The 144,179-nt window shown below is 40.8% G+C and overlaps 6 protein-coding genes across 10 annotated transcripts in view; 2 read left to right on the forward strand and 4 right to left on the reverse strand.

The window, feature by feature from the left end:
- Positions 1 to 16,668: 16,668 nt before the first annotated feature.
- On the reverse strand, positions 16,669 to 28,942 carry dusp4 (dual specificity phosphatase 4). The gene is made up of 4 exons (XM_068705915.1): positions 26,419 to 28,942; positions 24,830 to 24,957; positions 22,583 to 22,802; positions 16,669 to 19,873 (listed from the first exon to the last, which is right to left on the reverse strand). Exons 1-4 carry the CDS (start codon positions 26,786 to 26,788, stop codon positions 19,485 to 19,487), a joined length of 1,107 nt encoding a protein of 368 aa, XP_068562016.1. The 5' UTR covers positions 26,789 to 28,942; the 3' UTR covers positions 16,669 to 19,484.
- A 14,911-nt stretch (positions 28,943 to 43,853) lies between these two features.
- On the reverse strand, positions 43,854 to 62,165 carry LOC137868896 (cytochrome P450 26B1-like). Its single transcript, XM_068705916.1, has 11 exons — positions 61,760 to 62,165; positions 60,802 to 60,879; positions 60,508 to 60,592; positions 59,985 to 60,020; positions 59,240 to 59,379; positions 58,660 to 58,783; positions 57,620 to 57,764; positions 57,204 to 57,308; positions 54,097 to 54,224; positions 48,944 to 49,031; positions 43,854 to 45,462 (listed from the first exon to the last, which is right to left on the reverse strand). The coding sequence occupies exons 1-11, from the start codon at positions 61,947 to 61,949 to the stop codon at positions 45,301 to 45,303; spliced, it is 1,281 nt and encodes a 426-aa protein (XP_068562017.1). The 5' UTR covers positions 61,950 to 62,165; the 3' UTR covers positions 43,854 to 45,300.
- Positions 62,166 to 64,068: 1,903 nt separating this feature from the next.
- On the forward strand, positions 64,069 to 103,781 carry si:dkey-247m21.3 (5-hydroxytryptamine receptor 4). Its single transcript, XM_068705917.1, has 7 exons — positions 64,069 to 64,178; positions 79,866 to 79,947; positions 80,149 to 80,319; positions 81,119 to 81,319; positions 81,492 to 81,645; positions 83,276 to 83,940; positions 100,943 to 103,781. Exons 2-7 carry the CDS (start codon positions 79,925 to 79,927, stop codon positions 101,034 to 101,036), a joined length of 1,308 nt encoding a protein of 435 aa, XP_068562018.1. The 5' UTR covers positions 64,069 to 64,178; positions 79,866 to 79,924; the 3' UTR covers positions 101,037 to 103,781.
- A 4,897-nt stretch (positions 103,782 to 108,678) lies between these two features.
- slc26a1 (solute carrier family 26 member 1) lies at positions 108,679 to 119,761 on the forward strand. The gene is given in 9 exon segments (XM_068705918.1): positions 108,679 to 108,721; positions 114,128 to 114,151; positions 114,154 to 114,593; positions 115,009 to 115,215; positions 115,885 to 116,131; positions 116,240 to 116,471; positions 116,949 to 117,132; positions 117,340 to 117,627; positions 117,761 to 119,761. Coding segments are annotated over 9 exon segments (2,247 nt in total). The 3' UTR covers positions 118,343 to 119,761.
- Positions 119,762 to 126,357: 6,596 nt separating this feature from the next.
- On the reverse strand, positions 126,358 to 130,202 carry tmem267 (transmembrane protein 267). 3 transcript variants are annotated; one of them, XM_068705919.1, is made up of 3 exons: positions 130,146 to 130,202; positions 128,409 to 128,880; positions 126,358 to 127,911 (listed from the first exon to the last, which is right to left on the reverse strand). In XM_068705919.1, the coding sequence occupies exons 2-3, from the start codon at positions 128,814 to 128,816 to the stop codon at positions 127,576 to 127,578; spliced, it is 744 nt and encodes a 247-aa protein (XP_068562020.1). In that variant the 5' UTR covers positions 128,817 to 128,880; positions 130,146 to 130,202; the 3' UTR covers positions 126,358 to 127,575. The 3 variants fall into 3 exon arrangements, with proteins under 3 accessions (XP_068562020.1, XP_068562022.1, XP_068562021.1); XM_068705921.1 differs by having other exon boundaries at positions 128,998 to 130,179; XM_068705920.1 differs by having other exon boundaries at positions 128,409 to 130,179.
- Positions 130,203 to 134,807: 4,605 nt separating this feature from the next.
- The window catches only part of cntfr (ciliary neurotrophic factor receptor), a 206,903-nt gene continuing 197,531 nt past the window's right edge, over positions 134,808 to 144,179 (reverse strand). For all 3 annotated transcript variants that reach the window (XM_068705923.1, XM_068705925.1, XM_068705922.1), the window contains 3 exons: positions 144,079 to 144,179; positions 137,779 to 137,905; positions 134,808 to 136,477 (listed from right to left, as the gene is read on the reverse strand). The exon at positions 144,079 to 144,179 is cut by the window's right edge and continues 14 nt beyond it. In XM_068705923.1, coding sequence (XP_068562024.1) covers position 136,477; positions 137,779 to 137,905; positions 144,079 to 144,179 — 229 coding nt within the window. In that variant the 3' untranslated portion in view covers positions 134,808 to 136,476. The remainder of the gene's footprint in view (positions 136,478 to 137,778; positions 137,906 to 144,078) is intronic.

Below are 144,179 nucleotides of genomic sequence, written 5' to 3' on the forward strand. Positions count from 1 at the left end.
TTTTCGACAGGCTATACTATCACTGCTTTCGACAGGCTATACTATGACTGTTTTCAACATAATATACTATGACTGTTTTTTCACTTTTTTCGACATGCTATACTATGACCGTTTTTCACTTTTTTCGACAGGCTATACTATGACTGTTTCGACAGGCTATACTATGACTGTTTTCAACATAATATACTATGACTGTTTTTTGACTTTTTTCGACATGCTATACTATGACCGTTTTTAAATTTTTTCGACATGGTATACTATGACCGTTTTTCACTTTTTTCGACAGGCTATACTATCACTGCTTTCAACAGGCTATACTATGACTGTTTTCGACATAATATACTATGACTGTTTTTTGACTTTTTTCGACATGCTATACTATGACTGTTTTTCAATTTTTTCGACATGCTATACTATGACCGTTTTTCACTTTTTTCGACAGGCTATACTATGACTGCTTTCGACAGGCTATACTATGACTGTTTTCGACATAATATACTATGACTGTTTTTTGACTTTTTTCGACATGCTATACTATGACCGTTTTTAAATTTTTTCGACATGGTATACTATGACCGTTTTTCACTTTTTTCGACAGGCTATACTATCACTGCTTTCGACAGGCTGTACTATGACTGTTTTCGACATAATATACTATGACTGTTTTTTGACTTTTTTCGACATGCTATACTATGACCGTTTTTCAATATTTTCGACATGCTATACTATGACCGTTTTTCAATATTTTCGACATGCTATACTATGACCGTTTTTCACTTTTTTCGAAAGGCTATACTATGACTGCTTTCGACAGGCTATACTATGACCGTTTTCAACATGATATATAAAATGACTTTGTATAGACATACTATGCGAGCAGTTCTCAATAGCTGTCTGTGGCTAAGTGGGGAGCACGGCTCCCTCTCAATCAAAGGGTCGTCAGTTCAGTCCCCGGCTCATGCTATGCTAGTCTCAACTCCAAAATATTATTATTATGACTTTTTTTAGACATACTATACTATGATCGTTTTTCACTTTTTTCGACATGCTATACTATGACTGCTTTCGACAGGCTATACTATGACTGTTTTAGACATAATATACTGTGACTTTTTATAGACATACTATGCCGGTGGCTCTCAATTGCTGTCCGTGGCTAAGTGGGTAGCACGCTGTCTTTCAATCAGAGAGTCATCAGATCAATCCCCGGCTCCTGCTATGCTAGTCTCAACCGCAAAATATTATTATTATGACTTTTGTCGACATGCTATACTATGACCGTTTTTCAATTTTTTCGACATGCTATACTATGACCGTTTTTCACTTTTTTCGACAGGCTATACTATGACTGCTTTCGACAGGCTATACTCTGACTGTTTTCGACATAATATACTATGACTGTTTTTTGACTTTTTTCGACATGCTATACTATGACCGTTTTTCACTTTTTTCGACAGGCTATACTATCACTGCTTTCGACAGGCTATACTATGACTGTTTTCAACATAATATACTATGACTGTTTTTTCACTTTTTTCGACATGCTATACTATGACCGTTTTTCACTTTTTTCGACAGGCTATACTATGACTGTTTCGACAGGCTATACTATGACTGTTTTCAACATAATATACTATGACTGTTTTTTGACTTTTTTCGACATGCTATACTATGACCGTTTTTAAATTTTTTCGACATGGTATACTATGACCGTTTTTCACTTTTTTCGACAGGCTATACTATCACTGCTTTCGACAGGTTATACTATGACTGTTTTCGACATAATATACTATGACTGTTTTTTGACTTTTTTCGACATGCTATACTATGACTGTTTTTCAATTTTTTCAACATGCTATACTATGACCGTTTTTCACTTTTTTCGACAGGCTATACTATGACTGCTTTCGACAGGCTATACTATGACTGTTTTCGACATAATATACTATGACTGTTTTTTGACTTTTTTCGACATGCTATACTATGACCGTTTTTAAATTTTTTCGACATGGTATACTATGACCGTTTTTCACTTTTTTCGACAGGCTATACTATGACTGCTTTCGACAGGCTATACTATGACTGTTTTCGACATAATATACTATGACTGTTTTTTGACTTTTTTCGACATGCTATACTATGACCGTTTTTAAATTTTTTCGACATGCTATACTATGACCGTTTTTCAGTTTTTTCGACAGGCTATACTATGACTGCTTTCGACAGGCTATACTATGACTGTTTTCAACATAATATACTATGACTGTTTTTTGACTTTTTTCGACATGCTATACTATGACCGTTTTTCAATATTTTCGACATGCTATACTATGACCGTTTTTCACTTTTTTCGACAGGCTATACTATGACTGTTTCGACAGGCTATACTATGACTGTTTTCAACATAATATACTATGACTGTTTTTTGACTTTTTTCGACATGCTATACTATGACCGTTTTTAAATTTTTTCGACATGGTATACTATGACCGTTTTTCACTTTTTTCGACAGGCTATACTATCACTGCTTTCGACAGGTTATACTATGACTGTTTTCGACATAATATACTATGACTGTTTTTTGACTTTTTTCGACATGCTATACTATGACTGTTTTTCAATTTTTTCGACATGCTATACTATGACCGTTTTTCACTTTTTTCGACAGGCTATACTATGACTGCTTTCGACAGGCTATACTATGACTGTTTTCGACATAATATACTATGACTGTTTTTTGACTTTTTTCGACATGCTATACTATGACCGTTTTTAAATTTTTTCGACATGGTATACTATGACCGTTTTTCACTTTTTTCGACAGGCTATACTATGACTGCTTTCGACAGGCTATACTATGACTGTTTTCGACATAATATACTATGACTGTTTTTTGACTTTTTTCGACATGCTATACTATGACCGTTTTTAAATTTTTTCGACATGCTATACTATGACCGTTTTTCAGTTTTTTCGACAGGCTATACTATGACTGCTTTCGACAGGCTATACTATGACTGTTTTCAACATAATATACTATGACTGTTTTTTGACTTTTTTCGACATGCTATACTATGACCGTTTTTCAATATTTTCGACATGCTATACTATGACCGTTTTTCAATATTTTCGACATGCTATACTATGACCGTTTTTCACTTTTTTCGAAAGGCTATACTATGACTGCTTTCGACAGGCTATACTATGACCGTTTTCAACATGATATATAAAATGACTTTATATAGACATACTATGGGAGCAGTTCTCAATAGCTGTCTGTGGCTAAGTGGGAAGCACGGCTCCCTCTCAATCAGAGGGTCGTCGGTTCAGTCCCCGGCTCATGCTATGCTAGTCTCAACTCCAAAATATTATTATTATGACTTTTTTTAGCCATACTATACTATGACCGTTTTTCACTTTTTTCGACAGGCTATACTATGACTTCTTTCGATAGGCTATACTATGACTGTTTTCGACATAATATACTGTGACTTTTTATAGACATACTATGCCAGTGGCTCTCAATTGCTGTCCGTGGCTAAGTGGGTAGCACGCTGTCTTTCAATCAGAGGGTCGTCAGTTCAGTCCCCGGCTCATGCTATGCTAGTCTCAACTCCAAAATATTATTATTATGACTTTTTTTAGACATACTATACTATGATCGTTTTTCACTTTTTTCGACATGCTATACTATGACTGCTTTCGACAGGCTATACTATGACTGTTTTAGACATAATATACTATGACTGTTTTTTGACTTTTTTCGACAGGCTATACTATGACTGCTTTCGACAGGCTATACTCTGACTGTTTTCGACATAATATACTATGACTGTTTTTTGACTTTTTTCGACATGCTATACTATGACCGTTTTTCACTTTTTTCGACAGGCTATACTATCACTGCTTTCGACAGGCTATACTATGACTGTTTTCAACATAATATACTATGACTGTTTTTTCACTTTTTTCGACATGCTATACTATGACCGTTTTTCACTTTTTTCGACAGGCTATACTATGACTGCTTTCGACAGGCTATACTATGACTGTTTTCAACATAATATACTATGACTGTTTTTTGACTTTTTTCGACATGCTATACTATGACCGTTTTTCAATATTTTCGACATGCTATACTATGACCGTTTTTCAATATTTTCGACATGCTATACTATGACCGTTTTTCACTTTTTTCGAAAGGCTATACTATGACTGCTTTCGACAGGCTATACTATGACCGTTTTCAACATGATATATAAAATGACTTTATATAGACATACTATGGGAGCTGTTCTCAATAGCTGTCTGTGGCTAAGTGGGGAGCACGGCTCCCTCTCAATCAGAGGGTCGTCGGTTCAGTCCCCGGCTCATGCTATGCTAGTCTCAACTCCAAAATATTATTATTATGACTTTTTTTAGACATACTATACTATGACCGTTTTTCACTTTTTTCGACAGGCTATACTATGACTTCTTTCGATAGGCTATACTATGACTGTTTTCGACATAATATACTGTGACTTTTTATAGACATACTATGCCAGTGGCTCTCAATTGCTGTCCGTGGCTAAGTGGGTAGCACGGCTGTCTTTCAATCAGAGGGTCATCAGATCAATCCCCGGCTCCTGCTATGCTAGTCTCAACCCCAAAATATTATTATTATGACTTTTGTCGACATGCTATACTATGACCGTTTTTTAATTTTTTCGTCATGCTATACTATGACCGTTTTTCACTTTTTTCGACAGGCTATACTATGACTGCTTTCGACAGGCTATACTCTGACTGTTTTCGACATAATATACTATGACTGTTTTTTCACTTTTTTCGACATGCTATACTATGACCGTTTTTCACTTTTTTCGACAGGCTATACTATCACTGCTTTCGACAGGCTATACTATGACTGTTTTCGACATAATATACTATGACTGTTTTTTGACTTTTTTCGACATGCTAAACTATGACCGTTTTTCACTTTTTTCGACAGGCTATACTATGACTGCTTTCGACAGGCTATACTATGACTGTTTTCGACATAATATACTATGACTGTTTTTTGACTGTTTTCGACATGCTATACTATGACCGTTTTTAAATTTTTTCGACATGGTATACTATGACCGTTTTTCACTTTTTTCGACAGGCTATACTATCACTGCTTTCGACAGGATATACTATGACTGTTTTCGACATAATATACTATGACTGTTTTTTGACATTTTTCGACATGCTATACTATGACCGTTTTTCACTTTTTCGACAGGCTATACTATGACTGCTTTTGACAGGATATACTATGACTGTTTTCGACATAATATACTATGACTGTTTTTTGACTTTTTTCGACATGCTATACTATGACCGTTTTTCACTTTTTTCGACAGGCTATACTATGACTGCTTTTGACAGGCTTTCCTCTGACTGTTTTCGACATAATATACTATGACTGTTTTTTGACTTTTTTCGACATGCTATACTATGACCGTTTTTAAATTTTTTCGACATACTATACTATGACCGTTTTTCACTTTTTTCGATGGGCTATACTATGACTGCTTTCGACAGGCTATATTATGACTGTTTTCGACATGATATTCTATGACTGTTTTTTGACTTTTTTTCAACAGGCTATACTATGACCGTTTTTCTATATTTTTGACATGCTATACTATGACCGTTTTTCACTTTTTTCGACAGGCTATACTATGACTGCTTTCGACAGGCTATACTATGACTGTTTTCGACATAATATACTATGACTGTTTTTTGACTTTTTTCGACATGCTATACTATGACCGTTTTTAAATTTTTTCGACATGGTATACTATGACCGTTTTTCACTTTTTTCGACAGGCTATACTATGACTGCTTTCGACAGGCTATACTATGACTGTTTTCGACATAATATACTATGACTGTTTTTTGACTTTTTTCGACATGCTATACTATGACCGTTTTTAAATTTTTTCGACATGCTATACTATGACCGTTTTTCAGTTTTTTCGACAGGCTATACTATGACTGCTTTCGACAGGCTATACTATGACTGTTTTCAACATAATATACTATGACTGTTTTTTGACTTTTTTCGACATGCTATACTATGACCGTTTTTCAATATTTTCGACATGCTATACTATGACCGTTTTTCAATATTTTCGACATGCTATACTATGACCGTTTTTCACTTTTTTCGAAAGGCTATACTATGACTGCTTTCGACAGGCTATACTATGACCGTTTTCAACATGATATATAAAATGACTTTGTATAGACATACTATGCGAGCAGTTCTCAATAGCTGTCTGTGGCTAAGTGGGGAGCACGGCTCCCTCTCAATCAAAGGGTCGTCAGTTCAGTCCCCGGCTCATGCTATGCTAGTCTCAACTCCAAAATATTATTATTATGACTTTTTTTAGACATACTATACTATGATCGTTTTTCACTTTTTTCGACATGCTATACTATGACTGCTTTCGACAGGCTATACTATGACTGTTTTAGACATAATATACTATGACTGTTTTTTGAGTTTTTTCGACATGCTATACTATGACCGTTTTTAAATTTTTTCAACATGGTATACTATGACCGTTTTTCACTTTTTTCGACAGGCTATACTATCACTGCTTTCGACAGGCTATACTATGACTGCTTTCGACAGGCTATACTATGACCGTTTTCAACATGATATATAAAATGACTTTATATAGACATACTATGGGAGCAGTTCTCAATAGCTGTCTGTGGCTAAGTGGGAAGCACGGCTCCCTCTCAATCAGAGGGTCGTCGGTTCAGTCCCCGGCTCATGCTATGCTAGTCTCAACTCCAAAATATTATTATTATGACTTTTTTTAGCCATACTATACTATGACCGTTTTTCACTTTTTTCGACAGGCTATACTATGACTTCTTTCGATAGGCTATACTATGACTGTTTTCGACATAATATACTGTGACTTTTTATAGACATACTATGCCAGTGGCTCTCAATTGCTGTCCGTGGCTAAGTGGGTAGCACGCTGTCTTTCAATCAGAGGGTCATCAGATCAATCCCCGGCTCCTGCTATGCTAGTCTCAACCGCAAAATATTATTATTATGACTTTTGTCGACATGCTATACTATGACCGTTTTTCACTTTTTTCGACATGCTATACTATGACCGTTTTTCACTTTTTTCGACAGGCTATACTATCACTGCTTTCGACAGGCTATACTATGACTGTTTTCGACATAATATACTATGACTGTTTTTTGACTTTTTTCGACATGCTATACTATGACCGTTTTTAAATTTTTTCGACATGGTATACTATGACCGTTTTTCACTTTTTTCGACAGGCTATACTATGACTGCTTTCGACAGGCTATACTATGACTGTTTTCGACATAATATACTATGACTGTTTTTTGACTTTTTTCGACATGCTATACTATGACCGTTTTTAAATTTTTTCGACATGCTATACTATGACCGTTTTTCAGTTTTTTCGACAGGCTATACTATGACTGCTTTCGACAGGCTATACTATGACTGTTTTCAACATAATATACTATGACTGTTTTTTGACTTTTTTCGACATGCTATACTATGACCGTTTTTCAATATTTTCGACATGCTATACTATGACCGTTTTTCAATATTTTCGACATGCTATACTATGACCGTTTTTCACTTTTTTCGAAAGGCTATACTATGACTGCTTTCGACAGGCTATACTATGACCGTTTTCAACATGATATATAAAATGACTTTGTATAGACATACTATGCGAGCAGTTCTCAATAGCTGTCTGTGGCTAAGTGGGGAGCACGGCTCCCTCTCAATCAAAGGTTCGTCAGTTCAGTCCCCGGCTCATGCTATGCTAGTCTCAACTCCAAAATATTATTATTATGACTTTTTTTAGACATACTATACTATGATCGTTTTTCACTTTTTTCGACATGCTATACTATGACTGCTTTCGACAGGCTATACTATGACTGTTTTAGACATAATATACTATGACTGTTTTTTGAGTTTTTTCGACATGCTATACTATGACCGTTTTTAAATTTTTTCGACATGGTATACTATGACCGTTTTTCACTTTTTTCGACAGGCTATACTATCACTGCTTTCGACAGGCTATACTATGACTGCTTTCGACAGGCTATACTATGACCGTTTTCAACATGATATATAAAATGACTTTATATAGACATACTATGGGAGCAGTTCTCAATAGCTGTCTGTGGCTAAGTGGGAAGCACGGCTCCCTCTCAATCAGAGGGTCGTCGGTTCAGTCCCCGGCTCATGCTATGCTAGTCTCAACTCCAAAATATTATTATTATGACTTTTTTTAGCCATACTATACTATGACCGTTTTTCACTTTTTTCGACAGGCTATACTATGACTTCTTTCGATAGGCTATACTATGACTGTTTTCGACATAATATACTGTGACTTTTTATAGACATACTATGCCAGTGGCTCTCAATTGCTGTCCGTGGCTAAGTGGGTAGCACGCTGTCTTTCAATCAGAGGGTCATCAGATCAATCCCCGGCTCCTGCTATGCTAGTCTCAACCGCAAAATATTATTATTATGACTTTTGTCGACATGCTATACTATGACCGTTTTTCAATTTTTTCGACATGCTATACTATGACCGTTTTTCACTTTTTTCGACAGGCTATACTATGACTGCTTTCGACAGGCTATACTCTGACTGTTTTCGACATAATATACTATGACTGTTTTTTGACTTTTTTCGACATGCTATACTATGACCGTTTTTCACTTTTTTCGACAGGCTATACTATCACTGCTTTCGACAGGCTATACTATGACTGTTTTCAACATAATATACTATGACTGTTTTTTCACTTTTTTCGACATGCTATACTATGACCGTTTTTCACTTTTTTCGACAGGCTATACTATGACTGTTTCGACAGGCTATACTATGACTGTTTTCAACATAATATACTATGACTGTTTTTTGACTTTTTTCGACATGCTATACTATGACCGTTTTTAAATTTTTTCGACATGGTATACTATGACCGTTTTTCACTTTTTTCGACAGGCTATACTATCACTGCTTTCGACAGGCTATACTATGACTGTTTTCGACATAATATACTATGACTGTTTTTTGACTTTTTTCGACATGCTATACTATGACTGTTTTTCAATTTTTTCGACATGCTATACTATGACCGTTTTTCACTTTTTTCGACAGGCTATACTATGACTGCTTTCGACAGGCTATACTATGACTGTTTTCGACATAATATACTATGACTGTTTTTTGACTTTTTTCGACATGCTATACTATGACCGTTTTTAAATTTTTTCGACATGGTATACTATGACCGTTTTTCACTTTTTTCGACAGGCTATACTATCACTGCTTTCGACAGGCTATACTATGACTGTTTTCGACATAATATACTATGACCGTTTTTAAATTTTTTCGACATGCTATACTATGACCGTTTTTCAGTTTTTTCGACAGGCTATACTATGACTGTTTTCGACAGGCTATACTATGACTGTTTTCAACATAATATACTATGACTGTTTTTTGACTTTTTTCGACATGCTATACTATGACCGTTTTTCAATATTTTCGACATGCTATACTATGACCGTTTTTCAATATTTTCGACATGCTATACTATGACCGTTTTTCACTTTTTTCGAAAGGCTATACTATGACTGCTTTCGACAGGCTATACTATGACCGTTTTCAACATGATATATAAAATGACTTTGTATAGACATACTATGCGAGCAGTTCTCAATAGCTGTCTGTGGCTAAGTGGGGAGCACGGCTCCCTCTCAATCAAAGGGTCGTCAGTTCAGTCCCCGGCTCATGCTATGCTAGTCTCAACTCCAAAATATTATTATTATGACTTTTTTTAGACATACTATACTATGATCGTTTTTCACTTTTTTCGACATGCTATACTATGACTGCTTTCGACAGGCTATACTATGACTGTTTTAGACATAATATACTATGACTGTTTTTTGACTTTTTTCGACAGGCTATACTATGACTGCTTTCGACAGGCTATACTCTGACTGTTTTCGACATAATATACTATGACTGTTTTTTGACTTTTTTCGACATGCTATACTATGACCGTTTTTCACTTTTTTCGACAGGCTATACTATGACTGCTTTCGACAGGCTATACTATGACTGTTTTCAACATAATATACTATGACTGTTTTTTGACTTTTTTCGACATGCTATACTATGACCGTTTTTAAATTTTTTCGACATGGTATACTATGACCGTTTTTCACTTTTTTCAACAGGCTATACTATCACTGCTTTCGACAGGCTATACTATGACTGTTTTCGACATAATATACTATGACTGTTTTTTGACTTTTTTCGACATGCTATACTATGACTGTTTTTCAATTTTTTCGACATGCTATACTATGACCGTTTTTCACTTTTTTCGACAGGCTATACTATGACTGCTTTCGACAGGCTATACTATGACTGTTTTCGACATAATATACTATGACTGTTTTTTGACTTTTTTCGACATGGTATACTATGACCGTTTTTCACTTTTTTCGACAGGCTATACTATGACTTCTTTCGATAGGCTATACTATGACTGTTTTCGACATAATATACTGTGACTTTTTATAGACATACTATGCCAGTGGCTCTCAATTGCTGTCCGTGGCTAAGTGGGTAGCACGGCTGTCTTTCAATCAGAGGGTCATCAGATCAATCCCCGGCTCCTGCTATGCTAGTCTCAACCCCGAAATATTATTATTATGACTTTTGTCGACATGCTATACTATGACTGTTTTTCAATTTTTTCGACATGCTATACTATGACCGTTTTTCACTTTTTTCGACAGGCTATACTATGACTGCTTTCGACAGGCTATACTATGACTGTTTTCAACATAATATACTATGACTGTTTTTTGACTTTTTTCGACATGCTATACTATGACCGTTTTTCAATATTTTCGACATGCTATACTATGACCGTTTTTCAATATTTTCGACATGCTATACTATGACCGTTTTTCACTTTTTTCGAAAGGCTATACTATGACTGCTTTCGACAGGCTATACTATGACCGTTTTCAACATGATATATAAAATGACTTTATATAGACATACTATGGGAGCTGTTCTCAATAGCTGTCTGTGGCTAAGTGGGGAGCACGGCTCCCTCTCAATCAGAGGGTCGTCGGTTCAGTCACGGGCTCATGCTATGCTAGTCTCAACTCCAAAATATTATTATTATGACTTTTTTTAGACATACTATACTATGACCGTTTTTCACTTTTTTCGACAGGCTATACTATGACTTCTTTCGATAGGCTATACTATGACTGTTTTCGACATAATATACTGTGACTTTTTATAGACATACTATGCCAGTGGCTCTCAATTGCTGTCCGTGGCTAAGTGGGTAGCACGGCTGTCTTTCAATCAGAGGGTCATCAGATAAATCCCCGGCTCCTGCTATGCTAGTCTCAACCCCAAAATATTATTATTATGACTTTTGTCGACATGCTATACTATGACCGTTTTTTAATTTTTTCGTCATGCTATACTATGACCGTTTTTCACTTTTTTCGACAGGCTATACTATGACTGCTTTCGACAGGCTATACTCTGACTGTTTTCGACATAATATACTATGACTGTTTTTTCACTTTTTTCGACATGCTAAACTATGACCGTTTTTCACTTTTTTCGACAGGCTATACTATGACTGCTTTCGACAGGCTATACTATGACTGTTTTCGACATAATATACTATGACTGTTTTTTGACTGTTTTCGACATGCTATACTATGACCGTTTTTAAATTTTTTCGACATGGTATACTATGACCGTTTTTCACTTTTTTCGACAGGCTATACTATCACTGCTTTCGACAGGATATACTATGACTGTTTTCGACATAATATACTATGACTGTTTTTTGACATTTTTCGACATGCTATACTATGACCGTTTTTCACTTTTTTCGACAGGCTATACTATCACTGCTTTTGACAGGATATACTATGACTGTTTTCGACATAATATACTATGACTGTTTTTTGACTTTTTTCGACATGCTATACTATGACCGTTTTTCACTTTTTTCGAAAGACTATACTATGACTGCTTTCGACAGGCTATACCATGACTGTTTTCAACATGATATTCTATGACTGTTTTTTGACTTTTTTTCAACAGGCTATACTATGACCGTTTTTCAATATTTTCGACATGCTATACTATGACCGTTTTTCACATTTTTCGACAGGCTATACTATGACTGCTTTCGACAGGCTATACTCTGACTGTTTTCGACATAATATACTATGACTGTTTTTTGACTTTTTTCGACATGCTATACTATGACCGTTTTTCACTTTTTTCGACAGGCTATACTATGACTGCTTTTGACAGGCTTTCCTCTGACTGTTTTCGACATAATATACTATGACTGTTTTTTGACTTTTTTCGACATGCTATACTATGACCGTTTTTAAATTTTTTCGACATGCTATACTATGACCGTTTTTCACTTTTTTCGATGGGCTATACTATGACTGCTTTCGACAGGCTATATTATGACTGTTTTCGACAGAATATACTATGACTGTTTTTTGACTTTTTTCGACATGCTATACTATGACCGTTTTTCACTTTTTTCGACAGGCTATACTATGACTTCTTTCGATAGGCTATACTATGACTGTTTTCGACATAATATACTGTGAGTTTTTATAGACATACTATGCCAGTGGCTCTCAATTGCTCTCCGTGGCTAAGTGGGTAGCACGGCTGTCTTTCAATCAGAGGTTCATCAGATAAATCCCCGGCTCCTGCTATGCTAGTCTCAACCCCAAAATATTATTATTATGACTTTTTTCGACATGCTATACTATGACCGTTTTTCAATTTTTTCGACATGCTATACTATGACCGTTTTTCACATTTTTTGACAGGCTATACTATTACTGCTTTCGACAGGCTATACTCTGATTGTTTTCGACATAATATACTATGACTGTTTTTTCACTTTTTTCGACATGCTATACTATGACCGTTTTTCACTTTTTTCGACAAGCTATACTATGACTGCTTTCGACAGGCTATACTATGACTGTTTTCGACATAAAATACTATGACTGTTTTTTCACTTTTTTCAACATGCTATACTATGACCGTTTTTCACATTTTGCGACAGGCTATACTATTACTGCTTTCGACAGGCTATACTCTGACTGTTTTCGACATAATATACTATGACCGTTTTTCAATTTTTTCGACAGGCTATACTCTGACTGTTTTCGACATAATATACTATTACTGTTTTTTGACTTTTTTCGACATGCTATACTATGACCGTTTTTCACTTTTTTCGACAGGCTATACTATGACCGTTTTTCAATTTTTTCGACATGCTATACTATGACCGTTTTTCACATTTTTTGACAGGCTATACTATTACTGCTTTCGACAGGCTATACTCTGATTGTTTTCGACATAATATACTATGACTGTTTTTTCACTTTTTTCGACATGCTATACTATGACCGTTTTTCACTTTTTTCGACAGGCTATACTATGACTGCTTTCGACAGGCTATACTATGACTGTTTTCGACATAAAATACTATGACTGTTTTTTCACTTTTTTCAACATGCTATACTATGACCGTTTTTCACATTTTGCGACAGGCTATACTATTACTGCTTTCGACAGGCTATACTCTGACTGTTTTCGACATAATATACTATGACCGTTTTTCAATTTTTTCGACAGGCTATACTATGACTGCTTTCAACAGGCTATACCATGACTGTTTTCGACATGATATTCTATGACTGTTTTTTGACTTTTTTTCAACAGGCTATACTATGACCGTTTTTCTATATTTTTGACATGCTATACTATGACCGTTTTTCACTTTTTTCGACATGCTATACTATGACCGTTTTTCACATTTTTTGACAGGCTATACTATGACTGCTTTCGACAGGCTATACTCTGACTGTTTTCGACATAATATACTATGACTGTTTTTTCACTTTTTTCGACATGCTATTCTATGACCGTTTTTCAATTTTTTCGACATGCTATACTATGACTGCTTTCGACAGGCTATACTATGACTGTTTTTGACATAATATACTATGACTGTTTTTTGACTTTTTTTCAACAGGCTATACTATGACCGTTTTTCTATATTTTTGACATGCTATACTATGACCGTTTTTCACTTTTTTCGACAGGCTTTACTATCACTGCTTTCGACAGGCTTTACTATGACTGTTTTTGACATAATATACTACGACTTTTTATAGACATACTATACCAGCAGCTCTCAATTGCTGTCCGTGGCTAAGTGGGGAGCACGGCTGCCTCCCAATCAGAGGGTAGTCACTTCAATTCCCGGCTCCTGCTATGCTAGTCTCAACACCAAAATACTATTATTATGACTTTTTTTAGACATACTATACTATGACCGTTTTTCTATATTTTCGACATGCTATACTATGACCGCTTTTCACTTTTTTCGACAGGCTATACTATGACTGCTTTCGACAGGCTATACTATGACTGTTGTCAACATAATATACTATGACTGTTTTTTGGACTTTTTTCTTCATGCTATACTATGACCGTTTCCTGACTTTTTTTGACATGCTATATTATGACATTTTTTTTTACTGTTATGACTCTTTATTGGTACAGCAAAATTGTTTGATTTTTAGTATGGGTGGAGTCAACGATATCCTGAACACATATATACCAGTTATTTTCTGGAATTATTGAGAAAACTCTTTTTATAACAACTCAAATATTCATTTATTAGATATTTTTCGGTACAAATGTATGACTTTTACCTTGAAATATCTCTTAATTGGTACATTAAATACAGATTTTCAGGATAGGTGGAGTCAGAGTTGTGTTGAACACATATTCCTCAGTCATTGTTTAGAATTATCGAGAAAATACTTTTTATAACACCTTAAACATTTCAGAAATTTGCCATTTGAAGGTACAACTTAAGTACAGAGTTTTTGCTTCGTAAAATATCCTAATTGACTGTCAGTCAGGCATTATTAATTTTAATATCTTTCCAGCAACTCTCAAATTAAAGAATAAAGACACTTCACGGACTTTAGGTGCATTTTCCCTTTTACTCACGAGATGCAGGTAACATTTTGCAATATGTATACTTTGTTTCAAGTATACAACAAGTTAGTTTGAAAACCGGATATTCGTCTAAAGAACCGGATGTTGTCTCACGTTAATCTTTTCGCTAACTTTACAAATTCCTTCGCTCGCTCCCGATCTGTGCCGTTTGAATGCGTTTACCGTATATTTCAGCCTATAAGGGTCTGCTGAGTTGACCACGGATATCGGATTGTCTGCTGACTTGACCGCACATTTGTTTAGACGCGTGCAAAAAAATGACGAAATGTCCACTTTCCAAGTGTGGATGATTGCTTACAATCGCAACGTTTCCAAAAACAAACAGGTAGAGCACAGCCACTTTCTCTGTCAGAAGTCGTATTTACGAAATCATAGACAAAAGGAATCACAACATTCAGCTTCATTCATTATCACGCAGTCAAACACTGATTGCTTCTGCCCAGTCAACAGCACCTGTATCATGCACCTGATTGCATTAACCTCATGCTTAATTGACAGCGCTACGCCCCCACGTAGTGGGAGGTTTAACAAAGCAAAACGATCACAAAATGGCTCTTACGTGAGGTGTATGTGGGTCGTTGCCTTCTGAAGCTATCATTACATTACAGTCATTTAGCAGACGCCTTTATCCAAAGGGACTTACAATTCAGTATCTATCTACTGTAGACGCAGCTACTTTTGGGGTTAAGTGTCTTGTTCAAGGACACACAGTAAGATAGCCCTGCTCTCCACTTAGCCACAGTCACCCCACCATCAGGCGTTCCTTCCTTGTTCACTCCCTATATCTCCTCTGCTGCCATCCATCCTTCTCATCACTGGTCTCCTTTTCTTTTGCCTGATTACAACAAAGTGTGCATAAGTATCAGCAGAAACTCCCATACAGCTACGGAACCGGCTGCATTTCTGTTCATGTCTTCAGCTTACCCTCTCATGTTGTTTTTAGATCGTATTCCAAAGGGTTTTCCAATGTTGTTACTGTTCCTTAATGGTTTTTGTTATGACGTCAAACACAGTTCAAACTGTCAAAGTGCGCTGGAGAGTTTGACAGACAGCTGGGAGCTTGCTTAGGTTTGCCTGTAGACATGTAGCTGAGGACAACTAAACGTTCTCACCACTGGGTGGCGCTCCAAGCTAATATTTCTTACTATGTAAAGGGGAGTAAAAGAAATACCACACAAAGAGGTTCCTGGTATTATAAATGACAAATAATGCATGCTGTCCATAGATCTCTCATTTTATCACATTTTGAAAAAAATCATGTTGAGAGGATTCATGGGTCCATATAAAGCATCAACTCTACTTCTGCGTGTATTAATTACTACATTACCCACAATATAGGTTCTAACACAAATATATAATTCACCGTCTCAATTTACGTATGATTGCCTTTTATGAAATTGTGTGTTCATACTGTATATCTAGACATGAAATCTTAGAAAAGAAAGCACATACAACATATTAATTAAGAACATTGTTTATTCAACAGTGGATCTTCAGTAATAAATAAATGCACAGATTCATTCCACAATAAAATTGAGGGAAAGTTGTGTTTTTTTGTAGAAATTTCCAAGTCGAGGATTGATATTGCCAAGATGGGTAAACAGCGTTGACCAGACGGAGAGAGAGAATCTAGACAGATGGACTAACACAGAGAGGCAGACAGGCTGACGGACAAACAGACAGTTACCACAGAGATGTGTACAAAGTATTGCGTTTTTCACTGATTGCCTCTCTTCTCGCTCTCTCTGTCTCTCTCTCTCTAGATGGACAAAATGTCTTTATGCAAAATCTAGTCAGCCTACCATCACCATGATGTGCAAATCAATCATAAATTATAAATACAGTATTGCATCACTTCAAAGTGCTACAGAGATAGGTGCCGACAATCTTCAAAAACAGAAAAAAAGGTTTGTTTCCTGTGTTTGTGTGTGTGTGTGTGTGTGTTTATGTCGTGCGTACATCAAGACCCGGGTATAAAAGCAACCATGGTTGAAATTTGTGCCTTTGGATGTCTAGCACAGAGTGTACAGCTTAGCCTGGTCAAAAGCATAAGCAATACAAACACTGTCTTAGATTGTGACGTTATAAAAATGCAACATGGGTATTTGTGTGTTACGACCTAAAAAGTCACTGATATCGCTGTTGTCCTTGAGTGGATTGTAAGTACAGTATTGCAAGACTTCAAAGTGCCACGGAGAGCTGTGGACAAACTTCAAAACCAGAGAATCAACTCAATTATAAGGAGAAATACCTGTTTATGGTCCCAAAGCCCAAAGCTAGCTTCTTCTTTTTTTTTTGAATCTCCATCACTTCTTTTTTTTCAGTTTGGATTTAAAAAGTGAAATCAAGTGATTGTGTGTTTTTTTTTTTTTATCTTAACCTGGATTCCCCTCATAAGGAACAACACAGAGGGTCCCTGATGTTTTGTAAGCAGAGTGTGAAACATTAAAATCCAGCCACAATGATACATCTAGAAAAAAATATTGCCTATAAAATTTCTCCAATTCACTCATATTTAAGATGTCAATATGCATTGTGTGTCTAATTCTCAATAGTTTGATTTTAAGTGTCTATTCTTGGTTTGAAAAAATGTGTCTTTGTAGCTTGGGAAATCTGTTACATACTGCTTTAAATATATTTATATATATTTAGTTTTGTCTGCCTGAACAATTGTTATTTCAAAAAGGTCAAATTCACCTAATATGGATGTACTCAAATACAGTACCGTGTGTTTGTATCCATCTGTGAGTGTACCAGATGAAGCGAGAGGCTTTAGCTCGGTTGACCTTGTGGAGTAAGAGTCTGTACTGCGCTGCTGAAACGCTGAGATTTCTCTAAACATTCAGCAGTCGGCTTTCCAGCAGCCCGTCTGAATCCATGGGATACCTTTGTGAACAAGGCACAAACATCTCAAAAAGGACCACTCGCTGGTGATGCACATTTTAGACCATTAACTAAAACAAAAAATAAACTAAATAAAAATGTCCAAAGCATCCCTAAGGAGCCAATGGTTTCAGTTGATTTGCTATGAAAATATATATTTAAAAAAATACAGAAACAAATTGAAACCAATGTCTTAAAAATGATGTATATTTTGGAAAATGGTTAAAAGTAAAGATAAATGATTTAAAATGCATTAAAACATACAAAGCCACGAGGGCGGTCCTTTAAGTGGCTGCCTTCCAGAACCACTGTGCTCCAAAATGTCCCTTCTGATCTTAAAGGAAAATCATGTTCAACCCTTTAGCAAAAACAAAATGTTGTGACAATGTCATTCTCTTACAGCTTTTTCTTTCAGCCCTTTAGTACAAAACAATTCTTTTTTTTGAAGGGGTTTCCTACAGTGTGTATCAGGGGCCTGTAGTAGGGTATCCCAGTTCATTTACAAAGGGCCCTGGCCTTTTTATTTGGCAACTTATTCTATGTATTTAGCCTCTCCGGTGAGGAGATGAGGAGCAGAGGAGAGGGGCCAGACGGGGTGAAGATGAGAGGCAGAGATGAGAGGAGGAGGAGGAGGAGGAGGAGGAGGGAAGGAATATAAAAGGATGAAAAGGAGATGAGAGGAGAGGAAGGTGTGGGGGAGAGACAGAGAGAGGAAGAGGACGTGTGAAAGACAGGAAGCTCCGGTCAGAGCACCTGTCACGGAAGAGGCTCCTGCTTTCTATCACCGTCTCCTCCCCTCTTTTTTCCATCCATCTCCTTTGTCCGGCAACAGGAGGGACACCCAAAGGGGAAGGAGCGGGTGCTTAAAATTCCTCCTTCCTTCCTGTGTCCATCTCCTCTCCTAAAGACCTGTTGTCTCCATAGCAACAGGCCCTGTCTTCATACTGAGCTTATTCAGTTGGTAGTCATGAATGTGTGTGTGTGTGTGTGTGTGTGTGTGTGTGTGTGTGTGAGGCAGAGAGAGCGTGTTTGCTGCTGCTCAGGCCTTCCTGTGTCAGCGTTTGACCTGTGCATGTTGTTGTCAGTCCAACACTCCGTCCGAACTCGTTTGCTGGAACAAGTTTTGAAAGCCAGTTCATTTTTGGTCAATCTGAAGAGATCTTGTGTTAAAATGGAAGGAGCGCTGGCTGGTCTCTGGACACTATAAAAAATTTTTTTTTTTTGTCAGTATTTGAGTTTTGAATCAGGCACCGTGACGCTTCTCACCTCCCCCGCCCTGGAAGCATGTACATACTGCAGCGAGCAGTAAAAGATCGACAGCTACTTCCAGCCAATGGCAGCCCGGTCTGTTCGGAGTTATTTGGGGGGGAAAGGCTGCGACTGGCTATCCATCAGCAGCCGGGGGAGGTCGTGATCGGGCTGTGGTGCAGGTAGGCCGAGTTCACCACGGAAACTGGGAAGTTGAAAATGAACGGCGAGGTGGGCGTGACCGCCGTCGCCGTGGTGGCCGTCGACGACTTGGGTCCGAGCAGCGGGCTCGCCGTGGCGGCCGCCTCGGCGGCGCAAGAGGTGGCGAGGAGCTGCGACTCGAACTGCAGCAGCTGGCCCATGAAGCTGAAGTTGGGGGAGATGATGCTGCGACGCCGCCGCACAAACTCGAAGGCTTCGTCCAGACGCACCCGCTTCCTCTTCATCAGGTAGGCCAGGCAGATGGTGGCGGAGCGGGAGATGCCTGCTTGACAGTGGACCAGTACTCGCCCACTGGAGTCCCGCACTGAATCTGATGAGAGAGGGGGGGGGGGGGTCAGAAGTTAGACGTTTCCATGAATAATAAATATAATTATAATATATTTCCTCCAGCGCCACCAACAAAACAAAATGTACACTTAAACAGTGACATATCTCACAATTACTGAATGGATTCGCACCATATTTTGAACATTCATGGTTCCCAGATGATGCACCGCAATGACTATGGTGATCCTCTAATGCCAACTTCAGGTTAAACTTTTCATTTCTCCAGTACTTTTGCTTTTGACAAAACAAATTACATTCCCATCAGCCTCAGTTCATCACGCTAAGCTATGCTGGTGAACGTGGAAAACGCGATGAATTCATGCTGCGAGTACATTGGCATGTTGACAATTAGCATTTTACTCGAATAAGTGCTGTGCCTAAGCTTAGCCTTGCTAAGCTGCTAGCAGGGCTGTAGACTCTGAGACTTGTTTTTGTTTTGGTGCAGTGCGGTGCTCGAGGTTAGCCTTTGTACAGCTGCTGGCATGGCTGCAGCCTCTTAAACTTGTTTTTGTTTTGGTTGGTATGAGGGTTTTTTTTTTCATTGTGGTTTTGCTGCAAGCTCAATTTTCCGTCATGGACAATGACAATGTTTTCCGGTTTATTTCATCTTAAAAGCAAAAAAGAAGACCCCATTTGAACTCGTGGCACCAAAATAGGCAAATAGTACTGACACAGCTCAAAATGTAAATCTCAGTTCACATTAAATGCATGCATTACATTTCCATCCTCATGTGTGCAAACAAATATATATATATATATATGTTTAGCCGTTTCTTTGTATTTTTGAGAAAAGCAGTGCTCTCTGAACAGATGAAAAATTGGAATTGTATGTCAACCATTAACATTTTGTGTGGACACCTTGAACCTCAACAAAATGGCAGCCTAAAAGCATTATTATTATTTTTTACATCCACCAAGTATCTTAAACTCAGCAGATGCACGGCTTTGCCTCAAACTGTTCTCATTTCTTCTCGTCTACACTTTCCCGTCGTCTCCTCTCTGTGCAGCCAAACAAGCGTCAAAGTGAGAAAGCAGCAAATCACATTTAAACAGGCGAGTGCAGAACAATTTGAGTCACCGGCCCCTTTCACACTTCCTCCCCTGTCCTATTTATGTCTCTATGGCCTTCACTATGTTGGGCCGCATGCTATTACTTTGTTACTGTGAATAACCAGATTTAGGTAATAGTTTGATTAAAGCATTTACACTAACTCAATTTCCCCCAACAGCCTCAGTTTGAATGATTAGCTGGACAGTCATGTTGTGCAGGAAATTAGAAGCACAGAATATGAAGGAGATAATGGAGGGACTTTTTTTTTTTTTACGGTGATCTTATTTCCCACCACAACCGACTATGCTGCACGTTTGGATATAAAATGACTGCTTTGATTCCAGTTCACTCCACGACCTTTCTGGAACGCAAGCAACACAATACGTAGCGCCGTTTCTCTAACTGCGCGGATGCTTGATTTATAACAAACGCCTCCCCAATCGCTCCATCTTCACGTCGACATTTTATCTCTCTCTCTCTCTTTCGCACACAAAACAGATTTCAGGTAACTCCACCACGGCGTCTGTTCACCCGGTAACAGTGGATGAGTCAGACTCTGGTCCCACAGCAGCTAACTATGACGCATACCAGCACCTACACACACACACACACACACACACACCAGAGTACACGCTCACAACCATACACTCCCAGTAAGGAAACCACACACAAAATGTCTACGGATTTTGTGTGTCTATGGATATGCAGAGCAAATGCAAATCACACACTTGCCTGTATTACATATTTAAACACATAATTATAAATCATGCTCCAAAGAAATGATTGATTGGAATTTCTTCTTGCTTGTATCACATTGTTTGTTCTGCAATGGATTCATTTGATTCGATTTTTTGGGAGGTATTTTCTTTCTTTTCCTGTCTCTGCCGAAATCTGAGGACACGTGTGATGAAAGGGCTTCTAATAATTCATCATTTTAATCAGATCCCAATGAATAAACGTCTGATTTGTCATCCTGTGTTCCTGCTCTATATGCACGGTGTGCCTGGTAAACATTAAAGCTTTTCTCTAAAAATCTCTTTTCTGGGGAAAAATGATCAGACTCTCCGACAATGCAACAGAAGAAATACCCCAGCGATGCGGAAGAAGCGCACAAAACAAAGATGTTAGATTAGATTTAATTATAAGAAAAATAATAAATTTTTTTATAATCAATTATCTTTCAAGCAAATGCGAAATATTTGATGATTTTGGATTCTCAGAAGTTAGAATGTTCTTTTTCCTTAAATTACAGTAAATTGAATATCTTTGCACAAAAGAAGACGTGAAATAGCCTTTTGGGCTCTTGGAAATTGTAGTGGGCATTTTCACATTTTTCTGCTCATAATCAACAGAATATTATATAAACAATAATAAAATTATATAAACATGTTCTGGCAGACATGCTGAACAAACTTAACTAAGATTTACTGGCTTTTTTTACGTACTTAAAATGATGCAAAAATGTAAAATCAAACCACATAAAGTACAAAACATGCCTGAGGGAAGCTCGTTTTACTTGTGGTCATCCACCATGGGGAAGCATTTGTTCTGCTAAGACACCACACACACACACACACACACACACACACACACACACACACACACACACACACACACACACACACACACTTATTAACTAACCTATGAACTCAATGGCCTCCAGGAACCAGCAGCTGATATCTTCTTTATGGTTGTCCTCCACAGGAATACATTTGTACTGGTACGCCCCCTCGAAGTGGTTGGGACAGTCGGCGGACACGTTCAGCAAGGCGGAGATTCCTGTGGCGTCCAGAACCTCTTTCTTTGAGGCGTGAAGGGCGCTACCAAGGTAGAGGAACGGGAGAATCTCGACTGGGCCGCCCTGAATGAAAAAAAAAAAGACAGACGGGAGGAGGATGATTAATTTATTATTTCATTAGAAATCAGCAGTGAAGAGACAGATTTTCTGTTCCTAATTCATTCAGTCACTAAGTCTTCATTCATGGAGTCGGTACATGAAGAAACATCTCCTGACCCAACCTGGGGAGCCAATTTAGTGAATTTAAAACAGCGTAGGTCATAAGACAAAGAATTCACTGTCTCGTTGTGCAGCAGAGGCCAGATGGCAGATGACTCCAGTATAAGTGTGACCTCGCTTGAATATTTTTCTAATCCCATTAGGTGCGCCTTTCATCTGACAGGGGTTGCTTATTATCTGTGTAATTAATGCAGGGTCATTTGATACGGGCTATTTAGTTTGTTAGTTTCAAGCAGAGTTATTTTTCTATTATAGGAAACTCATCTCTGCATATCTTCTACATGTATAGAAATGCATTATCTGATGAACTGACTAATGTTTGCAAGCTCAAGCCAGAAGATTGAGTGGAAAAATGAGTTTTTACTTATCAGTAACAGATCTATCTTGGGGTTTACATTCACCATTTTCTCACGCCTCGTTGAGGACATCTTGTATATATATTCCGCAATAACACTTTATGACTGGAAAACTAAAGAAAAGTTATTCTGAGAAATATATACTCTACAGCGACACATCCTCAAAAAATCCACTGAATGACATTTTTAAGATATCGTTGTCTGACGATGTGAAGGTGTTTTGCATTTTCTGGAAAAAGGAAGTATCTCACGTGTTGAAAATATGAATTATTGGCCATACCATTTAATGCCTTATAAGCCTACATTACAACACTGCTGTCACCCTTCATAATGAGAAACACAAAGCTCCCATAATAATAAAAACAGGTTTTATGATTAACAAAACGTTGGGTTGGGTTCCACTAGTGTTTGTGCAAGTTGTGTCTTATCTCGTGTTCTGCAGTATATCACAAAGAGGAAATGTTTCTGCTGAACGCACTATATTATTTTGAAACATTTATCAAAGTATATATATATATATATATATATATATATATATATATATATATATATATATATATTGTAAGAGCAGAGGTTTTGTTTTCCCTTTCATTGGATCAGAGGGGTCAGCCAGCTGGCAGTCTATACCGGTAGTGAGACTTATTGACTTATTGTCTGTTTATGTCACCGCCGCTGACGACCTCGGTACTGACACAGCGTCAGGAAATGATCAATACTGCTAAGAGATGTAATGTGAGGAGGGGGGGGGGGGGATACTAAGAGGAAAATAGTGAGTGAGATACCCAACAGGAAGCTACAGTATCGGTTCAATAAAAAAAATAAAAAAAATCCCACTTATCAGGACGGGACTATCAAGCATTTTTCTTAGAAAACGCACAGAGGCCGTATTGTCTGGCGTCTCTCTCTCATGCGTTCCAGGGGAATTAAACCCGAAACCACATGTGACCGTGAACGTTGCATAAAATCTGGGGGCTCAAACGGCATGATCGCCGACCAACCAAACGACACCGCCCGGGTCACAGGAAGTGACGCAGAGGCGAATCAATAGTGACCTATGACCTCCAGCGTAGCCTGTCATTACAAATAACTAATTCAAACAAAAAAGTGGATTTTTTTCAGAAAGCGTTCATAGCAGTATACATTGTTTTTTTTTTTTTCTTCTCTTCTCTCACATGGATTTAAGACCGATGAAACAAAATAAGTAAATGTAAATGTCACTGCGTTGAATAACCCAGACTGGATGGGGGGGGGGGATGCGGTTGAATGGTCGTGGGAAAGTGCACAACAGTAATGTTTGCAAAGCAGTGTTTGCTCACGGCAGCTCTGCGTGTCAATGTGTGCAACTTCAGTTGACTTTTTACAGACTGAAAAAAATGAGTTGACTGACAAGAAGTAATAAATTCTAATTATTTAAAAAGGTGATAGGCACTGGTGTACGTTAACTTTGTTATTTAAAGTGCTCCGGCTGAAAAGGTGTGTGAGGTGTTCGAGTTCGTCTGTCTCCTGGGGTCTCACCTGGTCGTGGTGCGGTGTCCCACAAGACGAGCAGGCAGAGTCGATGCTGGACTGGCTGGTGAGGGTCGGTAAGGATTTGGTCTTTACACAAAACTCCGGGTACTCTGAGAAAAACCTGTCGTATCCACCTGGCAAAAGAGACATCGCGGTTCAAATACAACGCAAAGCACGTCTTAAATGATCACAGGTAGGATGGTAAAACATGAGACATTCAATCACTGCTAGGTGCCACAGACAGACTTTAAAATCCTCCGGGATCATGACAGAAATAGGGATTTTGTTTTTTTTTGTGGGGGATTTATCAGGACAAAAAGGAACATGGCAACCTACGTAAACATCACAGCACAATCTGCACCAGGATTTTCACCTCTGCATTCAGCGTGCCTGACGTGAAGTCTATCAAACCGACCCCTGACCTACTCTGTTCTATGTCTACTACCGTGGATTTGAAAACAATTCCGTCATCCCTTCGCTGTGTTTTTCTACACATCTGCAGGCTGACCACTGCTCTCTGCACCTCAGGGATCCCATCAGATTAACGGGGGAAATGTTATCTTTACAAGCTACACACATGCACTCCTGTGTGCTTCAAGGCAGTCTACGTCATTAGGATGCACACAAAAACAGAATGCGCCACAGCCTGCAGCTTGCAGCGGCTTTGCCTTTTCAAATTCCCCCGCAGTCTAAATATAGTCTGGTGGGTAAATCGAGCGTCGTTTTTAGATTGTACTGCTTCCCCGTCGGTGATTTACCCGAAGCGGACCGTCTCTGAAAGGATCATGTGTGTCCTGTAAGTCCCTACGGTTAGATGTGGCTTCTACGCATCTGCATTACCTCATTCACTCAGCTCACGGCCATTGGTCTGTGTGTGAATGCGTGTAGCTGTGAGTGACTGAGTGACTGAGTGAGTGAGTGTGTGTGCGTGTTGTAAAAAAAAAAATTACACCAGTGCATAAAAAAACATGTTTTTGTACATGCTCAATAGGCTATTGAGCATGTACAAAAACAATATCCACTTATCGTTATGGAGGCAATACAATAATACTGATTATGGTTGAAAAATAACAGACAGGCTGGTGGCATATCAACTGAAATGAGGCTATTTGTGAAATTTGGAGCCGTTATTATTATTGTTGGCTCCCATTTAAAACCTCAATAAGATTAAATAAATGATCATTAAGAGGAACGTTATAATCTTCAAAATAAGTACACTTTTATCATGATTATTTTCATTGCAAAATATTTGTATGAATACAAAAGGAGAAGCTTCATTTGTATTTGGATACAACAGTGTTGGAGATAATAAAAAAAAAAAAAAGAGTATAGTTGTTTTTTGATGGACTGTTACTGCCCCCGTTAAAAGCTGGATTCAACAATGAGGTATTGTGTTATTACACTATTATAATACATTTTATTAATATCATTTTGATACTGCCACATATAAAGGTTAACGTTAAATTAAATGTGAATCCTGAAATGTGTTGACCCTAATGCTGCTGCTGGTGAACGCACTCTATCCCCATCAGATGCTGCAGCGGACCCATAAAGCCTGAGCGTCATAATAAATAAAAGTAAAATATTGACGCTACCTTTGAGCAGGTATATCTGCGTGCCGGAGGAGTCCCTGCACACCGCGTTGAGCACCAGAGTCAGCGTGCTGTCCTCCTTCACCGTCTCGGCGTCCGGCGTCCTCTCGTCGTACAGCACCACGGCGGAGTACATCCCGGACCGGAGGCGGCCGCGGACCTCCTCGTCCCCGGCCAGTATCTGGTCCAGGCTGAGCACGGAGCCCTTGGCTCTGCGGCGGACGATGGTGTTGCAGCGGGCGTTGACGGCGCCGCGTATGTGCCCCGCGTTGAAGGCGAGGAAGGAGCGGCAGTCCAGCAGCAGGCACTTGGCGCTGTCGTCCTTTAAAAACCGCTTCACCACCGGACAGTCCATCTCGCCCAGGTCCTCCATCGCACAGTCGTTTTCGGGCTGCGTGTGTTGGCTGCAACCGTCGGTTGTCTCCTCCGTCTGTCTCTCTCGCGCTGTGGGCCCTCACCGCCCTCCAAAAACTTCGGATCCTGCGGTTGGTTGCTTTTTGCGCCCCTCTCTACACGCGCATTGTGTAAAAAAAAAAACCCGCACTACTCTTCACGCTTCAGTCCCGGTCACCTCTTCCTTTCGCTGCCTCTCACGAGTGTTTCTCCTCAGGATTGTTTCTCTTTATTTTTCTTTTTTTTTTTTTTTTTTTGTGAATGGGTGCACCGCGTCACGGCGGAGGTGACGTCAACCGGTAGCAGCCAATCGCAAAGCGTCCAGAGTCCCGTCCCCTTCCCTCCTCTGCCGTTCATTCATAAAACAAAATAGACATCAATGGAACGAGGGGCGATGGGGATGGAGATTAGACTCCATGGGGCGTACAGTGGAGTTTGCCAATAGCCAAGCCTTAACCAGCTCGTGACCACATTTTAATAGTTGTTTTATGATTAAATAAGGAGTGAAATGGATTCTAAATGAATGGTCCTAAAATCCACAACATTAAGATGCCCTTATTCATGCCTTTAAACGTGCATTTAAATATTGTTTTGAATAAAATGAATTAAATGAATGTGAAAAGTATGCGTGCTTGTGCATACACGAGACATCACTGAGAATTAAAACACAACTCTGCAACTAGGCTATGTGGAGCTTTTTTAGCCCTTTATCAGTTTTTGGTTTGTTTTAAATTAGTTTTAAGCCACAAAACATATTTTATATTCAGTCTCTATCATTTAAACCGTCCTCCATGTCCAGAAAAAATAAGCTGTGATAAACCCACTGCATATGCTGCCTGCCGAGCACCAAAAGGCAGACAGGAAAAAGTATTTTTCTTAGGACTGTCGGAGACAAAAATAACGCTAAAAAAAAATGTGAATATTAGACTCAGATTAATCATTGGCCAAGAAATACAACTGCGAATGAATGCAGCTTTGTTTCCACTGGATGTGACAGTGGGCTGCTGTTGGCTAACATGTTAGCAACTCTATAGGATGGCATTAGCAGTGTTTCTGTCAGTTTGCCTATGGCTAAACATCAACTAATGCAGCTTTGAGGTCAGCATCTTGATCTAAATTAAGCTGTACATGTAACTATAGTTAATTTTTTTCTCCATTTAAGGTTTAGTGCCACTACTTCACCTGCTATATTGATAAAAGTCTGGAATAATGTGCTGAGAAATGTGTGTGAACTGCAGGTGGGTGTGCATACCGTGTGCACATGAACATTTTTGTGTGTATGTGTGTGTGTGTGTGTACGTCTTAGTGTGCATCTGTGTGTGTGTGTGTGTGTGTGTGTGTGTGTGTGTGTGTGTGTGGGTGTGTCATCCTATACGAGCGGAAACGCAATTTGCATCTGCTATCAAACAGCCTTAGTGTGCGTGCTCAGGTATTTGCATGTTGATCCCATTTCCATGGTTACGAGAGGAAAGAGAGCAGCAGATGGGAGGAGGGAAAGGCCGACACCCCGACACAAACAGACACACTGCACTCTGCTGAAAGAGACAGATTAATAAACAGCATTCATACAACAACAAAAAAATCCTGGTTTAATACTGCACCATTCTCAGATGGATGTATTATGAATGGGTTGATGTGGGGGAAAACACGAGTATATGTACATACAGTATATCACTGTGTTTTTGTTCACAGGCCTTTACGCTCAACTCATAAAGTGTTGTGATCTATTTTTGACGAATTTTTTCCAACAACATGTAACTCATGTAATAATACACTTATGATCTGACAGCAATGACGCTTGTAAGCAGACTATCGAAACCTAAACTGCTGAAGTTCTTGGTAATAATGGTTCCTGTCTGACATGGCAAAAAGAAAAGAAAGAGAGACTAGACAGTAAGCAAAAGGCAAACCTCAAAAGAGGAAATGCTTATAAGGACGCAATGCGAATGTGTATGTATTTCCGTGAAAAAGAGAGCAGTCACTTTCAGTATTATATGAAAGAAATATATATATTTTTTTGTACAATATAATATGAAATGTTGAGATTTTTGGAGGATACGTATTACCCGGAGTTACTGGCTGTGAGAATGTGTTGCTTCAACACATTTAGATGCAGTATATGTCCTCAGTTTCAAAGGAGTATAGAGCAATTTAGTATTGCACTTTCATAAAGTCGCAGGAGACAGATTTAAAAAGAAAGCTCTCATATACACAGGCTCGCACGGAACATGACCTGTAAACTGATTTTCACGCGTCAAATCGGTGATGCCCCTTTAACCAAATTGCAGCGTCTCCTCAGACACTACAATTATCAACTAAAGTATGCAGAACACCATCGACAAATCACAAGTCTGAGCATTCAAAGATGTGTTATAAAAAGCACAAACCAACGTAATAAGGTTACTTCAATGCTCCTTGACACAGATTCTCCAAATTTCTGGAGCTCTCATGAATGTGTTTTTTTTTTTAATGGGTTTTTGGTTGGATGCCTGAAATAAGGTCTTACAAACAAACTCATTTTAAAGTTTTGTTTTATGATATAAAATATACCAGTAAATACCACTTCCGGGATTTTTTTTCTTCTTTTTTTTCTCGGGAACCAGTGCGTTGCTAGCATCCAGGGGTTGGCCTACAAAAACGACGTCATCCCTGCAGCACTCTAATCTCCCAAGAAATTCCCTCCATGTGGCGCTTTGAGCATGATGATGGAGAGCGCTGTCTAACCCGTCGGTCAATATTCTCTCAGGTTTTCTGGGTGGAGATCTGCTGCCTGCGACAGCCACCACAGTTTGATTCACATCATTCTCATCAAACCCGATCAGTGACCTCTGGTGCCCTGTGAGGAAACATCTGCCTTCGTTGTTAGCCTCCTCATTTATCCAGGTTTTCTTTTGAATTTGTCATAATGTCTGTGGATTTGCATGCCTCTGGATCACATTGCGTTTCAGCACATCCAACAAAAGTGACTCTTTGCAGAAAAATGTAGCATGACACGTATTCGCCGTGCATGCTAATGTGTGTATCAAGTTTGCTGCGCGTGAGCATGAAGTGCGAGCAGTTGACAGAAGCACTGCAGCAAAAATAAATCATGAATGAAAGGACCTTGAACGTTGAGACAGAGAGGAAGACGAGACAGCGACAGGCACAAACGGGGATGATGTGGAGATGAAGGACGACGAGGGAAAGGGAGGAGGGAAGGTGAGGGATGGATGATCGAGTAAGAAAAAAGAGGTGATTACTTGTGCTGGATTGCAGCCTTTAGTGTCCCATATAAACACACACACACACACACACACAAACACACACACCACGCCGCATTACTACCAACCCTAAACAATGCCTGGCGGGATGGTGCTGCTGCCGTAGCAACAAGGGAGAGGTGTAGGAGGGCGGAGACAGTCCGGGGGGGCTGCGAGGGGATTGGCTGGAAACAGACTCTGCACTGATGTCATCCTTCCCTCCCTCCCTCGGCTCTCCCCTGTCCATCCATTCATCCCCTCACATCCCTCGCCCGCATGCTGTCATCCATCAACATGGTGGAGGGGGGGGGGGGGGGGGGGGGGGGGATATGAGCTTTGCACACGTCAGGGTTGTTAAATATCTCTCGTACTTCTCTCTTATCCCTCACGCTGTCTCTATTTCTTTCAACCTCATCGTCCTCTCTCTGTATAATGTTGTCATTTTCTTTCTCATTTACAGCCACGGTGCATATTACAGTAATATTACAGTAATACAACATTAGCTGAAAGAGCTACGTAGTCCCTGGACAAGAAGCCCCATCGAAAACAGTTAAAGCAAACACAGCAGTAATAACTAAAACAAATGTCAACGTGGGTAAAGATTATAAGGAATATATATAGAGTATGACATCATTATGCAAAGTGTCAGGTACTGAATAAAAACATGCAAGACAGAAGCATAATGTGCAATACATGAAAAAAAAAAAAAAGGCTGAGATATCCTGACACTCATGCTTTCTATAGAGCAAGAACGTGTGTGTCTCAAAATGTCAGTTTCCCTTTAAATGAGCTCTAGATGAATTGTATGTAATGTAACTAGTTTTGTATGTACATATGTAATAAATAGTAGTCAAAAATAGTGCTGTTGTGTGGAAACCCTGCATACATTGAGTACAAATAAAGTCCACAAGGCAGGATAATTAAAACACCAACACACACTCAAACTTGCGTGTGTGTGTGTGTGTTTGTGTATCTCATGTGTGTACGTTCTAGAGCTGCCCCACTCTCTAATCCTATAATCCAATGGTTAAGCCTTGACTGAGTGCCGCAAACATTTACATGAATGAGTTTGTCATTTGTCTGTGCGAGTGTGTCGACAGAGGCAGAGAGAGGAGGATGAAGGAGAGACATGTGTGTGAAAGGGGGGGGAAATAAGAGTAACTATGATTCAAATGATGGGAGAGATACTGAGGGGGGGGGGAATGAACCGAAAACAAGTAGAGAGAGAAGGAGGGCAAAGGATAGAGGCAGCGAGAGTTGAGTGAGTGCTGTGGTGGGGGTTGTTGCTCTGTTAAGAGCGGATCCATATTTTCTGTCAGAGTCAAATTTTCGTTGCAGACAAACTGTTTAACCTTCCCTCCGGAATGACCCAATAATAAGGATGATACACATTTTGTCAGCGCTGTTTTGCATGTTGGTCAAGTTGCATCAGAGGACAGACTCTTAGATCAGACTATCGTGGTATTTTCTGTTTTTCACTCTTTAGAAAAATGACAATCGATGGAAAAATATGCAAAAGTCTGATCCACCTAAATCACAACATAATGGCGGTGAGTAGAATTTGGTTTGTGCTGCTCAGAGCATGAAAAAAAAAGAAAGAGATAGAATTTCAACAGAAATGTGTCTGCATGGCATGATGGGGTAAGCAAAAACAACAACATTGTTTTGATATTTGAGTGAAATGATCATTTAAAGAACTACACTGACTATTTGTAGACACACAGTACCCTGAATGTCGTTTCCAAACTTTTCGGCTTCAAACTTGGTAAACCTGGCCACTTGTTGCATGCTTCAGATTATGTTTCCAATTTTAAACTCCAGGGATATTGAACATTAAACAGACTTTACATATATGTAGGTATTCCTATGAACCCGGATTGATGTATTGGATAAATACACGTGATGCCAATGCTTTTGGGATATATCGTTTGAGTTAATGTCATGTTTGTCCAGAGCTGTTTGTGGAGACTCTGTTGGTTAATGAGTAATAAAACAGGTCACCAGCTGCTTATCCCCATTTCAATGGACCAACTTACTGAGCACGCACGCACACACAAACACACAAACACACACACACACACACACACACACACACACACACATGCAAGGTCGTTGCATTGAATCCCTTCTTGTCTGGACCTCACATGCTAATCTAGTGAACCCAATGCTGCAGACACTGTGTCGGCACACACACACACACACACACACACACACACACACACACACACATGCACGTGCCTTATTGCCTCTTTCCTCCCACCGGTTATTGTGAATGGGAATCGTGGGTTTCTTATTTGGTCATTATGTTGCTTACTTCCTCCTCAGAGTCATGTGCTTAACACTGCGCTGTTTGACAACCCCTGACCCAAAGGAGCCTCAGTTGGCAGGAAATCTATTTTTTTTAAATGTAACCTTTATTTAACTAGGAAATTCAATACAGGGCAAATTTACAATGATAACCCGATTGTTCTGACTACAAACTTTGAAAACGGAAGAAAGAAAGAAAAGAAAATCGACCACCCAAACCTGAGATCTTTATGCATTATAGTAGCACAAGCATCAGGACTGAGGACTGAGAGTAGAAGGACAGAGACGGTACGCCTCCACCATGTGTGTGTTTCATAGAGTGAGAGTATAACAGAGAGAGGGGAAGATACAGCGAAAGGGGACGAGTATAAAGAGAGATTTTGAAACAAATTTTAAACTTTTTCGTCAACAATATTGCAGATTTGATTACGTCGCCATGAATGTTTAATGACGTTAGTGCCTCTGTTGTTTGTCTGAGAAAATTATTCAGATCAGACTTTTTTATTGCTCACTTTTCTCTAAGGGCTTCCGTAATTTCTCTCTCACGCACCCACAAAAAAACACTTAGTCATCATTCAAATATCTGTGTGTGTTTTGAATAGTCAAAGTAGCACAGGATGAAACGGTGAGCTCATATTCAAACCTATTCATATATTTCACTTAAACATCTGGAACCCAGGGACGTGTGTCCAGCCAAACATTCCTTTTACACCTACAACATTCAAAGTGCAATTTTTCAAACTAAGAAGCTATGCAAATTTTGTTTTAGCAAATGACAATAGGAAAGAAGTTCATGATCAAAGCCTGGAGGAAGCTACGGTCTTTAAAGTACCGTCCTATCATAAATACTGTCTCACAGCTTGGGCACGAGTCCAGGCCGCATGTGTTTTTATATGTGGCCATCTGGGTAATATCCACAGGCTGGTGCTGAGGGGTTTACAGACAGCGGTGATGCCAAAGAAAAAAGTTGAAGCTACAAGCAGGCATCATATTAGGATGGTGTGATAACAAGAAACAGATCCCAGAAGAGTTTTGCGTCACATACGGCTAATGTTCAAGTAGTACGACAGACACACACACAGCAACAGTCATCAGTGCGTTTTCACAAAATGTGGAGTTATAGAAGCTTGGCGACGTAGTGACCGCTGTTGTGCCATCGACTCCTGCCTCCCAGCTGTCAAATCGTTCCTGTTCATGCTCAGAGAGAGAAGGTTAAATAAAAGTAGCTGGTGCAACATCTTTCTTCATTTTGGACTCTCCAGTTCTCTGTTCCTCCAAAGGTCAGTACTGTCAAGATGTGTCAGAGTTTACCGAAATGTGTTATTTTTTGGCCTATTGTAAAGATGATTTCTGCATACTGGAGTCCCTAAAAGTCATCCAATTGCCAAAAAAACCCACAATTCTTCAAATCAAATCTTCCAAATCTCCAAATGTCAAAAAATGTTGATACCAAACCACAGCATGAATTTTTCTATGGTGTTCCTCAAGGTCTTGGTCTCTTCGTGAGGTATTTTTGAAATTTTGTATCAATTCTTGAATGGTAAAAAATGATTAGAATCAGCACCAATACACTTTTACAATTTATTTTTATCAGATAAATTATAAACTAATTAACTCAATTTAAGAGGTTAATTAAAGAAAATGTACATTTGTAAAGTACTGGACAAGACACAACAAATACACACTAAAAAATACGATAAAGGAGGAAAAAGGTGACACAATGAGTTGTTTGTGTCAATATAATTCAGTGCTAACACATGTACTATACATGTAAGAAGCTGTCTGGGGTAAATGTGTCTCTGTGCCTAGATGTGGCGAAGAGAGAAAGACGAATGTATTTTGGTACTTTTTGCTATTTGGTGGCTTAGTGACCTCTTCTTAAACCCAAGTTTCATGTTTTTTTCCTTCCAAAGAAAAACAGTGTCTCAACTCCTCTGTGTGTGTGTTTGTGATGGAATGACTATGAATCAAGACTGTGGGGAGGATTATCCACAGGTCAAAAACAGGAAGGACTAAAGCACAACTTGTGTGTGTGTGTGTGTGTGTGTGTGTGTGTGTGTGTGTGTGTGTTTACTGACATGTGGCATTCTGAGCAGAACAGACACGTGGATAAAAGACAGGAAACCATTGTATCCCTTTCCGCATCTGTACACAAACACTCTTATGTTCCTTTCTTCTGCAGTTTGTGAGCAAAATGTACATTCAATGTGTGCATCCGGATTCTAAAACTGTGTGCTTTGCTGCTGATAACAACAGAACTACGCACCGCGCTCTCTACCGTCGTCTCACGCGGCAGAGGTGCGTCCGACTTGACACAGAAGCTGAAGTCATCAATCTGTCATGTTTTTGTTCGAGAAACTGTGACAGAGCCAGAAACTGTGGTTACTAAGGCAACGAGCGGGGTGAATATCAATGGTGACAACAGGTACAGACACACACACACACACACACACACACACACACACACACATCTATATACATTGTACTCTCAAAAGGGAAACATGCACATAAAGAAAAAGACAAACCATGCTGAACTCATGTTGACCTGCGTCTCATATGATATTTTTCCGTTTGTTTTCCCAGAGAACAACATCAAGGGCAGCTGACCAGAGATGGAGTGGACAAGGGGATGAGGGGGGAAGGAGAGGAAGACAGGAGATGAATGGGGGAGGGACGAGAGGAAGCGGAGTGTCCTTGTTAATGTGACATGGTCACATTTAAGTGATTGAATTTCCTCTGTGTGACTGTGTGTGTTTATCAGTGTATATCCATGAGTCAATTGCCCAATTGCTACACAGCCAACATGACTTGAGTTACACAACACACAACTGATACATTTCCTCCCCCCCCATCTGTAACCGCTAGAGGCTAAAATGAAACTCGGGGCTCGAGGTGTTATCTCAATCTGCCACAGAACAACGCAGCTGAATCATATTACGGTGTGTCCTGCGTGTTGCAACGTTTCGAAAGCTCTCTCTTCCGGCGTGCTTCCTGCTGTCTGTAAGACTATGCAGCAGAGAAGTCAAGAGGAAGAAGTTAGAGGTAGATCGTTAGCAAACTCTCACTTCAACCTTGCAGAGCCTCATGGAGGACCCTGGACCAAAACAACCATTTACATGCTTATATGTTACATATTTTTGCCATTTAACTTCTTACATAACCCTCTCATATATGGCAACAGAATATATGATTAAGATTAACTCGGGATCTGCACATATGCAAGCAGAGAAACTGGTAATGAAAGAGTGCCTACTGGTTGGGAAACAGCAATGGACCAGTAGCATTAAAACGCTCCATTGAGATGAATAGATTCCAGTAGAAACCAGAGGATGAGGGGAAACAATTTCCCTAATTGATTTCTTTATCAAATTACATATACTGTCCGAAAAGCAAACACAGTGTTGTGTAATGTTGCCTGAAGGAAAACCAACTCACAGTCATGTGTGGACCTGCTAACAATAGGCTGCTAACAGAACCAACGTGCCAGATGCTGTCCACAGACACACTGTGGGTGGACATGATATAACAATTCATTTTTCAAATAACAATTTTTATAGTATTACTTCTAAAGATGCACAAAAGAGCTCACAAAAACAGATCTGCATAACCTAGAGAAGTTTTTACGGAGGCTTCGAAATTGGATATTTTTTAGTAATTCACCGTAAATGTTGTAAAAGTGACTACAGTTTCGAAAGAGCAAAAACACGAGCCTATAGGCAGTGAGTGTTTGATCCTGCAGACATAGAAGATAAAGGTAAAACAAATATATCAAATATTACTACACCACATCAGATACAGTCACTACTTTTTCAAAGGAAAGCCTTTGGTTCACTTATTGTGTAATATGACTTCTGACTTCCATGGAATGACGTATATCAAAGCAGTATTTATCACCAACACACCTTAACCAAATAGAGAATAATGCTGATTTTCATTTGAACAATGAATATTTCCATCTATGTGGGCTGCTCCCTAAGATCGGAAAAATACAGAGAATAAGACGTGAGGTGAGAGCCGTGCAGTCGTGACTGTTGCAAGCATTGTATTTTTACATCTCAGCACATACCGCCTTCTTCAGGGTGAAAAATAAACACACACACATCGACTGAGATGTATATATATATATATATACACATATTGTCAACATGGTTTGTGGTTGTATGTGTGTATATCTAGGTGCGTGTAGAAATAAATATATTTTTTTGGATGCTGGTTCAGAAGATTTGGACATAGAGATGGATAAATAACTGCTTGCTGTGAGAGAGCTTACTGTACATGTTCCTAAAGGTCAGACTGATCTCTGCTGTCACGACGTCGGAAAATCACAATCTCATTCTGTTTAATCTGATTGTATGTATGCTGTCTTCCTCTCTGCTATTCTAACTTCCAATCAGACCACTGAATATAATCATATTTCAGATGTGAGGGTCAAGTCACATTTACTGGACCTCTCAGCTAATCTCATTGTGTTGTGACTGATATGACATGATATTTTGCCCTTTAAAGCACACTGCTAATTTTGTGCTGCAAGCAATGCTGCCCATGCCCTTTGCTCATGCTGTCTATAAATACCCAACCAGTAAAGAGCAACTTCACAGAAGAGTTGGGCTGCAGGAACTTCCAAAAAATGATACTTATTCAGGGCGACCCAAATCCTGGGGAACCAAAGACAGTTTGAGTGATTTCATTTTTTAAAGAGGACTGTATTTTCCATATCAGATATGTCCCACTAACCAGCTCCCGTTCTAGCTGCAGGGGAAATGCCTCTTTCGTCAAAATGTTTCCCATGAATTATGCCTTAAGCCTGACACGCATTTGCCTCAGCATTGTGCTTTAATGTGCACTGAAACTTGTGGTTGCCAGGAAACACTTGATCATATTTTTGGCCTCGTGTCTCGATTGTGCTCTCCTGCTGGGAATATCACCCGTCTCCGTTGCACTTGAATTTCACCTTGTTTATCACATTCAAGAAGGCACTATTGTGGGCAGTGTACTTTACTTCATCCAAATCCTGAAACCATCCAAACCCCCAGGAGGAAGATATAACACCAGAAAGTACTGGAACTCGCAGTCCAACTCCTACTTACTCCACCAGCCGCAGCCAAACACTGAGCCGATTCTTCAGTTTCTAAGGAAATGTGTTTTTCCTTTTCGAGAGTTTCGCCGTAACCCTTCATGTTCTAACTGCTGTCATTGTCTCTAATTGTGCACAGACAAACATCTCCTACGTTCCCACTGGGATCAGTTCTGAGGAAAAGCATGGAAGACAGTGACGTCGCACTGAATTAAGAAAACACTCACTTAACAGTCCGAGGGCTGACTAGAATTTTTAAAAAGTTGCTTTTACATTTGGCTGTAGCTGAAGTATTGTTTAGGACGCTTACAACAATGAATCCCCGTCCTATACTCCATGAATTATTTCCATTTTGCTCAATAGACAGCAGGCTTTACGCTCCATGCATTCATTCAGATTATATGTCTTGACATGTTGTTCGAGCTACCTCCTGTTGTAAATGTACTTTTCCTTTTCCAAAATAAAACTCCAGCTGGTATCCCAACAGTTGACCCATATACACTCATCTCTGGATGCATGACTTAACTTTACGTCACCATAGCAGCAGTGGGCAAAGTTTGTTTAGCTGCAGTCTGTTCTCCGGAGGGGAATGCATGCTTTCACCGGACACAGCCCTTCTTAAGACACGCCGACAAAGCTATGCAAATCGGCGAATTTCTGTGATGGATGACGTCGATTACGCCGATGAATAGCTCCAGCTCTAATTATAATGAGCCTGCGAGTGACATAGGAAAGGTGGCCAAATGGCTTGTTGAATCACATATTTTCTGATCCAGGCAGCCCACAAAAAAAAAATTACGGAGTTGTCTTATTTCCCAGTGTGTGGGTACGTACCCTAGATACAAGATGTATGTGCAAAAGCACTGAACAAGGCTTTGAGGTTGAGATTTTTTTTATGATAAGTCACCTTTAAGTCTTAAATGCTCTGACATTTCTGATTCTCCGCGTTGCCAGCGGCTCACCTGAAGACTCAGCTGCCGCTGGCAACTACCAGTACTGCTGGTACGTCATCAGGCAAGGTCAGAGTCTATGGCCAAATATCGACTGTACATATCCTGCATTCATATAATTATCCAGTCCACATACATTGGCTGACTGAAATACTGTAACTCAAGGCAAATACTGGAGTAAACTCAAGAATATGCATGACTTTCACCTGTTTCCAAACTCATTCATCTGAATTCTATCATAAAACACTAGATCTGAAATAATGTGTGACTATGTAACCTGAAATATTCAGCTTGACTACTATTTGGGGTTTTTACTTAACTGAACGAACAGCTAAGTTCACTTAGCGTAAAATTATAGTCAGGAGTGAAAACGGGACTATTAGAAAAGTGGCCTGACCGCTTAATTCAAACGGTGTGAGCACGGCTAAAGCTGTGGAAGAAACAGGCCTGCTATTGTTGTCTCTATAGCTGAGCGTGTTGGGAAAGCATGGCTTCCCAACACGTGTTTGGGAAGCCATGCTTTCCCAACAGCTGAGGATAAACATACTTTTCACAGAGCTCCGTAACACCAAGCAAACGGCACAGATTGAGGGTAAGAATGCAGTCTGGACGCTGCCCCGGTCTGCCTGGCTGCTTGCTCAATGTGTGTCCACGATGGAGCCCGACCAAGATTCCTGATATTTCTCAACAATTTAATCCACGGAGTGGAAGTCAGTTGTCCGGTTTGTCTCAAATTGAACACACATTAATTAATTAATATACTGTGTCATACATTCTAAATGAAAGAAGTCAATTCCCAACACTAGCGTTATGTTACAATCAAAACATGTTGATACTGGTGTCAATATGGACGCCAAATCACAAAATAATAAACATAACAAAAGTTTGATTTAAACCAGGAACAATATGATCAAACAATAAGTTTGACAACACAATACCCAACTGATAAATGTACATATTGACAAATCTACAAGTAGGGGGAAGTTTGATATGTAAATAGCCCAATTCCTAAAACAGCCGGGCACTGCAGCGCATTTATTAGGGACTATTTTTAATAAACTACCGTGCTAATGTTCATGACAATGAAAAAAAATAGGTCTGCATAACAGCACATATTAATAGCTATAAGTGACATCGCTCGAAAGATGTTCCGATTCAAGCTAAACTTTTTTATTCTCTTCCCTTCCCCTACACACCTGTTTTCCTCTCCTCTCCTCTCATTTATTCCATCCCTCTGCCTTTCTCATCCCACTTCACCTCCTCTTCTTCCTCCCATGCGGACGTCACCGGAGACGGGGTCATTACCCCGGCAGCCAGCAGCACAGGTCAAGTGTTGTTCCGTGATGTTGAAATTAACGGCCGCAGTCCCGAAGAGAGGAGGGGGGGGAGAGAGAGAGAGAGATGGAGGGGGAGCCATAGGAGAGACCGAAGCGGACAAGTGGTTTAAAGTGTTTAAAAAAGAGCGTATGTCCATTAGAGAGGGAGGATTCTTTTACTCAACAGTCCTCCCAACCACTCAGCCGACTCCCGTGTTTCCTCTCCATCTCTCACATTCCAATTGCAACATCATGGAACAACACTTGATTGTAATTTTGAAATCATAATGAGAGTCACAAGAGGATGGTGAGCTAGTCCTGAAATAGTCTTCATGCGTAGTAAGCCGAGTTATTTCAGTACCAGAAGCATCTGGGTCCAGATCATGTCTCTGCAAACACATTAAAGAGGACTAAAAGTGGCAGTTACATGTGTACTATGTAGAGTAAATGGTTTCTGTGGGTTTATCGCATCTAGTTAAAGCGTTTGAGTGCTTAAAGTAATACAAATAATATTCTCGATCAAGAACATAAGAGATTTTCATTCATATTATTTTATAGTTGTTCACCATCGACTCATTTTTTAAAAGGATTATGGAGAGATTTATAGTATTTTAAATAACAAACTGGCAATGATGTTATTTCTAAGGCTGCTGTGTATTTCTCCTGTAAGACATGCTAGCAGCGTGGCTCTATAGGTCGGTCGGTCGGTCCGCCACCAAGTCCAGACTGAAATATCTCAACAAATACTGGATGGATTGCCAACACATTTAGTATAGACATTCATGCTCCCTCCAGGATGAATAACGGATCCCCCTGACTTTCTATTTAGTGCCATCATCAGGTCAAAACTTTCGAATTTGTTCAATACATTGGTTTATGACTAAATACCTGCAAAACTAATGACATTCCCATCAGCCTCAGCTGTTCTTTGTGTTTAGTGCTAAATAAGCTAAAGTTAGCATGCTAACACGCTAAACTAAGACAGCATGGTAAACATTGAACCTGCTAAACATCAGCGTGTTAACATTGTGAGCATGTCAGCATCCTGCTGTTAGCATTTAGCTCAAAGTATCGCAGCCCTTCTTATTCAAAAAATAGATGAGGGCCCTACTGACTGTGGGAAAAATCATAATCATAGAAGTTAAAATTTCAAATTAATTAAGCTGAATTCTAACACAAAGGCGTTCACTACCTGATGTCAGTGCTGTTGACTGAGGACATCACAAGCTGTGTGTGCACATCCATCAACTTCCTCAACAAGAGCACCGGAAGCTCATTGATATTCTACGGGGCGACCAGAAGCTCAACCGACGCTACAACTAGTACAACTAGCTCCCCACTTCTCGACTTCTGCCAGAGACACTCACATCAGAACATATAGGACCAATTTTGCTGCCACAAATCATGACATACTTATATTTGGCAGAGTGCTCTGCTCCTGAGGGCTGCCTGGTGAAACTGAGCGGCGGCGCGGAGTTCAGCAGCACAGGGAAGATAAATGAGACAATTAAACTGTGCTTGATGGCACCTCAGTGACTAATGGCTTTTCCTTCCTGCTTGTCTGAGCACAGACAAACACAGTAGTAAGCAGCAAGTAGTGTGTGCGTGTGTGCGTGTGTGTGTGTGCGTGTGTGTGTGTGTGTGTGCTGCTTTGACGAACACATGCTTGTGTGTTTATGCGAGTGTGTCTCCGCGTGTGAGCGGGAGGTTTGCTGCAGGAATTTGACTGATGGAGAAACACTTGCAGACATCAAAACAATGAGAATAAGATTACCAGGTGAGACAAATACAAATTCGGTGGCTGCATAGTTTTGCAAACAATTTTGTGACAATTTTACCGTTTGTTTACATTTTATTGCTGCGCTGAATGTCAAAAAGGAAACTGTGTAAAAATGTATCTCATCCTAAAACTATGGAACTATGCATGAGAAGGGCTAAAAAGACAGCTCACTAAACCATTCATATCTCAAACACAATATATATATATATAGTATGATATAATACATTTTCTGGTAATTCAATAAATAAATAAAGTCTACATGAAATAACCACATGGTTTTGCGTACTCTTGTGTGAATGTAATACTTGACAAATTAATGAGTTTATTTTCATTTAATTAAGAACTTTGGTGCAAAATAATACAATTTTTCAGATAAATTTGAGTCAGAATGTGCTTATTATCAAATTTAGACAAAGCAATGTGTATCATGATATATCGATGAATGATTTAATCACTGTATGAGTCCATTCAAAGATGTGGTCCATTAGAAAAGGTCCCATTCTGTGTGGTTCTGTGTGGTTATAGCTCTGTACACTAATCACAAGAAGTTGACTGTTAGTCAACTTGTGCCCATAAAAATGTGCTGGGTGCATGTAACACACTTTGTTTACAGTGACTCTTATGTGTGTGTGTGTGTGTGTGTGTGTGTGTGTGTGGGAGGGGTAGGCGGTGTTTTTTTTCCCCTGCCTTTACTTCCTGTTGTATACCCTGTTAAAGGCCAACAGTCCACTGGGAGTGGAGAGATAGGACAGTCGTGTGGTAATTAGCTCTGCTCATTAAAACTGACCTCAGGCTTTGTTCCGCCATCTGGACACACTGTCCTACCTCCTGTTAGACATGACCGACATTACTTCCTTTTTCCTCACCATCCTGGATGGAAAATGACCCCGCCTTTAGTGCATTTTTCTAATTCTCTATAAATGAATATAGTCCTTCATCAAAGACGTGCATGACAAACAATGTGAGCTGTGTTGGTTGAAGGATCCTGTCGCCCAGAACATCTTATACCGAGCATCAGGGATACGGATGAGGCCAGGTTTGTGAGCGGACTTTAAAATGTACAAAATCCCTAGAGGGTCTGAGGTCCACCAACCACAGTCTCACCAAATCCTGTAGGAAACACTGAGAAGTGTCTACCGAAACACCAGACTACAGAGTCTAAGTTCATTCCTAAAACCCATCCTTCTTTCTCGACCATGGCCATTTGTTCTTCTGTTTTTGTGTGAAGCATAAAAGGACAACGACTCACAATTCGTTGTGCGCCCCTGCGTTGTAGAGTGACGGTAAACAAACCTTCGAGCTTTGACCTCGTTCTAAATGAACGGCATCTTATTGAAATCCACACGTATGAAGGAGAGCAAATGCCGCCTCTGCTCATCACATTCTTGAAATTCATTGACATTAGGATTCACATTCACAAGAGGACATTCACTCGGCCATTGTTTGTGGGCGCGTGGTTAGCCGATTACTAAATGATGTGTTGAAATGTGAAGAGGTGGACCACAAGCGGGACACAGATAGCCGGTTGAGCCTGGAATGCAAGAAATATGCCATTTGAAATGCTGATCTATTCATCGAGTGACCTAAAGGTCTCAGGTTTAAATCCCTACAACAGCCGTCGTGTCCGAATCCAATCAACTTCTGCTACTTGTGAGAGGAGCTTTACTCAACGCCACCCGATGTCGTCCACGGTATTTCATCATTAATCGATTGCAGTATGATTTGTTGGTATTTGTTAATTAAAATATCTGACAAAATCACACTAAACTATAACACAAAATCCAATACTGATGACATCACTTGTGACTGTAAATCGCTCTCGCCTGTCGTGCTTTGCTGTGAGTACCGGCAGCTAACGGACAAGTGCAGGGAGAGCAGTGAGTCATACCACTCTGTTCACAAGAGCCCCATTTTCTGCCTGATCTTGTGTGATGTATGTCTGCAAGTGTGTGTGTGTGTGTGTGTGTGTGTGTGTGTGTGTGTGTGTGTGTGTGTGTGAGAGAGTAAGGGAGGGGGAAACAGAGACAACGGCCGAGTGAGACAAGTAAGAAATATGCCCGTCTGCAGCATAATTCGTTGTGTATAGAAGGGACTATAGTTTGGTGTGTGAGAGAGAGAGAGAGAGAGATAGAGAGATAGAGAGAGAGAGAGAGAGCAGTGAAGAGAACAAAGTAGGTTTGTTGCGAAGGACAAAAGCATCTTTCTGAGACACATGCCTATAGCGGATTACAGAGACGGCGGGCAGCATTAAGCGCATAGCTCACGTTTCATACGCACTCGAGGCCTTATTCACACTGCAGCTGAACATGTTCAAGCTCACATTGGACATATTATCGCTGCTGGGATGCGTTAAACAAAATACATAATCAAGCATTAATATTGCTACATGTTTATATACTATATTTATTTAAAATAAATTAAAATAAATGAATGAAACAAACAATTTTTTTTCGCTTATTCTTTGAATCATCCGATGACCTCCGAGATCTATTTGGGAAGCCCGGAACAAAAACTAATTGGAGACCACTAGCATTGAAAACGACACCTGTATTTCACCTGTAGATTTGACAGGATACAGAAACAGAAGCAACTACAGTGAAATACTCCAAATGTCACATTGTTTACACAGAATATATCACACAGATTCATAAAAGACCAATGTGGCATGACAGTGGAGATAACATACTAACATTAAAAGAAGTTCGACGACATAAAAAAGGAATTAAACAATTATGCACTTAAATGACTATGACAGACAAATGCAAACATAAACAATATGTAATACAAAGAATGTGCCACTTCCATAAATTAAAATGTAAAACTATCTTTTGTTTTGTTTCATGTGATAGACACAGAACAACTCTAGTTTGGTTTATGATTCATGTGATAAAAATCATTCAGGTTACAAAGGTTATTTAAAATGTAGGCGTGCAAAGTCTTCTGGCAACATTTACATGTGACTCAGATGGTGTGTGTATCACTGCCAACTGCTTTAAAAAATAACCAGTTTAATGTGTGTGTGTGTGTGTGTGTGTGTGTGTGTGTGAGACTTGCATACTAAAGTCAGTGTCGGTATGACGAACTGTTGCTAAGCAGTGGTGGTTGCTAGGTGGTGGAAGGGGGAGGGGAGACAGGTTTGCAGTTAGGTATTGAGTCTGAAGGCTTACCTCTGCGTGTGTGTGTGTGTGTGTGTGTGTGTGTGTGTTCCCCTGGATTAATGTGGTTTAAATATTGATATACGGTGGAGTGGGGGGGGGGAAAGGCAATTTCTACCAAACGAGGGCTGCAGTTTTGGAGGAAATTTAAATTTCTCCACCACGGGGAAAAGGGAAGGTGTATCTCTATTCAACCTAGACGCAGTATCTGATGTATAAGACAGATTCAATTGGGAGAAGACTTTCATGTTCTGAATCTTTTAGACATAAATGACTCATTATTAAAAAAACAAACCAAAAAAACCTGCTGTCTAGCAGTGTCGGATTCAGCAATAGGAGAATGCTTATGAGTCATTTAGTTTGTGTTTTGTTGCAGATTCCTCAAACAAAGCTGCCGAATATCTGGCAGAGGAACACAGAGAGAAACCAGCACACTCCTCGGCTTTCCCCTGGACGATTACTCTATCACATGCAGCGGGGGGGGGGGGGGGGGGGGGGGGGGCCCTCACAGTTTGCTGGCTTCCCTCTGGGTGTGTTCACCTATTTTCCAGGCAGTTCTGCACATTCTAGAGAGGTATATTTTGCCTCGAGCTAGCTTTTAGTGCTTGTATGTATTTCTTTGTTCCCCCTCAACTTATCAGCAGCTACATCGCTAAACATACTGTGCATCCCTAGCTGGTGTCGCTCCTGTCAGATCTGGCATCATCGAGTCGGGTAAAGGAGACGGTGGGGGGGTTGGCTGGGCGAGACACAGGCAGCCATTTGTACTCAAGGTCCTGTGATGGAGGGTCCAAACACCAGTCGTAGTTCTTTAACAGGTACATGCACGCTTCCTGGGAGCAAAACGAGAAAAGAAAGAGTTTTCTGTATGTGTCGTAACTTCAGTATCTTTGCCGAACTGAAATAAAAACTAAAAAACTTACTTTCTGCCTCATGATATTCAGAGTGAAAAGCAGTGGGGGTGGCAGTGAAAATGTCCTAATTTTATAGCATTGCAAAGACAAAATGTTGAACCAGGAGGCACTTGGCAGAGCGAGAGCCTCCGCCAACGCTTGAAAAAAAAAAGAAGCAAAAAGCTCCAACTTGTTAAGCTACAGCCTCCATAACACTTGTTGTGTTTGTTTGTATGTTGATTTCCAGATTTCAAAGTAGGAACGCAACGCAACACCTCTCCGCAGCCAAGTTGAAGCAGAACATTATGTCATAGGGACTCAAACGCTTTCTTGATATCTGTGCTAACTTGATCGTCTAGCAGAGAGCGTACAATTCTCAAATTTCACCAAAACGTCACGGATTAACATTACACTCTCTTTTCCAGTCTACTTTGTGTAATAGCTGGACGATGAGGGAAAACCCTGATTCTATTTTATTCTACATACTAAGTGCATCGAGAGCTCCATGGATGGCAGCATTCCCCATTGGGTGGATACCCGGCCACCGAGCAGACCAATCGCATTCACCAGTAACAGCCGGTTGCGCTGCCTCCCTCCACTTTGTGAATGAAGATTTCCCTGATAGAGGGGGAGGAGCCGGATGAATAAACCGTGATGGAGTAAGGGAGGAAAGAAAAAGAGGGAATTGGGGAAGGATGATGAAGGTGGGGGTGGGTGTGGGAGGAAGGAGGGAAGGGGAAGGATGAAGCAAGGAGGCGATGACTCACATCTCTGACCTAGATCCCTGTGGTCTACTTTTTACTCTGGCCACACCCTCTTGTGTGTGGTGGTATGTGCGAGTGGTCAGTTTGCTCAGAGCCAATCAGACACACGTGATGAGGTTCAACACGTCCCTCATTGGTGCAAAAATATATCTTAAGGCGATGGATAGTGTGTATACTTCTTGTACATTATCCCATAGCAGCGTTGGGTCATGCAGCTCAACGTTGCAGAGAACAACATTTACTGAGGGGTTGAGAGAACTCCTAAGATAGCAGACGGAGGAGCAGGGTTCACCCCGTTGATACGGATGACATCATGTGTCTGAATTCATTCAGTGAATGTCAAAATAAAATATCGGAGTGTGAAAAGGAACTTACACTGGATTCAATTAAATCAAAGTTAAGTGGATGGATTATAAATAATACATAGAAATACATAAATAAATGTTCTGCTCATTTCAAGTAAAGTAAGGGCTGGATTAAAGAATAACTGACATAACAGAAAGCTTTTGAAAAATGTGCATCTTAATAGCAGAGCACCTCAAGGTGTCACTCAGAGAGAACCAGGACATTCTGATGTAGAATTTAAAAATTAAAGCCCTTCAAAATCTCATTCATGAGCTAACTTCAAATCAAAATCCATAAGACAATTTGAGATGGGATTTTAGAGGAAATGGTGCATAGTTACAAAATCCTTTCACCTCAGGTTGATAGCAGAGGTAGGTTAAATAACGTACATTAAGTGTATTAGTTTGACTCAATGGACGTGAACTGCTGAGATAAGCCTTCCATTAGCTGACTGGTGGAATCCGCTTCCTTCGCTCCCACAAACACACCACAACTAGCATAAGTGCCTAACAGCCGGCCATCCAGTTTTAGGTCGCGTAACACATTTAAAAGCCTTTTAAGGGTATCTAGTTTCAAAAGGAGTCACCTGGAAACACTGAAAAGCCAGCGATTAGGACACAATATTTTCAACCAAATCATGGAGCTAGCTTAATTATCTAGTTAGCTACAGCTAATGGTAGATGCTCCCATTATCGATGTATCAATGCTATGCAAGTACACAGTATAAACTTACAACAGCTACTGAGTACGGTCGGGATTAGGGAAGCGTCACTTCATTGATTGTAACAAAATCGTGAAATAATCGATCCTTTTATCATACGTTTACAAGGGTTTGTCTGTGATAACTGAAAAGAAGAGGGAATCCTTCCATTTAATTTCGCACATTTCTAATTAAAACCCTGGGGATCCTCCAGCTCGCTGCGGTTGTTTTCAGGTTGGCGTCACCCTGCAAGGCTCACAACACATACATAGACACAGCTGATTCCAGAGGGAACACCCCCACATGGGAACTAAATCTCTGCCCTTCCTGTTGTCACACCTGTAACACACATGTCTTGTTCTTGTTCCTTCCATAGGCTGTGTATGCATATATGCATGTGTGTGTGTGTGTGTGTGTGTGTGTGTGTGTGTGTGTGTGTGTGTGTGTGTCTCCTGAGTATAGGCAATGATGGCTATGGTGAGGGCTGCCGTGGGGACTGGCAGGTGGTTTAAACAGGACAGTCTGTACCTGGGCTCTCCGTCTGTAATCACTAACACACACACACACACACACACACACACACACACACACACACACACACACACACACACACACACACAAACACACACACACAGCGAAGCATTTCATCCTTCCCATGAGGAGTGCTCATGGTTCAGCTCTCTCTCTGTCTCTTTGTTCTTTGTTTATATGCCATATTATGTCAGTACAGTACAGTTACAGTTACAGTACAGCAGTTGTCTAGTAGCAGACCTACTAATAACAAATTTTGTTTTACTGGAAGCTTCCCAAATTTCACTTCCATCTGGGTTGAAAATGTTTCCTCCCATTAGAGAACACATTCACTCATAATTCAAAAGACAATGCATGCAGTGTATATTATCTTCCATATCAATATTTGCACCCTGTAATCACACTATTTGCAGTTTTCAGGTGCACAGCTACAGTAAGCAGTCTCACTTTCAGCTGTCCTTTTGGCAGTTAAGGACTGAGGAGAGACGTTCAGCTCGAACAGAGAACAGCAAAACCACACCATACGGTTACAATTTTTGTGAAATATTTGCGCCGATGTTTGTAAGTCTATCTATCTATCTATCTATCTATCTATCTATCTATCTATCTATCTATTTATCTATCTATCTATCTATCTATCGTGGTTGCATCACCGTTTTTTAAATGGCTTTTTTCTCAGCTTAAGGAAGGTTTTACAAACAACCACAATATAAAATATAAAATTCACAATAGAAAGAGTCATAATTGAGCTTGTTTGTGAAACTGTTGATACCTCGAACTGCAGACGTCTCTTTTAAAATGGTGGTCTATGGGGAAATGCTTTTTGGGGCACAGGCTTTTTTCACTGCAATACTGGTGAAAAAAAAATTGGAGTGGCTGCGCTGCATCCAGTTTTTATTATAAATGCATGCAAATTACTCCGGATTCTTGCAACCTTCCATAAATCTTTGACCTCCTTATCTCAAAAAGAAGACATGTCTAAAGACGATGGCACTAATGAGCGGCACTGTGAGTGTGCGTGCGTGTATGCATTTATGTGAGTTTGTAGATGGAAGTGTGATGATCAAAGAAATGGAGTCACCTTAAGGAAGACATCGTTAAGTTTAGTTCCAATGCAGCTTCTGGGCCCGTTGCCGAAGGAACACAGGAAGTGCTCCTGGCCTGCATTCCTGCACATACAAAAACATAGTTACATGTTAACACAGAGGGCTGTGCAATACAGTTTCATTTCAGTCGATATTGATAATTTAATTACATTTTTGAATGACCAATTTTGAATAATTACCAGGAGAAAAAAAGGTTGAATTTAACCCCTTTATTACCAGGTTAACCAGCTTACTTTGAACGTGTCAGATATAGGTCGTGACTGACGACATGTTGCGTACTCCAAAGGGTGGAAGCAGCTATAGTGATCAAATAAATTATAGCCCAGGCCTACTTACACACAAATCCAAAATACGTGCAAAGAAATCAGAGATGCAGAAACCAAAATCTAACAAGCTTCAATAATTGGAGGAACACCAAACCTTTTATTTTTGATAAATCAGAGCGCCTAAGCCTGTATGGTTGAACAGGACAGCATTCAAATTCCATTCATAGTCAGTCCCTCCGCAGAATAATGGCCACTTCATGCCTCTGTTGCGTGCATATAACAAAACGGTCATAGACTGCGCTGTTAGCCCCGGGATGATCATCAGATGTGACATCAGATGATGATCCGATGGCGACGACGTGATGGAAACATGTCATGTCTTTCAACCAATGAGACGACCTGAATGGTGGCCAGAGGTCACCGATCATATCAGTAAATCTTGTCCATTCAGAAACACAAAATCTTCAAAATCTCATGCATGAGCTAACTTCAAATCACATTCACGAGACAATTTGTCTAATTTCAGGTGGGGTTTTAGAGGAAATGGTGCATAATTACAAAATAATTTCACCTCAGGTTGATAGCAGACCACCTCAAGGTGTCACTCAGAGAGAACCAGGACATTCTGATGTAGCATTTCATTTTCAAAAATCACCTCGTCTCCCCTGTGTGTCTACATCTCACTCGAGTCAGGAAACTTGTCGGAATACCCATATTTGATTGGCTGAGCTGCATCACATGATGTGATTTACGCCGCTGACCGAGTGCCGTAAAGGCTGGAAAAGCTGCACCGGTTAAAATATAGGCGCTCCGTCAAAATGTAATAATTCTGAATTATCTATCGGTTTTAGGTCCTGGGTCCGGATACAACGGCGTCTGGGTCCGAATCCGGACCCGGACCGCGGTCCGCCTATTAGTGACCCCTGACCTAGCTTGTTCCAGCTGATTTCGGTCCTCTCGAAATCTCGTTGACTAAAGACAGAATTACGGAACCGAGAGGTGGGCGATAACACAAGGCGGGCCTGAATCATTGAAACATCTCGACACACGTTGTCTGTCTGAGTCTCTTTGCCATACCTGCTGCAACGTTCCAATTTCCCCTCTAAAAATGTACTAAAAAATATAGAGATGCTGGTCGTTTCCAGCCGTCAGGATTGTCAACAGCCTGCTAATGCAGGACGTCTCTCCCCATCTCACCACTAATGCATCCTGTCTTCCTGAAACCTGAGCTCTGATTAAAGGCAAACAGGAAGCATTAGTGGTGTGTATAGTCTGGGTCCAGTGTGTGTGAGAGAGGCTTTCTGTGTGTGTGTGTGTGTGTGTGTGTGTGTGTGTGTGTGTGTGTGAGAGAGAGAGAGTTAGAGACAGAGAGAGAAGGGAGAATATTAGTGTTCTCTGCAGCATCTGTCTAATGGTCCTTCTAGGCCCATCCTGAAACAGCAAGACGTGTCGCGTACGATGCAGTAACACTGAGACAGGAAGAGAGAGAGGAAGACTTACCAAACAGAAGTCCATATCAAATATGCACACACACGAAAAAGAATCATCAACGCAGCCGTTTAAGTTATGTTAATGAGAAATAAGTCACTGATCAACATATTTCCATATGTCTATGATCAATGTGAAAAACTTTACCTGAAGCTAAACTAAAAAGGACTTTGGTAGGAAGTATAAATCACTCAACAAACTAATTGAATTACCGAACATGTTTAAAAATGCCATTTTTCCTATAATTAGTACTGTATCAAATCAACTACTTATTTCCCGGAAACTTCCATTGAACTACAGAAATGGTCCTTTAAATAAAGTGCTACTAAAACATCCAATCTACTATCAAAACTATAGTTTGAATGAACGGAGTAATACCTACGTCTACATTTGTCCATTAATACACTGACCAAAACAAACAGACCTCAGTTACCTTCAGGGACTATTTCTCAGTATTCATACACATTTCTTGAAATGGGGAAAATTCTAAACCCGCAATACAAACTAATACTTAAGATTTGCTAATAATTTCCACTTCAAATGAAAACCGATGTATGTCAGCATTTATGGACACAAGCAGGAAACCCCCTGTTCTCAGACTTATCTGAAACTAGCAACACAACCCGCTGCGGGAGCTCAGATTTGTATCTGCGTTTGGTCGCGTTTCCGATTCATTTGTCTACAGGGCCGGAGCTTGTGTGGGCGTCTGGCTGATAGGATGTTAACTTGCCAGCTCTACCGTTTGCTTCCAAATGGAAAAGCACACAAACACACAAGCTGACGATACAGTATGTCCTGGGACACACAGCGGACAATATACGCAATTATCGCACAGAAACACACACACACACACACACACACACACACACACACACACACACACACACACACACACACACACGCAAACAGATGATGTGGTTAAACTGTAGTTATTGTAGGTGGGCAGGACATGCAGCCATTAAATTACACGGCCAGGTGGCAAGGAAAGGAGCCAGGCAACTATCAAGGCAGACCGGAAAATAGTCTCCAGGAAGACTGACAGATGGAGATGCAGAGAAAAAGACAGGCAGGAGGAAAGAGAAACAGACCGGAAGATAAATAGAGGATTAGAAGCGAAAATACAGTCAACACGCAGAGAGACACAAATACGGTTACATCCTGAGGGAAGTTCACTAGTTTGAGCAGCAATTAAGACACACACACACACACACACACACACACACACACACACACACACACACACACACCTAGTATACACGTATTGAATCTCCTACACCTACAATTACCTCTCAGCACCAAGTTAATCGGGTCACAAATACAGTATGTAGTTTCATTTTCATAAAAAGGCTGAACACTTAAAAACCTAGTTTTTTAAGTAAACAAGACTAACATGGATAAATAGGCTGGGGACTCATTTTTAGCTGGTGAATTCGGTGCACTAGTGAGAATTTTTTGGCAGCATGAGTGTGTGTGTGTGTGTGTGTGTGGGATCAACTCAAAATAGACTGCAGCACTCAGGCAGTTCATTGTAATGAGGAGAGAGATCTACGGCACAGCAAAGATGGATGCGCTACAGATCTGTGTCTGGTTCGGCTACACAGACTATTCTTGTCGACAAGAATAAGTATTTGTTGGTTTTAGTCTTTATGGGATATCGTAAGTATTTTATGGACAAAATTTCAGGCTCCTACATTTAAAAAAATGTTGTTGTTATATTTTTTTTTATGTTTGATAGATTTTACATCATATTGTCTCAAGGAAAATCTCCTCTGACTCATTCGTCAACCCCATCTCAGGATGTACACACACACACACACACACACACACACACACACACACACACACACACACACCCCCAAAAGAGCACACAGGGAATCCCCATTGGTAAAAACCGGTATGAGGTGGACAGTTACCATGGCAGCAGTTAGCTGTCTATTCATTCATTAAGGGATCTATTTTTACATTCACTTCAGTCAATTTTAAATGGCACCCATTACTTAGTTAGCATTGTGTTAATAATCAGATCATCACATTGTTACAAGCATCTAGTTTTAACTCATTTCGTCCTTTTGTCATTGTAGGAAAAGTCACATACAATAGAGACTATTTTTAGTGAATTAATGGTGTGACAATAAAGATTACTTTGAATGAGCTAAAAGAAAACATATTAATCTACCCTTACCGTTAATAAATCCACTGGGTCACCCAGTTGCAGAAAACATAAAATTACAATAAAATGGTAAACTGCTAAATCCTCACATCCACAGAAAATACACCAAGACATTGAGAGTTTAACTATTAAAAAAAACAAATCCTTCGTCATTTCTTGATGATCGTGGTCGCAGCGGCAAAACAGAGCGGATACAAAAATTGCTGTAACTGTTGCTATTAGACATGTGTGTGTCTGTATTTTATTTGTCTTCATTGAGTTGAACTGTCAGTTCCACTAAAAGAGATTTTACAACAGTGGTTATATTTAACATGATGGAGGGGGAAGCCCCACACTCAAAGGCATTTCATTTTAGAGGAATCACCCTCTTTTTGTTCCGAGAGACACGCAGACAGAAAAAAAGAAGCAAGATAGGATCTTCTCTGGCTCATTTTCTGTATACCATCCCACTCCACAGGGCATCTTCCCCCACCCTGCACGCGCGCGCACACACACACACACACACACACACACACACACACACACACACACACACACACACACACACACACACACACACACACACACACATAGAGGGAATCCCTATTGGTAAAGATGGTGTCAGATGACTAGTTTCCATGGCAGCAGCCTCCCTACATACATACATTCATAGATCCCCCCCCCCCACCACACTCCCCCCTCTGCTCTGTCGCCTGAATGAACAAGTATGAATGACAATAAACAGGTGAATGGAGGAAGTGGATGAATGAAAAGCGGTTGACTGTGAGAGTGAATTGGTGAATCAGATCAGGTTACATTTTAGCAGAGCAGGTATCCGGCTGAGAGGAGCGGCCGTACACGACCTGCGTGGGTCGCTACGGCCGCAAGTCAGAATAATAAAGCAAACTGCAGTGTAGACCCCGAGACAAAATATATTACTAGTTAGCTTTGCGTGGAAGGATTTATACGACAAAATGAATCTGTTATTTGTCATTTATTTATTTAGAGAAGACACGATTTTGGTCCAAACCTGCCCTACATCCAGGATTTATACAGCTCCAGAGATAGGAAAGGGGGCAGGATCACTGTCCAATATAAATGTAAGTACGCTGAAGAAATACACTCTTTTTAATATGGGTATGCAATTTTCGAGCAGAGGCCTAAAAATAGGGCTAGCATCCAAGAGGTTTAAACAAAGACTTAAAGACAAACCTAAGATCCTTACCTTCCGCTCCATCTCTCTGGCAGGAAGGTGTCTGGCTGCTGGAACACCTCGGGGTCGCGGTGGACAGCATGGCTGATATAGATCACACCATAATCCTTTGGGACGGGAAACCCTGCGAGCGTGGAGTCCTACACATACATGGGGGCAGAAATCACATTATTATATCTTATTATAATGAAATGACAAAGCACTGAGTGAATCCTGCTTCACATCTACAACGCCTATGTATTTTAGAAATTGTGGATTTTTACAGGAGTGACATACGATCAGAAGGAAATGTGAGCTGGGAACACTGCAATGATGCAACTTCGGGAACATGCTATTAATCCCCATTTGAACCAAAATGAATGGGAGACTTCTTCAACACATGATGTTTGGCTCAAATTGTGAATTACAGTTCCATTTTAAACCAAAAATTTCCTGAGTTGATTTTTTCACTAAGCCCTGGTGAAAGGAGCCACCTTGGGGCAAAAAGACCACTTAACCAAAGACCCAATTGTTGCCCTTTTAATTCACCTATTCACTACATCCATTAGTAGCTGCACTAATGGACTACCACTGAACAGGATCACCGTTTCCGTTTCCTCTACCCCTCTTTCTCATTTTTCTTTCACTGCTGGAGTGGAAAATCTTTTACAATTCTCCTTCTTTCTCCCAGTTCTCACTGAGAACTGCCATTGCCGTTCATGTCTCGCTCGCTCACGCACTAACCCTGAAAACGATTGCATATCTTAGTTCCACCTGGATGGAGCATCTACTTTTTCCACCCGATTGTGAATACTAATAATCTCTCTCTTTCTTACACACCTACCTGCACACATAAGCATCTCATCAACTCTTTTCACTTTGGATCCAGCACTTGTCTCCTGCTTTTCTTTGTATTAGCATTGTGTTTGAAGTTGGCAAAATATCCATGAAAGCATAGGCTAGGATTTTCATGGAATGTGCATCTCATCTGAAAATTTGTTACTAACTAACTTGCAAGTAGTCGTCAAAAGAGCTACTTTTGTACTACGGCTTAAGTACTTTTCAACTCAAAGTCAATTTGAGTCAGCATAGATGTTCTAGTATTCTTTCCTCCCCCAATACTAACTAATCCATCTTGCAAAAACACATTATTCTTTGAGTTCTTTATTCTCTTAAGTTCTCCAAAACGCCCACGCTTCACGACCCCGCGTCCCACTGAGGCCGTGGGGAATCAAAGAGTACTGATGCGTTTCCCAGAAGTGACAAATGACTTTCCGCTCGGCCTCACAGTGCCACCAGCACACATCAATCCCACTGCCAAACCCCATACCCCCCCCCCCCCCCAACACACACGCTCATTTCCTTCCGGGAAAGCGGAGCCAATCAATAGCAGAGATGGATCAATGCCTCCGATTGAGCTGTTGCATAAGGCAGTTTGATGAGGTCATAATGATAAACACAGCCGATGCGGAAGGAGGGTGGAGGCGGCCCTCGGAGTAAGCAGCCGGCCAATCAAGAGACGGGAGTAAATTAGGGATTCTATCGGCCGACAGTGCCGAGCTCAAACCTGAGAGCTGAGAGACACCTTTTGAATGAATGAAAATGGATGTTGTAACACATACAGTAGGCCAAACGGGATATAACATGGTTATATGTCCAGCACACAGGTTTACACAACAGTGGATAGATAATAAGTCACCAAGTGGAAATAATGGCTGCATGGAACAATTTAGAATAAACAAATGATGTACACAATAATAGAAACAGCTAATGAAACAGGCCTGCGGTAAATACCAGTTCAATGAATTCCGTGCCTCTGTAATTGTTCTAACGACGTATCATGTTGCCATTAAAACACATGTGCTGCTCAAACACTGATAGTCGGACCTCAACGCAAGCAGAGACTCGCATGTGTTGTTGACTGTTGTTTACTGTAGTTTCTGTGTCGCCTTTAATTAATGCTGCAAGAGGAAAAGTCTCAAAAAAAAAAGAGAGAAAGAGACCCACCAACTGGAGCTCAAAGACACAAGATGGAACAAACTGGTTTTTAGTGCAAGGCCAATGTAATACACTGCAAGGTGTTTGTGCTTCTTGTCCAGCCCCCGTGTCTCTTCGTACTGTACAGTAAACACAAGAGAGAGGACAGTAACAGCAGAGGAGACTTCCAACTACAGGAATGTGTCGCCATCTAGAGGACAGGAGTGCAACACAGAAAACAGAATCCTAGACGACAGGAAAATGAAGCTACAAAAAAGGTACAACGATGACTTACATATATCCTTTAAAGTGTACAAACACGGAAGACATTTCACACAACAGTGTATATCAGCTCAGGGTTTACTAAACCTTAAAACTCTTAATTTAAACAGCAGCCTTGGTAAAACATCCAAATTAAAAGGATTTTTTCTTCATATTTCTCACTGTAAATTGTAAAATGCTACAATACTATATTCAATGGGTTATACTTAAGTTTGCCCTTATTTTTGCTCTTTATATTGCTTATAATGTTAACAATCCAGGGATTTGAAGCTACTTCTAATTTTGCACTGATTGCTAGGACGTTTAAGGCAACAATATATATATATATACACTATGTACGGCAGCCAAGCTACTTTTTTCAATCCCGTTATCTCGAGATCACAAGTTAATTATCTCATTATCGAGAGAAAATGAACCGTGTTAACTGGATATAAAAAGATAATCAACTCTTTACAAAAACATTTATAAATACAGAAGATAAATTTGATTACCTGCGTCTCTTATACATTAAAAAGATAACACTGTATCAATTTGGAGATATTGCAATGTAAAAGTGGCACATTTCTACCTATAATCCTACTGATCGTATTACCATAACAATTAACTTGTGGTCTAAAGATAACGGCAGGAAAAAAAAAAAAATGTAGGACAGCCATTCCCGGTTCTGTAACTTTGTGCCAAATATGTGAAGCATAGAGTCCCACTTCATTTGGATCATAAAATCCGTCCCCACGTACAAATCTGTGATTTATAATGACTTTAGAGACGAGAAGGTCCCACTGAATCTCTCATTTAAAAACACAAGATAAGAAATACTCAACACTCATTCAGTGCTTATTCATTAATAGGATGCGACCCAGTCCCCTGGTGAACAGTCCTACCTGGTCAGCTAATCTGCGTCCACCAATGAAAGGAGGCCAAAGTCTCTGAACCTCCAGCAGCACCATGCGCAGGTAATCAGGGTCGTCCAACGCTCGCCGACGGGTCTTCTCACAAACATGGGGAAAGAGTTTGGTTTGTGTTTCTTATTTAAAAGCTTATAAAAAAGTTTATATCAATTTCTATCACAGTTGTTGTTTTTTTTATCATGATAAGTATCAATTTAAGAATGCAAAGAGCTGAGGCATAATGACGAATGTTAGTGGTATGTTTTAATTCTGAAGTGTACTGAAGACGGGTATTTTTTTTCGTCGCATCTGGTTGTTGTTTTGTCCCATCAACACACACACACACACACACACACACACACACACACACACACACACACACACACACAGTCGTATCTGTGTTCATGTACCTGTTGGTTTCCACTGAGCACCAGTGTGAAGGAGGTGAGCAGCGACGCCAGCGCTTTGGGGATCAGAGCCGAGATGAACAGCAGGAGATGCTGGGAGGCGGAGCTGGAGTCGGGCAGCGGCAAAGAACCGAGGGAGCCGACAAAACTAGAGCCGCGGAGAGGAGGGATTAAGGTTCCACATCAACGAACAACATCATCAGTGATAAAAAGCATGGGAGCCATATACAAACCAGAGCATAGTCAGAGATCAGCAGCCTGTGATTTATGGAAGAGAGGGAGACAGCTTTACGCATAAGAATAGCAACGCAAAGAGCAACAGCCACCACGATATTCATGTGGCTGTATTTCAATGGCTTAACAAAACATCTGACCTGAACCAATGGAATTTAGGAGTAGCAAAAGGTTGCGAGAGATCAGTCATTCGGTATGTTTCAACGTACCTGTAACGACTGAGGAAAGGCAGCCCGAGCAGATAACAGATGAAGATCAAAGTTCATCATTACTCGATGCCAAAAAAAAAAAAAGGAGGCAGAAGTCGAGAAACTAGCCAGGCGAACAAAGAATGCAGACTTATCGAGGCAGCGATTAGAGAACATGGTGGAATGGAGTCCAAGGCTCAGGCAGAGAGTCATGCAAGCAGGCAACAGGCCGGCAGGAAAGACGGGATTTTATTTTGCAGAACTTCCAGAAATTGACTTAACCAATTAAGTTTAAAGTGTAATTTTTTTTTTTTACACAATCTAATAGAAACATAAGTACTGGCACAAGTCTTCAGCAGACATAAAGAGGTAGAAGCTCTGTTCTGGAGAATGATTGTAAAATGAATACTGCTGTGTGTCTGTGTACAAGAGAAAGATATAAAAAACAGAGAAAGACACAGAGAAGGGAAATAGAGAAGCAGTGGGGTGGTTCCTTCCCTTTCCTTGTGTGTGTGTGTGTGTGTGTGTGTGTGTGTGTGTGTGTGTGTGTGTGTGTGTGAGAGAGAGATAAAGACAAAGAAAGACAGAGAAACAGAAGTACAGAGACAAATGCAGTCTCACCCCTGTGTGTCATTCTGCAGTTTGTCTTTGATGATTTCCATCAGTCTGTCTCTGGCGTCCAGAGCGTTGGAGAAACCCGACGACCACAGAGGAACCTTCAAGTTGACCGGAGCGGAGATCAGACCTGCAGGGGCATGAGAGGAGCTGGTCAGGAAAGATACAAAGAAGGGCAAAAACACACAAGATGTATCATATTTACTGAGCTGAATTAAAAAGGGGAAGTGGAAGATTTTTGCAATACCGTATTGCAAAACAACAGAGCTGACGTATTAAATACGTCTGGAAAACATGACAAGATTTTTGTCAGATTGAGTTTGTAACGATACCAGTGCTGCAGTTAAAATAAAAGACGATTTTGGAGCAGTGTACATAGAACTGATAGTTGCAGAGAGAAAGAAAGGGGGAGGGGCTTAAAGAGGTCAGGGGCACCCCTGCACTCATGCGTCTATACTTGGCTGTGTATTTGAAAAACAAAAAAGCACTGTTGGTTTTTGTGCATTTGTGTGTGTGTGTGTGTGTGTGTGTGTGTGTGTGTGTGTGTGTGTGTGTGTGTAAACAGCACATTTGTGTGTGCCCCTACCATGCCAGTGCTGGGTGCAGAGCTGCATGATTTCCTGGAAAAGTTCAGGTTGCTCTTCTGCTCGTACGTTCAGAAAAAGGCCCAACACCAACTCTGTCCCCAAACGCTTGAAGGCAGAATACACACACTGTGGCCCGCCACTACACGCACACACACACACACACACACACACACACACACACACACACACACACACACACACACACACACACACACAGAGATCACATATCAAATAAATACATCTCTACCACACATCATGAAGCTGTCTGTGCGTTAATGAGAACAGGGGACGTTAAAACATCCGCAAACAAAAATAAGAGCTGTTGTTGTGTGGCTGCTGTGTACTCCCCCCCCCGTTGTGTACACACAGGGAAACATGTCCCATCCACCTCTCTAACCCTGTTTTCATGTCGCTGGTGTTATTGCTCATCTATAAGTCTTTTATATTTTAGCTTCGTAGCTTGCGAAACAATTTGTAATCCAGCTTTGTGCATCGTTTTGGACTAAAGCGTCAAAAGAACTAGAAAGGTGCACTAAGTAGGTTACCGATCTCTGCAAGGTGTGTCTGCTATGACGGATGCTGTGTTGTATGATTGTATGAATACAACCCACAATTGGCTACTCACCAAGCCGTCTGCGAAAACACAAAAGTGCGCAAAAATTGCAACCGCTCGCACGATCCTCCTGGCAGAGATAATAATAAATGAACATGCTTTGAGAGCTGGAGGCTTATGTGACGTGTTACCTGAGAGAGAGCTCCTTCAGACAGCGCTCACACACACTGTTGATCCAAAGAAACACAGACAGTCACTTCTCAGACAAGATGAAGTCACACAATATGTCTCGGCAGCGCATTTTGATGCATTCTGTTCATTGTGCCGATAACATAAGGCTACATTCACTTGTTATTCCAGCATTTGAAATATTATATTACACACTGTATAATTATTTTAGGGATTTTTTTTTTTTTTTTTGCGCTCCGTAGAACAGAGAGGCCGGTCAGTTGTTGCTCAAGAAGCCTTTGACTTGGATGGACAACATTGTTGCAGCAATACGGACTTTCCAGCCGTGTCACGAAAGGCGTTGCCGCTATTTTTATCCATTGCACAAGAGGCTAGACCAAAAAAAAAAAAAAAAAAAATGTCTGTAAGCTCCATGGTCCCATTTCAATTTAATAAAACTCAAGTCTGAAGAACCCTCCGTGACTCTCCAGGTCATAAAATACAAAAGCCACACAAATATCATACGGACAACATTCCTTTCCCTACCTGGTGATATAATCGTTAGATGATTTTAAGCCACTTCCTGTGAACAGGCTGGTGAGAGACAGACGGAGAAGACACGCCTCCTCACCTGAAAACACACAAATACAAGTCAGTCGCGTTCACCGCTCGGTGAATCTGAGCATCACCAGTGCCTGCATCTCGGAAACAACGATGTTGTTGCTGTAGAGTGTTTTTCCTCTCGTCTTAGTAATACCTTGTGTATAACATACATGTCTGCTGCATTCAAAGCTCTGCGTTGAGCCGTCGGTGGGGGTTTTGGTGAGCGCATGTGTTTACCGTTAGTGGTGACGACGGTGTCTCCATACATGTTGGTCATCAAGTCGGTCGGATCCTTCAGAAACATGTTGGACTTATCTGAAACACACAACTTTATTACAAACACATACAAAACAAATCCGACACGCTATGGAGGAGATGGAAGTGTAACAGTATCCAGTTGTTTAATAAAACACCAGGATTCAATTATGCATGAAAATCCTCTTATCAAATGCAGGGGGGGGGGGGGGGGTGGAGTTTGAAACGTACATGTATATTTCATATTGCTCAGACTATGGCACTATATGGCACAGGTACTAAAAACACATGTTTTGGTTTATCAGCTATAGTACTGGCACCAATATCTAAAAAATGTCAAATAAACACCTTCTTTAAAGGCTGTGTCTATAATTAAAATCGTCATAATAGTCCTCTGACCCGGTGAGTTTATAGTAACTTTGTTGTAACTATATTTCATATACTTCAAACTCATTTGAATAGTTCTCCTGCAGCCTCTTTTAATAGGTAGAACTTATGTTGAGTTTACAATTAGGAGAGTTATTCTTATATCATAACGTTATTAGATTTAATTTAACGTTGAAGGGTAGCAGACTACACATCCTCTTTCCCACTTCTCATGTAACATCACGAGTGTCTCCCATGATCGGACTAATCCCTGCGGGGTGGATTTCACTCCATATATAAAGGGAAGTTTCCTTTTGTTCCAGAATCTGAGGAGACTGCGAGCTCACTATAAACGCTAATTTCCCTTTATTAAGAATACATTTGATTACCAACAAAGTGTCACATCTAACAAAATGACCAATGAGCAGACAGACTATAACATCTATCGGTCAACATTGAAATAATACTGGTGTTTATATTAGTCATTGGGGATAAAACACGCAGCTTTACGGGCGCTCACCTGTTGCGTCCACACACACACACACGCACGCACGCACGCACACAGACAACATACCGCACAGCAGCTCTCTCATCCCCTGCACGGAGCAGACGAAGGCGGTCGGTCTATTCAGCACGCGGCACTGAAACACTCTGCTCCGGTGTTTCGCGATCCTCTGCTGGCAGAAAATCACCGGGTCCCGGTAAAACTCCAGCGACTTGTCCCCGAGCACCGACACACCGGCATTTCCTGGTAGTTTAGCCATTCAGGTCCAACGTCGGAGACGCACTTTCGCTTAAACACAGAATGAATTGGTTCACCGGGTGGATTCAGCGTCAGCGACCCTTTAGACTCTGAACTTTAAGAATCGGTTCAGAGTTAATGCCGCTGTCATCGCGCGCTAATCATTGTTTTTAATCCGCGTGGCTCTACCTGTGTGTCAAATTACTGCTATCTCTTTGTCGTCACGGTTTTCTCTGAGGTAAATCGAACGTGTCTGCAGCAGAGGGTGACGCGTTCAGGGGATGTCCGTAATTTGGGGCTTCGCGTGCCTGACTGTTTGGTTCTTCGGCTGTAGTTGTACTTCTGTTGCTAGGCTACTCTGCTACAACAGCTATGTGGTGCCACCACTATGACACGATCGTCTGCATAATGGGCCGGGTGGTGTTTTGGGTAATATTAAAAGTGCCAGGACAGGTCGTTCAAGTTTTGTTCAAGTTTGCCTCAATGCACCGCAATCATCACTCAGAGATTGTTTACAAGTGTAGGTGTCTAGCTGCTTAATCATCATTTATTCCCAAACCGATTGACAGGACTTTGTGCATGATGGATCCATGATGGAGACCCACACTGTTTAGTATTAAATACATAACACATTCTGGAAGAGATGAGCACATGAATCAATACAGACCAAATATGAATAAGTAAAAAAAACAACAACTATGTAACATGACACAGATGCAGAAGGATTTCAATTTTAAGATGTTTTAATTAAAGGCAAAATAAGTAATATTGTACTGCTGTTAATGCAACTTCTGCTGCCACTACCTCTAATAGTGCCGAGGGTCCTAAACAGATGACAGAGCAATGCAAACAAATACAAAATAAATACAACAATAAAAGTGTTTTTGTGTTCTTTGACTGAGTTCCATTTAAACTTGTCCGTGAACTGATTCTCGTCTCTCAACAACAGAGGGAACGTCTCTGTATTAGGATGGTACATTGCATTACATTGCACATTGTACCAAAGCACTTGGGACACTTTTGAATTCCACCTAGCCCACCTCTATTAAACATACAGCTCAATAGGCATTGGACGTGGGAAGGCCCAGGACCCAGGCTCTCCAATCCAGGGAGGAACTGCAGAGATGGTGCAGAGGTGTAGGTTGGACTGCTCCTCCCAGAGGCGCGGTGGACTGAGATTATAGCAGGGTTGTGAACGTGACAGGTATGTGGGAGTGAGTGGCGGTTGCTGTGATAGAAATAACCTGTGTGGAAAAGAAAAACATGTAGTGTGGCTGACAAGACTGCACGGTATGTAACGGTATGTCAACATGGCGTGGTAATTATGTTATTATTAAATGTAAATATAAGCAGCATTTAGCACAACAATCAACACGAGTCGAAGAAGAGGCCTTAATACGACACGCAGGACTATCATTACATGAATATTATGTCAGACAAACAAATATAGACTCAAAACCCACAAACAGAGACATCTGTCCTCTATGCTGGAGTGGACACTTTTCATAAAAGACATCAAACAAACTGATATACTTTTTTTTTTTTACTATTCCTGGCACAGGTATAGCAATCATGGCAACAGCAATTTGATTGATGAAAACTTATTTTAAATATAGTAAGTGTGATTAATCACTATTTTGTTATTTCAGCATCCCATGCTTTTGAGAAGCTATACGCTCTGGCGGGCGCTACAGGATGCCTCTGCCAACAAAGTTATGTTACAGTATATGTATAAATAGAAGTCATGTAGTAAACTGTATTCATGCAGCACGCTGTGCCCATGAGATGCATGCATATCTCGGCATAACACCGATTATTATTTCATAGTTGAGACCAATTAAACATTTTCTCTAAAGTGCAATGGCCAATTCAGATTTCCCCAACATGTGGCGTCAATTCCTTTTCTTGGAAGCACCGGTTTCAGGCCGTCAAACAGTAACTGTGAAACTGCCACACGATGGCAGCATCGATCACCTCTCTCTCTCTCTCTCTCTCTCTCTCTCTCTCTCTCTCTCTCTCTCTCTCTCTCTCTCTCTCTCTCTCTCTCTCTCTCTCTCTCTCTCTCTCGCTCTCTCCCTCTCAATGGCACGAGGCGGACTGTCGTCGAGTGTCACTCATTTGCTCGGACTCCCAGGGTACGCGGCAGTTTTTTCTTCTTCTTTCTATTCCCGTTTCCAGCCGTGATATGGGAGCCACCAGCACTCACTGGGGCGCCTGGATGGGAGGAAGGGAGGCGAGGAGCCCGGCACAGGTGAGCAGGTTTACATCGATTATTTTTTTAAAGTTTTGACAGACAGAAGACAGAAAGATAGAAACAATGTTTATGAGACACATATCAATCATAGGATGTAACAGTTATGCTTTTTCTGTGTCGAGTTTAACTTTAAACACACGGATGCTTTCCAGATAATGGTAATTCATTAAGTAATTTAAATTATAGACAGAACATTTTAATTAAGAATGTTTTCTCTGATTACTGACTTGAAAGAGACAGTTCACTGTGTGTGTTGTTGCCAGCCAAGAGTTACACACTCTCCTGATCGTCACGTCTATTTATTGGCACTGATGTGGCATGCAGGTGTTAGAGGTGATTTCATCTGGTTTCCATCCTCCTCCTTTCTTATGCATCACATGCAATACACACTTCAATTTGGGTGTTTATCATTTTGTAATTATCATTCACTGTATTTGACTCATTCATTCGCCCAATTTTTCACAGTTTAATGAATTATCATTTACAGCAGCCCACTTGAACATTAAAAAAAAGAACAACGAGGCCTGCCTTTGAGCTACATTTGATTGTCATTTAAAATATGTGTTTCCCCACCAAGAAGACTATACTGCATTCAGTTTCATATTCAACTGTTCAATTAGCTTATGTCCCTGGTTTCACCACTTAAAGTGCTACTATTTCCCTCAAACCACACAAAAAAAAAATCTAAATGTACAGGAGCCGAGACCTTTACAGACAGACATATAGTGACCAGGTCTTTTCAAGAAATTTGTTATAGGCCTAGATATATGAAGGTCAGCTTTAGATGAAAAACAGTTGATTGATGTACAGCAGCAGAAGTTAATGGTCTGCAGGCAGAGAATCTTGCATAAAGACAGATAACATTTGTATTTAATATTTAGTCTACATTCTAAGAAACGTGGGCCCAGAAGAAGTGCTTAAACTGTAGCTGAACTTTAGGTCTTATTACTTATTTTATGAGAGGTGTGTCCATCTGAGTGTATGGATGGGTAAACATACAGTAGATATGGAGAGGAGGAGAGTTCAGGGTCAACGCAATACAAGTCAATTTAGTCTAATAATGTGATATTAAGTCTAATATCACAAATTTGTACAGGACTCTACACCCTCTGTTCCTAGACCCTCGTTTCCACTAAGGAAAACACTTTCCCCCCCAAAAAAACCTTTAATGGGGGAAAAATGGACGATACTGTATGTCGTGTGTACGGATTAACCAACGTGATACAATTACAGTATAGACCATCCAAATGGCAAATATATAGGCGTGAACATATATTGAAAAATTGGATCCAGGAGGATGTTAAGCAGCTTCCAGGTGTCGCAGGAGAGCTACTATAACCTGAGCCACAGCCAGAAGAGAGAGAGAAGGTCCCAGGAGAAGCTAGGGAAAGAGAGAGAGAGAGAGCGAGAGAGAGAGAGAGAGAGAGAGAGATAGAGAGGGAGAGAGAGAGAGAGATGTGCTCTGGGACATGAACAGCTGAGGGTTATTGAGATGCAGTGGCTTTCAGATGTTTACATTGCTCTTGTCAGCGGAACAAACTAGGACTATATCTACTCGGCGTCAATGATACACTGATACACTGAGGTTGAGAAAATAATGAAACAATATAAGCAATTCATTGAAAGTGAAGGTAAAAAAGGGAACACGATAGGAAAAGGCCCTGTGGCCTGCTGAAAGTCTTGAGTGGAATATATGGTTTTAGGAGATCGGGCAGGTAGGGAAGGGGGGCGTGTCAATTTACAGTTTTGCACTGTATGTCATCAAGAGCACCATAAAGTCTGATCTGACATGGGCAGGGAGCCAATAAAGGGAAGCTAAAACTGTTGTGGTATAGTTTTAGTTAAGATTCTACCTGCAGCGTTCTGAACCATTTGAAGGCTTTTTAGTAGACTACTAGCATGTGGTAGGCCTGACAACCAAATGCTACAATAATCCAAACATGGATAATAATACACATGCGTCTACCTAGTCGTTGCTGGGTCTGTTGACCCGCTGAGAACTCCACGAAAAAAGACTATCAAGAGTTTGTTTCACGTCAACATCTCAAAAAATGTTTGCCGGAGGTCTGGACACTTGAAAAGGTCTGCTGTTGTTCAATTATCCCGAACACAGGGAACTGATTGCTGACATTTCAGTGCTGACGTGCTGTAATTTCTCCATCCTTGTTACTTTATTACAGTGTATTTTGTCTGGGAACATGAGCCACACACACACACACACACTCACACACTTATTGCTGTATCCACACAGGTGCTCAAGCACGCACAAATACACACGATACCCATCGATGCAAATGCACCTCAGCAGGGATATGCGGCTACTGCTGCTGCTGCTGTATATTTGGCTGCTTTTCAATAGATTAATCTTTTAATTGACTGTAAACAACAGTAAGATAACTGCCCTGATACACTGCAGATTGTACTGTTTGAACTATGTGAGCATGTGCGTGTTTGTGCACGAGAGGGAGAGAGAGAGAGAGAGAGGGGGATAAAAAAAGACACAGTGAGAAGTTGTGAAAAGAGCACAATGTCCTCAGTAGAAGTGCATTGACAGTCACATATTGTCGTATTCTAGAAGTTAAAGGTATAGAAATCAGGTGGCAAGTGCAGGAAACATCTAATGTGTTTCAAAGCTTTTGTTTAAAACTCCCTAATCTTGACCATGGGTAACCTCCACTAAGCCTGCCTAACACTCATTTACTGAAAACAAAAGTTGAGTTTGTCCGTCTCCCGCTCAATCCTGTTCGTAGTGAGCGGAGACAGCTTCATGAGATTCCACCCGACATGTTGTGTTACTGAAGGATGAGGCAAGTTTGGACAAAATATGTATTGGCAAAGGTGGATAGTGGATTAAGGGTCTCAATCACTGATCCCTCTTGACATACTTCCTGTTTCAGTGATGTAGTCAAACATAATCAGAAAGAAATGGCGGCTTACCATGACGACCCACAGCCCGCTCCTTCTGTTCTGATTGTTTGCCTGCAGCTTTTTGCTAAAGCATAGAGTATTACGGATATTAAGAAGAGATCATATTTAGTTAGACTGGCGTGTGTCTAAGCTATCGATGTAGTGTTTTCAAACGAGGCTGATGCATTGGTGTCTTCCAATAGCGATTCCCTGGGCAGTTGTTCAAATCCCTTGTCTGGCGCTCATCGCTTTCCCTTGACATGCCTCCTATTCTCAGTAAATCAAACCAGCATTGGCTTGCCAACATCTTTTTTGGCTCGTCCAGAGGTACTAAACATATCACACTGAGTCCGCACCGTGTAATCCCTAGAACACACACCATCGGTTCTATTTTGCTTTGATATAAGAACCAATAGATCCTCATCGCTCAGCTTCCCATAAATCGTTTCCCAGGGATAAATAGTCCCAAGTGTGTAACCCCTGTAACATCTGGGAAAGAGACAAAATAAATACAAGGTAATTTGTGAAAACAAGCAGTCATGGTGATTCACCGTTATTTGGCCATTCATTGCATAATACGTTGAATCTGGATAAAATGCGAATCTGATTTTGATTATCTTAGGAGAAAACAAGCATCCCTACCTCATACAGAAATTGAAGGGCTAAGAAAGACGCAATTCTAGCACTGGCTGGCAGCCATAAGCAGAGCGAAAGCCCGGGCCACTTCCCAGGTATGAGCATCTGTAGGTGAATCGGGGAGGTGAAACACACTGGCGTTGAGAGACGGGGGAATGTACTCTAGTAACCTGCCCCGGGCGCATGAAGGTAATTTATTAGTGACAGAAAAAACAGTAATTTTGAGGATCAGCCCTGGTCTTTGCGTTTACCAGAAACAGTTAACTTCTTGTCCCTGCACTGTCCTGTCCTTATTAGCCACTCCCTGTAGACATTTAGGAGAGAACCAGCGCCTTCGGGCTAATCTTAGGCCGTCTGCACCAACGGCAACTCATTAGCCTGATTCCCCAGGGCTAGCCAGGCCCTATTCATTATCAAGCTCACCTCAACCTCCAAGAAACATATCCGTCTTTTTGCCTCTCGCTTATCAGAGATACTGCACGTTAGCGTATAGGCAGTGGTGATCGAGATAAGCTCTGTGTTTATTTCAACTGTTGAATTAGTATATGAGTATACTTTTCCTTAAGGGTATGTTATCTACTTTCTCTTCCTGATGGTTTGTTGATATCATGTTGTTTAATGGCTTTCTTCTTTTGAATATGACAAATAGCTACTTTGACATGACTTTGATGAAAGGTAGCGCTGACAGTGTTAGTTTATTTAACTGAGTCGTAGAATGCGTGCATCCGACCAGCTTAGTGAACAGGGGTTTCCCAGTGGACTAATTAAATAGAGCTTTTCAAATTCTCAAGGTGAGCAACTGCCTAATGGTCAATAGGCGTCAGACCTTCTGCAGACCTTCTGAAGCTGAAACTATGCCTCCATGTAGACTTCCTTGTGTGCTGATGCTCAGCTGTCACTCTCCAGTCCTTTGATGCTCCTCTGACATTGTCTGACTTCCTTGTGCATGAGCACATTCTGGGTTTCCCAAGTGGTCTATACAAATTCCTAAATGTATCCAAGCAGTGTGCTTGCCAAAAAACTATCTCACACAGCAATGAACAAACACAAACAGGCTTCCAAATAACTTTTTTTTGCCGCACCAGCACTCTGGAGCCTCGTGACGCCAAAAATTGGGCCGGGAGCCAACGGGGAACCGATGGCCCCTTCACCACTTCCTGCCTTCTTTCTCGATCCACGCCAATCTTTAAACTCTGCCTTCATTTTTAATCTCAAATACACTCCTGTGAAGTTTTGTGACTGAATCTTTCATTGTCATGACAGAATCTGTCCACAGACAGACAGACAGACATAAACACCTGTCAAAGTACTCAAAACCCCTTCTCTAGTAGTTAGATCTAAACGTTGGCTGTGTCAATCTCTTAAAGCTAGAATTACATTCCAGGCTTGTGTTAGAAATTCCTAGATCATTGTTGACTTTCTAATTCTGCTACAAGTTACTTGATGGAGGAAGCGTTGAGAAGCAAGCCAGCGTAGGGTTTCTCTTTCTGTGGAACGACGAAGATTGTTCTTTTTTTTGTTTGTTGGATGAGGCGATGATGCGGTTGGTTGCACGTCTCTTCACTGGTGCTTGACAAACCTTATATATAAACCTTTGCAGTAAAATGTTGTCAACAGTAAAATGTCTGTGTTTCAAGAATTGTATGTGTTGGTATGAGTTTTATCTTGAATAATTGGGCCGATATATGTTGGAAAGGTGGGCGTGAAAAGCTTCAAGTGAACTATTATAGATCTGAGAATAAATTAACGAAGAGGGACTGTCAACATTTTGACCAGCTGTTGCTTTTATTATTCATATTGTTTGTCTTTGTCGTAAAAATCTTTATCTGACAATGCTTTTGGCTGTTCATTTTATTTTATTTTTATTGGTTGGCATATATTTGCCTTCTTGAACTTATTATAAGCAGTATTTCCCGGCAGCGCTTATGCAGAAAGAGATATTGATTTGGACAGTGGTGCAATGAGAAAGTGGAAAAGCGATCAGGCCTAACTAAATCCACGGGGGAAGGCTCACAGTGGGCGATGGCCCCCGGGTAGAGGCTCTATTTCCACAGCCTTCCCTTTTCGAGCACAATGTAACTTTATGTGTGTGTGTGTGTGTGTGTGTGTGCTTCCGTGCACATGTTTATGTTTAGTCATTTCCCGTTTACCACCTTCGTCCAGTGAGCCGGCACCCTTATTGTGACGAGCCCAGCGCGCTCAATTACCCGCTCACAACCCATTACCCTCACCCACACGGCTTTATTCAGAGGACACGCTCCATCCACTCAGAGCTGCATCTCGCTCCAGCCGTGTGTGCAGGAGGCCGGTGTTTGATTTGGAGCGTCCCAGTGAGCGCATGGAAAACCCAGCGCCTCTTCAAAACGGGAATAAATGAAGTGTTTTTGAATATTCAAATATGTAATTGCAGATGACATTATTGATTTGAGGTCGGGTTTGTGGTTTTGTTCAACCTTGTTGGAGCGGCAGATTCAGCGGGTGCAAAGACAATTTCTGGCGACAAAATGTTGACTCGTCGCTTTTTTTGTTGTTTGTTTGGATTCACTTTAGTTGTTACCTTGGCAACAACTACTCTTCCTGGGGTCCATATTAAGAAAATAGAGTAACCGTGTTCACACACAGAAATAGACTGTATTGTATGTATTTCCAAAGTTCTGAATGCTCTTGTGCTAAACTATTGTGTAATCAATTAAGAGAGGCTTATTATCAGTATTTTTTAAATTCATGACTGAGCTTTAAGTATTTATAATGGCAAACACTCTTTGAAACTGTCTTTTTAATGGTGTTATATAACTTAAAGAAACCGAATCTGTTCTTCAGCCCCATATGCACTGGATGTTTCAAAAATTCAGTCATCTTTTTTTTTTTTAGCCGCCAAATATGGTCTAAACTGGATAACAAATGTCTCCAGATGCTGCCTGGTCATTACACAGACTGGTAGTTAATAGAAACCCACCAGATGAACCGTCCTGTTTGCACATCACATGCCACATCCATGTAGTTTATGTGGACTCAAAATAGACACAAAGCCAGCCAGTACAGCCCGTGTCCAGATGGATTTCATCTCAAATCTTCCTCTTCCCCTACATGTGACCCCTGGTTTGAGATTGTAATGAGTTAATTCTCAGCAGACGTTGTTCAACAGGATCTGTCATTACAGCAACTATTCCAGGCTCATGACCGAGAAGGTTGTGAGTTCACGGTGTGCTGCTGTCGCTGCACAAAGCTTCTGAGAGGGAAAACATGTCTGCTGTATAAATGTGCTTTAGGTTGAAGACGAACTGAGCCAAAGGCATTACTTATTGTGCTGCAGTAATGTTTTTCTGTAACAAGTATCATATGGGAAATTAATAATAATAGTAATACTACTAAAAACAATACATATTATTATTATTATAATCATAGCAATAATAGTATTGATATGTTATTATAGGAGTTATTAGCCACGTAATGTTTACTAAATAACTTAATATTCAATGCGTTGCCTAATTGATAACATTTTCAATTAACTGGACCAGCGCACGAGCCTTGCTGGCATGAGCAGTGTTAGCATAAGCACCATCTATATAGAAACGTTATTGACCAATAATCCAAAAACATGAATTATGTTTGAAAGGTGACCCCTGCGCACTGCAGGGAATTAAACACAGCAACATTAATAACAAGTGCTGAGCGTGAATAATGGAGACAAAAAAAAAAAAATAAGGATCTGAGAAATTACAAGTGACATTCAATCCACTCTAGATGCTCTTTCCACCACATATTTGAATGTCTATTGGCTGCAGTGGAGAGTTTAATGTTGTGGACTACTGAGGAGCCCTTTGGGAGGAATTGTTGGTGTGCTGCTGCTGCTGCTGCTGCTGCTGCTGGTGGTGGTGCTGCTGCTGCTGCTGCTGCTGCTGGTGGTGGTGGGGAGTTATTTGATGGTTTTGAATTGTGTCCCAAACCACTTGATTCTTGAGCAACCTTTACACGTTTGTCATTTCTCCAGTTCTTCTGTTTCCTGCTGCTGCTTTCAGTTAACATAGTATTATAGAATACAAACTCCTTGGCTTAGTGTGCGTGTGTGTGTGTGTGTGTGTGTGTGTGTGTGTGTGTGTGTGTGTGTGTGTGTGTGTGAGAGAGAAATCGGATGGTGTTTTTTGCTCTTGGCTGATCATTGCTGAGTTAAACTGACAGGGGTTCTGCTTTCTGTTTTGCAGTCACGCAGTCGTGAAAATACATGCGAGATCTTTCCACAAACTTCAAAGTCAATCGAGATGAAGAGCCTCGTTAAGTTTGTGATTTATAAAGCAATTTGACATCAGCTTTGACATGTTTCTCAAGTTTCAAGATCAGATTGTTTTCACTGATATTTAATATCGATTTGGCGACACCCGTGGTTTTCTCACAGTTGCGGACGAACCTTTTGAGCTACATTTGAACTGGTGCAGGGTGTGTGGATGGCTCTTTAAAGACACTCATAATCCACGCAGGACAAACGCAATCCTTAAACACAAACACGCCGGGCTTCTGTGTGAGGCTCCGAGTCCATTTGGAAAAAGAAGGTTGGCGTTCGGTGTTGTTTGCAGGTCTCAACATACGGGTAAACAAGACCTCCATCAGTGAGTCTTAATCATACAGCACCGTTCATTGGCAAATGTTTAATTTTTGAAGATGCACTTGGAAAATATTGACAGACCTAAGAGAAAAGGAGCGAGTGCCGTCATTAAGTGCTAGATTCATTGTAGAAGACACAGAGGCTGGGTTCCAATTCGCAGACTAACACACTATTCACACTACTTTTTACGACACAAAATGAAGCATGAAGTGCGTTCCGCAGGCATCCTATGTTGATTTAGGGTGTGTGAGAAATGTCCGGATGTATTCTAGATTAGCAAGAATTTCTTCATATAGAGCCTAGTGGACATACTCAACTGCCCCAAAATGCATTGCGGCTCTACAGACTCAAACCATTGGATAAAATAAGTGTGATGGAGGTGAATGGCATTAAGGTACGGTTAAAAGGAATTTACTTTTAAACATATTTAACACTAAAATATTTAAGAATTTTGATTTGCCTGAAAATAATACTGGAAGAGGTCATGTTGATTTCCATCTGTGATAGACAATGTTCAGTTTTTAGCGGCGGCTCAGACCGGTAACGTCGTGGTCGATACACAGTTGTGATGCAGAGAAGACGCACTGCTTGAGTGTACTTCAGTGTGAACGGTCTGCCGGCAATGGATTTTTTTCAACCTTTTGTTAGCATGCTATTTTGAACACCGCTGAAGAGACCACTTAATACACTCACAATAGCAGACCAGAATACAATGCAACGCTACAGAACAGGAGTGTTTTGGCTGCACAATCTGCATGCATGCATCATTCAATAGGACATAAATCACCAAATAGATAGAATAACATTTAATCATAATGGATACTTGTGTTTTTCTTGAAATAATACGTTGCGTTGTTGTCAAAGAATCTCATAAAAAGACTAAAACTAACAGTGTTTCTTTCTTAATACTGAACAACTTCCCTACCCAGTCTGTGGCGCTCAACCTTTATTTTACTTTCATTTTTTTTAAATACTTGTTGTGAATTGGGCTCATAATTAAGGAGCATGTCACCCACTGCTACTGTGTGTAATAAACTACATCCGGCTTTGGCTACACAGGCAAGTTGGATCAATTCACTTATGGCTTGTGGTCTTTTCATGAGATTTCTGGTGATGTTTTATATCATCCTTATCTTTTAACCCTTACTATTAATGATTATCGACACTGATCACCATCTAGACACTACAGCACGGCCTCGGGTGAGAGCATCTGCCCCCGGCAAGAGTTTGTTTAAGAGCCAGCCTTCCCTACTCAAACAATTAAAATTACTGTAGCAGAGTCTGCTGAGCATGATACCTCTCAGTCTCCTTGGCAACTGGACCAGAGACTCCTCCTCCACATACAAACAAAAATATGTGCATATAAACACACACACACACACACACACACACACACACACACACACACACACACACACACACACACACACACACACACACACACACACACGGTTCAGCCCTCTCACAATCTGAGGTGTGAGATTATGTGAGAAGTACTTCCCACCTGACAGAAAACAAGTGACTGGAGAGTTGAAGATTATTTAATTCACTGAAAAACAGTGAAAAACACACTACTGTTTAATCAAAGTAATGTGATTTGCAACTTTTAGTCTTTTTTTGCATCACAAATGATCTCAGCAAACACTTGTGGGCACATTGTCAAGCAGTCAGCATATTGCACGTTATTCTGCACACCTGCTGGAAAGCCATTGTCATTTAGTGTGGAATTGTGCTTGTGTGTGTGTGTGTGTGTGTGTGTGTGTGTGTGTGTTTGTGTGTGGCATAAAGTGCATAATAACCATTTATTTGTAGGTCACATTTCCCAGTGATTGCTAAATTCAGTGCCAGAAATTGATTCGAAACAGAATTACAGTAGTAGCGTTCTCCCACAGATGGAGAAAACTCAAACCTGATGGAAAAGTGAAAATAGCTTAAAAAACGACATCTTTCCAGGATTGTCTTTGACACGAACACAAACTTGGTCTTCAGTCAAGTAGAGTCGGGCTTTCAGACATGCATCAGGTAGGCAGTTTGTGCAGCCCAGAAGATCAGGAAGTTTCCCAGATGGCAAGTGAGCATCTCTTCTAATTACAGCTCACATCAGATGAGTCAGTCAGTCCTCCTACGTCGTCTGTCTGCCTGCCTGTTTGTTTGTTTGTTTGTTTGTTTGTTTGTTTGTTTGTTTGTTTGTTTGTTTGTTTGTTTGTTTGTTTGTTTGTTTGTTTGTTTGTTTGTTTGTTTGTTTGTTTGTTTGTTTGTATCTATCTATCTATCTATCTATCTATCTATCTATCTATCTATCTATCTATCAGACCTGTCTATCTATCTATCTATCTATCTATCAGACCTGTCTGTCTGTCTGTCTGTCTGTCTGTCTGTCTGTCTGTCTGTCTGTCTGTCTATCTATCTATCTATCTATCTATCTATCTATCTATCTATCTGTCTGTCTGTCTGTCTGTCTGTCTGTCTGTCTGTCTGTCTGTCTGTCTGTCTGTCTGTCTGTCTGTCTGTCTACAGACATATACATGTTTTAATGTCTTGGACTTGAACTGCTCTCCTTTAGTATTTGTACTTGTTACCCTTGACTTCATGTTGTTCATATTGCTGATGTGGGCGTTTTTTCACTTAATTACTCTACCTTTGACAAATTCAGCCTGTCTTGTTTTTAGCCACACAAGTGGTGTAGCTCTACGGAGGCCAATGTCGGTCGGTCAGTCGGTTGGTCCACCACTTTGGTCCACAGCAGGTCAAAGCTTTCATTCATACAGTGAAATATGTCAACACTAATTTGATGGATTGGCACATTTTGCACAGACATTTACGGGGCCGAGAGGATGAATCCTAATGAATTTGTGAATTTGCTAACTTTTCCTTTTGTGCTCCTTTTGTGAGGTTAAGATTCAGGGTTTTAGGTACTGTAATATGTCATTACATATATTGTTCATATTGTTGAATGGCTTGCCATGAAATTGTTCTATTATTTACATTAAATTCAGCTTCCCTGAGATGATGCACAATTTAGTTTTAGTATATATTTGTAGAGTTTTGGCCAAAATCAATAATGATGAGTTGTTTTTTTCTCAGAACTTAAATGATGGGGGGGGGGGAACAGATACAATGAAAAAAAAAAGCTTTTTGAATCGCAATAATGACAATAACTGTGGGCTGTAGAGGACAAACAATTGTCAAAAGGCAACCTAGTCTCTCCCTGCTCTCCAGAGTTCATTCCGTTCTGTCAGTCCGATGTGAAATGGACACGGTGAGCTGTGAAAACACGCCTCCCTGGACGCACATCACACAAGAGAACCGCAGCAATCTGTCAGAGGCACGGCTCTTCACCTTTCTTACTCACTCCTTTTTTTTTTTTTCCTATTGTTGAAATTGAGATCGAGCAAATATTTTTCTCATTCCCTACATTCCTACGTGTGAGTGACTGAGTGAGCAACGGGTACGAGGGTGGGTAGTGTTAGTTTTGTTGTCCAGTGATGATTTCTGTGTGTGAGAGGATAATGCTCATTACAGTTTCCTCTACGGACCGTTTGAAATGCAAACAGTGGTCAGTCATGTTTGTGGTGTTCTGTTAAAAACTGGGTGTTGTAATGAGAATGCAAAGCTGAACAACATCCAATCTGTGCACCATTGTTGAGCCAAATTATTCCTGCAGCAACTTGACATTTAATTATATTTTGCTGTGTGTATAATCAGCATTTTTTTTTTTTTTGTCCTAATGATGCGGATACAGGGACCAGGTGCCCGAGGGGTCATGGGGCCCCTAAAGGCCTCAGTCTGCTTCAAATTAAGGCTTGTAAGATCTTATAGAAAAAAATGTATTGGCCTGGTCTCTTTATTTTATTTCATTTTTACATTTTCGCCTTTATTTGACTGACGACAGAGTAGAAATGGAGGGGAGAGAGGGGTGCGACGTGCAACCTAGCACCTGATGCTCGACTCGAACGCGGGACACGGAGGTTATGTAGCATGCACCGTTACCACTCGGCTACCAAGGTGCTCCATTTGTTCATCGTTCACAATTCATTGCGTCTCTCTCCTCTCTAGAATGCAGCCTCCTGTAAGGTCTTTTAGAGCAGGTATGAACACTTGCACCTGCCTTTAGACGTGACCAAGAACGTTTAAAGAGTACTGAACCCTTTAGTCTGAGCTTATGTATCGAGTGACTGTTATTAAGATTGTGTATGATTGTCGTTCCCAACCTTTCTTGTCTGAAGTACCTCTACTCCCCCGTCGGATGAGCTCAAGTATGCCTTCAACACCATCCGTCCTGTTCCAAATGTGTTTTTTTGAATGGATTTCCATAAAGTGGATGTTATTTAGCGCTATTAATGCAATAAAACTGCATAGCATTACATAATGTTTACAGGTTTATAACTGACTTAATTAACATTCCAAAAGGTCCAAATTGAGAAAATCTCCTCGAGCAAAGGTCCAGAACATTACAATAATATCTAACTTGCGCTATTTAGTGCCACATATATATATATTTATATATATATATATATATATATATATAAATATATATAAATATATATACGTATATATATATATATATATATATATATACGTATATATATATATATACGTATATATATATATATATATATATATATATACGTATATATATATATATATATTTATATACGTATATATATATATATATATATATATATATACATATATATATATATATATATATATATATATATATATATATATATATATATATATATATACGTATATATATATATATACGTATATATATATATATATACGTATATATATATTTATATATATACGTATATATATATATATATATATATATATATATATATATATATATAAATATATATATATGTGGCACTAAATAGCGCAAGTTAGATATTAGGATATGGTGCGTAGTTACAAAATCACTTCACCTCAGGTTGATAACAGACCATCTCTAGGTTATTCTCAGAGAGAACCAGGACATTCTGATGTCCGGATCCTGACCGCGGTCCGCCTATTAGTGACCCCTGGTGTAGTGTGTCCTTTGCAAACCGTCTGATGTAGGTGGTAGTTAACTGGTTATTACAACAGTAAATATACTAAATGATGATCAGCGTCAAACCAATTTGCAATCAACTTTTCTTTTCTTTTTTTTCTTAACAAAAAAAATAATAAATAAATAATAAAAAATATATATATATTTTTTAAAGCATAATTAATTTTTTTTTAGATAACACATTTGTTCCACTTAACCCCTGTGAACTGCTGAGGTACAGCCTTGGGTGCATACATCCCTGGTCGGGACTTGACCATCAAAGATGGCGGTCTGTCCATGGTCCGCATGTGTTCAGAGAAAAAGAACTTGGTGTCTTACTGGCCCATGAAGGTACAAATGGTATGTTATCCTCTTGTGTTATCTCTCTGCTCTCCTCAGGACAGTGGAGCCGTTGATAGAAAAAAACATTTGTTTTGGTTTTAATTTCAGCTCAATTTCACAATCCAATGAATGTTATGTATTATGTGAAGACATTACATTACATTACAGTCATTTAGCAGACGCTTTTATCCAAAGCGACTTACAATAAGTGTATTCAACATAGGTATTCAAGAGAACTACTAGTCACCAGAAGTCATAAGTGCATCTCCTTGTTTACACAAGCATCTAAGAGCATAAACCAGAGCAAAAGACGGGACAAGTCAGAACTGGAAAAGCCGTTGATTAGTTGAGGTCTTTTTTTGTCTCTGGGGACCAGCGAGCAAATCGAGACCAGTCTGTCTGACCCATACTGTAACTGTTTATTCTGAGACGAAGTCAAATGGTTATATGCCAAGATTGATTGATGCTTATATAAGAATAACAAAAAAATTGTCTAGATAAAATAAAGTGACACATCAAAGCCATACAGCCAACATTGCATCAACACCGGGTCAGAGAATTGAGATATACTGGACTAGTCGTGACAAACTCAAATCGGTGATGTGCCTGCAGGAAGTAGGAGTTGTTGACAGGATCGCCGGCTGTCACAGTCTTTCAGATGATATTGACTGTGGAGATAAGACAAGACAGCCGTCATAAAATGGCAGAGAAAGCAGATGTTGTAATAGGTGCTTAGAGCTGATAAGGCATCTACAACTGCACTGATGAAAGGTCCTCTGCTGTTCCTCAAGAACAGATACTTACTGTAAAATGACTCAGACTGTGACTCAGAGACATTTTCAACCTTTATTTGTCATTTCCGTCAGATTGGCTGATTTTGACAGAATCCTCTCAGTCAACCATATTGTAAACATAATGAGAAACTGCATGTACAGACACGGCCCACCACTTTGGTGAACACAAAATTATTGCAACAACTATGAGATGGATTGCGATGAAGCTTTGGTAATCACCTGACTTTTCTTCTAGCGCCACCATGAAGAGGACATTTTTGGATTTAGTGAAAATTGGTACATAGACCCCCCTGAATTTTTAGTCTGGTATTATAATCAGGTCAACATTTGTATTTGTCAAATACTTTATTTTATGACAAAATTCCGTCAAACACACTGACAATCGTAATAGTCAATACATCAATAAATCAATAAATTAATGGAGAAGTAGGGTCATTTTCTCATAAACAATCAGACTTCTTTTTGCCACCAGAGGACTCACCGGTGATGGCTATTGGAAAGAATGCAAGTTTAAGTCACTTCCTTATTAGCTTTACTTTGAAGGACCCTGGCTGGCACTGCAGTCGACAATGACATCAAAATGACTTGACAAAGACATCAATTATAATAATAATATTCACGTAAATTATTTTAGCCACATTTCACATTAGGGAGAAAGCAAAAAAATGTCAGAAACATATGGCTTTGTTCTTTTGGGTTGATTTCTGGAGTGTCCACTGATGTCCTTGGACTTACTTAGAGAGCTGTAATTATCCATACCAAAACAAAGGAAGCTGTGATCTGGATCAGAAGTTATTGATTTGACAGAAAAAGAGAGAGAGGCATACAGGGTCCTGGTCGATAATGACCCAGAGTCAATGCTTTAACGTCTCTCATTGTAAAGTAAATCTCCTCTCAATACCTCAGGCTGTTGTTCCTAAAATCAATCTGTCTATATACTGTCCCTCAATAGGGAGAACCAGGATCTGCTGAATCCCCACTAGTCCCAGAGGTGCTGTTCTGGAGCTAATATCTGACCTTTGACCTCCCTTGACAGGGGAGTAAGAAAGGAGAATTTCCCCTGTGGTACTAACTAAAGCGTGGTATTATTGTTGCATTACAAAGACAAACTAACATGCTGATGGAATCTGGCAGAGACAGCTGCGCCTGTTGCAGCCTATTTGTCTTCTAAATATTACACGCTCTCAAGCTGTGATCCAGTTTCTTTTTTGAGGGACAAATATAATCATTTTCGTCAAGATGGTCAAACAAAAAGAAATCCAGCCCATCTGTACACGCAAGCTAGTGACTAGATTGCAGACTCACCGCAAAAGTGTGTGTGTGTGTGGGTGTGTGTGTGTGTGTGTGTGTGTGTGCGGGTATGTCAACAGGGCCAAGGCATGGGGTGATGAGGACTACCCTCTGCTGACCTCAATGCAGATGACCAGTGATGGCCACAACATCACCTCGACAGTAAGTCATAAATTCAAATATATTTAAACTTTGTATTTAATCTCAGTCTAAACATAACATTCATTTTGCAACATCCCTGGCATTTCCCCCTCTCTCTGCCTTGTTTCCTCTCTTTCTGTCTACAGTACTGTCAATATAATCTACCCTAAATAATCTGATATATGAGGAGTTTTTTATTTTAATTTTGTTTTATTTTTGCAGTTTGTTGGATGACATAATAAACAGAGGACAAGAACAACAGCAACAGCAGCAGGAATTCCTGAGCTTGCTGGAGACGATTGTTCTGACCATCTTTCTCTCCATTATTATCGTCATGACAGTGTTTGGCAACCTGCTGGTCATGGTGGCACTCTGCAAGGATAGACATCTAAGGTGAGCCTGTTGTCATTTTTTAAATGCTGGAAGCAGTAACAGTGGTCCAATCATGGCTTTAAAGCCCTGGTGAAATGAGAAGGGTCTACTTCCAGCCAGCAGAATCCACACAAAACACACACTTCAAGGTTTTCCCCTGTTACCTCAACAAAAAATAAAGGCAGCTACACGTTCACTGCCACGAAATTCACCTATAATGTTGTGGTATTTGGAAAACGTTAGATGTTAAAGTCAGATGTGACTTTAATGAGACAAGCGACACAAACAAAGAGACACAGCCAGGGCATCTGTTTCGTGCTATTTGTACTAAAAACACGCCTGTATCGTGGAATGCATTCTGGGGAAACGTTTTTTGTAAAATGACACATGCTTTGGAACAAACCCATCGAATGTCAAAGCACTCGCATTACAGAGATTCTTTCCTGAAAAATCTCAGGTTTCTGAGCGGACGGGTAGATTGGTAGCCAACCTGTGACATTTCACGACTTGCCTGAAATCTAAGTCCAACAAAACTATACTACTGTTTTTGATCTACACATGAAAAGTTTTGAAAAGGCAAATCAGACAAACAGACATCTGACAGGCTTCATTTAAAACGTGCAGAACAGGACACTTTCCAGTCGCTTCATATTTCTGAAAAGTCACACTGACAGCTGGCAAACTGAGAAGGAAGCACCTTTAAAGGTTAGAGCTCATTACAGTCATGTGAGACATGATGGCACAGTACAGCATATACAGTACACCACGAACTTCTACTGATTTTTTTTGATGCTGTCTTGTTTCCCTGCTTTCCTCTCAGAAAGAAGAAGACAAACTACTTCATCGTGTCGCTGGCGTTCGCCGACTTGCTGGTTGCGTTGCTGGTGATGCCCTTCGCCGCGATCGAGCTGACCACCGGAGAGTGGCGGTACGGAGAGATCTTCTGTCTGGTCCGAACGTCTCTGGACGTCCTGTTGACCACCGCGTCCATACTGCACCTCTGCTGCATAGCGCTGGACAGGTTTGTGTGTGTTTGTGTGTGTGTGTGTGTGTGTGTGTGTGTGTGTGTGTGTGTGTGTGCGAGAGACGAACAAGGGGGATTTGAACCTCATTCGTTGGCTTTCTAGTGTACATCGTGTGTGTGTGTGTGTGTGTGTGTGTGTGTGTGTGTGTGTGTGTGTGTCTTACTCCAGGTATTACGCTATCTGCTGCCAGCCGCTGGTCTACAGACACAAGATGACCCCGGTCAGAGTGGCAGTGATGCTCAGTGGCTGCTGGCTCATCCCCACATTCATCTCCTTTCTACCCATCATGCAAAGCTGGAACGCCATCGGCATCGAGGACATTGTGAGTCCTCAGCCGCTGATATTGGAAATCGAAAAAGGGGGCTCAAAAGAGCAACTGCTGGTTACATTATTATTTTTATTACAGCCCTGCATAAACAATATATACTGTTTATTTTAACAAAGTATCACACTTAACGGTTCACATACCTCCCTCAAATGCCTAAAGAGAGAGATGTTCTTTCTGTGAGGGCAAATGCAGCATACCTTTCCAACCTAATATTCTCTGTTTCTAATAACGTTTCCAATCCCTGGAACAATGACACGCTAATGCAGTGATCACAAAACAATTCCAGTCCCTGTGGAGGCTCTCTTGCTGCGAGCAAAGACGGCACTTCAACAAGCATTTCCTGCTGGTTTGGATATGTTTTGGCGTGAGTTTATTTCAGAGCTGCCTTGAAATGAGCTGCAGGACTCCCAGAGGCAGACGAGGATAGATGAATTTATTCAGCCAGAGTTAATGAAATACTCGGCTCTTTTCTCTGTCTTTCAGTCTGGCAGCATCCAAAGAACAATCTGTTGTTTTTAAGAGCTGGCCGGATGGCTTGAAGTCATATGCCATGGACAAAATTGCATAGGACTTGCTATGACTTATGTCTGCACATTTTAGGCCAGGTTTTAGTGGTTTGATTTTATCTGTTGTGTGTACATTTTTCGTCTTTGGCCGCATGTCTTTCTCTAAAAAAAAAAAAAATTCAGGAAATTTCCATTGCACTCTTGTTCTGCCCAAAAAAGGAATTGTTTGAAATTGTAACTTCTTCTCACTCTAGCTGTCACAAAGCCACAGGAAGTGATTTAATAATTGTGACACAAGTTAAACGATATGGTAAAGTATGTCATCTCGGTGTGAACTGTCTCTGCTCCATTTCCACCAAAACAGAATGAGAGTGGCAGGGTGATATGAAACTAAGGAGTCTCGTCTCTGTCTTAGCTTTGAAACCAGAATTACTCAATATGTGTATTCCAGTGGCGGACCGTGTATTTTATACCTGGGCCTTCTGTGCTCTCCTACTACACTTGAGCCATCTCCTAATAAGCTCATTATGACGCCACAGCTATGGTTATTTGTTTCTAGGAGTGTAATAATACACGTATTCGCATTAAACCGTTCGGTGCGAGGCTTAAGAACCAAACAATACGTTTGAATAATACAATAATACTAGTGCATTTGGAAAATGCAGAAGCTTAAATTGTGGTAAATATAATGTTTTGGGTGGACTGCGCTCACATAACAGACAACAGGCTTTGTAACCTCTGAACCCGGAACAATAATACTTGTAAAATAATAACACTTGTAGTGTATTTGTGAAAAAATTATTAAATACACAAAATTAACACAAAATTATAAAATAGCTATAATTTTGTCATTCTGTTTAGGCCAGCAGAGAAGGCGTAGCTGGCCCTGACGGCCCACCACTGGTGTATTCTGTGAAATATACCTTTTAAATGTTCCTAGGTTTGGATTTTAAGGCTTAGTTTAGCAGTTAGCCCCCTAAAAGTTCAAAAACACTTCTACCTTTAACACCTTATCAATTATCTTGTTCGTTTTATACATACACAAACAAACAAAAAACCTTTTGTTATTTTTAATAATGATTTGTTATTTTTGTGTCCGTGTCTCGTCTCCTCTCCAGATTGAGGAGAGGCGCGCTTTGGCAGGAGGCTCCAACGACACCAGCTGTGTGTTTCTGGTCAACCGGCCGTACGCCCTGATCTGCTCCACAGTGGCCTTCTACGTCCCGTTGGCTCTCATGGTCCTGGCCTACCAGCGGATCTACGTCACCGCCATGACCCATGTGCGGCAGATCGAGACGCTGCAGCGGGCCGGCTCTGCTCCCGTCACTGGGACGACTCCAGTCGTCACCGTGAGGTCCTCCACTTCCTCAGATCCGTCGGAGCACTACCGCCTTAGGACAACAACGGGCTCCTCCTCCTCAGAGCACGGTCCCATAGCGAACAGCCGCATGCGCATAGAGACTAAGGCGGCAAAGACTCTGGCGGTTATAATGGGTTGTTTCTGTCTATGCTGGGCGCCATTCTTCATCACCAACGTGGTGGACCCCTTCATCCATTACTCAGTGCCCTGGCAGCTGTGGACAGCCTGGCTGTGGCTCGGGTACATTAATTCAGGGTTGAACCCTTTCCTGTACGCCTTTCTGAACCGGGCGTTTCGGAGGGCGTTTCTGGTGATTCTCTGCTGTGGGGATGAGCGGTATGCCCGGCAGGGGAGCTGCTCCTATGGACACACCCAAAGAGCGTACTCGGCTGCGTCGGCCAACGGGACGTCTATGGCACTGAGGTAAACACACGGTAAAGGCGCAGGCCTGTCTTCGTGAATATTTGTGTTGTCCCGCTGTGCTCCGTGTTAAAAGTCCATCAAAGAAAAGATCAAGACCACAAGGGGAACCAGGTTCATTTGTCTTCTCTTGCAAAGAGATACGAATGTGCGTTTACTGTGGACTGAGTGCCAGTGGGCTGTGGGAAAGTCCGTTTTTTTTTATACATTCGTATGTTTTTGAGGCACTTCACTGTAAAATTGAAAAGGGAATGACAGATCGGACTGTTATTTGTTCCTTTGTCAATCTATTTGTCACCTCAACCTCATTTTTACAACACTGTGCCCGTTCGGAGCATGTGTGCATTGGGAGCGGGCCAATTGCTTGGCTCCCTGCCCTGGACATGCTGCCGGGAAGTGAAGAAGAAGTTTGGCCTATTCATTATTAAAAGGCGTCACGTGTCCAAATTGCTCCAAATTCGAGGGAGCACTCCACGGGGTCCACAGAAAAGCAGTCATCAAGTGTGAAGTAGATCGGAGGAGCGGTTCTCGAGATATTCAAAGAACACCGAGAAAGACAGACAGACAGACAGACAGACAGACTTCTTGCTCTACAGTTCAAAAGTTAGGCCAGTAGGCCATGTAACATGGACATCACATGTATCAGTACAAGATGACACACTGTATACATTACTGGTTGGTGGCATAGTTTAAGTTAGATTCAATTTGAAGACATTTAGATTAATAAAACAGGATTTGATTTAGTTTCAGTCTACAGCCTATGGATCAAAGGTCAATCATTGGTGCTGCATCAAAACCAGCAGCGAGACACCATATCATGGCTTGGATGCAAGGCATCGCGTCTTATTTGAATTAAATCATCATTTCTCATTTAGGCCATGTGTCATACTTTAATGTGTAAATAATAGATCTGAACAGGCTGTGCCTTTTCTAGAAATACATGTTCATGGCCAAAACAGCTGTGCTGCTCTGCAGATGGAACATTTTACCAGAAAGAAAAAAAAAGGAAAACCGTCCGGGGATCAGACTTGTGTAAAATGAATTTAATAGTCGAGTCATTTAGCTTTGGAGCATAGTGTGTACTTGTATTATAGAAATAAGGTCTGCTCATGAGCTGTGTCATATGAGCTTTTCTTTCTATCGTGTCCCATCAGGAAATGTGATCGAATCTGAGCTGTCAAGATAAGGAAGATGATATCAGGCTTTAGGGCAGATTTTGGCACACATGCTGTATTTTGTGTACATAGACGTATATAGTGCTTTAACTTATTTTAACTTATGAGCACGGCACAGCAATAAGGAAGTGGAACAGTAGAAGCTGGGGAGGTGGATGGCGTAATAAGCCTGAAGTTAGAAACCAGCAGCAGTATTAATTTTACAATCAGGATACATGCTGGGGTCATGCTACAATCCTTTGTACAAAAAATGCACTCTGACATGGAAAAGTGCAATGGAATACAAGTTCGGAAACTCTGGCAAGAGTTCCTTCCAGCCTCTGCAAATGGAAGCGGTTAATTCCGAGTCAGCAACTTCCGATATAAATGCGTCCCAGTGCATCTGCTCGGGAAGACGTGGACGCCTGCAGTGAAGTGATGTCTGTATGGCAAGTATCTCGGCTTCACAGATGCTCTAAGATGCATTTAGATCGCAAGTCGGAAGGACTGACTTGGAATTATCGACTTCTAATTTGCAATGGATTGCAGCATCAGTCTGCAGAGCCCTGAGCAGAACACTGTTATTCAAAGTTAAACTATTTTAAACTATTTCACCTGTGCAAATTGCACCAAATTGGACAAAGCACTCGCTTTAAACTGTATTGCCTTTGTATTTATTGCTGTAATAAAGTCCTCAGTGAGTAAAACTGACACATAAATAAAATGCTTGCCGTCCTGAAAGTAAACCCCATGTTGCTTTAAATAATGTGAGCCATCTCAAGTCGTTTGTCACATCGCTGTAGAGTTCTCTTGAGCTTAGAGTCATCTGAGGTGTTGAGCTTCAGGGAGGACAGATTGAATTGTTCCAAAATTTGTCCTATTTCGCCGTTCGTAATCTTTAATTGAACGATAATGAATGATAACACGACGGTAGTCCAACATTCTTTGGGATTTCACTGCGGGTTTTCTGTTGACGTTAATGGTGGTGATTTAGTTGACGTCTGTGTTTGTGCTCCCCTTCTAGTGGGGATGATGGAGGAGGTGACCTGCTTGTGTCTGCACTGTTTAACTTTAACACAAGTACTTTACTGCTGGAGAGAAACAGAGGCTTACGCACTTACACACGCAGTCACACACACGCACACACACACACACACACACACACACACACACACAGCTGACAAATTGATGTCATGTGAGAGAGACATTCTGAAAATCTAAAATCCGTGCATCCGCACAAACACGCAAGTGCATGCGTGTGTCTGTAGTTTTTTGTTTTTTTTAAGAGAGGAAGCTTGCTGACCTTATGCCTCTGCTCCAGTCGCAGTGGTTTTTGTTGTAATGTGTGTTTCCGGGGTGTCTGTGTGCGTTTTTGAGGCTTTCTGCCGGTGTGTGTCGGAAACAAAAAAAGGCAAACAGGTTTAACTCCAATCTGATGTCCTCTCTTAAAATCTGTCTGGGACAGAAAACAGACTCAGACAATCAGATTACAGCCAACAGGATCCTGTACAGTGAAATCACTGGAGGTATCCTGACGAGTCATTTTGTCTGTGAGCTCGTTTAGGCTCAGTCTGTGCGTGGATGGTGTGTGTGTGTGTGTGTGTGTGTGTGTGTGTGTGTGTGTGTGTCCGTGTGGGTGTTTCTCTGTAGTGCAGTTTATTACAAAAAGTGTCTTCTGTATTTTATTCATTCCTACGCGAATGCGCTTTTGTGCACACTTGACAACAATCTGTCAATTTGTAAGACTTTGGACCCATAAAAGGAAATTTGTTCTGTAAAGACCACCATTCATCTTCAAAGACTACTAGCAGCCTTCCTGCATCTTATGAAACAGTTTGTCCACTTCATTCCATGGTCAGCAATAGTCCTCTAGTTTCTACTGACGTCTGGTTACAGATGAATAACATTTGTTTCTTGGTCATTTTGGTCACTTTTAGTCCTGCAGTCACCAAGTTTCACGTCTCTGCAAGTTGATTTAAATGAAAGTTAAGAGTTACTGCCTACAGGGAAGAAAATCAACACATAGTGACCAGTATAGTCCTATAATATGTATATGAATACAAAGCTCTCTAGTTCCTATAGTTTTAGATGAATGTCATTGATTTCATCATCTCATTTCTAAATGTTTTTTTTTTGTTGTATAAAATGATTTGTGAATTTCGGATTACTCTACATTCCTGCTCTGCTAACAAAATGTGTTCACGGAAGAAACAGCGTCATGAAAACCTTGAGCCCGTCTTCCAGAGTGGTCCTCACAACAAACGCTCGCTGCCGGACACTCACCGTCAACACTCTGCCCCAGCAGTGGATAGTAGACACCTGCTAGTGTTTAGAGTCATCACAGGGACGTTGTGCTGTGCCCAGTAGAGAAAGTAGAAAAGACATTGAGACCACCTGAAACAGGTCAACGCTGTTGAGTAAATATCGTCGCATTATCCCCAGAGGCCTCCTGTTAATCCATAAGATAGTGTGCAACTTCCTTTTACTGTATGAGAAAATGACCCTACCTCTCACTCCATTTATTACCTCAGTAAACATTGTAAACATCAGTTTATGGTCTCAATCTCTACTTTCAAGCCTTCTTCCATACAGCATGATGCTCATTTAGTAAATTAGGGCCCCATTTAGAGTGAAATAGAACATAAAGCAGGGTATGCTTTAGGGCCTGGCTACTGTGTGATTGACAGGTCATTACCAAGGCGTTGTCCAGTTTGGGATTCCGTGTGTAATGTCTTTGGTCCGTATATTAAACCATATAGTCCACAAACCAAAGGATGATGTCACAGCAATAAATTGGAACTGAACTTAATTATCTGCCAGCACGCTCTTGTTATCCGGATTTGAAAGATCAAACATGTTTTGGGAAGATTTGCTACTTTCATAACACTGGGCTCTCCCCATTAACTACACTACTGACATTTTAGGAATTCTGTGAGTCCTCCTCAGAAGAAGCTTGTTGTTGAACATGTTGAAGATCTTGTGGTCATCGCGTTTTTCGCATGCGGCCGCCTGATCTTCTGAAACAAGTTTAATCTCACTTCTCTTCTGTAGATTCTCCGTGACTCTCTCTCGGCTCCGTCATCTTACCTCCTTCAGAGCAGCTGACATCGGTACCTAAGACAGTGTGGGCTGAATGTGTGAGCTTCCACTCAAAAAATACAAGCATGGGAGTGATTCAAACAAGAGTGAAAGGTGTAAAATGAGAGGTTGATACCGTCTTAATGTGCACAAATCGGACCCCAGATAACAAATTAGCTGCCTTTCTATGAGAGGCAAACCTAGACACACACTTTAGTGCCGTATTACAAAGTACTATGCAGTTAAATACGTTAGGGAAGCCAGGAAGGGCTATTATAAGAACCTTTTCCCTGAGTGTCAAGTGTCTGATGAGAAAAATAACAAGCTACAACTCAAAAAGTCCAACTCTTCCTGTTACAGTTAATCAACTTCAGTGTGATCCGTCCTGAGTTCACCTTCGGCTCTGCATGGAGATCTCAAGTCCTGTTGAATTCCACAAATGCACTGTTATCAGTCCTGTACAATCAGTGTGATTGTTATGCGGTTCAACTATCTGCCAGTTAATGCCAAAGCAAAGCGCAGCTGTTTAGCCATTTCAAAACAGCAGAACTTGTAATCTCACTGGAGCGAAGGTTCATGTGGGAGACGACGAGTAAGATCACTCTTTTGGGTCATGGCTGCCATGCTCAATCAATGCTGTTTACCCATCCTGAACCTTCGTGTTTTGGTTATTATAATAAGCTAAAGCATTCGGCTCCATATATGGAAGTTAAGTGCAGCAAGGCAAGAAGACAAATGAGCAATGGGTGCAAAAATGCAACGTGAAATAGCTGTTGAAACATTCAAATCATGAAAGCAGAAAGGTATTACACACAATGTAACTGACTGTTGGGTTGTATTAACGGGGCTCTCCACTGATTTTTACACACACAGGTCAGGTGGAGCATAACTCAGCTGGTCAAAAAAACATGTGTAAAGTCTTCTGGAGGTGCTTTGTCAAGTCCGGCAATTTAACCCCAGTGATGAACAAACCTGCGTTGCCTAAACTGGAGATGTGGAGTTTCGAAGATGTTGTTATTTACCAGGCAGGGGGGTCTAAGAAAAAGATACTAGCACGTTGCATTATGGGAAATGTAGGATCCAGGTCTTGAGTGGAGCTTTAGCAATACCAGGGCTAAAGGTTTGGGTATTTAAGCTTTCATTTTTTTTTTATCCCATTTCTTAAGGCTCCAGATTTGGTAGGATATTGGAGGAAAGAGAATCTGAACTATGGTTTATCCTTCACATCAGCAGGAGAGTGCAATCTTGCTTGTCCCAGAATGCCGGAGCCAAGCAATGCCAAAATCCCCCAAAAAAAAAAAGGAAACTCGTGTTTTTAGAAGTCCTCTTTATTGTACAGGCAGCAGCCCATGTTTTGAGCATGTTGTGTCGACCACAGACACTTAGTTTAGACAGACAGGCCGGGGAAGTGTAAACACTGCAGTCTGTGATTTATTATGAGGCTTATATGATTTATTATTGTTTGATTGAAACCCCAAATCCCCCAGCTGCTCTTCTCTGCATCTCACTTTTCTGTGTCTTTTTTTCTTACCCAGAAGATTTTGATCTTCAGTTTCTTTTTTCGTCCCTGCCTCTCATCTCAAGCTCTAAAAAAAGGAATTGCTGTTTATCGTCATGTTTTATACTGCAACAAAAGGAGAGAAAAAAAGGACAGAAAGTGAGAGAGTAAAACAGGAAAAACTCACATTTAAATGATAAAAAAATAAGCAACATAATACAAGTTGTTGGTGTCCTGGTTGTATCAGCTGCTGACGTTTCTCTTCCTCCTCAGGTTTGACTCGGTTTGGATGTTCTGAACTCATCTGGGATTCTAATTAAAACTCATTTCTCCCTCATAGCATTGCTCTCCTCTGTAACAGAAACGTGGTTTCCTTGGTGACAAATTGGACAGTAGAGTGAACCCCGGGCAAATCTGCGAGGGACAAAAGACTTGTTCTTTCTTTAAAAATGATAGTGTTAGTTCACTGATTTGAAGCGCAGACTCAGCTCCACATGGAGTCAGCCTTTCTACATGTGGCAAATGTAAATACAGAATGTCAGTAGAATAGAAACACAAAAAAAACAACAATATTTATCCAGCTACTATCTGTTCGTGCTCTCAGATACTGTGTTGCATAGAACAGTAGAGGATTAAGCACATTTACAACAGGCCTTTTGTCATGGAAAACTTGCTGAGTAGGAAAAGCACAGGTGTAAATGAGGAAATGAATGATGGCTGAATTCCATTTAGCTGATTAAGTTTCAGGATCCTGCTCTAAATAAAGTGTCATTGTTAATGTACTTAGCAACACCTGCTAAGTCAATGTCCATGGTAAAAAAAAACAAGCTTAATATAAGTTGTTTTTAGCTGTTTGGGGGCAGCAGAAACAAGCTGTAAACACTGACGCCAACCTTCACTGTCTTTTCAGCTCTGATTTGGTCTCTACTCACTCCTGAGGGACATGGCTGTCCCTTTAGCCGCTAAATGCTCTGCTTCACCATCCATTCGCTAACTGTCTGTCTTCCATTTGGTTCCGGACAGGCAGTGTAAAGTGGATTAATCCGAGCTTAAAATATAACCAAAGAAAACACTATGAGAGCTGTGAGAGTGAACCAAAACTAGAGAACTGCAGGCCCCCCCCCAAAAAAACAAAACAAATAGCTGAAAGATGCTAAAATGCTCCATAGAGATGAGAGGAACTGCAGGTCGCTTCTAACTGATATCACAACATTGTCAATCGGAACGACAGGACTTCACCTCAGCTGACTGTCTGCCCGACACAGAGATTCTGCTAAAAACAACACGGAGCAGGAAAATGAATCCTAACTTAATTTCAGCACATTGAGCCGTTGTGAGTGAACTTTGCATCAGATCTCTTGCCAGGCTTCTGATGGGGCTTACACTATCGCGGTTTCCCATCGTTCTGTGAGCACACTCAGTCCCTCAGTGTTATCTCTGCAAAATGCCGATGTTCCATTCATTTTTTCCATCCGATGTCATCGACAACGTGAGGGAAAAAAACAAAAAAAAACCCTACCGTATGATGATGTGTACGGGTGTGATCACACCTGCGAACGGTCCAAGTGATTCTGGAAATGTCAGCTTTGTTGCATTTTGTTGTGTTTGGTTTTTTTGGGTGCCGACGGCCTCATGTTGAGCAGACTAGAACTTGTTAGCAATAATCACATGACTCACAAGCAGTTGATTTACGTCCTGCCAGGTTCGACAAACCAATGCGTCGCAACAAATCCGATGATTCATTTTCATTTCTGCTTAACTTTCCGTGCATGAGAACCTGCTGCTAATCGCATCCATCTTCTGCTACCCATAATCCCTTGTGTTTTGAGGTTATTTCCTGGAGCTGGAGTGAATCGCGTGTTCCTCTCCTGTTATAACTTTACAACAAAACAGTTGAGTTTCAGCGGTGTTGTAAAGTCTCTGTCAAACCTTTACCTGCTGACCTTGTTTTAGCTTCGGGTGAATCACATACTTTACATTTATCCGTCTGCTCAAATAAGAGCAAAACAACGGACTTGTGTCTGACACAGACGGCACAACGGCTCACTTTAAATCTGTCATAAACACTGGCAGTCAGCATGTGAGCTGATATTAAATTCGGGGGATGAGGTGCAGGCATTCTTCGGATTTGCTATGTTCATTTGTTTTTACCGTTCTTACCATGCGTTTTTACTTTTGAGCTACGTCTGCAAAGCAAAAATGCCCCCCAAAGGAGCAATGGAGATCTAGTTCAGTTCAATTCAGTTGAGTTCAGAATGTTTTTTTAGGAACGCAGCCGTTTGAACTTGACACTCGACATCTTGAAGCGCTCACAAATAGTCTTCTAATCAATTTTTGACGTCCCGCCATATCAAAAGGTAACTTTCTGTATTGATTTTTGATAAAAGCTGCAGCTTAATGCTGTGTTGTTGTTGTTGTTGTTTTTTTTACCATGAGGCTGACAGTGGCCTAAAAGATATGAAGCAACAAAAGGTCTCGGTGTAGTCAGACTGCAGCTGAAACCAAACTGGGTCACCTCATCAATCTCATTAGCAAGTGTCATTACGCTTCCAAAATTTGATTGTATGCATTTCAGCAACAGCCTAATTTCCTCTCTTTTTACATAACTCACATATATACACATCGCACTGAGTTCAGCCTCAGCCGTCTGCTGCGGGTCGCTGAAGAGCGAACGAGCACTTCGTATTTACTTTCTTCCTCTCCTGCCTTTCTCAGATGTTCTGTGTGCCGTAAGCCCTCCGTTGAACCAGACATTTAAGTTTCTTGTAAAAAAATTGTATTGCTTTGTCTGTCTTTTTTTTTTTTTTTCCTACTATTTGTTTCCTTAGCAACAGCAAGCAGGTAGGAGAAAATGATGAACAGTTCTTTCAAACTCACGGGTTAGTCATCAAAATGGGTCACAGACCGATTTCACTCAGATGCACTTGATAGATAAGAGAACTACATCCGACAGCCTTTAACGTAAAAAAAGGTCTATGACTTTGGGAACAAACGTCTTTACGTGAAGGTCATCGTTCCATGAGTCCTTTTTTTTTCTCTCCAGAATAGAAGGTGTTGTTTTACAGATTATAATTAACTCAACATAAAGCATAGTAAAAACCTAATTTGTTCAGTTATGGCTGTCGAGAAAGTATTCACAAACTCAGAGGACTGCTTGCTAAATTTAGATTTTGCAGATTTGGGGCCTTCAATATATCTGTGTTAAAGGGGACAGATGCTCATTTTGAGGTTCACACTTGTATTTGGGGTTTCTACGAGAACATGTTTACTTGCTCGTTTCAAAAACTCATTATTTTTCTCATTCTGTCTGTCTGTATATATATATACCTGTATTCACCCTCTGTCTGAAACGTGGCGTTTTAGCGCAAAATAAATCAATAAAAAAAAGACATTTAATTTAGAAAACAACAGGGGTGAAATGTAAAAAGTTCATCTTGGGCAAATAAATGTTTACCTTCTTCTTCTATCTATCTACCTATTCTAGGCTTATTTGTAGGACAATGAGGATTAGAGATAATGTCACAACTGCTGTCAACATCATGTTGGCACCTAATAGATGTCTTTAGAAACATTGATGCATCCCGAGTTAGTGACAAGGCTGAGTGTGTGTGTGTGTGTGTGTGTGTGTGAGTGGGTGGGTGAGATAGTTGCATGTTTTCTGTCTGAGGTGCACAGTGCTGATGGGCCGGTAGTTCTGCAGTCCTTAGAGCTCGAACCAACGTTCCTGGTGCCGCCAGGTAAAATTCTGGCTGTACGTCGATCACTTTAGTTGAATTATGAGTTTTATTAAATAAAAACAACCTTCACCCTTGTGTACAGATAGACATAGCGATTGTGTTTCTGATGAACATAGTACATAAAATATGACAAAAAATGTCTATTTAAGATAAAAAAAATACAGGAAGTGATGAGTAACAGCAGTAGCTCAATATGTCGAGCTAACCACAGCAGCACAGACACATTTGTTCTGACCAACGCACAAAGAACCAGGCAAAGCAAGTCGATTTCCTCGTAAAAAAAACTTTGGAAAATAGAAAAAAAGAAGAAAAAAAAGTACCAAAGCTTTGAGAAGTTCATCCAAAACAATAAAACATTTGCATGAGTCACAAGATAAGGTTAGGTTTCATGATTTGGTAAAATTTCACCCAACTAGGACATATTGTTAAAAAATGCAAATAAGAAACAAATGCTCTTTTGCAAACACGCAGACATAAAGTGTCTAAAATAGAAGCAACGTCTCACTATCAGGTCCATCTCTGAGCAGGAAGTGAGGTAGTTTAACTTCAGTGGGATTGGGGGGGGGGGGGGAATCAGGTTCAAAACTCCATCAGATAAAATAATTTGCATTTGTCTCTAACAAAACAAGCTCTGTTTGAAGAACGCTGGGGATTTTCTCTGTTGTCTTTAAAGCCAGTGTTATATGACGGCAGTCTGCACAGACACACAGAGACAGCACTGCAGCTGTGCGATATGGACTAAATTAATATTATTAGTAATAATATATTGAAGAACCACACTTAACAAATAGACTGATCCCAGTCCGGTGAGCTGCGTAACCCTACAACGTATGATTTAAATGTTTTTATATACATCCTCTTTTTTGTTCTCCTTTCGTGAGATTATAATTAGTTTTCTCTTGTTTTAGAATCTTTCAGCATAGTATGACATAACTGAAAGATTAGCCGCAGATACTGAGATTCAGATTTAGAGGAAAGGACGCTTTATTTACCCCGAGTGACCAAATCAGAGAGTCAACATAAAACACTTGCCAGTGAAACGCTAATAGAAGTGAGGGTGTTGTTATTTCTTATGAGATCTGTTGAGAGATGGTGTCGGGTCACTGCATATGAATATGTCTTCGTTCAGAATGGCTGCCACTGTATCATCCACAGCAAAATAGCAGAAACGTGAAACACAGAGGATTTTCTGTCCTAGAAACCCAGATCATGCTCATGAAGCGGCTGCAGGACACCAGAGTGGATTGATGCTAAAGTGTCACTGTCAGTGTAGCGATCCTGGAGCTCAGACTTCTACATATGCGTGTACATTTTTCACTGTGAGGTCAGTCATTTACATTTTCTGAGAAGCGAAGACACTCCGGGTTCTCAGAGCAGGATTTGATGTTAGAGGAGCAATGAATTTTACCCTTTTACTACTGTTTGGATTTTTCGGTTTTGTGTATGTTTGTCTACTGCGTGAATGCTCGGCCTCGCCAGAGTTTTGGATTTGTTTTAGTACACTGTCTATTTAGCTGATGAGCTGATGGTCTGTTGTGTCCCTCATGCTGTTTGGTCTCAGGAAGAGGGACTCTCTCTAGAATCGATGTGGGCCTGGATGAGAGGAGAAGATGAGCTCTCGTGCATTTACCACAGGGAGCAAAACTCATTTCAGGGAGGAGGGAGGAAGTGACATTGTTTATAGAAGTGTGTAGAAATAAAAAAAAAAAAATCTGGGTCTCTAAAAGCCTTTGATGTATAATTAATAAGGCCGAGTGTCCACAATCTAACACATCCTCTCCATTACCACGGGAAGAGCTCATATATCAGAGCTGAGTGGTTCTGCTTCCTTTTTCCGGCTTTTGTTTTGAGGACGCCGTGGCAACAATGTGCTTCAACATTTTAAAACTAGATCCAGAAAACGTGGATTTCGACTCCCCAGCTGCCCCGTTCCAACATATCTGTTGTGCCGGAGTCCTAACTGGCCCAGATTCCAGGGTGTCTTCATGAATTCACGCTGCCAATTAGCCGATGAATTTCCCTCGAGCGCCGGAGCTGTCTAAGCCATGCTTCAGTCCGTACTCGTCGCTCTATTTATGCGCGCGTGGACAAGTGTGTGCAAAGGCAGAAGGGTGTTGTTTTTCAAGCGTTTGGGCATTGATCAGTTTGTCAGTGATTCCATGTGTTCAGACTGAAGTTTCCGAAGTACAATATGCCTTCTTGCTTTGGCAAATGTTCTCCGTTTGTACTCAAAACACGTGAAACCTGCAGTATCTCATCGGTGGAAATGAGCAGTTTGCTTAGAGGGAGCAAAACTAGCTCCTCCAGTAATATCCTCAGCTTTCCTGTGGGAAAACGCACCTTATCTTCCTTCCCCATCAGCGCTCCGTCCTCGCTACGTCAACCCTCCAAAACGAGGAGATAAGAGTGAAATCGGATTATTTAATGTCCCCGACAGAAATTTGCGCTAAATTAAAGGAACACAAACCTCTCCTGTATCTCGCGTCGATCTGTCTCAAGGTCACGGGTCCAGATCGTATGACAGGACAGCCTTGTTGTTTTGTGACTAAGGAGACAGGGAATTTGACCCACTGGAGTGTTGTACAAATGGAGCGTGACGGGTTTTGACAGCATCAATGTGATGTCCTTGAGATATTATGGTCTATATGGGAGCGATTGATCAAGTTGATTGTACATACGTGTTGTTTCTTGGCATGAACATTCCAGCTCTCTATATTTGCTTGAAGCATGTATGAATACTAAACAAGGACAGTCAGGAACTGAGTGCAGCTTTGGACACAATTACAAAGAAAATGTGGTTCTCATTAAAAAACAAATATATTGATCATTCATGATTGCGGTGTCTACCTTATAATGTTTGGAGGTCAGGATTCCATGGCCATAATTAAAGGGTTCATAAGCTTCCTGTAATAATGAAAGTGCAGGATTTGCCTCTAAAAAGCTTTTGTATTTTAATAAAATAAAAAAAAAAAGCGAAATATTATTTGTTTGTTAAACATCCACGGATCATAACAGAAGCAGTAAATTTACACAGGAAAATCATCAACAGTCTGAAGCAAAAGAGAGTGAGGACAACACACAGGCTGGAGAGGAGAGGGCCAACATACACAAAAGACTGTGTAAACAAAAACTAAAGCAATAAATACAGTTTCAAAAACCTCATCTGAAATGCCTGCTGTCAGTTAAAATCCTCTCTTTCCCTGAAAAGAACTAAAAATCCCCGTCAAAATCAGTTCAAGGAGTCTGAATTTCCTCCTTTCTCACAATATTTTCCCAAGCGTGGAGCTTTTTGATGTGTGTTTTCATCCACTGTTTCAATTTGTCAGGCTGGAATTTTGCCACATACTAAACTAACTGACGGATAACTGCAAATCTGGCAACACGTAGGCGCCAGATGCAATTATGAACGGTAAGTTGAATACATGACCTGCACTGGGCTGTTTTTAATTTAGCTTTCTGAGAGCTGCCTCTCATGAACTCGAGCAGTAACCCTAACCCTAACCGGTGAAAGATCTCCAGAGCGTGGATTGAAGAAATTGTAATAAATCGTCTTAAAAATCATTTAAGTTTGCATCAGCAGTAACTTAAAGGTCCAGTGTGTCGGATTTAGTGACATCTAGTGGTGAGGTTGCAGATTGCAACCAACTGAAACTTCTCCCATGTTCCAAGCGTGTAGGAGAACTACGATGACTGACACAAAAATGCAAATGGTCCCATCTAGAGCCTGTGTTTTCATTTTTTTCTATTCTGGGCAACAGTAGAAACATGCCGGTGCAACATGGCGGAGTCTTAGTTTAATATTCACGATAAATATCATATACAATCTCTACCAAATATCCCCATAAATCCTACACACCAGACCTGTGATTCAGCTTTGACGCTGCAGTGGGAGAGTGAGCAGTTAACAGTGAAGCTGATATTGATGAGATCAAAGTAAAAACAGTAAGGGCTGGATTACACACGGCATCACAGCCTGGGAATCTCGTGCGTGAGTGAAGGCAATTTAAATCCAGTGCGGACATGGCGGACTATTAAATGTAAATAGATTAGTTGCAGACTATAAATAGTGACAAAAATGGGGTTTCATGTCATGAACACAAAACAAGGGTTTGAAACAGCTCTGCTTTCCTCGCCGCTGCTGCTTATCGTGTCAGACTAGAAACAGAAACATATTTGTCGATTCCCATGAGGGAAGTTAGTTTCTCCTTTCTCTCCTTTTGACCAGGAAGGAGACTTCGCTGTTCCCTTCAAGTTTCTTTTATTTTTTATCATAATTGACAGCTGACACAACAAGGAAATTATGGAAAATGACCAAAGTGCACAGGTATTGCAAGATAAAATCCTTCTCACCTTTTCCTTTTTCTCCAAATTTGGACAGTAAAAAGCAAGACAGAAAGCAAGACAGCTTGGAGGAGACACATGAGGGAAAGCTCTGCTGGGAGTTGACCACTAAACTATCTGTGGACAGAATGATGTTACACGATTTGATTTAACATGTGGGAAAATTCCAATACTCTCTTTCCCTCCATTTTTTTCTAACTCTGGCAATCAACTGTCGTGAGGGACTGTTGAAGTTTTCATGCTACAGATAAAACTTGAAGCTGCACTTCTCGTGGTTAAAAGCTGCTACTGAACGCCAGAGGTAAGATATGTGCACTGTATGGGACTCATATATTATTAAATGTGTATGTATATATGTATATATTAAACCACGAGAAGTTCAAGTGTCATTAAGCATCTGATACACGTAGTCAAAACATCTGCTTTGGGCCATACGGATAAGATTGAAGGATAGCGTGTTTGTGTTCTGCTTATGAACAATACCATATAAGTAAATCCGCAAAGTGACCTGCGTCTCAACTGGATGTGAATTAAACTGTGGTGATCACAAGTATAAACAACAGCTTTGCTCTATGAGCCGCATATTAGTGTTTTGGTCAAACTGTACATATGAATTTAAATGTGAGTCAATCTTAAGCTGAAGGATGAAATTGAATCCCAAATGCCCCCCAGATGTGAAGGAAAGCATTAACTTAATGATGCCAAATGGAAGCATGAATTTGTTTATGACTGAGTTAATGTGGCTTTGATCTTCATCCCTAATAAGACGCTGCATCTAGTCTTCACATAATGGCGTGCAGGGTCAGATCTCAGGGATAAGCAGGGTTTTGTTATGCCTCATTAAATGAAAAAAAACAGAATTACAGGAGGGTCTATTTGAGGATTTCTGCATGACAATTTGATTAAAATATACTCAATAAACCTCTAACCTTCCTCAAGGCAGTAGGGACAGCTGTTGCTGGCAGACGCTTGATGTTGACTTGAATTCACTCTTTGCCTCCAGATAAACGTCCTAACAACTTAAGATCTTGGCCGATAATTGTCAGATTTAGATTTCTTTGCTCCAGTGTTGATGTCTGTTAAAGCGCAAACCGGAACCGCTAGCAGCCGGAGCGGCGCGAACGTTTTCAGATGTGCCAACATGCAAAAACACGGAGGTGTACTGAGGTTTGAGTCAGTTCAAGACTTGACGACACAGCCAAGCTGATCCTCACTAACTTTCCATCAGTTTTCAGTTAATCAGTGTGGGGAAGAAAAGCTTGACTGATGTCGCACAGGTGTTGTTTTTACCTTATGATCAGATGCTGAAGTGTGACAAATAGATAATTAATATATTACCATAACAGCTTTGTGTTTCTAAAAACCAGGACATGGACAACACGTGAAAACAAAAGGGAAAATAAAGATTTAACGTCAAACTGTCAATCAGTCTAGATACCAGAGAATGAGCTTTTTTTTTATTGGGTAAAATAATTATACAGATATCTTTATTCCTTTGCAGAGTTACTTCAACAATGTGAGTTTTCAACCCTCTTAAAACTCCTCCTAAAAAGTACATTCATATACAACTAATGAGAATGGGTTACTTATTATATTATATTATAATATTTTGTATTGAGCGCATCTGTAAAATGTTCGGATTTAGTGTCTTCCACTCGTTTTCCCTAAAAGATTGACTGGTAAAGACCTGGTAAAGGTCAAGGAAAGATTTGTGGTCTTGGTTCAATATTTAAAGTCAGTTTAAGTTTATTCCACCTTTGAATCTTGAATCATGTTGACCTTCTCACTACAGATGTTTCTGACCTTAAGTTTCCTAATCCAAACCACACCAGGGATGCAGGGCGCTAACCACGGTTTCTGATGACGTAGTCTGATGCTTTTCCCACCCAACTATCCACCCCAAGCAACACTTCCTTCCCTTCTTCCACAACATATTTGCCAATGCAAATTAGTAATTTGTACAGGGCAGGGTTACATTTTTTGTGGGGAGGTTTTTGACCTCAGACTCTAATTCCATGATTATTTGGTTTCCCTGAATTTCCTCCTCGGTATTATCTAATGCTGATCTTTCCCCTGGTGGCTGTTGGCAGTCTCATCCACGACTGTGTGACCGAGGGACAGACGGAGTGTGTTTAGACTGTAAACACACTCGCTGTAAAAGTTACAGAACATTTTCTGTTTATACCCCCACCCCTTTTCGCCTCCTCACCCTGGACATGCCTCCACATGGGGCTGAGTGTGTGCATTAGTGTGTGTGGTCTGTAGTGAATGGTCTGATAACAGCTAGCTATTCACTGGGACTTACCAGAAGGAATCCACCCGGACTTCCGTTCAGGTGTGTGTTTGCTTGTTGGTGTGTGTGTGTGTGTGTGTGTGTGTGTGTGTGTGTGTGTGTGTGTGTGTGTGTGTGTGTTTTCCCATGATCATACAGTCTTCACACGGAGGGACAGATTACTTAAGTCCTCCACAGTAAAGGGCTTTTGCCACTTCAGGCTAGTTTAGGGTTTCTATTTGTACATAAGGCTGTAAAACCACCAGAACATCATGGACAAATAGCAATTTAGATTTTTAGAACTTTTTGCTGCTGTTTTTTCTTGAACTCAACAGACCAATGAACACATACAGCACACACAGAACCACAACATATTTTCCTTTTTGCTATGTTAAATACTTTTTACATTTAAGATGTAATTTTGCCATTATAAACTAAACTTTTTCCTGTCTCCCTCCTCTTCCTCCTTCTTGGCGGAGGACTTTGCTGCCCACTCTGAGAAGAATGTCGACAGTAGTTCCCAGTCGCTCTTAACTCATTTCCCATGCCTCCTTCCTCTTCTATTCCCACTGACTCTACTGCAGAGACTCTGATCGTATTCCTGCCAGCAGAGTTATGAGGCCTTGACCTTAACTTTTCCTCCTAACCTTTTCTTACAATACCAATCAGAGCTTTTTTTTATTTGATTATTTCAAACAGACAATTTGACTTTTGTTGTATTAGTTTTTATTGTATTAGTTTCATTTTCATTGTGCCGGTCTTTGTGATGATGGATTTCTTGGCATCAGAGACATTACATTTTAAAGTCAGCAGGAAAACCTAACACACGTAAATCATTTGTATGTAGGGTAATCCACGTAACCGTGAGCTGGGAAGGGTGACGTAGTGTAAAGTTTGCTGAAGAACTCTCTTGTCTCTTTTTCAGATTGTCATTCCTGCCAAATCGGAGCTACAGCGACAACGGGCGGACGATGCTGGCCAACGAGCAGGAGTCCCAGGACTCTCTTGGACAACTTTGAGGACGCCTTGACAGAGCTCTGACATCATCAGCTGATGTGGGGGACCTTTGATTCCGCTCAGAGAAGCAGAATTCTTGGCCTGTGTAATCTCAACAGTCTACTGTGATCTGACCTGAGACTGAGACTGGGGTTATCTCAGCTGGATATTCACTGTATGATCCAGAATCCTCATTGGATGACTACATGTATGATTACATGTATGATGGTGCTGTCCAGGGTCAGAGGCACTATTGCAGGCCATCAGATGAGTGCAGACAGTCAGATCTGACTCTTGGTCGCTCAAAATGAGAAACAAAATAAAATGTAACCATATTGGTGCACACCAAAGCACTAGTTTTACTTGCGTCCATGGACCGAGACATTGCCAATATTTTTTCCAGGTTCTCATTCTAAAACCCGGAGAACTGTTCTTCTCGGTCGGACATCGAGGATCACAGGATGTGAAGATGAAGTCAGAGGTCTGGCAGAAACCACAGCAGACTACATGCCAAACTCTGGCTAAATCGATGAGTGAAGCTCGAGGCCTCTTCTGCTTTTAAACCTCTGTTATGGCATCCCTCCATAGTTATAACAGAGGTCACTGCCAGCTGGTCACGCAGGTGACTGCAGCTCTTATTAGATTTAAAGTTCGGTTTATTGTCGAGCAGTTTGTATTCTTGTCTTTTACCAGCATTGAAAGCACTCTGAAACTGCTGAATGTAATGTCAAAAGTAGACGTGTTGTTTTTTTTTTATCTTTCATTTTGTATTCCATTTTGAAATAGGTGTAAACAAAACACCAAAGGCCCAGGATGTGAAAACAGGAATGACCGACTTCACAGTCTTGCAGTTTGTGATGAAATACAGCCTCATATCAAACTTCTGTCTTTGACCATTGTGATGAAACACTTGCCTAAACCTTTCATGGCACATAAAATATTGTTGCACTTACCTCTGGCTGAAAGTTTCAAAATTGTGTCGCATGTCGTTCCACAACCAACAGTGATGTTGTGTTGGTTTGGTTGTGCGGCTCTACGTCACCGCAGCAAGGGTCAAAAGTTTAATTACCAGCGTTTACTGCGAGGAGACATGAGTAGGAATTCACTCTTTTATTTTTTTGTAAATGAATAAGACATGGTTTAAAAGCACTGAAAGTACATATACATACTCAGCATACAAACAGATATACTGCCATACATGTATCTCCAAAAGTAAAAGTTTCAGGAATCTGAGAAGAAGAACTCTGTGGTGAGAATCGTCATGAAATGTGTTTAAACACAGAGAATGTGTACCGTGCATTATATGCAGAAGACACCTTGAAACATGAAGACGTATTTCAGATTTCACTGATGTTACATGTGGCCTGTTCACCAAATATACAGTATGTTAACGCACCGAATGTTTGTTTCCTGTGTTGGGCTCAATATGAAAGCTATAGCTGATGGAAGGCCGAAGAGAAGGAATGATCCTGAAGATGGAGACTTGTGATCCTCAAATCAAGTATCTCAATTACATTCAATATTTATAATTAAAGTAAGTAATAATCTATTTTATTATTTTGATATTTGGGCCTTTTTTTTGTATAATTCTTTATACTTTGTCAGTGGGGTTCTACTGACTGGCACACAAAATACAACTTTTTCAGAAAAGGCTGATTAATTCCCTAAAAAAGTAGGCACTGTAGTTTTTAGCAAATGTTTCTCAGACAGGAGTGAACTGAAATTATCATCATGATCATTTGACAAAACTCAAACTTTTCTTTTTTTTGTGGCACATTATGAGCATTTCAGGGAGCACTCATTTCACACAGTCTTTAAAAAAAAGTGAGAAGAAGTTTAAAATAAATTGAGAGTTTATTTCGTGTTGTTCGGCACAATCACTATCTGTTGTTCTTTCCACAGCGAACTTGAAAATTAGAATTTGCAACATTTCAGCAAGCGATATGAATATTATTAATATGATAGTGCATTCAGGCCAGGGTGAAGATGACTCCAATGAAGCATTAGAGACCTGTCTGCGTCGTTAAGTTGTCTCGTGGTCCAACTGTGTTTTAAAGCAGCATTAAGTGATTTTTCACCACTAGGTTAATATTCACTCTCCTTTTAGCTTTGATTTGGTCATTATTTTCTAAACCAGACATTTTGTTTTGCGCTCCCTGCAGGTTTGTGTTTTGGATATCTAGCATATTCTCAGCATGTTTGAGCCAGTTGGCTTGCAGTGGGGAGGCCTGTGAGACCAGGGCTTTGGGAAAAAAAAAAAAAAGATGAATAACAGGAGGCTGAAATATCTAAATACAGCTAAAATTGTTATCAAGCTGCAGAGTGGGTTTGGTAGCACTAGTCACCAATTCACATTACTCCATCTTATTCAAAGGCGGCTTCAAAAATGCCTCTAACCCTGATTTAACTCTCCTCCAATGCTTGCTGCTCAGTTTCCATATCTTAACTCTCTCTCTCCCTCTCTGTCTGTCACAACATGATCAGGAGATGGACACACAGAGGTGTGATGCCAGCTCAGCCGCCCACACTTTGTCATCGCTTTTACATTTACATTTCTCTCTGCATCTCTGCCTCAGATAACAACGGTTAACTCATCGTCTTTCCTTTTTTTTATTTTCAATGCACAACCTCAAAGTCCAACTTCAAAGACGACGAGCTGAATGAATGTCTTGTTACAATGTGACAACTTTTACTAGTCCACTGTGCCCTGTATTTCATCCATGTTGTGTGCAATGGAGATGGTGAATAAACAGAGAATTTCAGAACGATTTGGTGCAAATATTGATTAATATCAGCTCTATCAAATGTGGCAAAAGTCTTTTGAGCCACGCAGATTTCTCCAGATCTGGACTGTACTGTCATATTAAGAGTTGTGTAGTGTAGTTATGGCAGATTAAAACTGCATGAATTTATCTATATTGGCCACTTGGTGGCAGCACAATAAGCTACATTTATATATCTCCATCGCCAAAATATCTTAGTCAGAAAATGCTTAATTTAGAAACTCAAAGTCCTCTCTTATTTATGTATCATGACCCCCAAAATCACTTTGTCACCACCTAAAAGGGCCCAATCATTTTTTTTACGAACCACTGCCCAGAACCGGTCAAATATGGTGAAAATACTCACATCAAGAAAATGCATTTTTTCCCCATTTTAGGCAGCTAGACTAGACTATTTTAGTCAGAACTCATCGTATCTTGAGCTCTGTCTTCAATAAGACAACACGAACATCAAGCACAGACTAATATTATTCTGTGTGGGCCTAAAACACATTTTTAACAATCCTTTATTGCTGCTGGCAGCAATTACACACAAAGCCCCTCGTCAGGAAGCCTATTTGGTAACAGCAAACACGATTATCCCCAATCATTCCCTCCGCCTCTGAAAAACAATCTTCACACTGATTTGCTAGGTTGATTGGTGCTGACCCCCCCCCCCCCCCACCCCAAGTCTGCTGGCCATTAACCAATCAGGGAAAATCCAGAGGAGGAATTCATTATTCTGTGAGCCCTCTCAAAACTCACTGCCTCCAACACAATCTCTCTGGGCTTACTTACTGTCTAAAGCATGGAGATCTCAAGGCTTTGCCTCATAGCACAGCAGTGCCAGACCTGGACCTGGGTTTTCTAAAAAGCATCTAGGCTCCAAGATTTTTTTCGGAAGTACGCAATGGAACGCAGAAATATGTTTAACCCCATGAGAACACCGATCCCGTATTTTATCCTTCTATGGGCTGCTAGAAATTAGTCGTGTTATTTTTTGTTCCTGTGTGAATCCAGCCCAATCTGCTTTTCTAACAGATATCTCCACTGAAAAAATAATTTGCTCAAGGAAAGTGTGATAGGATTTTAAAATCTTCCTGGGGATTTATCACTTATCTCTCCGGATGTGGAGGTAAGAGGTCAGCCTCAACATCAAAGCAGGAACCCTGAGCTGAGCCCGGTTCAGGATGGTTCCCATAGAAAAGCTCAGGGAAGCAGCTGTGAGCTGCTCATTGCCAGAGGTGGATGGGGGAGTTAACCACACGAACGAACCAGTTAGCCCTTATCCTTCATATGTTTTCTCTTAAAACACCCCAAAAATACTGTTTCGATAAGGCATAAATCTGACCTTTGGGTCACTTGTCCAGCTTTCTAGTGCAGTATCTTTTTCACCCCATTGAGGCATACCAAGCCGTAATGGGCTCATTACTGCCCCCCTTTGAGGCCAGAGGACCAGAAACACTGGTTTTTGACAGTAGGTGAGAACTGCAGTTGCAGTGGGTGGCCACAAGGAGCAACAATGAGCCTATTCCACACACGAAAACAAACTTTGAAGAGTGACGCCAAGGTGAGATTTATGCCCTAGAAGAAGTATAAGAATTAAAAGCCTTCAAGGATTGGTTTGTTGAATGAACATCTGATTAACCGAGCTTCTCTATGGGAACCATACAGGACTGACTCGCCTGGTCATTAGCCTCGTTTGAGACAATTCAGAACCAGCTGCCCAACAGAAATGATTTTGTGTCTGTAAAACTGATGTTGTCAGAAACCTAATGTATGTAAAAATGCATGCCAACATACGGTCGTACTCGAGAGACCACAGAAAGAAGAAAGAAAAGAAGTTGGAAAAGTGTTGTTAAGTATTTTATCTGGGTTATATATATATATATATATATATATATATATATAGGCTGCCTGTTTCATTCATTCATTGATTTAATAAACAGCGCCAGGTAGGCAAGCTGTAGACACACCTACGCCAACACAACAAGCCATGTGGAATGAGCACCGAGACCCACAACCTGCTTGCAAATACTGCAACCATCCTGCGTGAGCAATGTGTGAATAATGTAACTGGCACACAGTGAGCGCGTTCAGTTACCAGACTTCACGGAGAAAGAAAGCGGCATCAGCTGCTGTAATGTCAGCTCTAACACCCTACCGCCTTATCTCCACACTGCCACTAGATGTAGCTACAATGCAAGCAACTAAAATATATATATTTTTTTTAGTTCAGGTTGACTGTGACTTTATATTGTGGACACCATAAACAGTTTGATATGTCACAGTGTAATCACAGCTGTAAAAGAAATACAACTACTGAACTATTGTGTTTTGGGTTCAGGGTCCTGGTACTGTGCTCTGACTCTCTGTCACAGAGATCCATCATTAACGTCGTTAGTGACACCTGTGCTTTTCCTACCATGACAAAACATATCTTCTGTTTAAAAAAAAAAAAAAAAAAAGGCCTGTTAAACGGCAATGCCAATGTCACAGTTGTGCAACACATTCAGCTGAGACAAAACCTAAACTGTCACTTATTGTTTTGCTTTTATTGCAGCATTATTTGATGACCTCCGCAGGGTTTTACTGCTGATTTCAAACTCCACACTGAATCATTTTCAGTTAATTTTTTTTTTACAAAAACAATAGCCTACAGCATTGCAGTTTCATTGCAAGTTGCCAACGAACTAAAACGATTTAGTGCACTTATTGACACATATCAGTGGCAAACGTTTCAGTCCTCAGATGTGCATCTGCGCTTACAGCTTCTGGCGTTCAGGTCACATAAATACATCTGCCACAGGTGCAATCAATTAGCAATCAAGTCAATTGAGTAGAAGGAGGAACTTCTAAAGGCGCTCGTTAAAATGAAAAGAAAGAAGGAAAGAAAGTTTAAATGAATGATTCAGGTGTTCTTTTCTTGCACCCTTTATTATTGAAGCTGTCAGTGACAGTAACTGATTTGTTACATGCATGCAGTGCTGTACAGTATGATTTAGCCAAACAACTTCAAACAGTAAGAGGGTTGAATCAGAGGAAGCAGGTTCATTTGGCTTATTTTTGTCTGTAAAAGCAAATAACCTTGTAAGCGGTTAAAAATGAATGTTTACCCGGTTGATCAGCAAACAGCAAACGTTCACATTTTTTCATGCTGCTGGTAAAATGTTAACTTTTTTTTCCGCTGAGTCAACAGGATGCTTCTCTTTATACCTAACCTCACTCAAACACTGATACCAGGCCTTTAACTTTCTCAGAGATGATTAAAGTAAGCGGCGACTCGACAGCATGGCATTTTGTGTGCGTGACTTTTCCTGCGTTACAGCTAATCCTCCTTAAACATTCACGTTCCTCGCAGACAATTCGAGGGGTTAATAATAATACGAATGAATAAACTCTTCACAGTTCTGCTGCAGGACCCTTGTAACCCTTGGGAAATGTTGGGGGAGAAGAGGAGGTTAAGTGGTGGCATGTCACGGGGTTATCAGGAAGTGACAGTAAACATTGTCTCTGTGTTTGGAGAAGGTCTGACAAATGTTTCTTCTCACAGTTTTTACAGGTTGTTTTTCTTTAATAGCTCATCCTGCTACAAAATTATTATTTTCCTACGAATGTCCAGCAACACCAGTGCGCCTGTGAAAGCCCCCGCGGTGTTTGTAGGCAACACAACTACTTAGTTGGGTTCAGGAAAAAGACAATATGTATGGAAGTCAACACTTGGGTTGAAATAACTAAGGAATTGGCGTTACTTAAGGACAGAAGTAATGACCCAAATAAGTCAACATTTGGGTTACAATAAATACAGAAGTGGCATTACTTAAGCATGGAAGTTACGTGATAATTAAGTCAGCGTTGACTTCTGGTTTCACACGCGACACAAACTCACCTGGGTGAAAGTGAAAGTCTGGCTCTTTAGCTGCCAAACGCACTTTGTTCACCAGCTAGACACTGACTTTGTCTCCGTTTGGGGCTGAGCAGATAGCGCTGATGAAAGCCATAAGAGTGAACCCAAACTGCAAAGAAAGTGTGCCGGAAAACCAAAACAAAGAGGTGAAAGACAATGAAACATGTTTCATATAACTGAGAGGAAATGCAGGGTGGATTTATACTTATCTGTTGGTTTGTCAATGTCACTGTCAATATAAAAATATTCCAGTTTTAAGTACTAAACCACTTATATGCAGTATTGTAGAATTTGTTTTGCACTAGTTTTGAGGGAAACTCACAGGTTCATACATTACCGATCTGTGGTATCGTCCGTGTTCAAAGTTTTATATTTAACAATAGGCTAAATAATTCACTGAAAAAAGCTGGTACTGTAGTTTTGTGCAAACGTTACTCTAACGGGAAACTATGCAGTTATTAGAGACCTTCATTATGGGCGGATTTATACTCACGTTATAAAATGATTGATTTAGTGAGTATTTCTGGCAGCAGGACAGTGTTTGTGGGATTGACTCCAAACAACTACAGGGCCGATGTTAATCATGTGTGGCTCATGGATGATGTGTTTCTGACAGTCTCTGGATGATAATGGAGCTCTTGATAAGGTGCATAAACATAGAAATGTGAAGTGGTAATTTATTTTTTATTTTTCACTAACTAAGGCAGCTGCAATCCAAATACCCACATGCACACATGCGCATCAGCAGAAGCTTAGTCACCATGGTAACCATCATCCGCTGGCAACAGTCCCTCCTCCCTCCCTCCATTTCTCCTCTCTCCCCTCCCCCCTTTGCTCGGCTCCAATCCACAGACAGGAACGAGACGGTGGGGGGGGGTTGCTGCTCCCATCATGCTTTGCAGAGGGAAGCAGGAAGAAGACAGAGGCAGTCAGTGAGCAGCAGAGGGGACAAATTGACAGACTGATGGTGGATGCAGAGGCACCAGTCAGGGAGGTATGGCTGATGCTGCCTCCTGTTCGCTGGTCTGGTCCTGTCTGGGTGAGTCCTTCCTCGTTTGACCTGTCAATTACAAGGACAACAGACAAACGGTGTCCAAAAATGCATGCTGGACAGAGGATGCAGCTTGTAGACGGTGGGGCAGACAGATGATGCTGCCGGTGGATTTAAAGGAGCAGTGCAGTAATCCTCTCAGGCTGAAGGGAGAGGGGTCAACAAAGGCGACAAGACAGGCGGAAAACTCCTCACATGTTGCGATTGTTTGGCTTTGTCTGCTTTTTTGTCGGTCGGAAGTGATATTCCAGTCTTACTGCGCATGGATTATGTCATGTTAACCACACAGACACACACACACACATATACCAAAAAGAAGGCCCCTCCCTCTTTATCGTTACATATGTGAGTCCAATCTAAACTGTGACCGACTGTATTTGGAAAAAGTAAACTGCAATGTTTCCACACTGACAATGATGCCATTCAGTCCAGCATATAATGCACACAGGGACGCACCCACACACTTCTACCAACACACACAGACCCACTTTTGTCTAAGTCAGTGAATTTTAGTCATGATTATTATAAAGAAAATCAGAAGCTCTCTCGTAATCTCTGGGTCTTGCTTCTTATTAATGATAACATTACATTACAACGCCAGTATTTATACCAGAGATAATTGATTTTAACACTAATTTTTATCAAATTAGTGTCTTAAATTAGCAGGTCAGATTGTCTTAGGTGGATGTCTTACGCCTCCGATTATGAGCTCAGATTCCTACAAATGTATATGATAAAAGAGAAACACTTCATATACACAGTAGATGTAGATCAGTAGCTTTACAATACAGTCTGTTGGTTTTGATTCAACCTGGCAGGTAGAACTCACCATTAGTTCCCCTTTTCCACAAACAACACTGATCTAATCTGAGTGTATTTGCTAGAAAACGTATATATAGGTTGTTTCTGGTGCCGTTCACACAGATAACAGGGGTTTATCTTTTGTTTGCTGTGCAGTCCACTCTGTATCTTCATGATGTATTTAAACAGCATGGCATGCTGACATAGGGGTCTGTGCTCACTTTTGCAAAGGTGATTGCTGGCCCTGGTCTCCTGCAGGGCAGACATACTCTGTGATTCAGTAACCTCTTCCCCAGAGTTACCTCCTCTACACACACACACACACACACACACACACACACACACACACACGAATGCTTTCTTGTTGGTGCACATGTTGACAAGCCCCACCCACTCTTGTTGACCGAGCCAATAGGCGGACTGATTGAGGGTGAGCAAAGGGCTGCTCTTATCTCACTATTTATCCAGCAGAGATCACACTTTCGTCTCCTGTTATCCGGCTGCTTGGATGCCATTAGAGAGAGAGAGAGAGAGAGAGAGAGAGACGCATAAAGAGAGGAAGAGAATGAGAAGTTAAGGGCGGCCAACACAGAGCTGATTTAAACCAGACCCATCAGAGACTCGTGCTCCTGTTTGTCCCTGTGCCAGTGACTCTGCAGGTGAGTGCGTTGTCACACATGACTGGAACTGTGTGTCCGAGAAAGAACCACTGATGCTTTTCAAAGTTTCTATTCCATCTGGAAAGCATCTTAAGAGTAGTGATAATACGACTGGAGCTGGAGAGTAGAAAAAAGGTGCTGTTGGTAGCACAGTTTTGATCATCTGCAAGTGATAAGATGTCTACGGCACACACGTCATTTCAGAGGACATTTAAGAATGTCTACGGTCGTTCATTGTTGGAGTAACTACTTTTGAACAGGACGTCCCACAGTTCTGCTCTAATGCTCCAATCAGGAGGATTTCCCATTTTGGTTTGATTTGATTTTCAGAGATTTCTGCTAATAAGTTACCTGATTTTGGAAACCGTTACTTAAATTGTGGAGTTGTTGGTTGGTCCTTTCTTTAGCCTTGAAACCAGACTTTTATTCTTTTTTTTCTCTGAGTAATTTTCCACATGAGTCCTCTTATATCTAGTTTATTAAAGTCAAGTACGTGGGAATGTCATTTTAGTTGTAGTCACTGTTTGTTTAACGATTACTATGTTATAACCTGTCGACTGTTGGCTTTGCAAGTTCAGTTAAACATTAAGGTTTGGAGAATGATTCGCACCTGTTCTCCAAATCAACATCAGCCACAAAGCAAATTTGGAAGTCTGAAGAGTAATGGGCTCTTGCTAAATTCTCATGCAAATTGAACAGATTTTTATTTGGTTGTCAAGTGGTGAAACTACCAGCTGTCACGGTTACGTCACGTTCGAAGACTCAGCAACTCAGGGTCTGACTGACGCATGAGGTTTTTAAAAGTCATGATATTTGTCAAAAAATGTGGATATCTTTATACTTTCGGTCACCATAATCATACCGTAATGTTTTTTTTTTATATTTACACATGCCTAATACATAACCAGTCATTATATTTCAGTTGTAGTCAACTGCAGTGGACTGAAAAAAAGTTCATATTGAAGACTTTATATGACTTTGGTGAATAAGGAGTTCTAGGGAGCTGTTTAAGAAGTGAAGCCAGTTATTTTCACCCCTTTAGACTTGTAACATGACTAGATAAAAAAGACTTCAACTTTACATGGAAGGCAAAGAAAGGAAGCTACACAGTCTATGGTAATTTCTGAGCATGAAGTGGTGATTCCTTTATCACATGATTAAAGGACGGATAACAGTGATTAGAAACGGTTTACAGAAACAGCTTTGATCAAATGTTTCCAGCACTGTTCAGGGCTGACGCTGAAGTAAATCTTATTATTTGGTTCCAAAAGGTCCTCAGTGTGACTCCGGCCATGCTCAGCACTCAATCAGGTGTGTTTCTTGAAAGAAAACCTTGTTTAGGTGGACATTTTGATGGCAGCAGTGTTGAACACGAACGTGAAATTGCTACAGGCTCATTATTTATGTCCCGTGTCCTTTATCTGTTAAAAAGGTCCGGTTGGATTTGTAAGACGCATATAAACACAGACCGGCCTCTGTATTGGTTTGTTTTCCATGCAAAGTGAGCAATTATTGTCGCGCAAAGTAAAACTGCCAAGAAACAGTGAGTAAGAAAAAGAAAAAGAAGAAAAGACTGAATGCTGGAACTTGAATGTGACTTAAAAAAAAAATGCAAAACCACAAATCTGATACACATAAAGTAACTCATTCCTCTATTCCTCTATTCTCCATCCCCCTGTCATATCGGTCCATGGCAGCTGCTAGCGCTGCCACAGGAAGTCTAAATCACAGCACATACCAGCGTTGTGATGGCAGAGGCTGATAACACATCATTTAAAGTGTTTAATGGTTTATGTGGCATGCTGAGACGCAGCTGCTCCTGAACACAGCTAACCTTGTGAGAAAGGCTTTCTGCAGCCCGTCGATCACTAGTGTCATTCACTAGTGTCATTCACGAGTGTCGTGAATGTGTTTTGTGGCTTCCGTTTGATCAGTTACGGTTTCTAAAAACAATTGAACCAGTTTCATGGTATAATCTTCCGTGGAAACACACTGAAACCTGATTAGGACCATCATGTAACGCTGACTCAGACAACTGCTGTAAAGGGTAGTTTAAGTAAACCCCTGATCGTTCTGACCCTGTAGGGGAGAGGGTGGGGGCAGGGGATGTTCAGGGGTAGATAAAAGGTCAACAGCATGTGCTGCATAGAAGTGGTATACGTCATCTTTGACATGAAGCACAAGTTCTTCTATTCATAAATCAGAAATGGATATTAATAAACAAATTGAAATGATTGAATGATGGAAGTATATGTTCTCGTAAGTTGTTGATACCATTTATTACACATGTTTGGTGCTAAATTTAACCATTTATTACCACTCGAGAATTGATTATGTCAATTATCAAAAATCCCATCCAAGACCTGCAGGACCACCTTAGAGAAAATCTCTGTGATTATCTTACAGGTCATTATATACAATGACGTTACGTTTTTGACATGGTTGCACCAATTGATGCTTTAGGTTTCATCCGTTCTGGTTTCATATGACACCAGTAACTTCACTCCAGCTTTAAAACTGAGCCAGCTACAGCCATGGAGAGTGAGTATGTTGGCCCTGGCTGCCGGCGGCCCGTCAGCGTGCAGAAATGGAATACAATAGTCATTGCTATGTTTCATTAGTGTATAATCACCCAAAACTCAGAATTGTTGTTTTCGTCAGCTTAGAAAAAGTCCTTTATATCTACATCATTCCATGAACCATGTTTCTACAGCAGACTAATTTATAAAATGGCTCGAGCAGGAGCCTTTTGCATTTTTACACAACCTAAAGGTAGGGATGGGTACCAACACTCGGTATTAAACGAGCCCCAGTGCTACATTTTTAAAGACTGGAGTGTTAATAAATCCCGATGTTACTGGTGTCTTTTATTGGTACTTTTGAATGTTTTGCTTTTGAAAAGCTCCTCCGACTACACTCACACAAAGACACAAACCCACAGCACAAACATTGCGAAGTCAGAGAAAACCTATTTCACTCTGCTCTGTCCAAAGTCTCTCATCCAAAACATGTCGGCAATCCGTCAAATTGCCATAGAGCTATGGGGCTGACAGGGCTAAAAATGTCACGAGTCCATCTCTAGAGATCTTTCTATTTTCCATAAGCAGCTCCAAGATTGATTTTACGTTTTTTTTTTTTGCAGTCCATATAAAGACATTCTCTTAGCTCTCCTATTGCTCTGGCATACTTTTAGAATGGCCCTGTCCTCGCTTAGCCTCAACCTATATATCAGACCGCAACACACCAGAGCAGATAACCAATCAGTTGGCCTATCAGTGTAGTGAATAGTTAAAGTGTCAAAACATAGAGGCAGTTCAAGTGAAGGACTGGCAATGATTTGGACTAAAGTGGACAAAATAACCCAACGCTGTATGTTTATAATAATTTACAGTGTACATGCCTACAGTACTATCACGTGCTCACAACTAAACGTCTCAGTCACTGATTAACCTGTGTTCTGGAAAAAGGACAAAATGTTCGTCCATCATCTTTCCCTTGAAAGACGTTGTATGGCCTGTACTGTTGCACAACCATTCATTGAAGTTTAACAGGACAATTTCCTTGGGTTTACTATTTGATTTGCACAATTGAATTGTTTTGGAAATAACAAAGTCAATCACCGTAAAACACTAAATTCATAATCCTGACTGAACATTCACTCAAAGGGCCGTTTGAGAAGTTTAAAGGATGATTTACCAACCCAAAAAACTACAAATAGCCCCCGGGTGAATATGTAAATGCCCCAGAATTAAAAAAATACCGCAGCAAACATGCTTAGTGTGAAAGTGACGTAACAGGAAGATATCATATTTTATTTATGGACTGAAGTCATCTCTATTGACATTCACTGTTTCCATGTCCCTGTCTTCGTCCTGTACGTCTCCCTCCCCTCTCTCCCCACGCCTCTTTTTTTTCTCTGAAGATGATCTTACAGGAGCACAGCTGACCACATTATCCACCTCCCCTCCCTCTCCCTCTCACCTCGCTGCCTCCTCTCCCTCCCTAAGACCATGGAGGAGGTCACCAAGGTCACGCCGCCCGTCCTGGAGCGTCGGGCTCGCCAGCGCCAGCCCACGGTTTCAGTGCTCAAATCCAAGCTGAAGCAGGGTGTGACCTGCTCGGTGCCCAGAGTCCGATCCACCCTGACCGGGTTTTTCCCCGTGGTGCGCTGGCTGCCTAAATACAAGCTCCGCGAGTACGTCTGGGGCGATTTGATGTCCGGGGTGATCATTGGTATCATCTTGGTACCGCAGGCCATCGCCTACTGCCTGCTGGCAGGAGTGGGTCCCATCTATGGTTTATACACCTCTTTTTACGCCAACATCATCTACTTCCTCATGGGGACGTCCAGACATGTCTCTGTGGGGATCTTCAGCCTCATGAGCCTCATGGTTGGACAGGTACTGCAATGGATCACAGGTGGCAAGCAGCGATCATACAATTTGGGTCCGTCGTAAAACGCTGATTTAAATTGTATTATTTTGAAATGGAAATAAAAAAAAGGAGGAAGATTAAATAAAAAGGGTAATTATACATTTTAGCATGCATTGGAAACAAAGCAATTTAAATAAGTAACCCACCATTTTTTCATAGTTGCAGATTTAAATGGGTAATAATAATTTGCACTATTAAACGTTTTGAAACATTATTAGAACATTTACATTGTTTCCAATTATTTCCAATAGACTACTTGTCACTGGGAAGAGGTTAATTAAGATCGTCGATCACTTAATGCCACTGAGAATTGTACTTTTTTTCACAGTTGTACTTCTTATGTTTTATTTAATAGATTAATTAAGACTTCTACTTATGCAGGTGGTGTATAAGGAGATGTTCCTGGCAGGTTTTGACCTCAATGAGGACTCCACAGCGTCCGGCCCTGATGTGTTTAATGCCACACTGGGCACTAATCTCACCGCCGGTAAACTTCACACTGTGGAGCTAATGGGTCTGCAGTGTGGGAAGGAGTGTTACTCCATCAGCATCGCTGCTGCCCTCACCTTCCTGGTCGGCGTCTATCAGGTAATATATGCAGATGCATTACTTTTTTTTTTTTGTAGCGCTTTGGAAAATGCTTTTAGGCCCTCATTTTATTGTTATCTAATTATAGTGAAATTCTGCAAGCAGTTTCTGTGGTAGGGCGATGGTGGTGACAGCGATGGTGGCACGGTGCCGACATCGTAAATGGGCAATAATGTAAAAAAGTGAACCAAAGTCTTTGAGGCTGTACTTTGATACAGCGTTGCTTGGAGGTAAATGCTATCATTGGTGGGCTAACTTGTTCACAGTGACGATGTTAACATGCTCATGTTTCGTACTTATTGCAGGAATTTTGGCACAAGCCGAAAGTTTTGACCTCATGATAGCGCTGAATAAAAAAGTCAGGGGATCACTAGTTAGTATCTAACAACTCATCCTGTGGGGAAATGAATGTATCCAAGTTTCATGGCAACCCATCCAATAGTTGGCGAGAAATTTCACTCCGAACCAAAAAATGTTAACCTCATTTATGGCATGAGAAGAAAAGTTAGGGGATCACCAATGTCATTAATATACATGTAGAAACTTTTTTTGTAAATGATGAGATATTCCATTTGATAAGTGACTCACGTCTTCATTCCCATCCATCTCCTATCCCTCTCGTTCTGTACGTCCTCCTCTCCCCACTCCGCCGCCTAATCTCCTCACCAGGTTGTGATGGCCGTGTTTCGGCTAGGCTTCGTCTCTGTATACCTTTCGGCTCCGATGCTTGATGGTTTTGCCACGGGAGCCTCTTTCACCATCCTCACCGTGCAGGCTAAATACCTGTTGGGTCTAAAGATCCCCCGTCACCAGGGCTACGGCACAGTTGTCGTCACCTGGATCAACATCTTCGCCAACATTCATAAGGCCAACCTGTGTGACCTCATCACTAGCGCCATTTGTATCTCTGTATTAGGTAAACACCGCCAAGAAAGACATGGAACGAGGCATCCAGTACTGGCCGTACATTTCTATAGCCTATAAAGCAAATTCTTAAATAACAATGGTATTTTTGTTATTGTAGTGGCAGGGAAAGAGATCCAGGAGCGCTACAAGGATCGTCTTAAGATCCCTCTGCCGACTGAGCTGATAGTCGTGGCAGGAGCTACCCTGGCCAGCCATTTTGGGGAGCTGAACAGCAATTATGGCTCCAGCGTATCCGGTCACATCCCCACAGGGTTCATTCCTCCCCAGGTGCCCAGCTTTAGTCTGATGTCCCGGTTGATACTCGACGCCATTCCTTTGGCAGTCATTAGGTAAATGAGTAACACATTTAACAACATTTGCTTGGCAGCCACGTGTTTCTGTTATATGGATTGTTACAGATGCAATTTAGTAGCTGGATTATCGTCTGGCAGGGAGGTATATATGCCCTCATTATCTGATTGCATCTCTTCAAAATTCATTCAACTTTGGACACTTCCTACTCTATCTAAAAAACATATATTGGCTCATTTGAATGATGGTAACCACTCGCCAATCAGCATTTTAATATGCCTTGAAACAGTTTAAAGCGATATACTCGCAAGACAACAATTGAGTCTTAATTAATACGTTTTAAAGATGAAAAGAATAAAGCTATCTCTCCCCAAGTAGTAATTGTGTGGGGAAGAACAAAATGGACGCCCTAAATGCATGTTTACATCAGGTCGAAACAGTTCTTCACATGCTTGAAAGAGCAAAGTCTAATTCACAGGCTCAATTGGTAAACCAGCTTTCATTTTATCTTGCAGTTTTGCCTTCACGGTGTCACTGTCCGAGATGTTTGCTAAGAAAAACGGCTACACGGTTCGTCCCAACCAGGAGATGCTGGCCATCGGCTTTTGTAATATCATCCCCTCCTTCTTCCACTGTTTCACCACCAGTGCAGCATTGGCAAAAACCATGGTGAAGGACTCGACAGGTTGCCAGACACAGGTGAATTTCCTACTTTTGGAAATTGTTTGAAATGCTTCCCTAAAGTTGACAAGCTGTTGCTTTCCTTGCCCGAGGGAAAGGTTTCTAGGAACATCACTAAAGTCTGTCCCGAGGAGCAAAACATACCGCATTGTATCTGTTCATGCTCACTGTAAAACCTCTCTTTCTTCCTCTCTTTTTCTCTCCATTTGTCTGCTCCTCCGTCAGATTTCCAGTCTGATCAGCGCCATGGTCGTCCTTCTCGTCCTTCTCTTCTTTGCGCCTTTCTTCTACGCCCTCCAGAAGTGCGTTCTGGCCTGTATCATCATTGTAAGCCTCCGTGGGGCACTGAGGAAGTTCAAGGATGTCCCAGCTAAGTGGCGCGCCAGCCGGAACGACGGCATCGTGTGGCTGGTCACCATGTCGGCCACGGCTCTGATCAGTGTGGAGCTGGGCCTCGTGGTCGGAGTTCTTTTTTCCATGATCTGCATCATCTTTATGACCCAGAACCCTAAGGTGAGTAATAGACTTAATGCTGATAGTGGTTTTGGAAAGCTGATACAAATGACAATAATTCCAGCATGTGAAAAGACAATTATTGGCCTTCGGTTAATCTCATGATCTAATCTAATCTGATGTCCGATGCCAGGTCTCTCTCCTGGGCCGGGCCAAGGACGCTGATCTTTACGAGGACTTGGACGAGTACAAGAACCTTATGGCGCCACCTCGGGTTCAGGTATTCCGCTTCCAGGCTCCACTGTACTACGCAAACAAGGACTCATTCCTTAAATCCCTCTACAAAGCTGTCGGAGTTGAACCTTTCTTGGAGCTGACTAAGAGGAGAAAGGCGGAGAAGAAGGCCAGAGAGATGTCCTCGAAGCAGGGCAAGGCAAACGGGGATAAAAACAACTCTGAGGTTGTTATAGGACTTGTACAAAGAGAACTGGCTTTCCACACAATAGTCTTAGACTGCTCGGCCATACCCTTCATTGACTCAACAGGCATGGCCACATTTAAAGTGCTGGTCAGTGAATATAAAGAGATAAGTGTGAGCGTGCTCCTCGCGAACTGCAACACCTCAGTCATTGACGCCCTGCAGAAAGGACAAGTCTTTGGGAAAAATGACAAAGACATGAGCAGCCTGCTGTTTCATACAGTTCACGCGGCAGTTCTTCATGCCAACAGTACATCTGCAGCAGCGGAAAGCAGGTCAGAAGACTCTGTGGTTTAGAACAGCTGGAAGAAGAAGGAGTTTAGGTATGCTAACATGATGTGAGGTGTGCACATGTCATACTGACAACACTGCGTACTGCAAGTTAGCTTTGAGGTCGCTATTTAGGAGGCTTTGTTCCAGAAAAAAATAGGGTAACCAAGAGTATTAAATAAGGAAAAGTATCCTGTCAAGTTACTGTTTGATGCTTTGCGCCCTTTAACGCCTGAATATTTGGTTCCGACGTATATCATAAAACTGTTTTCTCCAAATACACTGGAATTTTAATATCAGTTCTAGCAACAAAAAAAAAATATTTTGTGGACCGATCATTTTGCTAGTTTAGTCTGTAGACGCTCCCTCCTAACTGTCCTCTACGGTGGCCTTACAAAAAAATAAGGAAGCACAGCATGTGGTTCATCAAACCTCTGTAGTCCAAGCTTTGAGTCATCCAGCAGATTTTTGGATGTCATTTTTTTTCAATATAGGAGACGCAGATGAAAATACCACAAAATGACAGCAGGCAACGGTAACAGGTACAAGTAGTGTCAAACTCCCTGGTTCGTTCATATTAAGCGCTGATTAATAACCGAGTCATATAACACATTTGTGTCACTCTGTCAAAAGCAACGTTCACTGAAATGAAAGCTGCTTTAACTTTTTATATCAATCGGAAGCCTTTGGCCAAAGTCCATAATGGCTCTGATCCAGGAGTCCAGAGTCCACACATGAAGATTCAGCCACTATTATCAGTATTTCATGATCTTCTAACTGTGACATTGGCGCTCAAAATCATGTCTAAAGGCCAGTTAATGAAACTCTCCCTGACTGAAAGAAGAGGCGCTCGTTGGTGGCGGGAACAGAAGCTTTACGTGACTTTTTTCAGCCTCGGTCTCGCGCCGAGACAAGCCTTGCCTTGAAAACCTTGGCTCATTACAGCATACTTGTACTCTTGCTCTGTTCTCTGGTGACCCATCGATGGCAGCTGTACCTGCTTTAGATCTGCTCTCGTAAAAATAAAGGATTTCACACACGTCTGCAATCTGTTCTCAGGTGCTGGATGAAAGCAAGTTATCATTCGGTGCTTTTTCCTTTCAGTCTTTTATCCTGTTGCTGCCAAGTGCAAAACTTGTCTTGTAAGTACCCCAATTCATGTTATACTTAAAAAATGATGTATTTTTACTTTTACTACTTTATCATTTTGATGAACTGCCATTGTATTAAAATATAGACATTTGTGTTATATTTTCCTACACTTATTTTGTCATCACCCTGTTTCCATGTATTCATGGAACTTAAATCGTCACACGTTTTAGATTTGTAAAACGTGTCGTCTGCTTGACTTCAATTATTGACAGTGTTGACATTCAACACTCCTCCACAGTGCGAACACTGCCTTAATGTTCAATACTTGAAATAAACTGATACGTTTTTAGTGAAGAGCTTGTGTCTGTGACTGAATTATTGACATTAATAACAAACATTTATCACAGCAAGGGAATATCTATTAATGACAAATGTTACTTTTTTTCCGGAAAAGGAATCGATATCCTTTTCTGGGCGAGGTGCTACAACTCCTACTACAACAGGAGCCATTGCCCCCATGGTCACACAAACCTCACTTCATTGTCCATTAAATCTAGAGCTGCAGCCAGCAGCTGGTTAACTTAGCTTAGCGCAGAGACTGGAAATATGGGAAAGTCTGAATGTACAAAGTCTGCTTACAGTGGCAGCAGCTCTTAAGGTCACTAACGAACACTTTTTATCTTGTTTGTTCAATTCGTACAAAAATTGAAGTGTAAAAATGACAATTCAGCTTTTTACAATGGGGTTATGTGCCTGAGCAGTATCTTTCCGAACCCCCTATAAAAAGGCAAAGTGTTGTTTTTTTCACTTTGGTTTTTCTACACATTAAATAAAAATGTAAGGAGTGCAGGTAGGCCTATTTTGTCACCTATGGGTGACCCAGGCTGTTTTCCCCGTATTCAGTCTTTATGCTAAACTAAGCTGCTGCTTCCAGCAGACAGACATGACAGTGGTATCAATCTTTCCATCGCGTTTTCCATAACGCTCAGCAAGAAAGAGCATAGAAGTGTTTCTCATAATGTCCAACTATTCCTTTAACAAAGCAAAAAAAGTGAAACCCAGTAAAAATGAACTGCAAGACAACTGTATTTTCACAAGGATTCCCCATCGTTACTGTGTCAGACACCATTTGCACAAATATTCATTACAGCATGAGGTGATTTGGTAATGGTATATCATTTTCTAACATCACTATCATACTAACAAAGCCACTGTGGAAGAAAACTACAATCATTCAGGATGACGGCGTTGCCACCAGACAAGAGTTAAATCACAAAATGATTGTTTGTGTTTTAAATAAATCTGAAACAACGGAGATAGTCTTAGTGCACAACGTCCCAGGTCTCTAAATTGCACCCCTGTTTCCCTCACTCGCGTCTTTTCCCATAGGGAAGGAAACCATGCGAGGAGAGAGGAAACAAGGAAATATGTTTTAAGAGAAATGAGACAACCTTTCCTCAGTTTTCTGTTTCTGATGACGGAGGATCTGATCACAGCTGGATCAGCTGTCAGTCGGCTAATAAAGACTGATACTAATAAAGACACTTCATAACTGCCAGAGAGGTGTTTTCTATCTGTAGCCTGTTACCTGTTTAACAAACACCATCGAGTATTTATATACAAGTCTGTGGTATTTATACTGTGTTCTCTATCCCGTTTATAAGCGCAGGATTGATTTTTACCGGCAGATTGTGTTTGTCATATTTATTTATTTATTCATTTATTAGGCTCAATGTTTCCATGCTCCATGTTGGAGGAAATTGAAATGATAAGGAATGATCAGCCTCACGTGACTGAACGGTGATAAATCATGTAAATGTCTCTTCAGCTCTCTCTGACTTTAATTAATACAAGTTATTGAGGGAAATATCAAATCATGAAAAGACAAATCTTTATAATAAATGAATAAATTGCTTGTGGTCCCATGACGTTTTCCATAGAGGTCAAGGAAAACATAAATACATACATGGAAAATTAAAGGATTGTCACTGTTTATTCATATGATTCCCATTACTTTATGACTGTATGAAAATAATTGTTCATAGTCCACAGATGACCGTAGAGAGCTGGAGAAGTCCACAGGGAGGATTTGAGTTTCTGACCACTTTAAGCCGTTTGGTTTATTCGGTTGTTGTAAAAAGATAGAAAAGCTACAGAGCGCTGAAATTAGCAATGCCAGCTAGTGACATGTAACACACTGCAGAAGGGTAACAAAATATGTATTGTATTGATAAGTGTGTTGTTCACCTGCAGTGGAAATGCTGACTTAAACACGTCCACTGAGATCAGGTTGTGTTAGTAAATTGTATCTAAATATAAATGAACAAGTAAATCCCATAGTCTTGTGTGTGCTGCACATGTTTAGTGAATATTAATAATTAAAATGTAGACTAAAAGTTTAGATGAAAGTTAAAGACAACACACAAAGTGAAGAGCTTTGAGTATGATGTCTGTAAACTGTGATGCTGAGTGTACTTCTTCACTTGTTTCTTTCTTTCTGGAGTGACTTTAACAAATATCCATTTTATCTTTAAAGCCACTAGGGGGCGAACGGGAGAACTTGTTCGAACGCGTGTTCATGCCACAAACACTTCACTGTCCGGTGCGCCGTCTTTCTCTCGATCCGTTGATCCATTCATTCAGTTTGCACATCGACACCAATAACAGAACACCACAGGATTCTGCGTGACACGACGATACAACACGTGGACACGCCACGCTGACACGCCGGCTGACACGGGTCAAGGACTGTTAGCTTCCCGCCCCGCCCCCCTCTCCCCCACACACACACACACACACACACACACACACACACACACACACACACACACACACACACACACACACACACACACACACACACACACACACACACACACACACACACACACACACACACCTGATTCTCATCACCAGGCACTTACCTATATGCACTTTTAACTCAATGCGCCACCCTGTGTTTAATGTCAGAACTGCATGTGTAAACGCACCTCGTGTTCCCTCAAAGACAAAAGAAAACAACTTTATGGCTCCAAACACTTTCTATTGAGTCCAGTCTGCATAAAGCTGCTTCTTATAATGAGTTTCTCCCCAGTCATAATTATTCAAGTCAGTGTTTCACTTTTGTAACACAACAAACAAGATAAATAAGCTTGTTATTGTGATGTAAATATTTCAAATGGAGCATTTTTCCACCCTATATATCACGCATTAGCTCAGGGGTCGACCGAGTAGTCAGAAAATGAGTGTTACGTGAGTCAGAGAAGTTACTTCACATGGTGGAAAGAGGAATGTGGACAGAGAGACCAGAGAGACCAGAGAGACCCTTTGCCTTTAACCAGGAATGAACAGACTCTTATCTGTTCATTCTTCCCACGGTAGTTTAAAACCAGTGTGTCTCATATGTTCAGAGACCGTGACGATTAATAAAGCGGTAATGTGAAGCGCCGCTACGAGACAAAGAACAACTCTTTTGAGCAAACGTACCCACTCAATATGATCAGAACCCTATCACTGTAATTCACTGTCCAACTATGATGTTAACAGAGAGGATAGAGCTGAAACAAGAGGTTTAATAACCACACATAAAGTCCATGCTCACAGATTTATCTTTTTAGAAGATGATAATCTAATATTGTGGCTTTTTTTTGGGTGACATCACTTCACACATGAATGGAAATTTAAAGCTGCAAGTCAATTCAGTTCATTTCATTTTTCTGAAATGAAGTACTTTATTTTAAGATGCACATTTTTTAAAAAGCTTTCTGTAATGTATTTTATTTTTGAATCCAGCCCAGATCATTTACACATCATTAGAGTATGTATATGTATGTATTATAATTCATCCAGTTCAATTTGAAAACTGACAATAAATATTGTTGAGATATTATTCTATTTATCTTTCTATATATATATTTGATATGACAGTCAGTCGTTGACTTCATACAGATGTAATACAACTGTTGGCTACTATATGGGACTAAATCATAGCGCAGATTAGAAATGATCGTGATTGCAGTGACCCCATCAAAAACGCAACACCTGTATCAAGTGACCCTCCTGATTATATTAACCTGTGGCCTAATTGACAGTGGCACTGCGCCCCCAAGTGGTGGGAGATTGTACAGAACAAAACAACAACAGAATGGCTCTTACACAGCGGCCCCTAATTGGTTCTGGCAGCAGACAAAACAATTCTTTACAAGTTTTACATAAGAAGCCATTATATTAGAAACAAAAATATGATTTGAAACAATCTAAAAAGTAAAAGTGTGTTTCCTTGTTTTAGAAACATGGTATAGTATGCAGAAAAATGTGTAAAAATATGCTACTATAGTATGTAAAAAGAAGTTATAGTATAGTATGTCGAAAAAAGTAAAGTAAATGTCGACAAATACATTTGTATAATAGGTTGGAAAAAAAGTCACGAAAAAGCCAGTGTAGCATGTCGAAAAAAGTGGAAAAAAAATCATAGTTCAATTCAATTCATTTTGTTTTGTTTAACCCAAAGAGACACAGAGGAGCTCAATCAGGAAGGACAGAAGTGTGATAGATGTCAATGTGTACAGAATGAACAACATAACAGAGTCACAACACATTCAATGCACATGACAGAACCACGGCACGAGGCCAGACCAGGGCAAATTATGTACAACAATGAAAATATATTTCAGGAGGACAGTTAACATGTAAATGTCCAGAAATAGTACCTAAACATGTCACATATCAGTGCATCCTCATATTCTTGCATTCCCAGCTCCCCGTCACACCGTTAACGGTTCACCGGGACGCTTGTCTAGAGTGGTGACCTCGTTAATGTTATTAGTAACACCCGTGATTTCCCCGCTATGACAAGTCAAACATACCCGCCGTGAAAGAGACCACAGCGCTGTGCACTGACTCCTTAATTAAGGAAATCTGTCACAGCTGGACCAATGCTCCTGAACCGACACAGTGTGGGACGTCCGCTACCTTACGCATAACTGAGTTTCAGTGTAATTACACATGATTTGAACACGTGTTGTCGTGTTTCCTTCATATCTGTACTTACATCTGTTAGACCATGTCTGCAGAAGGTTTAAGGTCAACCTCAGATATGATGACCTCTGGTGGTTTTTTAGGTTGTTGGTACAGAACTCCTCCAGTACACAGCGCGCTGCTGCTGGTTGTGCAGCTGCCATTTTACCAAGTCAACTTTCTCAAATGAATTCTGATGCTTTATAAAGCAGTGGGGGGATTCTAATTTGTGTTGGAACCTCTTGGTGTCAAAGCTGTAAAATAAACACAGGAAATCAAAACCTGGTTGGACAGCAGGGCCAATTTATTATTTATTGAGTGTGTACTATTCATATACTGTACATTCACTACTCACCCGGTGACAGGATCCCAGCAGGAACAGCACAGTAAAGCAGCTGCAGCAGTCCCAGCTCCTTGCTCAACATTGGTATCGGTAACATGAGACCCAGGAAGATGCAGAGCTCTGACCGGAACACAATGATGACTAAATCCAAGATGTGAATGCTACCAGTACTGAGAAGAAACAATATGACAATATATGATAAGTCTTGTGTTTAATTTGTATGTCAAAAAAAGTCATAGTATAGTGTGTAGAAACAAGTCATGGCAAACTAGGTTGAAAAAAGTCATAGTATAGTATTTCAAAAAAAGTTTTTTAAAAGTTTTAAAAAGTCATAGTGTATTAGCTTGAAATAAGTGAAAAAAGTCATACTATTGTATGTCATAAAATGTCATAGTATAGTATGTCGAAAAAATGTATTGTATATTAGGTTGAAACAAGTCATGTAAAAAAAAACCTGAAAAAAGTCATAGCATAGTATGTAGAAAAAAGTTTTAAAAAGTCATACTATAGTATGTCGAAAAAAGTCATAGTATAGTATTTCAAAAAGTTTTTAAAAAGTCAGTATATTAGCTTGAAAAAGTGAAAAAAGTCATAGTATAGTGTGTCGTAAAAAGTATTAAATATGTAAATAATATAGCAAGTTGCAGATCATAAAAAGTAATCGTATAGTTTGTTGAATCATGATAAAAATCATAAAAAGACCATAACATAGCAGGTTAAGCATGTATTGATGCACAAACATAATAATAATAATAATAATAATAATAATAATAATAAATACACAGGATATTCTGTATTTTCAAACTATCCTGTTAATATCTATACTTTATTACTATTAAAATCAAACGCCCGTCATACAAAAACATCCACAAATAGAAAACATAATTTAAACAAAAGTCTTACAATGTGCAAAATTCAACATATTACATGAATGAAGGTCACATAAGCAGCAGTAAGAGAGATCGTTACACCGGTGACTCAAACGAGACGGCAGCCGTCGTGCGTCTCTTTCTAAAAGTCAACTAATGCATAATAACACATAAATAAATTAAATTCTCATGGACTGGTTTGTCTACAACTCTCACACACTAATATGTGCCAAGTCAGCAAACTGTGAACCCCTACGGCTCACTGCAGCAACCTAGTGGACAACAAGCACCATTACAACCTTACAACCACCGGCAGCTCCACAAGAAAACATAAATAAAAAGAACCACAAATGGATATTACAATATTTGTCAGTTATGGCTATTTGAGGATACTGTGAATATGTCATATGCCAAAACTAAATATATCCCAGTTCAAAAAAATAGAAGCAGAAACCTCTTGATGAGTCCACCATCCCTTTTTATATTTAAAGCAATATTATAATAACTACAAGTTCCTAAAAACCCATTAAATCCACTGTACTAACAGATACGATGTAATAAATAATACAACAGTGTTAAGGAATACGTGTGTTACCCGTCTACATCTAAAACAGTGGCATGACTTCCTACCGCTACATGTTCTGTGTCTCAGTGAATAATATCACTCATGTGAGATTAATAGTTAAAGTAAACGGTCCAAGTCATGGTTCCACCACTCGAAAGAACTTCAACATGTTCTGTATTATAATTAAATAACAGTAACATCACAAGAACTGCAGTCGACCAATACACAGCAAGTTAATGCGGCAATTAAGACTACATTTTATATTTCTGTCGATCAATACGTTATGTGAACATTTCAGTCGCGATAGACACACTATTGAAAAGAAATGAAAGCTTGAAACGTTCCAGCATCTCTCCAGGTCCCTAATCCTGTGAGTGTTTGATATAGAGAGGACATGAGGGACAGTGGTCGCCTCTCACTTCATCCAACAGATAAAGCAGATCTGTCAAATGTTAGAAAAGATCATCTCCTGTTTGACATTGTAATAAAATAAAAGCAGTTCTCTGTCATCAGGTTGATTCATGCACACAACTTTTTTCAGCTAAATGCAAACAAAAAACAGTAAAAAAAACCAACAAAAAAAACATATATATATGTATATATATATGTTTTTTTTATAACTTCCACCACCATTTTGGCACTGAAACTTCTGATTTGCAAAAAAAATCTCAAAAATAAGGCTCATCCAAGCAGCAACATGAGAATATGCTGACGTGGCAGAGTGGTGACTTCTGTGGTGATTAATGGTGGCTCTGTCAGCAGAATGTGATTGGTTGAAACCTTACACTGTAATGAAAGTACAACACATTACATCTCACTACAGACCAGCAGTCGTAAAAGCACAGTGGGGTAACGGTGATAACATAGTGTTGTACACCGAGTCAGTGTCTTACAGCTAGTGGATGACCTTTGGTGGGCTTTTCCTTGAGTGTTCCTTCTGAGGACGTAGACAGACGGTTGGTAGTTCAGGTGGTGACTGGTTAAGAGTTCAGGGGACAAGTAACGGTAGAAAGTCTCCGGTCCCTTATCGGGGTTTAGGTAGATCAGCAGAACGATATGTCAAAGCTTTAAAGGGTCGCTCCGTTACACTTAAGACAGTTATTAGAGATCAGCATCCTTCTCCAGATACACGTGAACAAGATTCTTATACATTTCCTTATTACACATACTGGAACGTTCCACAGCTAATACTTATTTTACAGATTTTCTCAATCCATGGAAAACAAAATGTTTTCTTTGTTTTCCAACATCATACAGTGACGGTTTCCTCATCCTGGTGGCTCGAAAAACAAATGTTGTTCGTTTCTGTTCGAGCATCGTCTGTGCCTGATCCACACCGGATCAGCCACAGACGCTGCCGGCAACTCGGTGACTTCTAAACATCGATGGCCACCCCGTGTTTGGTGGAGATCACGTCCCTGGTTCCCGTCAAATACATGAGCACGGAACACAGGTGAGGGAGCGTCGCCGTGGTGCTGACGTACAGCCAGTAGGGGAGCGGCGCCGTGTTGCCGAACGGACACACCCACAGGCCGTGGCGCACGGCGTCGCGGACGTGGTGCGTGGCCATGGAAATGAAAAGCATCCACGGCAAGGAGCACCAGGCGTCTTTGAGGCGTCCGATCCACATGAGGAAGCGGAGCGAGAGGCAGAGGACCGGGATGAGAGAGGAGCAGTGGAGAGGAGGACGCTGGGGGAGCGACACAGCGGCCTGGAAGAACGGGGGGAGAGGGAATTAACCCAAAGTGTTTTTGGGAATATTTATATCATCATTCCTGAATCTACAAATTGTGTTACTGCAAGCCCTGTACTTCAGGAGCAAGATCTCCTCTGATAGGAAACAAAAGTTACAAAGACACATGTAAATGTGGCCCAAATCTGCAAGATGGCATGACAGGTGTGTAAGCTTTTCACACTGCAATTTGATGACATCTCTAGAAGGAAATGGATCAAAAATAACACTGCAAAAAAAACATAATTTTTCATATTCTATGGTCAATGAAGAAAGCCTGACTAAGACTTTAATTTACAATTCCTCTCCACTCTCTCTGGTATGGGTTTCTTATCCTTGGAGAGACAGATGGTGGCAGACAAATAGATAATTATGCAAACACCTACGCACTCTGATGAAGGGCAGGCACTTTTTAACTCATCGCAAAAACATGAACTGATCAACATCACAGAGCAGAAAGTCATCACTCTTCATACCTTGAGCGACAAGGATCCAGCCATGTAGAAATGGTCCAGGTCTATGATCGACGCCAGAAGACCGGCAAGCAGCACCTCATACAGGTCACTCTTTTTCCTCAGTCCAATAACAACGGCCCACGACCACAGCCCCACCAATCCGTGCGTGGCGTTGTCCAAGGCGGCGCGCAGCCACAGGTGGTTCTGGATGACGGACAGCTGGAGGGCGTGGTCCGCCACCACGCAGAACATACCGAGTCCTGCCGACGCCAGCAGGGAGGCGGAGCTGAACGTCTGTAGGAGAGCCTGAGCCTTTTCCGTCTCCATGGCCAGGCTGAGGGGTACAGGGGCGCCTCCTCCCCCGAGGCCCGCCCCCAGTAACGGGGATGAGGAGGGGGAGGAGTCCAGCTTGGAGTAGAATCCTTGCATGTTGACTGATGGCTGTGGGGGGGGGGGGGCAATCGCCACGGAAGGTCAGCAACGGTCAGGGAGACTGGAGGAGGAAGGAGAAGGATTAATGAGGGGAAATGAAAAGAGGAGAAAAGTGGGGTAAACATAAAATACTTATATAACCTTACATTCCCCCAAAAAATACTGTGAAGATGTGTACCTTTGTAGAATGTTCTGTTCGGATCTACTGCAATACCTGCTGGTAAAACTCATTATAAATACTGATTTTGTTATCATTAAATAAATACACCTCCCATGAGGTTTGGACAACGTGACTTTGCCATTATGCGTCAAAAATAGAAAAAGAATAAAAATCAAATATAGATATAGTCTCACAAATAAAGACATTAACTACTACATAAAAACAATAAATACAAACATTACAGTGCACATTGGGTAATGCAGATGATATGAAACGTTCCAGCGTGAGTGGCTTTAGAGCAGTTTTAGCATTATAATAATGAATATGCTCTCTCTATATATTGCCACTTATTGAGCATTAATGACTTGAAAGTGGGGCTTCTCCCTCCACTATGATTAAAAGCATAATATTGTGGCATCACGTGTATAAAAGGGTTCCTCTCCAGCACCACAGTTGACAAAAGAAGACACTAAAGCTGAGTCTAGAAGTTAGCAATGGAACAAACTAATTCTGCTTCGTGAAGGCAGAAATTTGAGACATTTCTAAAATGTTACTAGTTCCTCACTTCGCATTCAAACAAAAGCGAGTTCATCTGAGAGACCAATGCTCATTTAATGTCTCTAGAGCCCAGAGGGAACTGGAAATTAGGTCTCTGTGTCTCGTGCAATTGAGTGGAATGTAGAACATTTACATCATCGTTATCGAGTCTCTTGCTTTGAACATCATTTTTTTCAAACGTTTAAGCCCACGAGCATGAATGTTTAATTAGCTAGCTACTAGCTAACGTTGCTGTAGTTATTTCTGCTGTATGTCTGCAAGGCTAACAGTGGCTAACGTCTTTTCTGTTCGTCCCGGCATTCACAAGTTAACGTGAGGCCGTTTTTAAACGGAAGACATGTTCGATAACATACTCTTACCAAGCTAAGAGAACAGAATTGACAAATGACAGCTAACTAGGAGCTAACCGGCTAACAGTGACATGAAATGATGCTGCTTTGTGTAGGCGGACAGCAGCTGTCACGATTAGCTCTGCTGTAACTGCAGTGTAGGACACGCTTTACCGGCAAGTACAACATGTAACAACAATGTATATTGTCTAATTTAAGTGTTTTTTTTAAGTCAGTTCTGATCGACTGGTCGATAAATATAAGGATAACGTTACTCACCCCATCGCCCTGCGTTGGTTTACCGACCGACAGGTTTGACACTTCTTCTGTGGTGTTTTTCCGGTAGTACAGTACTGATGGTCGACGGCGCTTTGCTGCCACCCACAGGTCATGGGTGGAACAGCTAGATATCGCCAGAGGAACGTCCCTCCGTCTTTCAGAAGGATCTTATTTGTTCCCAGTACATTAATTAAGTAGTTTTATTTCGAAGTTATTTAATGTAATACGATTATGTTTTGTGAACAACACGGTGAAAAGTAAATCCATGTCCAACATGTCTTTTTGCCTCTGTTAAAAAAAGGAAAAAAGGGAAACAGTTTCTATGTGTTTATATATATATATATATATATATATATATATATATATATATATATATATATATATATATATATATATATATATATATATATATATATATACTGTATCAGACTTACTTCTGTTTTATCTTAAGAATCCAACCGACATGTAATTCAAATATAGGTTGGGTATAGGTTGAGTTACAAACCGTCCCTATCTTTGTGGGACACTGCATGACACTGTAAATAATGAAAATGTCCAGTTGTGACCTTTTGCAAATTCAATCAATCATAAATTAAATATTTACATTTCAATTTTAAGCCTATTCAGTATTTAGTCCAACATGTCATAGTCATATATATTTAATCACATATTTCTACAGTGGTTTTGCTTCTATGGCATTACGGGCCCTGACTGGTATTGTGACCAGTGAATGAAACTGTCAGTGTGGTAATTGCCCAATATTTATTATAGTAACATTTTTGGTGAACAAATTTTTGTATTGGAGGACTGATTAGCATTAGCGACAGCAGAGAGTCATTTGATCAAGGCTTTCACAGAAGAGTTCTAACCTTTAGTGGCTGCAGTTTCTCTGAGCACCACTAGAGGGCTAAAGAGACCACAGAACGAACACAAACGACTGGGACTTGTGAAGTGAATGACACTGTCTGCAGCCTCTTCTTACAGGTGTAAACATGATTCTAAATTCATGATAGTTTACACTGTTTCAGGATCCAAAATGGGCTTGAGACTAATACGATGAGCCGCGCACTATAAACCAAACCAACAGGTTGTCTTACAAATAATGCCGCTGTTGGTTCTGTTAAGATAGTGTTTTTATGATATGAATGACAGGCAGAATAATACCAATATTGAACCCTAACTGGAACAAAATTTAGACTCTCGTATTTCAAATTAGGCAATCCCACTGAGTGGAGGGGTCTTAAATGGGTGTGTCAGTTCAAAGGCTGAAATTTGGCATGCATTCAATTTACATTTCACCAGTCATGTAAAATCCAATTTTAATAATGTCTCTATTAAGGATCCACGATTATATCTGTTTAATCCCTTTAAGTGGTATGCATCTAATGAGCCCGGCTCTCTTTTTTTTTTTTCTCCTTCTAATTGACTTTATCAGTAGTCATTTAGAATTCAAATTCAATCTGTGATTTGCTTTTTCTATTTCTGTGTCTCGAATGCAGTGACAGTGTTAACAGCTGCTTTGTGATTTAAGTTAAAAGACACGTCTGCTTCTGTTCCAGGAGACCTGACTCACCGAGCCTGTATGTATGGCAATATGGTCAGCTCTTGAAGAGAGTGACAATATCAATGCAATCACGAGAAGCACGAGAGTCTGGAGAAGGAGGCTGCCGTCGGCACTGAGAAACATCTTGGACATGTTCCAGCAGTAATGGTGGTGAACATGACTGAGGACACAAACTGTCATTTCGTAGCACTGACTCACAACTCAAGCCCTTCATAGACGTCAGTGAAAACAAGCGTGTTCTGTTGTGTTTACGCCTGACAAGCAATTATTGGAACAGCCGGCATCAGGCCGGAATAAAAGAGGAGAATGACATTTTTGCTTTGCCTGTTATTTTACACGTCGGTGTTCACTAGCACACGGTTACTAATGCACTGTGACATACTGATGTTCTGCTCCACACAATTCTTCTGCAAAGGCGCTGGACCGTCCATCATGATGGTGGACTTCGTTAGCTTTGCAAGTCACATGAGGACAGAGGAGTGATGGAATCAGAGTTGTCTACCGATCATTCAGCACCATGGAGAGAAGCAGGAAAGGACGGAGATAGAGAGCGCTTTGAGACGTTTCAGCACCACAGACAGCGCACAGCGAAAGAGGTCGTCTCTGCCGTCCTCCGGTGGCCACACGGAGGACTTTTTACTTCTTTTTCATTGTTCTCCAAAGGTGTGACATTTTTTTTAATTAATGAATAAATTAAACTAATTAATTGAAGTAACATAGTTTTGAATTTGGCCGTTCAAAGCCTTAAAAAAGGGTAGTTTAATTAATCTGCATGTAAGTCCAGTTCAACACCAGTGCAAACTTCAACCTCAATAATAAACATGAATAGTTAACAGTTAAATTAATACCTTGACACTGATCATTAGCATCTTTCTAAAGGTAGATTTATGGCAGAGCTGTTGTTTTGGATTGTCGAGAGAGCTTTTATAGGTGTGTCTCATGAAGTAAATATTAACATTCAAACAAAAGCAAAACCACAAGTGTACACAACGAGCCACATGTTTTGATCTGTGAAATGTTTATGTATATATGGCTTCAAAACTGAGTAAATTATTAACAAGAATAAGGACAAATTATAAGAAGATGTAGAAAAATGTGTAAGAAAAGAGTGTGATTAGGTTCTGTAAGTAAGTAACACGAGAAAAAGGGAGTTAAAACACTGTGTGACAAACAGACAGGAATTGTAAAACAGAGAAGATAAGATAAGTCCTGGAGCAAAGATAGGGAGGCAGCCAGTTGAGTGTTTCAAGAGGCGAGAGCCAGGGCAGAATGGAGAGGGAAGGAGAGATCGTGTCATTCATCCAGTTATCAGTGAAAGGTCAAGCTAGTCATTAGAGCAGAGCGAGGCTGTTGGAACTGACAGGCTCTGGATGGAATATCCACACACACACACACACACACACACACACACACACACACACACACACACGCACACACACACACGCACTCTTTCCTATGTAGAGGTTAATGTGGATCACATCGTGGTTGCACACAAAGGGAGCATGGCTGAACATTTCAATTGCATTTAATTAAAGTCAGGTAGAAATACCAGTTTAATGCTATTTACTCTGACTGTTTTCAGCCTGAACAACAACAAGGACAACATAAGACTAAGTCCTCACCAGTCTCATGTCACGGTGGTCTCTTTACCCTCCTTGCTCGCTTCATGCACTGTCATTGTAAATATTAATTGGGTTCTGATCGACACACAAAAAGAGGACGGGCCAGTACAGGCGAGGGAAGAGGGGAGAGGAAGGAAAGACTAATGAATGCAATACCCACGGCAGTAGATACACTCTCGTCTGCACGCACACACAAAGAGGACTCAGCTGACAGCTGTTAGATGGTGTATTGATTTGTCCTCGGTCTGCACGTCGGCCTGCCAGAACTTGTCAGAATATTGAAAGAAAGAGAGCTTGAGAGAGGCAAGAGAGACAGTGAGACAGATTAAAGAGAGGGAGGCAGAGAGAGAGAGAGAGAGACAGAGAGAGAGAGAGAGAGAGAGAGAGCTAAAGGTCAAGAGGAGAGTTTTGACCAACCGAATCCTGCTTTGTTCTTGTTTTCCTTTTGAATTTATCCGTCTGAATGTTGATGTTCTATTTATCTGAGAAAGTTAACTTACCGAGATCTGAACACTGCGACGTCAGATAGGGTCGGAAACACAAGCTGTTAGACCATCATCCAAGTTTTACATCAAACCCCACTTTGGTCAAACGTATTTGGTAGCATTACTGCCGTGACAGTCCATGTGTTATCATAGCCGCTAGAAATGATGGCCAAAGCTACAAAATTATGACCCAAGTCATAATAAAAATATATAAATTATAGGGCTACTTTAAGATTAGGTTTTTTTTTTTTTTTGTAACTGTTAGGACACAAACATGGGAACAAAAACACCCGTACACTGCTGTCACCTCCTCCTCGTATTCTTCAGTGTGTACGACTAACAAGACTTTGCTTGAAGATGGTTTTTAGTGGGTGAAACATCTCTCTGTTCAGACCTGAGAACCAGAACAATGAGGGGAAAGTGGCAGCGCTTCAGAATGGCTTGTTTTTTTTTGATTTCCAAATTCACGTTTGGAACAAAATGAACAAGAAACGTGAACAGACAGGCGTCTGTCTTTGACATCAGCCTCAGCTGCACTCTGTGTTTAGTGCTTATAAGAACATACTAGCATGCTAACACACTAAAGTAGCAAGTCATTGTTAGCGTAGAGCTTTTCATTGAGTGGGAAACTAGCTTGAACACGTACTAACACGTTAGTATGTGTGTGTCATGTAATATAATACAATATGATATAATATATAACTTAAATCAATGAAATCCAGTCCTGTGATAACGTACCACCTGATGAAACAGTCTAAATGTCAAGAATAAAAAAAGCAATGTGAGTGAAGAGAGAGTGACGCATCATATATGCAAACAGTAGTCGACGCAATACCAATATATCTGTAAATTAATCTGTAAATGTACTTTTACCATCAAGTCAAAGTGAGAAAAAAAATACAAACCAGGTCAGAGCAGGACGAATAACGGTGAACTAGTGTGTTCTCTCTGTATCAGTTCATAAGGACGAAATGAATGTGAGGCCAGTGTGTCATCATTCATTGTGAAATGGTCACATTTAATGGTTGAAACCTGTCATTGTATATACATCTATAAAAAAGACCCCAGGTACAGGTTACGACATTCTACTGCTAATACATACATTATTATTATTATTAAATAATAAACTTTTTGTTCAATGTTAAAGTTACATATCATAGTTTACAAAATATGAGCAAGGAGAATTAAGCCATTATTAATGTCTGAAAGAAAAAAACAACTAAAATCCTATATGTGTGTTTGTATTATTTGTCCATAAGATAAAAAAATACAATAAAACACATCAATATTCCTTTGAATAACATAATATTAACTGGTGATATTGGCTATTGAAATGTAAACTGCAAAAAGACATTTTTTTTTTTTTTTTTATGTTTGTAAAGGCGTCAGAATTCGGGAAGCAAACCGTTCTGTGTTATTCTATTTTACAGCACAGAGCAGAACTGAAAACCAACAGAGATCGTCTCGATGTTTCAATAACCAACTTCGTCGTCGAGCCAAAACAAATGGGTGGGCAAACAACTGTTCAGTCTCAGATCCACTTATCTATTTATTTTACAATCCAGGTCCTCTTTGCCAGTCGTTGAAAGCGGAGTGTAAAGCTAATCGTGTAAATAAGCCAGACTACGGTGACTGAACTCTCCGGTGTTCAGTCCTCAAAATCGAACAGAACAACTCGCTCCGTCAGCTTGATTCAGTCGTTGGCAGATTCAGAGTCTGATTGAGTATTTGTCTGGCTTCTTTGATAAATGGCAGGTTTACACAAAATGGGAGCTGCAGGTTTCCTCGGACTCGTTCCAAGTTTCATTTTTCTACTGTTTGAGTTGGCATCAATTTGGTGTTGTGCGCACACACACACACACACACACACACACACACACACATACACACACACATATATATAACTTTCTGGGGTTTTCAACCCACGACGAAGGCAGACACGGGCTTCAGGAAGTTCAGTGAATTGTTTGGGAACCGTTTTGTTTGGGGGCGAGTTGAGTCTTTGGCATGATGATTTAGCTGTATGGGGACTGCTACGGTTACTATACACACAAACACACTGTATGTGTGTGTGTGTGTGTTCGTCTGTACGGTGCTGAAATTTCAGAAGAAAGTGAAAATAAATTCATAATCAATAAAAAAAAAAAAAAAGGACGAAAAGGTAATGGGGAGATTTTTTTTTTTTGTTGTCGTCTGAAGAGTCGATTTTCTTGATCTGAAGAGGAGATTCCCAAACCAAACTGTTGTCTGCCAAACAAAGTCTGCTGTGGCCAACCAAAGCCACAAGGGGGTAATACAAGACTGTTTATGCTGATATCACTGCTGTAGTTGTTGTTGTTGTTGTGGTGGTGGTGGTTGGTGCTGCTCCTGTTGGTGCTGCTGCTGCTGCTGCTGTTGTTGTTGTTGTTGCTGTTGCTGTTGTTGCTGGAGCCGCTTTCAAAAAGCTCCTCTGAAGAATTTCTTCGTCTCCATTTATCAAAAATGCTAAATGGCATCATCATCGTCTAGTTTCATGTCTAAGTAATCTCGGTGAGTAACTGAGTGATGGACAGAAATGATCAATGCACTGTATCCTGGAAACATGTGCAAAATAGAAAAAAGACCAGCCTCCTCCTCCTCTTCTTCTTCCTCCTACTCCCTTCAGCAATACGACATTTACATCTAGAGAGAAACGGACAAAAGCAACAAATTAGGCATCACAAGCTGCACCTCAACAAACAATGGGATCATCTGTTTCGTCGATCTTGTTTTAGACACATCCCTTATGTATTAGTTAGTAGTTGTACTGGTTGTATATGTCTGGTTGTAGATAATCTTTCTGTCTTTTTACCAAAGCAAAAGAACCAATTCCCAACCAAAGGCCATCTCAAGGTAAACTGACACGCCAGACGCTTTGTTGCACAGAAGCATCTGAGAAGCCGTCATTGGAAACTGTTTGGAAAAGGGCAGGAACTGTCAAAAGATACTTGGCAGCTGGTTGGATGGACCATCTGTCCATCAAACTCTTACTGAAGCGAGACGGGAAAAGCTCTTCACGGTTGTTCTTCTTTACACGAAGAAATACTCTCCAGTTCAGACGCAGCATCCGCGCTAACCTCATCAGGAACCACCATTGTTGTGTTAGAACATTTAACCTTTTTGGGCCTTAAACAGTTCTCTAAATTAAACCATGTGAGAGGTTTAGAGGGGATACGTCTCTTTGGTGGAACCACTGGTCTACTCCTCAACTATCCATTGTATTTCATATAATCGTCAAATATTTGAATGTTTCCTTCTGTACTGCACTGGAGCAGAAGTATAAACTCGCATTGACCTGTAGCACAGACACACATTGTGATGAGAGCTAGCACTGTGTGTTAACATAACATAACAGATTCCCAGCTGGACTCGCTGTAGTACAGCCTATGATAGAATGACCAAGAAATTCATCCTCCAGTGGTTCAAATGAGCTGCAGGTGTTCAGTTAGAGATGCAGCCAAGTTTAATGTTATTTGGTTAAAGTGTTATTATAGGGGCGCTGTTTGGCAGCGTTCCTTCTTCGGATCAGATAGGGGGCAAAAACCATTACAGCGAACCGTGACATTCAGCATTTCAACATCCATTGTTCAACGTCTACATCATCGGCAGGAGATGTGCTATTACGGCATGATTTGTGGAGTAAAACTTGTAAAATTAATGAAATGGGACAGCCTTGCATTGAATTCTACCTCAATCCCTTCAGGGGCTCGGCAGAAAAATATGAAGAAAAACACCCTGCTGGGTCATAAAACAAACTCAATCGTTGTTGCTCTCGTTCTGTTAAACGAGCTCCTGACGTCAATAGATAGGCATCGACTTGCCAATATGTGACTGAATGACTGAATTAATGAATTCAAAGTCGAGGGGTTTGTAGACTCATTACAAGAAGAGTGTGTGAGTGTGTGTGTGTGTGTGTGTGTGTGTGTGTGTGTGTGTTTGCTCACCACATGAAAAGCAGCAGCATTCCTAACAGCAAAGGGGAGAAAAATGTGAGGAGTCTTGCAGCTCTGCCCACTGGAGGTTCAGCCTTTTGTGGTGCGTTGGAGGACGGGATGGGGGAGGTCTTAGTCTCTGGAAAAAAAAACAATCGGAAAACACGATAAACCTTACTGAGCAAATTATAAGGAACCTCCTCCTAATCCTAACTCTTTTCCTTTGGTTCTTCTTTCCTGTTTTCTTCATACAGTGTGACACAATCATTTGTTCCTAAGGGGCAAAAATACTCAAAAACGTCGTATTGATGAATGGACACCGAAAAGTACTCATCACACCGGGAAGAACCAAACAGAAAGGAGAATACAGTGCAGAGTGGAATCAATTCTAATCTGCAAGCGCAGTCAATATGGGACTTGTCAAAGCAGTTATGAAGTGAAGTCTTTCTGAAACCCCGGGGAAACGGAGAGAGAGAGAGGGAGAGAGAGAGAGAGAGAGAGAGAGAGACGGTCTAACACACACTTTGAAAATCTACCCATCTACACACCCATAATGAGCTGTATATTTAGACCGTCTTCAGTTCCATTTAAGTCCTTTGAGTGCGCTGAGACTTGACTTCCTGAAGACCTCACATGAATTGAGACTTGAAAGCAATAACCTTTATGTCCTGGTAACATTTCAGAGCAGCAAATCAATAACAAAACAATAATAATCATTTAAACTTTAAGCTGAAAAACTGCCGTTTCCAGCTGAATACGGTTATGTTAATGTGTATGGGGCGGGTCCTTAACAGCTGGTGGCAAACATAAATATGCTGGAAATGACGATGTGCTTAAGCCGTTTTAGTGCTTTTGGATTTTACATAACATGACAAATAAAAATATCCCAGTTTAATGTTTTATTAAAACGGGTGCAGGCAGCACAGAAGATATTAACTCACGCATATTGTTTGTAGCTCAGTCTTGAACCCGCTGCATTTTTGTTGCTGGAGAGAGAATATGATTTCCCTCTCCTTCTAATTAATGACTTTTGTGTAGCACTGTGTTGGGAGTCAGGAAGAGGCAGCCAGGTGTGAAATAGCCAGAGAGAGAGAGAGAGAGAGAGAGAGAGAGAGAGAGAGAGAGAGAGAGAGAGAGAGAACTAGGACACATTAACCATGTTCAGCAGCTCTGTGCGATCCTTTCCTGCCTGCAGCACAACATTTTGCTTTGGAGTGGTGGCGGAAATAAAAAATTATGCAGACATAATGTGATGGCGACGAGGAGAGACAGTTATGGGGTGTACGTTGATGTAACGAGGTAGTCGGGGACAGGGAGACATGACAATGATGTGAGGAGGAGATAGATGAACAACAGCGGGGAAGAGAAACAGGTGAAGAGAGGGAGCAGAGCAGAGCAGGCAGGCAGAGAAGTGAGGGGGAGATGAGGAGAAGAAAGAGAAAACAACAGCGATGGGTGAAGATTGGAAAAGAGGAAGAGAAGATAATACGATTAAGTTCCCTTTAAGGTAAAGTTGAAGTTTGAGGCTTTAGGATATTTAACTGTAAAGACGATTGTAAGAAAATCAACATCTGTGATCATCCATGCGGTCCCCATTTCAACATTTTCTCTTAATAACACACCCACTGCAGACACACAGGACAGACGACTCCTGGATAAACACTGCTGTAGCCTTATCTTATTTATGGCTGTGGGTTTTATTGCTCTATGCCCATGAGCCTCAATTACCGTCGTTACTGTATGAAGAAGGAGCCGGAACGAGGCGCCAATCACAGCCGCAGTAAATACAAAATACGAAAACAAACCAGAACTAAACGAGACAAAAACAGAGTCAGCGATCCCAAATTCATCCAAAATTGACCTCTTGCTCCTAAAGCGAGTTGATTTAACCTGCATTTATTTTCAGATATCTACAAAGCCTACACTGCAGCTTTTACGTGCCCTCGGCGGAGCACACGCCTGAATTTTAGGATTCATGTTTTGTATCCAAATGCACCTTGGGAGTTGTAGTTAAGGCTCGTACATTCATTTTTTTTTTTTAAAACTAAATGTTTATACTGCTGCTTCTTTTTCGTGTCCATTGCAACTGTGGCAGAGCTCCAACTATGCCAATCGCCCAACACTGTTTACGTAGAAACTGACCGATGATTGAACGCATGAAATGACACCTGCCTTCTTAATACTCTCTGTCACCTCAAAGACATAATGTCGTAGGAATAAGTAGTGGTTTTCCTGTGAAGTGGAGCCAGCATTTAGCAAAGAGGACCTTAAAGAACCTCAGCATTTGCTTCAACATTTAGCTGCGGTTTCTGCTTATTAAGCAGAAACTTGTGAGCATTTATAAATAGATGTAGACATGAGGGATATTAGACGTGATATCTAGTGTTGCCTGTTTGGTGCGAGACAGTGTCCAGTTTCTGTCTCACGGAGTGGGCGAGGCAGACACTTATATCTTCTTAGATGGCTGCAACACTAAGGATGGCTGCAACTTTTTAAAGCCTCGACTGCGTCCGCTTTTTACTTCGTGGAATGTGGGATATGGTCCAAATCACTGAGGGATTTCTAAACGTCGCCTGTCTGTCACTGGGCTTTTACTTTTGGAGTGGAATCAGGCTGTTGATGCCAGGAAACAGAGCCGGCACGTAAAGGCAACTCTCCATGAGGTACGGGCGACCTGTTCCCTCTGATGCACGAACGCAGAAAACAAACAAACAAAAATAAAAAATGGAGGAAGAAAAACATGTGGCAGACGTTAAGACAGCAGAAAGACAGAAAGGAAATGGGGAAAGAGCGACTGTGTTTTTAGACTGTGAGCTACACGATCAATAAGTCACAGGAAGTCATTTCATTTCCTATTCGACTGAGCAGCCAAGAAATATTGGTCAGTGCGTCGATGTTAACAAGCTGGTCAGCTGGAAAAAAGTTGTCTCCTTGTGTGTTTATTGGTCCTGTTGTGGACAGGAAGTATGATATTTTCCTGGTTTCCCTGCAAATGGGATTCAAATTAATGTGCATTTTTTCCAATTAGAGAGTGCAAACAGAATAATTACTAGTTTGACTTTTTAAATGTGTGACAGAGTCCCTGTCTGGACTTGAATAAATTGTGTTGTGTTACGTGTAAACTAAATAAACTGCATTTATTTTACACCAGAGGGACAAACTAAAAACTAAATCATGGAGAAATGGGGTAAAAGCATCAATGGGAATGACAACCAAACCCCGTGGTCACTTCATTGGTATTAACAAAGCAGTTACAACAGATGCAATCAGTCGTCCAGCAAGTAACATCTGTAAAGAAGGGGGCAAAAGGGCCAGAAAAAGAGATAAGTACGAAGGGTGAGGTGACGAAAGATAAGAGTAGGAGAGAGTTGAGTGATCAATAGACAGAGACGTGAGAGGAACAGAGAAAGAAAAAGACTGAAAGAGAGACCTGGAAGGGAGAAAAAGAGCATGAGAGAACGGGACGAGGAGAGAGAGAGAAGGGAAGCAGAGAAGCTGCAGCTGGATTGAGAGGAGGCATGATGAGAATCCCAATAACCTCCTGTTCTTTACTCAAGAACAAGAATAATACACTGTGAACTGAGTCAGTGTTTGTGTGTGTGTGTGTGTGTGTGTGTGTGTGTGTGTACACTGCATGTTGTCAGAAGAAGGCACTGTGTATGTGTGTATTTATATGTGTGTGTGTGTGTGTGTGTGTGTGTGAGAGAGGGACTGTTATGCATGCTGCATGTTCTATGTGTGCTATTCAGCATGTGTTTGTGTGTTTTAAGGCATGCGTAAGCACATTCAGTGTTGACTGTGACGATCTGTGCGCAGTGCTGCTGATGACCAACAGGAGTCACTGTTGGACTGTAAAACTGTTGAGAAACGTCAACGGACGGCCAGCGTGATGAGAGAAAGACAGGTAGACACACTGAATCTTTTCTTAGAACCGTTTCAAATTGGGTTCATGTTGTCAGTGAATCACAGCTTTAGGATATTAATTCTCTTCTTTGCTTTTTTTGTACTTGACGGATGTAAAAGCCATGTTGCACGGTTGATAAATAAAGTTTGCTCAAGTGAATTTATCAATATGTTTGACATGCAGTGGCGTAGGTTTGGATTCAGGGCTTTAAGTTAGGTCAGGGGTTCAACCAAACTGCTTGTATGTGCATGTCCTTTCAGGGTGCAACAATCTCCACCCATCACATGGTCAGGCCCAAATGTGCGTGGCCTTTGAGACACAATTCTGGTTAAAAAAAGACAGAATTTGTGCGAGCAACACTATGTAAATCTTTAGGATGGACCAGTTGTGTGGTGCATTATAGTTACATTTGGTGGTATGACTGGTATAAGTCAGGAGCTGTAACAAATCCGTTGACACTTGAATAATCCAGATTATTTCAACGGCCATTGGTTGAAGGTCTCAGTTTGTTGCAGTGACGCAGAAGCGTACTTAGGGTGTGGTCAGTACACCATGACATCACTATAGGGTTTGGTTGTAGGTGCAAAAGCACACTCTTGCATTACAAGAGACAGCAACGTGGCGACACAGCCATACAAAGTAGCTTTTAACCACAAACAAAACACCTTTATTTACAAGATTTTGCATTAAAGTTCTGTTTTCGATATCATAATAAAAGTGTTTGCTCGTAGCCTGATATGATGGTGTAGATTACCACTTCCTGCTGTACATTTGCCAGATCACAGCAGGACTGCAACTGAAGCCGTTGTGGAATGAGCCCACTCTTTTTCAGTGTTTATTCATTTAAAACGTGTCCTTTCACAAGCGCATTGCTCTTCCAGCGTGATCAGAGAGAACAGAACCAAAGACCTGCAATTGGATGCCTTGTTCAGAGACCAGCAGCGCGGGGACAGATTTCGACTGGAGACATCCTTGAATTTTGCCACAAGGGGTGCCAACAAGGTAATTCCTTGAGATCGTTTTTGTCCTTGCGTGTACGAGTATGTGTGTGTGTGTGTGTGTGTGTGTGTGTGTGTCAAGGGACGCACAGAATATAATAATCTGTAGTGAATTTAATGTCAAATGATCATTTCTCATGCATAAATAAAACGTAGAAAGTGATCTGAGGCTGTAGGACGAACGTGAGCGTTTTTTAAAAGATGGCGCGGCGTTTCCCTGAGGCCTTGTTCGGGCGCTCAGGTTGATGTGTGTCGATTTGTCTCGAGGCTGCTGGATCTTGTAGCTTAAGCTGCGATAAAAGTTCAAGGCTATCAAACGCTTATAGTGTACTCAATTTAATGATAAAGAAAGTTATTAACCAAACTTAATTTCATACCTATCTGGCTCAGGACATTTAATGCGTGACGGCCGTGGGCGGAGAGAACAATGCTCAAAACATTAGAGGAATACTATATTATCATCTTAATGATTTCTTCACAACTGACAAAAAGCAAACAGCATTATAGAGATACTATTGTAATAATTCCACATACATACAGTCACACACTAAGCCCATCGTCACTCTATCTTTATCAATCTCCTACTCTCCTTGAACTGGTCAATTTGCATATTTGGGGAGTTAAAAAGTGTATCATTAACTATTCATAACAAGCCATCTCACTACATCACAGGCTACTGTTAGACACCAATTTGCATTTCGCCTCTTTCTCATCTTTATTCTGTCCTTCTCATGCAAACCTTTTAGCCACATTAGCAGTCAGCAGCAGGGGTCCACCACTTACGTCCAGACTGAAAATATCACAACAACCATTGGGTGGGTACAGACGTGCATGGTGCCCAGAGGATGACCCTCATTGACTTCACTGATTACTTTTCCAGTGAAATACTAGATGGATTGGTACTGAATTCTGGACAAACATTTTGTATTTTCCTTTGACTTTTTCTATTGTGCAACCAATGAGGTTTGTATCCGTGGTTTTGAGTGAAATGTTTCAATAACGAGTGGATGAATTTCCGTGACATTTGGTAAACACATTCATGTCTCCCACAGGAGGAATTGTAAGCACTTTGGTGATCCTCCAACACTTTGGTTTATGACCAAATATATTCATTCAGAAATTGAAATCCGCTGCATCAGTTCAGCCAGTCAGACTTTTAAATGTGTTTCTGACTGAGTGTGTCTTTTAATGTGGAACGTACGACATGCATTGGGAAACCTTCATCAAAGAAAGCCCAGCACAAGAACACGGTCCTTCAATCTTGACAGTGTGGATTAGAAAATGTTCATCTCAGTCAGTACAGTGCCGACGCTGATCACATCCCAACCCAGCTGACTTATGTCACCGACTCTGAAAGCGACCAACAGGTAAGAATAAAAGGAACGGGCTTTAAGTGAGGCTGTAATTTACCGGTGGGAAAGTCCACTTCGGTTGTCGAAGTAATCTGCTCTTCAATCCAGGGCGTAGCGTGGACGGCAACACTCCAGTCACTCCATGTTCCGATCTCTGTG

This window comes from Cebidichthys violaceus, unplaced genomic scaffold (genome assembly GCF_023349555.1).
Source record: "Cebidichthys violaceus isolate CVI_PGR_0920_01 unplaced genomic scaffold, fCebVio1.0.p SCAF_12, whole genome shotgun sequence".
Classification (NCBI taxonomy): domain Eukaryota; kingdom Metazoa; phylum Chordata; class Actinopteri; order Perciformes; family Stichaeidae; genus Cebidichthys; species Cebidichthys violaceus.

Excerpts from the sequence above, each read along its gene's own strand:
- tmem267 (XM_068705919.1), bottom strand. The coding sequence starts at position 128,816 with ATGCAAGGATTCTACTCCAAGCTGGACTCCTCCCCCTCCTCATCCCCG. Across the intron at positions 127,912-128,408 it reads CTGGATCCTTGTCGCTCAAG|GCCGCTGTGTCGCTCCCCCA; the intron begins GTATGAAGAGTG and ends CCGTTCTTCCAG.
- dusp4 (XM_068705915.1), bottom strand. The coding sequence starts at position 26,788 with ATGGAGGACCTGGGCGAGATGGACTGTCCGGTGGTGAAGCGGTTTTTA. Across the intron at positions 22,803-24,829 it reads GGACACCGCACCACGACCAG|GGCGGCCCAGTCGAGATTCT; the intron begins GTGAGACCCCAG and ends TTTTTCATTCAG. Across the intron at positions 19,874-22,582 it reads GGAGGCCATTGAGTTCATAG|ATTCAGTGCGGGACTCCAGT; the intron begins GTTAGTTAATAA and ends CTCTCTCATCAG.
- LOC137868896 (XM_068705916.1), bottom strand. The coding sequence starts at position 61,949 with ATGGCTAAACTACCAGGAAATGCCGGTGTGTCGGTGCTCGGGGACAAG. Across the intron at positions 58,784-59,239 it reads CTGCACCCAGCACTGGCATG|GTCTGATCTCCGCTCCGGTC; the intron begins GTAGGGGCACAC and ends ATGCCCCTGCAG. Across the intron at positions 54,225-57,203 it reads GACGCAGATTAGCTGACCAG|GACTCCACGCTCGCAGGGTT; the intron begins GTAGGACTGTTC and ends ATGTATGTGTAG.
- si:dkey-247m21.3 (XM_068705917.1), top strand. The coding sequence starts at position 79,925 with ATGGCCACAACATCACCTCGACA. Across the intron at positions 81,320-81,491 it reads TGCTGCATAGCGCTGGACAG|GTATTACGCTATCTGCTGCC; the intron begins GTTTGTGTGTGT and ends GTCTTACTCCAG. Across the intron at positions 81,646-83,275 it reads CCATCGGCATCGAGGACATT|ATTGAGGAGAGGCGCGCTTT; the intron begins GTGAGTCCTCAG and ends TCTCCTCTCCAG.